General features: G+C 57.7%; 3 protein-coding genes and 1 pseudogene across 3 annotated transcripts in view; 2 read left to right on the forward strand and 2 right to left on the reverse strand.

The window, feature by feature from the left end:
- Window positions 1-3,966, reverse strand: part of LOC121103633 (transcription factor SOX-8-like) — an 11,321-nt gene extending 7,355 nt beyond the window's left edge. The window contains exons 1-3 of the mRNA XM_040634461.1: window positions 3,704-3,966; window positions 3,375-3,562; window positions 1,521-1,661 (exon numbers count right to left, since the gene is read on the reverse strand). Coding sequence (XP_040490395.1) covers window positions 1,521-1,661; window positions 3,375-3,562; window positions 3,704-3,966 — 592 coding nt within the window. The remainder of the gene's footprint in view (window positions 1-1,520; window positions 1,662-3,374; window positions 3,563-3,703) is intronic.
- Window positions 3,967-17,534: 13,568 nt separating this feature from the next.
- Window positions 17,535-20,799, reverse strand: LOC103668752 (SRY-box transcription factor 8). The gene is given in 9 exon segments (XM_040634554.1): window positions 17,535-17,559; window positions 17,561-17,622; window positions 17,624-17,824; window positions 17,827-17,952; window positions 17,954-18,255; window positions 18,981-19,017; window positions 19,020-19,159; window positions 19,162-19,205; window positions 20,378-20,799. Coding segments are annotated over 9 exon segments (1,359 nt in total).
- Window positions 20,800-31,126: 10,327 nt separating this feature from the next.
- Window positions 31,127-119,873, forward strand: LMF1 (lipase maturation factor 1). Its single transcript, XM_040635587.1, has 11 exons — window positions 31,127-31,353; window positions 43,072-43,381; window positions 50,060-50,070; window positions 77,663-77,811; window positions 91,994-92,059; window positions 106,235-106,402; window positions 117,609-117,792; window positions 117,912-118,065; window positions 118,222-118,405; window positions 119,206-119,318; window positions 119,656-119,873. Exons 1-11 carry the CDS (start codon window positions 31,155-31,157, stop codon window positions 119,828-119,830), a joined length of 1,713 nt encoding a protein of 570 aa, XP_040491521.1. The 5' UTR covers window positions 31,127-31,154; the 3' UTR covers window positions 119,831-119,873.
- Window positions 81,461-82,752, forward strand: LOC103668462 (annotated as a pseudogene).
- Window positions 119,874-138,261: the final 18,388 nt, after the last annotated feature.

Consider the following 138,261-nt stretch of genomic DNA (forward strand, 5'->3'; position numbering starts at 1 on the left):
CAGACAACACAGCAGCAGCGAGGGCTGGCTGGGCCAAGCTCGCAGCACCTCGTGAGCATTCGCCTCCCTAGGCGTTACCAGGCCCTGACTCTGGCAAGGGACTCCTGATCCCCGGGGAGGCCAAAGATGGAGACGGAGATTCCTCTTACCAACACAGCCATGTTAGCCCTCTCTGAGCATCTTGGGAGGTGCTGGTCCGTCTACCAGAACCCCAGCCTGTTGCCCCTTCCCGTCTGGCCGCCCCTGGGCGCAGCTTGGCCAAAGCTATCCTGATGCGGCCTCAGCCCGGGGGCCGTCCTCCCTGTCCACACGGCCCCGTGGTCTGGCTGTGTGCCAAGAACCCCCTCTCTCTGGCCTGCCTCTGTGGGCCCTCAACCACAGGGGCCACAAATGGCACTGCACTGGGTTCAATGATGTCCTTCCCATTCCAGGTCCCCCAGGACCTCAGAATGTATTTCATGTGAAAGGTCTTCACAGATGTAATGGGTCACCTGTAACGAGGGATTAGGGTGGGCTTTAGTCCAATGCCTCATGTCCTTATAGGAAGAGACACAGACAAGCAGAGGAAAGATGGCCACTGTTGGGGAAGGCTCCTTGCTGCTGTTCTCCGCCCCCTGGTTGTGTTGGAATGACTACGGTGGCTACACACTCTGAGCTGTAGGCCCTTCATTAATGCCCTGTGCCCCCAGGGTCAGGGAGCAGGACCTTGCAGCCAGCGCCTCCCAGCCACAGATGGAGGTGGGAGCACTGGGTGAAGGGGTCTGTGGGGGCCAGGCTGGAGATCCCTGCTGAGGGTCTACAGGCTTGGGGGGAGGGTCCCAGACAGAGGAGACCCTGCAGAGCCCCAGGGCCCACGAGGGGGGAAGGGAGGCAGATTTCCAGCAGGGCCTGGGATGTGCAGCAGCAGCGGGAGCCTGTGGGGAGGGGCCTTCCCAGCTGCGTCTGGGCCAGGGCGTCCCCAGGCCAAGCTCTGGTCACCTGGCCGGGTGGGGCTGCCCGCAGCTGCCGGTGCGTCTACCCTGCAGGCGTCCACACCCTCCTACCACTGCTGTGCGCCCCAAGAGTTATTTCAGGCGCCTGGTGGAGACTCGACCTGTCTGGCCAGACAGGGCACTGCCCGCCCACGGACCCTCTCTGCCAGGCCTCCCGGCCCTGCCAGCCAGAATGACTCACACCCTTGCGGGGCCGCTGGCCACCTCAGTGCAGGGCAGCCCCTGAAGGCTCTGCTCCCCAGCCCCTGCAGTGAGGAGTCCCCTGTGCCAGGCCCTGGGAGAGCAGGCCAGGAGCTGGGCCTGGAGGGTCTCGTCCAGCCCCATGGCAGCCCCCAGACACCGCACCTAAGCATCTTCTCATGTGTGCTCCTGCTAGGTGCAAGGCCCCACCTGGAAGGTCCCGGAGGCCTGGGGCTTGAGGTCATGGCTCAGCCAACCGGCCTCTCTTCCTTCTCTTTACCCGGCATGTCCCACTGGGAAGGGAGAGCACCCTGCATGGCTGTCCTCAAGCCCCCTCCGGGTCCACACCTCTGCCCCTCTTGGTCCATGCCATCTGCTCTGGAGCCAGGGTCTCGAAAGCCCCTAGGATTGGTGACTGGGCCAAGGGGCCCAGGAAGCTTTGGGGCCACCGCCCCAAGTCTGGAATGCCAGGACAGCCGGTGACAGTTCCTGTATGGACAGGGACAGGAGTGACCAGCTCGCCTCAACTGGTCATTTCCTGCCCAGGGAGGCCGGCCACTCGTGCCATAGGGGACAAGAACGTTCAAGGTCCTGTGTCCTTGGGCGGGGTGCAGAGTCACATCAGGAGTCCGGGGGACCTAGGCCCTCTCCAGTGCCTGGGGCTAGCGGTGGGTGCGGGGAGGGGCTCCCTTGCCACCCTCCAGGCCAAGCCCTTCACACCACCCATGACTCCCTTCAAGACGACCCCAGACCTAACTAGAGCCCCACCCATCATGTGCCGGGGAGCCCCAAAGCCCCGTTCCCAGAAGGCGACGGCGGAGTCAGCCGGCCGCGGGGCAGAGAGCTGAGCCGGAGCTCCCGGTGCCACCTCGCTCCCCCACACCGTCTTCAAAAATTCAAATCGGCACAAAGTCGAGAAAATAAAAGGATCGCTGCCCATTTCAACTTGCAATTCCCATCCTACCTTCTGATTTACTGGTTACTGGAAAGTAAGCTCTACAGACGGGTTTCTGTAAAGGACTTGTTTTGGCGAGTTTATATAGCTACCTTTGTTCACATAAAAATCTGGAAGCCGCCGCCCCAGCTCCGCCCTGCCCCCCAACACTTGGGGAGGTATTTCTGCTCGAAGCGGGAGCCAGCGCAGTAAATTCTGAGGAGGGATTTGTTTAACCTTTCACCCCGAGGCAGTGAGTGCCTCGCGGAGCTCTCTAGAGCTCTGATGTATTTTGATAACACTTGGCAGGGCCGCTTTGGAGACTGGAGAAAATCCGCCAATAGGAGCTGCGGCAGGGTGGGCTTGCGCGCAGACTGGCCCCTCTCGTGAAAAATTCTGAAGCCTCACGGGTCCTGCAGCAAACCCATTCATTCATTCATTCATTCATTCACTTGTTCATTCATGGCTGACTTTCCTCTCTAGCCAGGTGAGCTTGCTGCTAGACTGGACCATGAAAGATACTGCCCCGGCCCCAGTCCCAGCCCCCACCCACCCTGAGGCCGTGGGCAGGCCATGGGCAGGCCATGGTGAATGGGGGCTTTGCACACACCCGCTCCGTTGCCCTCAGAAATCAGGAGGAATGGCGGAAGGAAGAAGGAAGGAACAGAGAATTTTTGCCTCACTTCAAGTCATCCTACCAAGCATGGGCCACCTTCACAGAGAGTGAGCCCTCCGTCTCTAGAGGTAAGCAAGGAGAAGCTGTTGGGTTCAGGAGGCCCCAGGGAGCAGGGTGAGCCAGGTGAGCCTGGGGTCTCTCAGGTGCCCCCACCCCCTGCTCAGTGATAGCATGCTTCCGTGGGCCTGGGTCTGCAGCCTCAGGCCAGAGTCTGCTTCTTCCTGCCAATAGCAAAGATTTGGAAGGAGGTGTTGGACGGACCCAGGAAGCTGGGAACGTGCGGACACACATCCACACTGAAGACCCAGCGCCTGATCGAGAGGCCCAGCCAGCCACCCCTGACCTTGGGCTTGTACAACTGATTTCCCAGCCTCCACACACCATCTGGGCCTGGATGACTGTCCCTCCACAGCCCTCGGCCAGCAGGGGCTGCTGCAGGAGCAGGGGAGAGCAGAGGGCAGGGGAGAGGTCAGGAAGGGGCAGTCTTCTGCTCACAAACCTGAAAGACGCCTTCTACAAACAGAGCCTGAGGAAAATGCGGTGGGAGAATTCTCCTAGTGTGGGGGCAGCAGGGGTGCTCCCACAGCCTCACCTCTGCCCGCGGAGAGCTTGGCCGGGCCCAGGTCAGAGCGTCTGGCAGCAGCCCCGGGTCGCCCGCCGCTCGGGCCGCCATGGAGGCCCTGGCGCCGCGCTTTGCTATCAATATTGACCCGGCCCGGGGGGCAAACAGGGCTCGCAGTGCCGCTCACACGTGCCCACTGCGCTCCTGGGCCCCTGCAGCTGTGGAGGTTATGAGCCACCCGGGCCCACGAAGGCTTGTTTGTGTTAAAAATAACAGGGCTGCCTTCCATGAAACGTTCATTCATGGCTGCTGAAGGGAGAAAGCCCTGGGATCGAACCTCCCGGAGTGTAGAGACTCACCGTTGTGCTCGCCTCGCGGCCCGGCAGGCGTGCAGCCAAAGGCAGCCGGTGCTGGGCACCCTCTCCCTGGCGCTCCTCCTCCACCGCCCCTCCACTCGGCTCGGGGTCTCGGACGCCAAGGTTCCGGTGGGGAGGCGGCGGCGAGCCACGCTGTGCCCGTGCGTCACGCTGCGCTCCAGGCGAGGTGGGGCGTGAGCCAGGGAGGGCTGGTGGGCACATATCAAGGGAGAGAAGCTGCGGGAACCCTCCCGGAGCATGGCCATGGGCTGCCTTAAGTCACACTGCACTTGACCTGCAAAGATTTAGTAAAATAGTTAGTGGCTTCCTGTCTTCAGTGGCCAGGCAGGCACACGAGCGCCACAGACGGGAGGCTCAAACAGGAGCGTGCATGACACCTGCAGGCTGGGAGCTGGAGATCCAGGTGTGGCGGGGCTGGATCCTCCGAGGCCTTGGCTTGGCGCCGGTGTCCTGCCGGTGTCCCCCAGGGCCTTCCCAGGCTGTCTGTACTCTCATCCTAGAGACACCAGTCCCAGGATGGGGGCCACCTAATGACCTCATTTTACCTTAATCACCCCTTGGAAGGTCCTGTCTTCAAGCGCAGTCCCATCTGAGGAACCAGGGGTTAGGACTTCAGCGTAGGGATGTGGGGGACACACTGGCCCGAAAGAGCTTCCATCTCTGACAGTTGCCCCAGGGGATGTGGGGATAATAATCACCCCTGGGTGCTCAGGACTTTGCAGTTTGCAAGCACTTCCAGGTCCGCTACACCTTCAACCTCACAGGTAGGGAACCTGATGTTCTCCCATGTCCCCAGGCCCAAGATGGGGATGCAATGCTCTAACCACCCAGAGGCACCGAGAGACACACTTGCTGTCCGGGGACCCGGGGACATGTAGGATGCGGGTGGTGGGGATGGTGGGGCTGGGAGATGATTGTTAACTGACTCTCTCCACCCCTCAGGAGTCCTGGTGCCGAGCCTCTCTGAGCCTCCAGTTTCCCCACCTGGAGGTCATGAGTGTAAGAGCCTGTGTCTGAGCCGAGATGAAGCGTCCTTCCTGCCGCGCTGTCATCACTGCCAGCAAGCAGCTGTGATCCAGAAATCACAACCAGTGAGCAAAGGTGCACACGGGGCGTGCGGCACCCCCTCCCCCAGGCAGCCGCCACAGGCCTGAGTGCCAGCGCGTTCCTCCCCACCCTCCCCCTCGGGGGCCACCCTATGCCTGTCCGGCCCAGCCCACCATTCACCCAGGCAAAGCTGGGGCTGGCCACGGGGATGCCTGCCTGACACGCCATGGCCTCCTGGGAGGCTCCCAGCAGGGGCCCCCTCTCCCCCTAGGCGTCCACCAGCCTTTGGAGACATGCCTGGGCGGCTGCTCTGATTAATGAGGTCCGATGGCCGAGGAATAATGAAAGGGTACTTTGTCGGGGCTTTCGGGGACGTTGGCTCGTGCAGCATCCAGGTGCTGTCTGGGTACGTGGTGCCGCGTGGGACCCTGGGCAGCCAGCGGGCACTGCCCCTCCTGGGGCTGTGTCTGGGCTCCCCTCCCCAGACTCTGGCCCGCGGGCAGCACTTTCTGTGAAGCCAGGAAAATCCCGCCAGGGCCTGCCTCCTCGCAGGGTGGTGTGTGACTCTGGGACGGGTGACCCCTGGGCCACATGGGACCGCGTGGATGAGTACGGGGTGTGTCTGCGGTGCTCACCAGGCATGCACATTGCACGTGAGTCTGGGGGGGAGGAGCGGGGTGCTCCGGACCTGACATCAGCACCTCCCTGGAGATGGAGTCCTCGGCTCTGGGCCGGGTCCCGGGATGCCTGCCTGCTGCCGTCCAGGCCTCAGAGGCCCACCAGCCCTCCACACCCGCTTCTCCCAGCTGTCCCGGTCCTCACCCTGCACCCCTAGCATGGCTCAGGCCCCCAGACCCCAGCTGCCGGGCCCCAACCAAACCCAAAGCTGTCCCCTGACCGGGAGGGCCTGGGCCTGCGTCCACTGCTTGGCAGAGGAAGGCCTGAGCTTTAGTCCCATCTCCGTCTCCGATGAAGCCTGCTTCCCGCCCTCCGGGCCCCTGGGACCTGGCTTTGGCCTTTCAGCTCTCTGGAAAGGTCAGATCTGTCTTTAAGTGACCACAATGCAAGCGGTCTGCATGAGTCACCCCAAACCTGAGTCACCCTGGCTGCCACCAATGTTTCTGCTTTAATGCGTTTTCTTCATGGAGGTGAGAGGAGCCGTTTAAAAGTGAGTGGTTCTGTGGTGTTTCGTGCTTTCCTGCCGTCACGCGACCCTCAGTTCACTCAGGCTCCAGGACCATGTCCATCCCCCAAAACAATACCCCAGCCCACCCTCAGCCACCCTCCCAGCCTTCCCCGCCCCCACAGCCGCTCATCCACTGTCTGTCTGGATGGTTCATAAAGGAGCAGTCACACAGTGTGGCCTTTGTGAGTGGGTTCTCTCACTGAGAGTTCCTGCGGGGGTCAGGCGTCAACCCCCACCCTGTCTGAGTGGGTGTGGCCGAGTCTGGTCCACTGAGCTGATGGGCCATCCTGGGGGCATCGTTGGGAAGCCAAGGCCCAGGGCTGTCTGAGGACAATTTGGATCTCACTAATTTTAAACAGCCCAGGTGTGGGGTATCAGGGTCCTGGGGGCGGGGTGCCAGCTCCGTCTGGAGACACTGGTTTCCCGGTCAGGAGGTCGGTCCACGTCTGCTGTCCTTCCCTCCGACGGCCAGCCCCTCACACTCCAGAGGCAGGCTGAGCCAGGTGTGAGGCCGCCCGTGGCCCAGCACCGATCCTCTGGGGCCGGCTGCCAGGGACGCACAGAGGCGCTTGACAGGCCGAGCGTGCCCAGCGCGACATGCGATGACAGAGGCAGGAGGCTGTGTCTCCAGCCCGCTCAGGGTCCCAGCCCAGGCAGGCCGTGCCCCCAGCCCAGTCTCAGTTTCCTCCACCCCATCCCTCACTCGACTTCCAGCTGATTTTCAGCCGGCATTCCAGGGAAAATCAAATCCTCCCGGTAGAAACGACATCTGTCCAAATGAGTTTTCTGCGTCTGGTTTTAAACACTTTGGGAAGCTCCGGGAGAGAAAATATGGTTTGATTTCTTGGCCAGGCGCAGACCCGAACTTAGCCCACATGGCCTGAGAGCCCGTCTCTGAAATTCTCCCCGGACACAGCGTGTCACGGAGGCGCGTCTGAAGCCGAGCTGGGCCAGAGCCTGCGGACGAGTGGCCTCTCTCAGGGCCTGGGGCTCCTGTCGAGGCACTGCTCTGTCTGAAGGCCGGGACCAGAGGAGCTCAGCGCTCAGAGCCCGCCCGTCTGGCGTGGACGGACACTTGCCAAGGTTGAAGGTGCTAAGAAGCCTGGGGCGGGGCAATGTGATCCATGCCCCACCCCACCCCAGTCGGTATCTCTCCCTGTCTCGACCCCCACGGCCTGGTGGCACGTGGATGTCCGTGGTCCCCTCCTGCCTGGAACCGCCCATGAGATAGTGTGGAAGGACGTGGATGCAGATATGAGGTCCTCGTGAGCACCTGGGCTCATTACTTGCCTTGTCTGAGGTCAGAGGTGTGGGTCATGCCCACCTGTGGTTGGGGGATCCCAAGTCCACAGGCAGGGAGGATCTGGCTGCCCAGAACCATGCTGAGCGTCCCCAGGAGGCTCTTGCAGACTGTCCCAGGCCAGGCTCTCAGAGGCTGAGGCCACACCTGTGGGGAGGCCCGCCAGCCTCCCAGGTTTGGGGTCATGGGGAAAAGGCCCTCCTGCTCCAAGCCCCTGGAGTCTACACGCCTCCCTGCACCCCACATGGACAGAGAACAACCTGAGAAGGCCTCACCAGTCTCTGATGCCTCGTGGCCCAGGAGACCCGGTTCCTGACAGCAGGATGGGAAAGACCCCACCCAGGCTCTGAGAGACATCACGTGCTCAGCTCACCTCCAGCCCTCTGTCGCTTGAAGCCCCTCCACTGGTCACAGCTGCTGATGGGCATCTCCACATGCCTGGCATGAAGTGCTGGGGTCAACAGTGACCACAGTGATGGCCTGCTGCTGCCCTCTTGGGGCTCATGAGGTCTGGGCGGGGTGATTGGGACCACATGGTCCCACCTGGTGTGAAGTGATAGCTGATGAGGACCAGAACTACGGGAAATAACAGGGCTCATTGTTTGGGGCAGTCCAGGAAGGCTTCTAGAAGGAGGCGGCATGAGATCTGAGGAGGAGAGGCACTGGCAGGGAGTGGCAGGAGACACACATTCAGGCTGAAGACACCCTCAGCTCCTCCCAGGAGTGGAGATGTCCACTTGCGGCAGTGACTTCTGGAAGCTCTGGCCAGTGCCCTTCCCCCCCCGCCCCCACGAGGAACAAACAGATAATCTGCTGCGTCCCATGTAGCCTCATGGGGATGGCGAATGGCCCTGAGCTCAAGCCAGCCGGCTCCCTTCTGCCCTTTCCTTTTAGGTGTTGAGTGCAGGGGCGACCTCGCCCCTCGGCCGTCCTGGGCCGGGTCTCTTCTGCTCGTTGCCTGCCTCCTCTACCTTCTCCCCCACGAGCGCAGCCCAGGCAGGTGCACTTGGGCCATGGACACTCGAGGCACCGGCGCTCCCTGGGCGCCCCGACGGAACCAGTCCTGTTGTGAAGCCTGCTCAAGCCCCCCAGAGGCCCAAGGGCACGGTCTCCGGGCAACAGCTGGGTGGAGTGGTAGGCCGGTGGGCACACGTGTCCTTCGTTTCGTAGTCCGCCCCAGCCTCAGAGCCCGGCACCAGCATCCATCACTCTGGCTTCTTCACCCATGGCTGCGGGGGACAGCATTTTAATCCTTTCCTCGGGCTCCTCTGGGTCCAAGCCTGGCCTCACTCAAGCTGGCCACCTGGCCACCACCCTGGCCCTCCTTCCCTGTTGGCTCCCTGCCCTCTGAGGGCCCCAGGCAGGTAACACGTAGGTGCCTGTTTCTCAGGTGGGTAAAGCTGAGTCCGCCTTCCCTGGTGTGCCCGCCAGGCCAACCAGCCGGGACCTCGGAAGCTGCTTCCGCCCATCTGACGCCACGTCCGGGACTGGCAACGTGCATCTCGCAGACCCGAGCTGTAGCTCCAAATAAAGACGGTTTGGTTGGGGACGCTTGGGGCTTCATGCAAACGAGGCTCCACTCGGGCTGTTTTGTAACGAAGCAGGGAGCAGCCTCGCCCACACTCCGGATCTGCCGCGCCCGCTGCCGCCCACAGACCCTGCGGAATTAGCTCGCAAATGGGAGGAACAGGTGACGGGCGCCTGCTCTGGGGATGTCAGCCCTCCGATCTCACACCGAGGTGTGTGAAGCAGAGGCGGGCGAGGGCGAGACCCCCATTGCAGAAATAAGATGTACTTTGTCTCCTTTCCAAAGCTGTGTCCCTGCTGCAAGAAAATGACTTTCCTGCCAGATGGGAGCAGGACGCCCACCTCCCCACAGCTCCCGCGCTGCACGCGTTCCTGGAGCGTTGAGAACCCTCTCAGCCTCTGGCAGGCCTGTGACATCCATTTCCCTAGGCGGGTGGGTGGGCGGGGCTGGGGCGGGGCTGGGGAAGGAAATACTCCCGCCAGCACTTCCTGCTCAGGTCGCCTGCAGTCCCTGCCGCTCCTGCCTTTGAGCCATCACGGTGGCAGGAGCTCAGCCAGTCCTGGCGTCAGTGCCTGCCCTGCCACCTGGGCCCAGCTCCCAAGGGGCCTGAGGGTCCTTCCTGGGCTCAGGGATGGCCTGAGCATCCCCATGTGCCAGCTGCCCTCCTGGGGGCAGGTGTCCAGCCAGAAGTCTGGCTGGATGGCCCAGGTCATGGGATACAGCATGCAACTGGTCACGGCCCCTGACTGTGGGCTCGTGGAGGCTCCCAGGGGCTTGCTGCCCATGTGGGGACGGGACCGCTCGCCATCCCCCTGCTCCCCCACCACTGGACGGCGATGAGCAGCGGGAATGCTCCATGACCTGTTTATAGGATGACCACCCTCCCAGGACCACCACGACTTCCAGGGGCTCTTGGAACCATGCCCCCAGGAAAACAATGGGGTCGAGGTTTGACTGGCCCCTGCCTGCTCACCTAGCTCTGGACTTCTAGAAGCTGTGAGGGAGCTCATCCTACAGGTCCCAGCCCAGCGGCTAAGCCTGCATCTGCCTTGGGGCATGGCTCCACCGACCGTCGCCCCTCCGTGCTGCCGCTCAGCCGAGGACCAGCAGGATAAACAGGGCTCCCCCGGGGTGGCTGCATAATGAAGGCGGCAAAGCATGATGCTGCTTTCCGGGATCAGCACTGAACAGGCTTCCGGACGCTGAGAAGGACCGACCCTGGCGTCAGGGATGATGCACATACTGTAGAAACTACCTCAGGGGACAACAACCAAAAAATCTGCCTCTCGAGGAAGCCTCCCCATCAGACACCTCGTGTGGCAGGCTGGGTCCCTGTGTGGGTTCCCTCCAGTCCCCTGAACTTGTTCTAGGGGACCCTTCACTGCTGGGCGAGAAGGCAGGGCCACATCAGTCTTCTTCTTTCAAAGCCCAGTACCTGCTGGCATGATGGCCACTGGATGGGTGGGTGGATGGATGGATGGATGGATGGACGGATGGACGGACGGACGGATGGATGGATGGATGGTGGATGGAACAGATGCATGGATGGATGGATGGATGGGTGGATGGATGGACAAATGCATGGATGGATGGGTGGATGGTTGGATGGATGGACAGAAGCATGGATGGATGAATGGACGGACAAATGGTTAGAGGAGGGACAGATGGAGCAGATGGAAGGATAGATACAGAGCAGGTTACCCTGGCTGCAGGCTAACTCTGTGCTGAGGTGTGAGCCTTGTCACTTTAACTCAACAACAATGTTGGGTGGTGTGTGTTGAGTGGCTGCTCTAACCAAATCCTCTAAAGCACATGCCCGCATGCATCTCCCATGTTCCTGAGAACCGTTTCTGGGGAGGCGTGCAATTGTTCTTCTCATTGACAGATGGACCACTGAAGCCAGAGAGGCCATGCACCCTGGAAGTCCAAGCTCCAGACACAGGGCACCACGCCTCGGAGTAGACTCGGACCCTGCCTTGACACCCTCTCCCTCTTCAGGAAGCGTGGACTACTCAGGTTGCTAGCGCCAGAGTCCCCAGGTCCTCTGGCCACCTTCATCCCTCCCTCCCCATTGTGACCGAGTTCCTAAGGGGACTTGAGTGACCTCAAGAAGTGGGGAGAAGGGGAGTCTCCCGGGGTGATGCCCAGGGTGTCATGGCCTGCCTTAGTCTCACACACGTCTGAGAGGGGACACACACACACACCATCAGACATTGAGTTGCAAAGGCAGCGACAGCATTCCTAGCGGTGTGTGGATGCCCCACCATCTGACGGACACTTGTCATGGGGACACAGGTGTGGCCTCTGCTCCATGCAGCCTGACTGGTGCAGCCCCTCCAAAGCCTCCGTCTGTATGAGAGGCTGTCCTCTGGTCTCAGTGGCCCAGGAACAGCCCTGGGACATAACCTTGCTGCCCAGCCCATGTTCAAGTCCTGGAACAAGGACCAGAGCCTCTCATCCTCATCATCTGTCAGTTAGGGCTCCCTCCAGATTCTCGTGCGGGCAAAAGAGAGGTGCTGGGCTCTGTGGGCGGGCCTGGTTGCATCTCCTGTCCCTGAACATCCAGCAAGGGAAGGGCTGTTGACTGACTAACTGACAAACATCGTTCTTTCTCTGACGTTCCCTTCACCCCTGGGGCAGCGGAAATGTCTCGGAGCTGTCTGGGATTTCTCCCCTCAGTCCCACAAGGCACCCGGAGACGACACCCAGACGGGGATAAGACCTACTGCAAAGCAGCAGGAAACCCAAGTGTAGATTCAGCCAGTTTCGAGTCCAGCCCGGGGTGCAGTGGGTCGAGGGACAGGAGGTGTGAGCCCCCACCCCGTGGGCAGGAGCCGTGGGCATTGGGACCCCCGATGAGCTCCTACTTCACGGACTCTCCACTCCCCCAACCCCCAAGGAGCTCAAATTTTCTGGGTGGGAGAGCCGGATCTGTGGGTGGCACTTTTTCCTGGTGACGTCTGAATAACCATGACAGCAGCTCAGGGGGTGGAGCCGGGCTCTGGGAAGAGCTTCTGGGTCTCCCCCTCTTTCCTCTCCTCCTTCTCCTCCCCCACACTTGCCTTCTACGTCTCATCTCACAGTGGGGGGGCGCCTATGCCAGCCTCTGTCCCCCTCCTCTAGCCAGGAAGTACAGTAGGGGCCAGGAGCCATCCCAAAGTTCCTTTGCATCCAAATATTTACTGCTGTGTCTGCACACCAAAATTAATACACCAATTCTGTCTGCGGTTCCCACTGACCGCTTGCCTGTGGGATCAGGCCAGCCCCGGCCGCCCTGGCGGACAATGCCAACCCACAAAGCCCGCACAGAGGCCGGCTGGTCGTGCATACAAAGCACCCGGCCCGGCCATTATCATTCGGAGCCGAAACCCACCCCAGCGCGCATCTCATCGGTCATTCAGCAACCCTTAATGACTTGTCAGTTCCTTGCCCTGCCATTTTCTGTCTAATTAATTCTTTTATTGTGCACCGGATAAAGAAAGACAAAGAGCCTCCCCGTAATGTGATTCATTAAAATGCAGCGCCTTCGCCCACAGCTCTTGGCCCACACCAGCCCGGCTGCTCTGCCACCAAGCAGGGCTGCCCGCCCGCACTCCCGCCGGCCGCGCGCTTAACCCTTTGCAGCCCGCAGTCTGGCACTGGCTGCACCCTGCCCCGCCTTGGCCTCAGGGGAGCTGGTGAGTGGGGCTCCGCAGGCGTCCCACGCGGCTCTGGGAACAATCCGGACCTGATTTGGGCGCGGGCTCTGCGAAGTGTCCTGCACTTCCCACGGCAACCTCAGCGGGACTAAATTCTGGCCCCGGCCCCCTGGGAAGGCGGGGACTGCTGGGAGTGCATTTGCCACACACAGGACACCCCCACCCCGCCCCCGGGTGGCCAGGGTGGGTGAGGATGCAGGGAGGGTGAGCCGAGCCCTGAAAGTCTGAGGAGGACTGGAACGGAGTGAAGGCCCTGGGGCTCTAGGGACAAGTGCACCCACGGACAGGGCGGGAAGGCACCTGTCACGTGTGTCTGTCACATGTCCCAACCTCAGTGAGGCGGCCCGTCCCATGGTCGTGGGAGGAAACTGAGGCACACAGAGATCACTGGCCGGGGGCAAGCCTGGCCTGCCTTCCTCCGGTGGGGGTGTTGCTAAACACCCCCATGCAAAGGAGGATCCCAGACACAGAGGCTGGGAGAGGTGCCCCTATTCCCCAGGCTTCTGAATGTACGTTCTCTGCCTGGTTTACTTTTAATTTTCTTATGGACAAACCGACCTTACAGTGCTGATGAGCAAAGTGAAGTATTGTGTGCTCAGAGGTAGGGCGTGCTCACCGACAGGCGTCCTCAGGCATCGGTGCAGAGCGCTGGGTCCCAGACATGTCCTGATCTCACTGAGCGCCCCCAGCACCGGCGGGGGTCATTGCCATCTTACTGTTGGGAAAGCTGAGGCTGCACGGGACCAGGTGCCCCGAAGCCAGCAGGGAAGGCAGGAGACAGGGAACCCCTCAGAGCCCGGCTCCCACTCTTCCTGGAGAGAAATGGGCTGGGGGTGGGCCATGCGGGAGCTCTCAGCCCCAGGAGGAGTCCTCACAGGAGGGCAGGGCCACGTCCTGGTGTGTCTCCCCCTGTAGCTCCTTCCCTTCTCAACTCTTCTCCTTGGAAGGCTCCCGCGACTCCCAGGGAGCCCCGGGCCTCACGGCCCCATCCTGGGAGGGTGGTCTGCACATCCGCTCCCCTCCAGACACAGGACCCCCAAGCAGGCAGGCTGTGGCCGAGAGTGAGACAGAGAAGCAGGAGGTATGAGGACGTGAGGTCTCTGAAACACGAACAGAACCATGACCCTCCTCTTTTCCCCTGACTCCCTCTTCTTAGGGAGGCAACAAAGGGGACTGGGATGGGTCCCTGCACCTTGCAGGCACGACCCCCTTGCCTGCGCAGCCAGCTCAGCCTCCAAAGTGCCCTCAGGGGCTGCGGCTGCAGGGCAGGCTGTGGGGAGCAGGGTCTTGAGGGGCCGCGGGGCTGAGCCCAGCAGGGAGAAGCAGACGCCCAGGCCCAGGGAGCAGTTACATCTCCTTTCCTTGGGAACGATTCTGGGCCCCTGTGCCTGGTGGCAGCAGCCCCATCTCCCTTGTCTTGGGGTCACACTAGGGTGGGAGTAAGGGATCTCACACCACTGGCTCCGTGGCCCTGAGACCGGTCTTGCCAGCACAGTTTCCCTGCAGCCTGGTGGACGTGTCCCAGGAGGCCGTCCACACAGGGTGGTGAGGACTTGTCTAGTGTCCAGTGCGTCAGTCTCCACCCAAACCCATCGCCAGCCCTGATGTGTGGCTCACAGCCCCTGCAGACCTGGTCAGCCAGAGACCGTGTCTAAAGATCCTTGGTGCAGGGCCGGCCTGGAGGCCCTCGCCAGACACTGGGGAGAGCGTTGGGGACCACGCGGCAGGCCATCCTGAGTCTGACACCTGCCCTGGGTGCTGTCCCCCAAAATGGCCAAAAGTCAAAGCAGGCAGGGTGGAGGTGGAGGGTGCCCCGGGTTAGGTCTGTGAGTGGGCTTCCCCCCACCGGCCCGCCCCGGCAGCTGCTCAGAGGACACGGGGCCTTCCCAGAGCTGACAGCCACGCCAGCCATGAACTCACAGTCAAACAGAAAACCCACTCCTGAAAGCTGATATCGTCCCCGGAAGAGCGACTGTGCATAGGACTAGCACAGGCTTTCCTGATCCAGCAGAGTCTGGGTTAAACGCTGTTTTCCCCTTTGTCTCTGAATAGGGCATTCTGTTCAGCTGAGATCAGAGGCAATGCGCTCCACTCCGGGAAGGAAATGAAAAATGAGGAACTTTTCCCGCCAGCTCCTCAGGATGGGCCGATGGGACGCTCTCAGTGAGAACAGAGCTCTTGGAAGCTTGGACAACTGCCCCTTGGACTTGGGCAAGGTGGGGCAAAGGCCAGCCTTGTGAATAATGTTGTCTGGTGGGAGCTCCCTGGAAAAACCCTCACAAGCCTGAGGACCAAGGCAGCCCCTGGGACCCCTCCCAGCTGCCCTGACCCTGAGGGATCCACCTCGGTCACCTCCTTACAACATCACTGGAGATCCGAGCGTTTGGGGAGAGAGGCCCCATGACTCCAATGCCTGAGAATGTTCCAATGGGAGGCCGCCCGGCCCCGAGACAGGGGTCGGAGTCAGGGGTGTCGGGGGAGGCTGTCCTTGCTCTCCCTGGAACTCCATGAGCTCAGAGGAGGAAACCAACAGGAGGCTTGCCTGGGCTGGGACCCAGGGCCATAGGGGCCTTCGCACCAGTCAGGTTGGCGGGAAGAAGGGCCGGCCCGGGAGTTAACATGCAGGAGCCCCTCAAGTGCAACAAAACTGGCAGAGGCTCCGCCTCCGGGAACCTGGCAAAGCCTGATCGATCCTGGAGCAGCAAGGGCGGCCTCGCGCCTCCATCCGGGAGCTGGATGCAGGGGTTTCCTTGCTGCGGTGTCCGTGTGACAGCCTGGAGGGCCATATGGACCTGGACAGCCCTTGGCTGGACACAGGACGTGCTGGACTGGCTCCACACAGGCATCCATGAGCCTGGCTTGCAGCCCCCTCCCAGACCCCGCCTCGCCGGAGGCTGCACGCCCAGCCTCACGAACCCTTGTAAATCCGGGCAGCTCTTCCCAACACTACCCTTGGCAGGCCCAGGACATGGCTCTCAGCGCAGGGTGAGGTATGCGCCCTGGATCAAGCCACACAGGCGGCTGTCAGACAAGGGGACAGGGTGGGTGCCCCCTACCCAGGCCACCCTGTTAGAATCGCAGAGCCAGTGGCTTAGAGGATCTGGGTTCTCATGAGAAGCCCGATCTTCCTCTCGCCCCGACCCCAGATGGCCCAGATGTGTCTCCAGGGCCGGCGGCCAGTGCGCCCAGCCCGATGAAGGCCGAACCGGCTGCATGTGCCGGAGGCCCGCCAGGGCGGTGAGGCTGCCCCTTGCTTGTTGTCGCTCCCCACAAGCGTTTCTCCCTAGAAACAGTCCGCCAGCCAGACACCCGGCTGCTGTCTGCAGGGAGGCGTTCACCCAGCTCCCAGCTTGGCTCTGCGCCAGCGCCCGAAAAATCCGTCAGCCACCCAGAAACCGGCTCTGGGGTTTGCCTGGGAGGAACCATGGCCCGGATCTGGACCCGTTTTGCCTACTGAATAGGCCCGGGGAAGAAGAAGACTGGTGGGGCAGCTGGCGTCGGGGTCTCTGAGATTTGTTTAAATCCAGACACAGCCCCTGTGGGGCAGGGGCCTGGCTGCGCCTCATGGGACTCCGGGTGCCCACATCCTCGGAGGAGGCCCGGGCTGACCCCACTCCTGCCTCGGCGAGGCCCTTTACGAGACCCCAGGCGTGCAGAAAGCAACACACAAAACGCAGCCCATGTAGATAAAAAGCATTTTTTTAATTTTATCAAATTGGTCTGTACAAAAGTTAGCGTTGCTTGGTCAGAAAGTAGCAGAACACAGCAGGTAGTGGCCGGAAGGCCAGACTCCACGCGGAACAGAGTCGGAATAAAAATAGGTTTGCGTAGTTCCCTCCCCACCCCCAGAAAGAGATAAGCAAAAAACAAAAAAAAAAAATGAAAACAAAAACATTTTTTTCTTCTAGAAAAAGATAGGAAAAAGTAGAAAAAGTAAAAGAAGCGAGTTCTCAGAGCGTCTTCAAATGTACAAAGTTTAAAGGCACAAGTTTTCATGAAGTCGGAGTTATTGGTGCTCAGCACACAGCGGAAGCAGGTATGCGTCGATCGGGATTATTCACCTAAAACTAAGACTAAACACTTTGTGGACAAGGCTTTAGTTTCACAGCTTGTAGGTGGCGTCTGGTTCTAGAGCCGGGTTCATGTGCTTCTGCAACCACCCCATCCCAGAAATCCCCGTCCACTACTGGGCACAGCTGTGGCGGAGGACGGCTCAGCGACACCCCTGCCTTCCACACCTCGCCGCATGCTGGTGCCAGGGCACCCGACCTGGTCAGAGACACTACAAGGCAAATCCTCGGGGTCCCGGCCACCCTCCCGGGGCCTGCAGCTGGCGGGGGCACCCCACCTGTCCTCCAGGCCCTCGTGCTCAGCAACCCGGCCTCCGTCTTGTCTTAAATTCTACTCTCTGCACAAATTACTTCATTAATTAAAGATAAAATAATACAGAACATAAATACATTTCAACAGCTTCCAAAACAAATCGAACCTGTTTAAGCTTCAAAAATAAAAATTAAAAAAATAAAATAAAGAGAAGTGTTGAGTAGCACCTTGCCCAGGAAGAGCCTTAACGGCAGGGAGCACCTCAGATCTGACGGGCCGGTCCAAGAGGCTCCCGGCAGACATGCTCCCACCAGGCTGTGGACGTCTCCGGACCGCGGTCCCTGGAGTTCTCTGTGCCAGGCCGGCAGGGACCTTGGAGCACATGCAGCTGGAGACTCCCTCTTCCCTCCTCTCTGTCTTGTGTTGTGGCTGCTCGGTGTCCTCTGAGAAGCAAAACCACGGCGCTGATGTCGGCAAGGAAGAGGGCCTGATGGCTGTCCTTGGTTCCGCAAGAACAGTGCGGAAGAGGGCTCTGTTGGCGGAAGGAGCGTGGATCTGGACGCCACGGATCGGTTACAAAGCATGGTTCCCCGCGCACTTCATTGGGCCCTGATAGAGCAGCCGCCTCTCCCTCTGCTGGCACACCCATTCTGGAAGACCTGAGGCTCTGTCTTTGCTGAGATCAAGGTTCTCCCTCACGGACGCCAGTCCCTTCCCGAACCACGGTGCCCTCAGGGTCTGGTCAGCGTAGTGTACGGGCTGGTCCCAGTTGCCGGGCGGGCTGTGGGCAGGCGGCACGGAGAGGCCGCTGAGCAGGGGGCGAGGCATAGGGCCGGCGAGAAGGGTGGAAGTAGGGGCACTGGTAGAGGCTGGATGGGCAGCCAGGGGTATGGGCTGTAGTGCTGGGAGCCTGCAGGTCAGTGTAGTCGCACTGCGGCTGGTGAAGGAGCTGGCAGCCGCGGCGCGGGGCGGCCGTGGTGACGCTGGCCTGGCCGCTGTAGGAGCCGTGGTCGGCGCGGCCCGGAGACTGTGCGACTGGTCACCGTAGTGGCTGGGGCTCAGCTGCTCCGTCTTGATGTGCGGCCGCTGGGGCCCGCCGCCTCGGTGGCGCGCGAGGCCGATGGGGCTCCCTTGGCCCAGGCCCACGGGGACGCCCGATGCCGGCCGCCCGAGTGTGAGTGGAGGCAGCCCCATAGGAGCTGGCGGCGGGCTGGCCTGGCTCCGTGGGCAGGGCCGAGTGGCCATTGAGGGGCAGGTACTGGTCGAACTGCTGCGCGAAGGTGTCCATGTTGCCAATGACCTCGCTGCTCAGCTCCGAGATGTCCACGTTGCTGAAGTCGATGTTCTGGCGTCCGCTGTCCGCCAGGCGGCGGCCTTCCAGCTTCAGCTCCGGCTTGCCCGTGGTGCAGGTCTGTCTTGGGGGTGGTGCGGGGTGGGTGGCCGTGGTCTGCCCTGGGGACAGAGCACATTTCAGGGATGAATGCCCCTTCTGTGGGGGCCGGCCGGGCTGGCGACGTGCACCCGGGAGGAACACCAGCCTGCTAACTCCGCGAGTAGAAATCAACGGCTTTTTGTTCCTATGCGTTTCCCAGAAATTCCAGCAGAGCCAGACCCAGACCTCACTCCTTGGCCGAGGAAATTCCGTTAAGCGCTGTTCTGCAGGAAGAGCTGGGGCCGTGGAGGCCCCACCGTGAAGACCAAGGTGGGGGAAAAGAGAGAAGTGCCCAGCCCCTGCACATGACCACAACGTGATCCACACAAAACGTATTCTCCCCGAGGCTCACCATTCCCACCAGCTTGCCGAGACTGCTCGGCTGGCGGGATTCTCCCCCGCCCCCGGTCTGTCTGATCCTAGAGCTGGGCTGCTGACCACCATGCCAGGGGCAGGAGTGCTGGGTCAGCACCAGCAGCAAGGCCAGAGGCCAAAAACGCCTTCAGGCAGGGCAGACCACACCCACGTCACCCCGCCGGACCAAGGCAAAGCTGTGAGGGCCTCTGTGCTCCAAGGGGCCAAGCAGACCCTCCTCCCTGCGCGCCTCGAGGAACACGTGATCGTCTCAAAGCCACCTTCCTGGGAGTGAGCCCCGGCTCCCACCCCACTACTCATCTCAGCGCATGCCGGAACCCCCACTTCTCCTGCTAGGGCAGGCACATGCTGTGGGGCCCCAGGAGCCCACCTGTGTGGTCGCTGTGGTGGTGTGGGTCACCGAGAGCCACGCATCGGCCTTGTACACAGCACTGCCGGTGGGGGCCCAGCTCGGCCCCGAGTCAGAGTCGCCGCCTGTTTTCACGCTCTTCCTGCGGCGTGGCTGGTACTTGTAATCCGGGTGGTCCTTCTTGTGCTGGACACGCAGCCCGCTCCCTCCTCCACGAAGGGGCGCTTCTCACTCTCACTCAGCAAGCTGCAGCACCAAGGGCAGAAGTGGGATGGCCATGGGGAGGGCCTCACCAACCTCGACACTTACTGGGCACCCTCAAGGGCACCAGGCAGGCGCTCCCCTCTCTGGGGACAGGGGGCTCAGGCCAAGGAGGATTTCTGGTGAGGTCTGTTCTCATTAGGGTCACAGGAACATGCCAGAACAAGCCCCAAACCTTTCCATCTCCATCATCCTTACTTCCCTTCGCCCGGAGCCTGTGTAAGTCCCCTCCCTTTGGGACTTTCTAAGGCGGGGGGGGGGGGGGGGGGGGGGGGGAAGAACCCATCAGAGAACACACTGGGGATAAAGCGAGGCTTCCTGGGAATGAGCAGGGATTCCATGGGCATCTGGGCTTCCTAGACCTCCAAGAACACGGAGGACAGATGCACAAACTCCCAGTGCCCACTCACGGGGAGAGGAGCAGGAAATGGCAGCCAGTGCCCCGAACCCAAAGCCGTCCATTTTAAACCCAAGTAGAACACATTTGCTGGGGACGGGCAGTTCTCAGCAGCAAGTGACGCTGCTGCTGTCCTACTTTCTGCAGACATGTCCAGCTTCGCCGTGCCCAAGTATGCACAAAGCCTGTGATGGACCCCCCTGCATCCCTCGTCCCTCCCTGCAGAGGGGTGCAGGGGCGGCAGAGGAGGGAGCAGCTGTGGGGAACATGCCCACTGAACTGACATGCACCCCCTCCGTCTGCCTTGACTTCCCCCACATGGTGGTCAGAGTGGAGGGGAGCCCTTTCCAAAAAGGGGCACCTCCGATGAGCACCTCATTGCCTGATACTGTGTCCTGCTTCCAGACAGAAGCCACCTTTCCTCAGGGAGGGACAGGTCCAGACCCTGGGGCCACTCACAGGAGGGGTCCCCATCCTCAGCCTTCAGCAGACTGTTAGCGACTGAGGGAGTGTGCTAGGGGTTGCATACTCCCCTGGCAGCCCTCTGTGGCCTAGACCACCTGAGCATCCCGGGTGCACTCTCTCAGGCCAAAGGGGGGTTTTCCACTAGGGCTCGCCCTGGGAACAGCCACTGGGAGCAGAGCCGAGGCTGGGCGCAGGGCCACCTCCTAGGCCCTTGCGTACCCTCCGGACCCACTCGCAGCCCGCCCGCGCGGCTGTGGCCGCGTCCCTGGCCCTGGCCCGGGGACAGTGCACTCACCGCCACAGTTTGCCCAGCGTCTTGCTGAGCTCGGCGTTGTGCAGGTGCGGGTACTGATCGGCCAGCTTGCGGCGTGCCGCCTGCGCCCACACCATGAAAGCGTTCATGGGCCGCTTCACGTGAGGCTTGGCCTTCAGCGCGCCGCCGCCGCCCCCGCGCACCGGCATGGGCACCAGGCTCCAGTCATAGCCCTTGAGCACCTGCGACACGGCGTCGCGGATGCAGGCCGGGAAGCGTTCGTCCGCCGCCTCAGCCGCGTCGCCCCGGCCGCCGCCCCCCGCGCCCGCCGCGCGGCCCAGGCCCTCGGAACCGGCGGGCGACGGCGGCGCGTCCGAGTCCGAGTCCTCCACGTGCGACATGGAGCTGGCGGTGCCGGACGGGCTGCAGGGCGGCTGGGCGCGGGCCTCGCTCATGTCCAGCATCGGGGCCGCGCGCTGAGGGGCGCGCACCGGGACCCGCTGCTGCTGGGCTGCGCCGCGGCCGCTCTGGGACCCGAGGTCGCCGCGCGGTGGCCCGACCTGCGTCCCCGTCGCCGCCGCCGCCGCCGCAGACCGACCCCGGCCCTCCCGCTGCCGCTGCCGCCGCCGAAGCTCCGTCCCGGCGGAGGACCCGCAACAAGTTTCTTTAAGCTGCGGCCTCGAGGCCCCGCCCCCCTCCCGGCTCCCCATTGGCCCGCGCGCGCCCCGCTGCCCCCGGGGGCGGAGCCTAGCCGGCCGCCCCTCCCCCACCCGAAGAAAGTGCAGCGGTTCCCTCTGCGCCCCCGCGCGCCCCGCCCGGCGCCGCCCCACGCCTCAGGCCCCTTTTCCAGTCGGGGCGGGGAGGAAAAGGGGTCGAGGACCCGGGACCGTGGGGCGCGTCGCGGCTCCTGTGGGTCGCGCCCTTGGCCCCGTCGCCCAGCCCAGAGAAGCCCGCTCCGCGTGGAGGCGGGTCCTCCAGGGCCTCCCCCACAGCCGGTCCTGAGCCCGGACGTCTCGCCCGCAACCCAGAGGCGCCGGGGTCCACTGCTGCCAGCCTGCAGCCCAGGGGAGGGCTGGCTCGGCCGTGTAGCCTCAAAGCCCGGGCTCCCCGCCCGCAGGGCCAGCGCGCCGGGCAAGACCCTCCAGCGCGCCCTGAGTTTGCGCGCCTCGCACGTCCAGGTAAAGCTCGCCCAAGGGCCGCCGCTCCGAGCCGGGCGATCCCAGGTCCCCCGCCCAGGCCGGGTATGAGCTGGGAAAGCGCGGGCGGGGGAGCGGCCCCAGGAGCCGGGCAGCCGAGGGAGGCGGGAGCGCTGGGCAGGGACTGGGCTGACCCTAGCTGCGGAGTCCCTGGGGGGCGCCCGGCGGATGGCGTGGCCGGACGCGGGGGCCTAGGGCCTTCCGGACCTGACCCGGGGAGGGGGGTGGGAGCGCTGAGGCCGTCTGGCTGGGCGGCCCTGGGTGGTCCGGCGAAGGTGCTGGCCGCCCCGGGCGCCCTCAGTGGAGGAGGTAGGCGCGCCAGCCTGGAGGGAAGGGGGCGGCTCGGGGCAGCGGGGTCGGAGAGGGGACATTTCTCCGGAGGCTAGCGCCGGGCCCCGGCTCCGAGTCCCCGCCCGAGGCCGCCCCCGCGAGTTGGCCTTGGGCCTGGCAGTCCCCGAGGGCGGCTCAGATTCTTTCGCCAAACCCGCCGGGAGGCGACGGACCGGCCGCCCAGAGCCTCGCCACAGCCCCTCGGGTGGCCGAGTGGGAACACGTGCGGCTGCGAGCTGTGGCCCGCGCGCCCTGGGTGACCCTAGGCAAGGGCGCCCAACTCCCCCAGCCGCGCGCCCCTCCTCGGAGGGGCCTGGGCCTGTGGCTGCCGCAGCGAAGGAGCGATGCCGCAGGAGGAGCTGGTCTGCTACCAGAAAACTCCAAATTGAAAGTCGGTGGGTCGGGCAGAAGCGTCTCCTAGGTGCTGGCATACCAACCCAGCGGTCACCAGCGTGCCCCCCGCTGCCCAGCACAGGCCTCCTGGCCCGCCCCGCGCCGGGGGTGTGGAGTCTGTAGTTCGCGCTTGAGCCTTGGAGCCCTGTCCATCCCGGCTGCCCTTCTAGGGATGAAGCCTTCACCTCAGGGACACTGGGGGCTGCCCCGGGATCCCACATACTTGCATTGGAAACATGCTGGCGCCTCTGTGGGGACACCTCAGGGCCCGAGGGTGGAGCCCAGATTTCCTGTCACCTGCAGGTGACCCCAACGCACAGCATGGGCTCTGATAGTCTGCCTTATAGGAAAGTTGGGGGGAGGGGCTGCTGTCTAAGGTGAACAGCCCTGGTGGGGGAGCCCTGGAGGGCAGACGTGTAGCCTCTGGGGACGTCTGTGCTCTTCTCTCCTGTCCTGTGGCTGGTCTCCCTTGGCTCTGTCACCTGCCAGGGAGCATCCTTACCTGCTGGTCCTGGCCTCCACTTGGGGTCCCCTCTCTGTGCTTGGACGACTCAGGAAGGGCCCAAGTGGGGGTTGCCTGAGGGCAGCCATCGATCTTATTGGCCCATGGGGACCCAGGCAAGTGTAAGCAAGAGGAGGGTTGGGGTTGGCACACCTGGACCCCCCAGAAAAAAGTCCCACCCCTCCCCGCACCCAGTGTACCATTGGGCACCAGGTCCGGCTTTGCATGAAGCGCTCTGCTGTGCCAAGGAACGTGAAGCAGGGGCTGCACGGTGGGCATCAGGTAAGGCAGCCTCGCCCCGCTCCCCACACGCGGTCGTGGGCAGGGGGAGTCCCGTGCCAAACCCAGGTCACGTAGTGGTGTGGCATGGGTGGTCCTAGGCCCCACCTTCAGCTCCACGGGGCTGTAGTGACCGCCGGGGGATTGGTAGGGGTGCTGGTGGGCCATGCCTGACATGTATGTGCAGCCCATGCCTCCTAGGGGATAGGTGGGGAGGAGCAAATCCTGCCAGGCCTGGACTCAGGCTGCCTGAGGGCGTGTGTGTGCACTTCCACATGAGGCAGCATCCAGGTGCGGGCTCACCAGCCCAGGGCGGGCTGCAGACACATAGGGTGGCACCCAGAAGTGCCCCACAGCCTCCTGGCCTTCTGGAAGGCCTGTATACCTGCCAGCGTGCATCCAGCCTCCTCCTCTGTTAGTGCTGACCTCAGTCCATGTCCTCAACTGCTAGGCAGGCCCTGACTGGGTACCTGGGTGTAGCCTTCAGAGAAAGGGGTGGCCACGGTTGGTTCCTGTGTTCACCAGTATTGATGAAGTGTCTGTTTTGTGCCAGGGGCTTCAGTGGGCAAACACCAGGGAGCTGCGACACTCACCACGGCGGAGGGGGTGTGCGTGTCTGGGAAGGGGTATTTTGAGGAGGTGAAATTAAGCTGAGATCTGAAGCTTCCAACTGCTTGGAGAAAGAGGGAAGGTCATTCCCTCAATGGTGGGGAGGAGAGGTGGAGGGGAAACATGTGCAAAGACCCTGAGGCAGCAGAGAGCACAGGGTATCCGAGAAAGCGTGAAGCTACAGTGATTTAAAACTTGAGGGATAGCCCTTTGAACCTCCTCTCAGTCCACCTCCTGGCTTCCCCTGCTTAGCTCTTCCTTCCTGCCCCACCCACCACAATCCACATGACCTTACCTTCACCCAGTGGCCTTTGCGGTCTCAGGGAGGTGATCTGATGAGCCAAGTGTGGACCATATCCCTGCCCCTGGGGCCTAGGAAGGCCGATGGCAATGAGGATTCTAGACCCACACCCCTGGCAGAGGCTCCAAGGGCACCTGTGAAGAAGGAAGTATGGGACGGCAAGCACCCCATGTGCCTACGAGCCCTGGCCGGTCCAGGCCCGGAGGGTTCCAGGGAAGCCCTTTCTAAGCGGAAACCTTCCCACCCATTGGCTTCTAGGGAAGCTCAGGAAGCCTGTGCCCGCCCCTGTGTGTGTGCACGTGTGTGTGAGTGCACGTGTATGTGCACATGCCTGTGTGTGCCTGTGTGTCACCCTGTGTGTGCAGTGGGCACTAGAGAGGCTGAGTAGTAAGGAAGGGCTGCTGAGGGCTGCAAGCCGCCATGGAGGACGGCATCGTGCTCTCATTCCCTGCATCGCCCTGATGGTCTCTCTGTCCACCCTCTGCCTGGCCCTCATCTTGGACAGCCAGGGAGGCCACGTCCGTAGTTTGTATGGTCTTTCAGAGAAAGGCAGTGGGGCCAGGCCACATGGGCGCTTGAGCCCCAGGGACGGCATGTCCCCTTTGTGTCTGCAGCCGTGACCTGGGCCTCTCCGCGAGCCAGCCCGAGGCAGTTGGCATCACATCCTGGGAACCCCAGCTCAGTCTCAGAGATTAATTGGTGCTTTTAATTACTGGCTGGTCTGGAGAAACCGAAAGTCCAAGACAAAGATGAGCCATCAGCTCGGAGCAGTGGCTCCGTAAAGATAGCCTCGTCCTGTCCCGCTGGGTCTCCGGAGAGAGAGGCGAGGGGGCTCACAGGGGCGCCAGGAGTCCAGTGTCCCTCAGTGACAGACTATCAGGGCTCCAGGCCAAGCTTTTTGTTGAAACACCCCTCCCCGACTTAGCTTGCCAGCTGGCGTGGAAGTTCTGGTTTGGGTCAAAGCCCTCCCCTTGGTTGGGCTGGTGTCCACTTGGGAGCTGGCTGTGCCTGTTACTCGGCCTTCTGTGCTATGCGTGCAGAGGACCCCAGAAGGAAGCTCAGGCCCAGATCCATCCCCCTCTGCCAGCAGCACCGGGTGTGGTGGGCCAGCCTGGGGGTGCTCGTCCTGAGAGGCTTGCTCCAGAGAGGGGGTGCTGCTCCAAGCTGCTGCATCTTCAGGACGAGGCCCAGCTTCCAGGTAGGGGTGCACGAGCTCCAGGCTCTGTCCCTGCACCTTCTTGCCAACTCTGAAGCCTCCAACACTGCCCAGGGATGACTGCTGACAGCCCAGTGGGACCCCCTGCTGTGGCCATTCTTTGAAAAAGTTTGGGGAGAGGGCAATGCTTAACCCAGGGGGCTGAGCCCCAGTGAACACGGTCTGTCCGGGGACATGTGCGACGCAGATGTGTGGAGAACAGCTGTGGTCTCTGCTCTGGCCTCCGCTCACCCCCTGCTGGTAGTGACCCCCCCCCCCCCCCCCCCCTCTCCCCGGCCTGGGTCTGGGGGGCTGACTCCACCAGCGACGTTCAGGTCTGGGTGGTATCTTTGACGGGAGGCAGAGGCTGCTTCTGTAGCCAAAGACCATCCTCAGGTGGGGTCCCAGGGGTCTCCACATGCAGTCTTCCTTGGGGAGAGGTGAACACCAGGCATCCAGGCCAGGCTGTGGGGGAAACCTAGCCTGCTGAGGTCTTAGAGACGTGGGATCTGCCAGTGCCTTCTCTGGACACTTCCATCCCATAAGCCAATGCACTCCCTTCCCCGTCTCTGCAGACGGGCATTATGTAATACCAGGCTCCTAGATCCCTGGGCCCCAGACCCTACACTCATTCTGGAACCTGGGCTTTCTGGCTACTCTGGGCTCTTGCCCCCTGGACCCCAGTTCTCAAGACCCCTGCCCTTCACCATCGCCTGGGTCCCCCTCCGCCTGCACCAAGCTCCTCTGTGTTCTGGTCACTGGGCTCCTCTGAGAGGCAACAGGGCCAGGAGAGGCTTTCTCAGCCCCCTTGCAGGAGGGGAGCCAGGACGTTGGAAGATGACTCTCACTCCAGAAAACAGGCTTTCAAGCCCAAATAGGCTGTGTGAGCTATGCGTGTCCTTCCGAACTTGACTTTCAGAATTAATGAGGCTTCTTGTTCTAGATGTCCAAGTGCGAACCCCTCGGAAGCGGAGCCCTGCATCAGTCACCACCGAGAAAGGCAAATGCTAGCTTGAAATGAAAACATCAGAGAGAAAAATCCTTTCGGAATGAGGGGCCCTGGCTGGCTTTGCCACCACGGAAGGTTCCAGAGACACGGCAGAGCCAAAGGCAAATTAAAACACACCCTGTCAAAAGATTTCCGCTGTCTCCCAAGTATTTATTTTTTGGAACTTGGCGAAGGAGGGTTTAATTAAGACACCCTCAGGCGGGAGCCTTGTGCAGAGTGGAAGAGGCTGACGGTTCTTGGGAGTCCATCAGGACGGCTCGGAGCATGCGGCTCAGGTCAGGGGCAGAAGGCGTGGTCAGCTCCAGGGGCTGCGCAGACCCAGCTTCCCTGGCTGCAAGCCCTCAAGGAGCTCCACCAGCTAAGTGTTCTAATAAAGCGTGAGGAGAGGTGCCTCGGAGTGGTTTGTGGGCTGGGCTGGCCGACTGCCCCTGCCTGCTGCCCTCAGGGTGTGGAGAAGGGTAGCAGGGAGTTGGAGGGATCCCCCAAGAAGGCGCTGGAGTTCTGGAGAGGAGGGCGTTGAGGTCACGGGACCTGATGCCGTCTGTCCCCTGTGGCCCCTTGACTGTGGGTGCGCTACGGGGTTACTCTGGGCAGCAGAGGGGTCCGGAATGCCTGTCCGTTCTGTGGGCTCGCCGTGGGGCCTGTGTGAGCCACTGTGTGCAGGGTGCTGGGGGCGCGGTAGCCCACACCTGCTGTTTATTACTTCTCTGTGACTCCTCGTCAGTCCAAGCTAGCAACTTCCAGAGCCCATCCACACTGCTGGGGCCCATCTCCATCTTCAGGGAGAACATCTAATAGGAATGCCAGCTGTTCTTTTTGGGAATGAATTGTCCGCTCTAGTCACTGGGCAGGAGTCATAGGAAGGTAAGACACAGTGCTGGATGGTGTAAGCACAAGCTCCCCAGCCTGTGGAGTAAGCAGTTTGGGCCAAATCAGGGGTCTTGGGTGCGGGTGCCTCCTGGAGCCTGGTTGAGATGGGAGCGTGGCAGCTGCCAGGGGAGAGGCTGTAAGGAGTGCTGGGGCCTGCGGGCATCTGGAGAGAGGCCCCAGTCATCCCGACGGCCTGCCCTCGTCCTGCTGCCCCCAGACCTCAGCCGACCATAGAGGCATGCCCGAGCCCAGCGCGGTAGGTAGCAGTGCGGGCCGACACCATGATGTTTGGTTTTAAGGCTGTTTGTTACTCAGCAGTATTGTGGCGACAGGTAACTGACACAGCTCTGCGAGCGGAATTCAGTCTGCAGGCCTCCTGGGTGTGACCCCTGGCCTGGGCAGTCTCCAAAACATCTTCCAGGACAGAGTCTCACTCTAAAAGAAAAAAACTGCACCGCACATTCTCTTTCCCTGTCGGGCTCTACCGCCACAGACTGTAACAGCACTGTGATTTTTTGCTTTCCTCTCTGCCTTGCAATCACGGCTCACCGGCTTGCGGGGCAGCACAGAGCCACATCTCCCTCGGGGGTGCAGGCATGGGAGGCAAGGCGAGGGTGCCAGGAGAGGAGACGGGTGAGCCAAGCAGAACAGCCGTCCGTGAGTCACAGTTCCCGAAAACCAGCAAATGGCCCAGCACCTGCTCACCCACCCCCACCTGCACCTGCCAGCCTTACCCGGGGTCTTGGCCACTGGACAGTCAGGGTGGGACCAGCCCAAAGTGACCACCCCCCAGAGGAAAGCGACAGATGTTAGCACCCGTGGGTTCTGTCCCCCCATCAACTGATGTCAAGACATGAAAAATTGGGGTAAATGAAGGGTGGGCGATTAGGTCGGGCCCAAGCTGGGTTCTTGTGGGTGCCAGAGACAGCTGCAAATGCACGTCAGGGACGATAGCCCTGGGGCAGCAGGGCCTGCCAAGCCAGGGTGCCTGGGGACAGCTGGACGAGGTGCCGACACGGGGCTCATTCCTCCGTGAAGCCGTCCCGCAGCTGCTGGGAGTACGGCCAGCCTGGGACGGCACCAGGAGAGCTGTGGATGGCCCCCCAAGACGGGCCCAGGCGTTCTGGCTTGTCCGCGGGTCCGTGTGACACCAGCCCCAGGCTTGAGCTGACCGGTCATCTCGGGGAAGCCTCCCTTTCTCCCCTCTTGTCCTTTCCTGGGCTCTTTCTCGCTCACTCTGTCCGGGCGGGCTCGGCACCAGTCCCTCTGTAAGCAGCCTGACTTTTTCTCCAGCAGTTTTTGGCTTGAAAATGTAGGTTTAGGAGCCCTGCCCCCCAGGTTCCTGGTGTGGAGGAAAGGCCAGGAGAGAGAGAGAGAGAGGGAGGGAGAGAGACCCCCATGTACCTGGGGCCTGCAGGCACTGAGCCCACAGGGTGAGGAAGCCAGCTTGGTGCCTCCCCAGCACCAGCCTCCCAGCCCTGCAGCTGCCTCAGGGTTTACAAAAAGGTTTTGTTTTTAAGTGGAGTGCCTTCTTGGAGTATAGGGTGTGCCCATATCTAAATATTATTCAAAAGCTGTTAGATGCTCCCTGATCTAGATGGAGAGGTAAGTTTGGTGTAAATGACATGACCTATTCCAACAGGTAAAAACTGCCTTCTAGGGCATTCTGGAACAACAGGGTATTTTTAAGGTTTTTTTTTTTTTTTTTTTTTTTACATTTTAAGTGAAATTCACATGGCATAACATACAAGCGTTTTGAAGTGTACAGGTGGGCAGTATTTATCGCATTCCCGATGTCACGCGGCCATCACCTCTGTCTGGCTCCGGCATATTTTCGTCACTCCCCGCTCCCAGCCCTAGACAATCACCGATCTGCTTTCTGTCTCTGGATGTTGTCCTGGACGTGTCACATACATGGAGTCGGGCATTGTGTGGCCTGTGTGTCTGGTTCTCCCACTCAGCACGACGTTTTTGAGGTGCATCTCTTTTGTAGCAGGTGTCATTTCACTCCTTTTTACGGCTGAGGAATAGACCAGCACACTTTTGATTAAATTCATGTGGAAACAGACAAGCACCAAGCCACTGGCCAGCCTTTCCTTGGCCCACGCCCTGCTCCGTGAGGTCCGCTCCCGTGTGGGCTCTAGCCCCTCAGACTCACTGGACCTCTGCAGTCAGCTCCCAGCAAGGCGGGTCCTGGAGGAAATAGAACATGAGCCCCCAGCAGAACGCTCTGATGGCCTCGCCCACCCTGGGTAAACCCGGAGAGGGAGCCTGGAGCCCAGCGAGCTGGATTCTGGACAAGGGCCCTTTTCTGCTCTACACAATGCCCCATTGTGCCCTTCTCTAGGGAGAACAATGCAACTTGGGCCAGGGGACGCTGAGGACAAAGGGCCCTTTGTGAGGACTGTCCCCACCTGAAAAGCAGCATCCTGGGTCACACCTGATGGCAGAGCTGTCCCTCCTTGCCTTCTGTCCCCTGAGCACCTCCTGCTTCCGGGGGATGCACGGAAGCTCGAGTGGGCTTGGGCTGAGGGGCGCCGGATTCTCCCTGCTCTCCCCAGACAGCTGAGTAAGCCCATCCCAAGCGCAGCGCCGGGACCCTGGAGAGGAGGTGCAGATTGTAGCTTTGCTGGAAGGACCTGGAAGCATGGACCAGGACTAACTGTCTCCCTGATCCCCAAGGCTGGGAGCCCTCAGGCACATGCCTTCCTGCTAGGCGCTCACCAGGATGCAGAAGATGTTTGTGCCTCCCCCCCCCCCGCCAATCTTTTCCAAGTCCCACATTGCAGTTGGGCTCTGAGAGCTTTTCACCGCAAAAAAAGGGGGGGCACTTTTTAGAAACTCACTCTATAAGGTGCACATGTGCTATTATCCCAACAATGCCGGCGAGGGACAGCTGGAGGCTGAAGAAGTGTTCTAGAAGTTGCTGGTTTGGCCCGGATTTTGAGGAGTCTATGTCCAGAGCCACTCCCTGCCCTCACAGAGCTCACACCGCAGGTGGTAAAGATGTAATTAAACAAGACTGATCATTTGGCCACACAAGTATCAATAATAATTTCTACGTCAAAACACTCAGGATACGTACGAAGTCAAAACAAAACACCCAGGACAAACATTTGCAATTTACACACAAGAATAGGATCTTTAATATGTAAAGAGCTGTGAAGAATAAGAAAAACCCACGCCTACCTCAATGATGTGCTTCCAAGTACCTCACAGTTTGCCCACTAGCCACGAAGGTTCTAATGCCTACTCTGTCCTGCACACCCTTGGTTCTTCTAAGGAGTGCCTACGAGCCCACCCACTTGGCACCACCTCTCCTGAGCCGTGCCTGGGCTGCCCTATCGTCAGAATGTAGAGTTGCTGGTGTCTTCACCAGGGTTCTGCTTGGGTCATTGGTCCGTAAGTTCTTCTTTCCTCTGAATCCTCAGTGCATCACTTTCCCCAGGGGGCTGGGTGTGCAGTCTGGAGAGCTGGTTGGAGTGCTGCCTGAAGGGGCTTTGCTGACCTGAGCTGAAGGATCTGGCTGAAGTTCAGGACCCAGCTGCTGACCGTGCTTTTCCTCGCTAGCTGTGTGACTGTCTCGCCAACATCCTTCCGGGACAGCGGAGATGAGAACATGGGAAGGGGACACCTGTGAGACACCTGGCCACACACTCTGAGCAGGCAGTGGCAGCCTGGAGCCCCCGGCTGAAGCCACTGCTCTGACCCTTCCTCTGCTGGAATGCGACTCCATACACCTCAGGGGCACGCAGAGGGAGTGCAGCACCAGCAAGGGTCCTCTGCTGCCCACGCGGACGCTGACCAGGCCTACCCCGGTCCCGGCCAGACACAAGCTTTCCAACAGCCATAGAGTGAGGGTCCAGGAGGGCAGTCGCCTAGGTAGGAAAGTGCGGCGGGAACTTCTGCAACACAGGCTGATGAAAGCGCAAATGAGCAAACGGGTCAGCCCCTTTCCAGTACATGTGGGTCCTCCCAGGTACCCACCCCTTGCCCTCACTGCTGCAGCTCGCCGTGCGGCCTGCGGGGGGCGCGCGCGCTCGGACTTGGAGCGCGCTCCCCGCCCATGGGCGTGGCCAGCCGGGACGGGACTGGCCTCCCATTCTGGGCGGGGCGTCCAGGCGCGTGGCGCTTCATGCGCATGCGCACTGGCGGCCTCGCGATGGCTGCGCCCGAGGAGTCGCTGAGGAGGCGGAAGGCCGGGAATGCGGGCCCCGAGCCTGGGTCTCCGCCGGGGCCGGGGCGCGACCCCGTGGGCTGTTCGGCCCGTCTCCGAGCGGGCACTTTCTGGCTGACCAGGATCGTGCTCCTGAGGGCCCTCGCTTTCATTTACTGTGAGTCCGCGGGGCCCGGAGCTCCCGTCACTGTTGCCCCTTCGCACGCGCCCTCGTCCCCGAGACCGTCCTCCACCCCGGGACAGTCCCCGCCCCCCCGACCAAGACGCCCCTCCCCCCTGGACTCTTTAGCCCCCCTCCACCCCACCCCGTCTCCCCTTCCCCCGGAACGTCCCCCTCCCCTCAGGGCGCACCTCCCCCTGGGGCGTTCCTTTCCTCCAGGACGCTCCCCCCTCCAGGGCGCGCCTCTCCCAGGGACGCTCCTCCCCCTTGGGCGACCCTCCCCCCCCCAGGGCGCTCCCCCCCAACGCCCCTACCCCGGAGACGTGCATCTCCCCTCCAGGGCGCCCCACACCCCGGGACGCTCCTCCCCCTTGGGCGACCCTTCCCCCCCGCCAAGGCGCTTCTCCCAACGCCCCTACTCCGGAGACGTGCCTCTCCCTTCCAGGGCGCTCCTCACCCCGGGACGCTCCTCCCCGTGGGGCGTCCCGCTCCCCCACCCCGCGACGCTCTCCCAAGGACGCCGCTTCTGGGGGCGTCTCTCCCCATAGGAAGCTTCTCATCGCCCCCCTACGCCCCTTCCCCCTGGCCGTGCCCCTCCCCTCTAGGGCGCTCCTCTCCCTCCGGCGACCCTCCCTACAGGGCGCTCTTCCTCGACGCCCCATTCCCCGGGACTCCCTTCTCTGCCGTAGCCTCCCCGCCTACGTTCCCCCCGTTGCCTCTCCCCCTGGGTCGTACCTCTCCCCTCCAGGGCACCCCTCCCCCCGGATACACACCCACATGCTCCACCCGAAGCCCCTCTCTCTGGGACACTCCTCCTCCCACGCCACCAGACGCTCCCCGACCCCGGGGCGCCCCCCAACTCTTTATCCCCCTCCAGTCGCCGGATGCCCCTCCCCCCGGGGTGCTTTCCCCCCAGAGCCCCTCCCACAGGCCCCTTCCAGAGGGTTACACAGTAGAGGCCCCTCCTTCCCCCCCCCTCCGTGGGGTGAGGTCTGGAGAGGTGGAGCTTCGGAGGGGGGGAGGTGACGGTGCTCGCAGGTAACTTCACCTGCCCCCTGCCCTGACTTCAGCACTTCCCAGAGCCAGGTTCCCCAGTTGGCCTGGGCAGGGCGTGGGGGCGGGGCGGGGGGGGGCATCTGCCCAGGAGATCGGCCAGGGCCAGCCGAGGGACGCTGCTACGGAGCCTGTCCTTTAGCCACATGCCCCTCCCACTCACGAGCTGCACAGAGCTGCACGTCGGCCGGCCATGGGCAGCCCCTTGCACAGCCAGGGAGCCTGTGAGTAGAGGCCAAGCTGAGCCCCAGGCCTCACTTCTGCTCCTTCTTGGCACCGTGGAGACTTCGGGAGCAGGTGAAACTTGAGCCCTAGCCCTCACTTGACCAGGCTGGGAGCCTCTGGGCCCTCAGCTGCGCAGAGCCCACAGCAGCCCTGGCCCCAGAGGTTGAGGCCTGTCTGCACCAAACGCACCTCCCCGCCCCAGCCGCTGCACCCTCAAGGGCGCAAGAGCCCTGAGTCCGAGAGCAGTGTTATAAGTCTGTAGCAGTGGGGCACAAACTCTTATCCTCAAACCAACCTGGGGACCAGGCTGAAATGGCCTGGACAAGCCGGTGGTCTCTGCTAGAGGGATCCAGAGGGTGCTGGTCCCTGGCATTATTGGCCTAGACCACGCTGGGGGCACTGAATATCTCAGCTTCATTTCTAAAGCACTTTCCTCTCCCCGAGGAAGCAGCAGTGTCCTTCCAGAAACACTGAACAGTGGGGTGCACCCAAGGAGGGTGAGGGTGGCTTTTGCGTCTCATGGCGAACAGTGGACATCAGGCTTTCTGGAGCGATTCGGTGGACTGTGGGGTCCCCAGTGTGGGCTTTCTGCCATGCCTCCCTCTCTTTTGTTACTGTAAAAATAGTTCTTGCCAGCCTTGCTTTGTCCTCCAGTTTTACATAGTTGTTCTGAATGAGCTGTCACTTAGCAAAAGACGGAGCGAAGACAGTTCCCGGAGGAGGCTTTAGTAGACTGTTACCGGGGAGCCTGTAGCCCTGGCAGAGAGCAAGCTTGCTAACACCAGCCTCAGGCTTTCTGGTGAGCGGGGCTGCCTTTGATCTCCACGGGGATCCTCTGCTCGTTCTTGAGGAGACAGTTCTGAGCTGCTGGGTCGCATACGTTTTGAGCCCTGTGCTGAGCACAGAACCACTTGCTTTGAGACATGCGTTTTTTCCTATCTTTTCTCTATATTTGGAATAGAGTCAGTGTTTTTCAGTTACATGAAGGAACTGGTTTCCCATCTTCCATTGACAAGGTTCTCTGACAGATGGCCCTGGGCAAGTGGGCACGCCTCTTGCATTGGTCTCTTTCTAGAGGGTTCAGGATCTTTCTGGTAGCATGAGCTACCTCGGAGTTTCTGAAGTCCCAGGGTTTTTCATGATGCCATAGGGGCTGTCCACACATTTCACTTGATGTTGAATTTTATAGTTGCCCTTGCGGACTCCTGACCCACCACAAGGCTGAATGACGCACCTCTGCCCCGTGCTTCATTCTCTGCACATGTGAGAGGTTCTTAAAACACTGTCTTTAGTCTACCTGTTCATCCACCTGTGAGCTTGCAGCCGGGACAGTGTTCTATTTATACTTCTACCCTCCATCTAGGGGCATTTCCTGCTTCATAGAATTTCCTTATTGCCTAGTCTTTATCTTTACTCTTTGTCCCCACGGGATACTTTTCCACCTGTGTCCCCCTTCCCTCCCCGTCCCCAGCCACTTGGTGTGGACACTCGGGACACAGACGCTTGGTGTGGACACTCAGGACACAGACGGCCCACCCCAAAGGCCCCCTGACTCCCTCTGGGTTGTATTCACAATTCTTCAGATCTCATATTGCCGTCTTTTTTCTTTTATTCTCTCTTTTTGCTGGGATTTATCCCCAAACAACTTTTCAAGGAAGAATTTGGAGGTGAACTTTGTGTGTTTTTCTTGCACCCGTGGGAATTATTGATTTGCCTCGGTCTTCCATTCTCAGTCAGAGCAGGTTGTCTCAGAACTTTTTGGGTTGATGATGAGAAGTCTTCACACAGCCTGACCCCTGCTCTTCCCCAGATGCCTAAACAGAAATGCTTTCATTCTTTTTTTTTTTTTTTTTAAAGATTTCATTTATTAGAGAGAGCAGGAGTGAGGTGAGTGGCAGAGGGAGAAGCAGACTCCCCGCTGAGCAGGGAGCCTGATGCAGGGCTGTGCCAGACTGATGACATGAGCCAAAGGCAGACACTTAGCCAACTGAGTTACCCAAGAGCCCCAACACTTTCATTTTTCTACTGACACACTCTGACACCAAATGTGGTGGGGGGGGATTCCTCACAGGCAGTTCTGACACTATCTGCCCGGCATGGGTGCAGAACCACCCCCCCTCCCCAGGCTGAGGGCCCGGTCCCACGAGACCGCCCCCACTCCAGATGGCACTCACACACCCAGGCTGTCAGCAGCCGTAAGTCAGGGTTCTCATGACCCCCTTCTCGAGCACCGTAGTTTGCTGGAACAGCTCACAGAACTCAGGGAAACACCTTACTTATGGTTACTGGTTCATCATCAAGGATATGACACGGGAACAGCAGATGGAAGACACCCACAGGAGGGGTGTGGGGGGGTGTGGCGGCAGGGAAGGAGCATGGAGCTGCAAAGCCCTGCCCAGTCTGCTGTCTCTAGATCCCTGTGTATCCAAACACCCCAGTGGTTCCCAAATATGCCCCATTCGGGGACCCCTGTCCCATCAAGCCTCCCAGCTTGCCTGGAGCCTGCCTGAGAAGCCACTTCACGAAGCTAAGTGAAGGTCTGTTGGAAAAGATGGGCCCCTCCCAGGCCCTGTGGACCCTGCTGCTGTGACTGCCCTGGTCCACTGAGTGTCCACAAGTGGTGATGTAGGGGTCTCCAGAGGGGGTTCCTAGCACTGTGGAACAGAGTGATGTAGGAAAGATGTTAGGGTTCGAAGCCCACAGCCAGGAAGGAATTCTTGAGACATCTTTGGTGCAAAAAAGTTCGTTTTATTAAAGCACAGGGGGCAGGTAACTTGTGGGCAGAAAGAGCTGCACCAGGGTCATGAGGGGCGGCCAGTTATATGCTTTCAAGTCGGGAGGGGGTTAAGGACAGTGTAAGTCTCCCAGAAATTTTGGAAACAAGGTTTCCAGGATCCGGAGGGGGCTACCTATTATTAGGAAAAGGTCATTTATTACCATCTAATAAACCCTCAGTCACGAGACCCTTCAGATGTATATCGGTGGGTCATACGCTTGGGGGATCTTGGGGCGGGGGTAGAGAGAAAGGAAGTTTCCAAAGGAATTTTTTATGTTAAAGTAGACTTAGAGGGCCCTGGGGTGGGGGTCAGGCTAGGATGGCCTTTTGCCCTTAGCAGAGTGTCCACATGGAGCCAGTTGCGTCCCTAGAGGAAGGTCACTCTGCCTGTTTCGAGGACTTGTCAGTACGCTGCGGGTAGTTACGGAAATGTCATAATTTCTCTTCTGCCCTTGTTTCCCCCATCACAGGGGACGTTACACGTAAGCAGATTGCACATCTCAGTTTCCCACTGTTACCTTGGAGTCCCTGGAGCAACATTTCTTTGAAAATCCTACTTCTGAAGGGTCTCAAGGCTAGTTTTGGTCCAACTCTAATTCCTGCTTTTGCTTCACACGCATGTTTTGTGCAGTTGCTCTGTTGGCTTTCCTTATTTCTGTTACACGTGCTAGAGTTTTATTACTTCTCGCCCCCGACCAGCGGTTGCTCTTTGAGGTGAGTCTACACTGTACTTTCTAGAGACAGAAGCTTGTTGCCCTCCTGGTCTGGGCACACGACGTCACCCCACCCCCACCCGGGGCTCCTGCTGCTCAGACAGCACCGAAGGGGCATCACACTGGCACTGGCAGAACTCTTAGGTGTCCTTCGGAAATTTTGAGGAGAAAAATGGAACCAATTGCAAGAGCTTCATTGTATGTAGTTGTGAGATTTCACCAGTTCTGAGAGTTCATGGAAATTAGCTCTTGTTCTGCGCTCCAGGCCCCTTGCATTCTAATGAAATGCTCTGCTTAGTTTTACAAGGTTCCCTGTAAAACGCTTCCAGGTTGTTTAAGAAGCAAGTAACACTGCCTCCTTCTGAGCTCTCCGTAGCACATGCCTCTGACGAAAGAGCACTGGGTGTTACTGTGCCGAGGCCCAGAATTTAACCACACTCAATAAAAACCAGCCAGCCGAGAATGGCATTTGGGGATGATTCTGTTTTAATTTTATAGCAATTCATCTGAATGGGAGAGAAAACTAAATTTGTGTTCTCTAAAGAAAATATTTGCAGACAACCTTGATAATGCATATTTAGGTAATCTGCTCACCTCTCCTAGATCAGTGTCTGGGTTTCCCCCATACCCCCACCCCCAGTGAGTGGCTGAGGGAACCTCCCTGCCTAGGCCCTGTCTCCTGCCTTCCTGGGCTGGGGGAGGGGCGTGTATCCTGCCTTCTTCCTGGGCTGGGGTGGGGGTCTGTCTCCTGCCTCCTAGGGTGAGGGTGGGGGGCAGACTCCTGCCTTCCTGGGATTGGGGTGGGGGCAGACTCCTGCCTTCCTGGGATTGGGGGCGGGTAGGGCTGACTTCTGCCTTCCTAGGGTGGGGGTAGGGGCTGACTAAGCCCTTGTAGGTGCTATTGGTTTAGTTTTTGAGATGCTATGATATTTTGACAGTTTTGCTTCTTCTTTCTACTCAGCCATTTCTATAACAGGAATGGAAATTGAAATAGGTTTTCTTTTCTGAAATTTTAATCCAAGCTTTGTTCATTGTTTCCTGATGAGATAGGAAGCTTCCTATGCTTCTTGCCTTAGAATTGCTTTTTAAAACTAATTGGTGAGGGGCACCTGGCTGGCTCAGTCAGTTGAGCATCTGCGTTTGGCTCTGGTTGTGACCTCAGGTCCTGGGATCAAGCCCCATTTGGGGCTCCCTGCTCCGCGGGGAGTCTGCTTCTTCCTCTGCCTCCCCCCCTCCACTCGTGTGTGCTCTCTCTCTTTCTCTCTCAAATAAATAAATAAATACAGTCTTTTTAAAGAAGAGCTAATTGGTGAGACCAGGGCTCCCTGGTGTCTCAGTCAGTGGAGCATCCGACTCTTCATCTTGGGGTTATGAGCTCGAGCCCCATGTTGGGCATAAAGATTACTTAAAAAAAAAAAAAAGTCCTAAAACTGATTGGTTAGATCAAATCTTGTTTTCCTTCCCTGGCAATGAAGTGTGAATTGTGGTTGCAGGGAGGAAGGACCTGCCTCTGTTCGTCATCGCTAATTAGGTCCCCCGTGCGCTTGAGCCCCAGGGTTCTGGAATGGGCCACAGCAGCCTAAGTCAGGGGGGAGACAGGCTGGGTGCCACCTAGGGGAGCACCGCTGTGGAGGTGCCCTCGAAGGTCAGCAGCATGGGGACTTGGTTGGCTTCTGCCCGAGGCGGAGGCAGGTGAGGGAGAAGAGCGCCAGCGTGTGCTCCGCTGCCCTCCCACTGACCCTCTGTGGTTGGGTGGTGGGCTTTCGCCCTCAGGTGACTCACAGCCAGTGCCCCTTCCACGACCAGTGCCTGCCCCTTGGCCTCCCGTGGTCATGTGAGGGTCAGGCCTCACTTCTCTTTCTCCGCTGCTGTGAGCTGCATATGGCGTGCTTTCAAGAAACGTGGAAGGAAAAAACCCAACCTATTAAGCAAACTCCGGACTTTATTGGGATTTCCCACCAGTGCCCCTTCCCGCCCCAGGGCCCCTCCCGGGGCCACACTGCACTTGGCCGCCTCGTCTCCTTCGTCCCCGTCCCCTCTGGTCTGTGGCAGTCCGTAGGACTTCCCTGGCTTTTCATGACCTTGCTCGTTTTGAGCAGTTCTGGTGCCATATTTGGTCCGATGCCCTTCATGTTGGGTTTGTCTGGTGTTTCTCGGGATGAGACGGGTCACAGAGGCGAGGTGCCCTTGTCACCAGATCGGGTGCCCGAGTCCACACGACTCGCCGCGGACGATGCTGACCTGGATTACCTGGTGAAGGTGTTTCCAGGTGTCTCCTCCCGCCTGTTCCCTGTCCCGTGGAAGCCGCGCCCTGGGCCCAGCCCGAGCCCCACGGGAGGGAGGACTCGGCACCACCCTGGGAGGGGGATCTCCACATATCACTGGGAATTTCTCTGTGAGGAAGGTTCGCGTCTCCTCTGCACGTCTTCACCAGTCCGCACGTTGAGTGAGGCTCTGGGTTACATCCCATGCTGTTCCTTCCTGTGGTTTCAGACTGTCCGGCTCCAGTCAGCACTGCTGCTTTCCCCCGCCCCGCCTGTGCCCCTGCCTCTGCTGCCTGCCCTCCTGCTGCAGCTCGCCCCGCCTGTGTTTCCCCACCATTTCTCCAGGGGTCGCTTCTTTACTGGGAAGTGGTGTTAGGGACCCAGATCTGCATGCCGGTAGGGCCCGATGTCATGTGTGGTCCTTCACATCTGGTTGTCTCCCGCACATCCATCTGAATGTCTGCTAGGGTTAACATGAATTCATACTGGCTTCTCCGGTGCTAATCCAGGACGCAGGGTAGGTGCGCGCCTTCCTTCCTTGCTTCTCCAGATCTTCCTTGTCTCACGGTGGGAATCTTGCCCCGCCATGCTTTGTTTGCTGCACCCACGGCACGTGCAAAGCAGTTTCAGAATTGTTCGCACGCGCCGTGAGAAAAACCAACCGGACTGCAGGGTTTCTCAACCATTCCTTTGGTATTTGTCCTTACAGTTCTCACTCAAAGCATTTTCTGGAGTTACTCAGGCCAGCCCTCCCTTCCCCCTTCTGCACAGTGTGGTCGTGTTAGACGTCTGCCATAGAGTGCCATTCATGTGTCACAATCTGCATTCCATCCTGGCATCCTCTGACCTGCGGGCTGGCTTGTTTCGATAGTTTGTAAACATTAAAGTTCATTTTTTGTGACATACAGTTCTATGTGTTTTGACAAATGCATGCTTACCCATCTCCCTGGCACTATACAGAGTGGTTGTGTCCCCCCCAACTTCCCCTGTGCATGTAGTCATCTGCCCCCTCCAGCTCCCTGCACGGCCGCTGTCGTCCATGCTCTGCCCCCGTGGCTTTGCCTTTTCTAGTATAGAAGGAATCCTAGAGTATGTAGCCTTTGGGTCTGGATTCTGTTAGAAAAGGGCATTTATGATCCTTCCGTGCTGCGGTGTGAGTCGGTGGCTGGTGTTATTTTCTCCCCACTGTTACCACATTGTAGGCATGCACCACCTGTGTTTATGTTTACTCCCACGCTGGGGGGGCCTCTGTGTTGTTTCCCACGTTAGCAGTTGTGAACCAAGCCCCTGTTTGCTCCATTTGCATGCAGGCTTTTGTGGAAATGGAAGTTTGCAGTTCACGTGGGCAAATACCTAAGTGTATAATTTCTGGGTCATATATGGTAAATCTGTGTTCAACTTTAGAAGAAACTGCCAATGCGTCGTCCACGGTGGCTGTAGCAGTTTTCCCACCAGCAACGAATGTCTGTGGTTCTGAATCCCCTGGAGCATTTGGTATTTTCAGGTTTTCAGATTTTGCCTATCGTGACAGGTGTGTGGTGAGATTGCATGGGGGCTTTAATTGGCATTTCTCCAGTAAATGATATTTAGCATCTTTTCTGTGTTTATTTACCATCTGTGTATCTTAATTGTGTGAAACAGATGACTTCCGTGTCCACATATTTTGCCCACTTTAAACACTGGGTCGTTTGTTTCTTTATTCTTGAATTTTTAAAAAGTACTTTAATATTCTGGATACAAGTCCTTTATCAGATCCTTTATGTGGTTTGTAAATATTTTCTCCCAATCTGTGGCTTGTCTTTTCATTCTCTTACAAATATCATTTACAGAGCGGGAGTTTTTCATTGGATGAAGTACAGTTTATCAGTTTTTTTCTTTCTTGGGTCACACTTGTGGTGTTGTGTCTGAAAACTCATTGCCACACCCAAGCCCCAGATTTTCTTTTAGAAGTTCTCTGCTTTTATACTTCACATTGAGGTCTGCGGTCCTTTGTGAGTAAATTTCAGTTGTAAGGTGTGAAGTAGGTGTCTGGGCTCATCTCTTTGCTTATGGTCGTCCAGTTGTTCTGTGCCGTTGGTTGAAAAGATGACGTTCCTTCATTAAACTGTCTTTGTACTTCTGTCAGAGATCAGCGGGCTGTATTTGTGTGGGCCTATTCCTGGGCTCTGTGTCCTGTTCCATGACGTCCGGGTCCCTCCTTTTGCCAGTACCCCACTGTCCTGATTGCTGTAGCTTTGTAGTAACTCTTGCAACTGGGTAATATGAGTCCTCCAACTTTGTTCTTTCTCAGAATTATTTTGGCCATTCTAGTTCCTTTGCTTTTCCATATTCGTTTTAGACTTAGCTTGTCGATACCAACAGAAAAGCTTACTGGCTGTTTTGATGGAGGGATCAGCTTGGGGAGAACGGACATCTCTGTAATGCTGAATCTTCCAGTCCACAAATATGATGTATCTCTCCACTTATGTAGATCTTCTTTGGTTCCTTTTGTTAGTGTTTTGTATGTTTTCTACATACAGATTCTGCGTGTATTTTGTTAGAGTTTTATCTATGTATTTTTGGGGGTTGCTATTTATTGTAATTAAGAAAAATTCAGATTACAGTTCATTGCTGATACATATGAATACAGTTGACTTTTATGTATCGCTCTTGTATTCTTTGACTTTGATAAACTCATTTTTTAGGTCCGAGAGGGGTTTTTGGTATATTTTTTGAGATTTTTCTACACAGGCCATCATATCATCTGTTAATAAAGACAGTTTCTTTCCAGTCTGTATGACTTTTACTTCTTTTGCTGGCCTCACCTTATGAGCTAGGATTTCCCATACACTGTTCAGTAGGGTGGTCAGATGTCCTTGTTTTGTTCCAGATCTTGGGGGAAGGGGCTGAAGTGCTGGCCAGAAGTCTGGTGCTGGCCGTCGGTGTCTCATAGCTGCCCTTATGGGCTGATGACGTTCCCTTCTGTTCCCAACATGCTGAAAGTTTTTACATGAGCGGCTGCTGAATTTTGTCACTCTTTATCTTGTGTCTGTTGAGACTGTTGTACGATTTTTCTTCGTCTGGTAGTTTGGTGAATCACACTGATTTGTGAGTGTTGAACTAGCCTTGTATTTCTGGCATGCGATTCGTCATGATTTATTACCTATATTTCTTCTTTTGTGAGTTTTGGTAGTTTGTGTCTTTCAAGTAATTTGTCTGTTTCATCTGAGTTGCTGAGTTGACGATCCTTGAGCGATTTGTGGTGTTTCTTTATGGTCTTTTTAATGTCTGTGGGACCAATAGCGATGCTCCCTTCTCTGTTCTTGATACTGCCTCTCTCTTTTTCTTGATTAGTCTGGCTAGAGGTCTATCAGTTACCTTTTTGAAGAATCAACTTTTGGTTTTCTTGATTTTCTGTATTTTTTCTTGTTTTTAATTTCATTGATCTCCACTCTTCAGTTTTTCAAGGTTTCTTTCCTCCTGCTTGTTTTGTGTATCATTGCTATTTTTTTCTGATTCCTTAAAGTGGAAGTTTAGACTTGAGCCCTTTCTATCTTTCTCACATGAGTGCTTTACTGTAAGTTTCCCCTCAAGTGCTGCTTCAACAGCATCCTGAAATTTTTGATATATTGTGTTTTCAATTTTCATTCAATTAAAAAAATCTTATCATTTCGCTTGTGCTTTATTTTTTTAAAAGATTTTATTTATTTATTTGAGAGAGAGAGAGCACAGCAGGGGGAGCAGCAGAGGGAGAAGCAGACTCCCCGCTGAGCAGGGGACCCGACATGTAATAGAGACCTTGCAGTGTGGCGTCCGGTCCTTCTGAGAGTGTGTTCCAACGTCTCCCTCCGGCCTCGGTGCTGTTTTCTCATAGACTTTCCTTCATGTGCTTAGCTGATTGTGGCCGGTTTTGCTTTAGACTAGGGGTCGCACATGTTTCCAACCGTGAGCCTAAAGCGGTGTATGTGGAACTAGAGACTAAAGCACCACACGCTCAGCCCCATCCCTGCCCCGCGACGCCGCTGTGTCCGTCAGTGTGAGTGCTCCTGCAGCGGCAGCGGGGCGGGCGTCCCAGGCCATGTGTGTGGCGCTGCCCCAAGATGGCCTGTTGCTTGGCTCTTTCCCCTCGGTGGGTGTTGAGTTTCCCTGCTCTTCACGTTCACAGATGGGAATGCTGTCCTCTCTCTCCTGTCCTGTGGCATCCCTGTGCAAACACATCTGTGCCAACACTCAGTCTAGAGAATGCCAACTGCTCTTGTAGGGGTGGGACTTGAAGGCAACTAGCGGTTTGAATGCGGGCGATTGTGACTTCCACATGAGCTGTAGCCCGCCTGGGAGGGGCACCGCGGACCAGGCCCGTGGGCCGTCCGGACGTGTGTTATCATGACAAATGCTGAGTGCAGTCAGGGGTCCGTAACTGACCGTTCACCTGTAACCACACGTGTGTGTGACACCAGCGTCTGTCTCACATACACACACACCCCATGTAGGTTTGTATGCGTGTACACATACAGCCTGGCTTCTCCGGATTGGGTCTTCCCGTGTTTCCCCCAGGATTTTGGAAATAGGACCTCTTGTGTCCCTTCTTTGACTCCAAACCATGGCTCGGACGCCCGCTCATCTTCTCGCCCAGCCAGACCCCCTCCTGCACGTGTCCACAGGTGGCCGTGCTCCTGCTCACGGTCCTTTGGTCTTTGTCTTCCAGTCGTGGCGTTCCTGGTGGCTTTCCATCAGAACAAGCAGCTGATCGGAGACCGGGGCCTGCTGCCCTGCCGCACGTACCTGAAGAGCGTACAGCAGTATTTTCGGGGCCCAGTCGGCTGGGACGCCGTGAGCTATGCGCCGACTGTGCTCTGGCTGCTGGACTGGTCACACATGGACTCCAACCTGGACGCCCTCGCACTTCTCGGGTTGGGCATCTCATCTTTCGTCCTGGTCACCGGCTGTGCCAATATGGTGCTCATGGCCACTCTCTGGGTTCTCTACATGTCCCTGGTCAACGTGGGACAGATCTGGTAAGCAGGAAGAACTGGAGTCCAGGCACACTGTGACTCGTGTCCTGGGCACGTCACAGGCTGCAGCACAAGCCAGAACCTCGTGGCAGCTGGGGAGACGCAGCAAGCTTGCTTCCTACGTGAACTCAGGGGACTGTCGTCACTTCAGTTAGGTGGTAGTAGAGTCTGCTGGTTGCCAGTAGACCAAAATCTAAGGAACTTTCTTCTTTGGGAATAATCGCGATTCTGTAGGGTGTGGCGTGGCCACCACCGAGAGAGCTCCCACAGTCGGCCTCCTGGGGCCGGGGAACCTGTGAGGTGGATGCAGGGTCCCTTCGTGAGCTCCTGGGAGTGCTCTGGTGGTGGGGGCTTGATTTGCAGGCTTGTTTCTTGTGCTCCTCCCAGCTCCAGCTCCTTCCTTGTTCAAGGGGAACCATTACCAGCTAGTGCCAGGAGTCACAGATCTGGTTGGCCCTGCTCCGAGTTGGCAGGGGGAGGAGAAGAGTGAGCAAGCTCCCGCTCCAAGCAGCCAGAGGTGGCGGTGGAGCTTCACAGAGCCGGGGAGGCTGGAGAAGTCCTGCAGGAACCGAGGGGGTGTGACAGGGCAGCTGCGGCCCAGGGGGGCCGATTAAAGTCCAGCGGCCACGGGGTGCTCCAGTGTGTTGAGCGGAGGGTGCCCCTCTTCTTCCCAGTTCTGGGCTCCAGAGGCAGCACAGGGGACCCTAAGAAAAGGCAAAATCTTGAGAGAAGCTCTGGGATATGGGATTGGTGTCTGTACGGATGCGTAGGAAGTAGATGTGGGTGTCTGCCCCTGTGCACTGACCAAGGCGTCGTCTGTCCTCTCGGCAAAAAGTGTTAAGTCCAGTGTCCTGGTAGTTCGTCCAGCGCTGGCCTGGGATGGAGAGGCTCATGCAGTCTTCCCGGAATGGGGGCTCTAACCCAGACCACCCTGACCTTCAGTCCCATCTTGCAGGTCTATTTTGAATGGTTCCTTAGGGCTGTGGCCATGGGCTGGGGGCCGTCTGGCAGGCCCCCTTTGCTCCCCCGAGTGCAGTTGTGCCCTGGTCCCCGTGTGCAGGTGTGTGCCACTTGGAGAGGAGTCTGGGCTGGACTCTTGCCTGGTCCTCTTCCTGGCCGTGGGAAATGCTGGTTAGCGTTGCACTGGGTAGGACAGGTGTGGGGGACACTCAGCATGTATGCAGGAGGCCCATCCTGCAGATCCGGTCTGTGGCAAGGAGGGCTGGGCATCTCGGTCACCCTGAAAACCAGTCCCAGGGCCCTCCTGTTGGTGTGTTACTGTTGACCGTGGGGGTGAAAAATAGGGGCTGGGGTGCCTTGGGTGGGGTCTGGGTGACTGTCCCATGTGCCTCCTGCTTGTTGAGCAGCTGCAAAGGAGCTGGGAGGTGTGGCCCCCTCCACCCCCGTCTGCTCCTTCCCTTGCGGAATTCCCAGAGGTCAGACGCCCGAGGTGCTGTCCTTTCTGCCTCCATCTCTCGGTCAGTAGGTGATTACCAGCACAGAAGGACTCTGGCTGGGTTTTTCTGTGATGCCTTAAGAGGCTGCTGTTTTTTGAGATGTGTGATTTTAATCCACGCCGGAGGAGGGAGAGTTCTAGCACACACAGCGAGCGCACCCGACTCCGTGGATGGGTGGGGTGGCACACTTCACGCATGGCATGTGGCTTGGGTCACGACCTACCGTGTCTAACAATGAGAGACATCGTTCTGATTTAAGTTTACTGTAAAAGGTATTTCCTAGTCATGTGTAGAATATGGTCAAGAAAGATTAACCCCACGTTTAAATTTTTGAAAACCAGTTTGGGTACACGTGGCCAAAAATAGTCTTATATTGACTGGAAAAGATTCTGCTCCCCTTCCCTTGGATATGTAAAAAAGAAAAATGTGATTCAGATTAATTTAAGCTCACTAAAGCAAAATAAAATAAAAGTAGATGCATGAGATGTTTTGGGTGAAAAGTGAAAAAGAAAACAAAACCTGTCAACGGGGACCCGTGGTTTCTTTACCTGGCTCACGGTGCACGTGTCTTCCCTCGTGGCCGAGCTGCTGGTGTGGTGCGGATGTGGGGCTGTGGAGGGGTGCCAGCGCCCTCTGCCTCCACGGTCTTTCCAGCCCCGCCCTTGACGCGGGTTTCCCTGATGGACGAGAGTTTCGGGGTCAGAGTGACATTACTAAGTGAGGCCCGCTCATGTGGACAACAGGCTTTCTTTGTCCTGGCACCCAAAATGAGACTTAGACACAGACTGTTCCTTGCATGTCCCGTTTATTTAAAGTTAAGAGAAAGGAATATTTGTTTGGGGCGAGACACTCTGATAATGGACACTGTTGACAGAATGTCTTCCAGGTGTTGTCCAGCTGGTGTCCCATGGTGGGGACAGGAAGCCCCCATGGGGCAAGGAGGCGCCAGGCAGGTGCACGTGGCGCTTCTCCGGGGTGCTGCAGCCTTGCTCTAGGGTCCCGTGGTGCCGGCCCTGTGTCTTCCCGCCTTTGCCACGTGTGCGGTGGCTGTTGCTTCAGTAGGCCCTCTGTCTCTCCTGTCCCTCTGCTGGGCGTCCGCTCAGCTTCTTCCCGGCTCAGGCTAGTGCCCTGCCGAAGTCCTGGCATCTCACACAAGTGCGCCAGGGCACCCTGGAGGCCTGCATTGCTGCCAAGGGAGGCAGCTAAACCTCATTCTCGGTGGCACTGTGAGTCTCCAAGGCAGATGTCGTGGGGCAGAGCCAGGTGGCCTTACACAGCATCCTGCACATTCCGGAGCCATGACCACCCTTCGCCCGCTCTCCTGACTCGTTCCTGACACTGCGTGGCCGGTGGGAGCTCACAAATATACTTCATGGTGGCAGTGACCAGAGATCTCATTGTAGGGAAAGTGGCTCCCCTCCAGGCAGTGGGCACTCTGTAGAGTGATGACCCGTGCCCTCAGATTCGGGGGGTGGGGTGCTGATTTTATGAAGTCCTTATTGTGGCTGCAGGAGGCACAGCTGGAGGGAGCCTGGGGACGTGGGGGCTGGGATGAAGGACTGAGTCCGGGGGTGAGCCGGGGGCCGTGCCAGAGGCAGCAGCACCCTGGCAGGCCCTGTCCCAGAGCTGCAGGGCCAGCAGCAGTGTGGCCTGTGGTTGGGCGTGGGGCAGCCGTGGGCTGTGAGGGAGCGTTGCCACGTTGGATGCTCAGCCACCCAAGGCCACCCCCTTCTGCCCCATGAACCCCTGTGCCTGCAGTTCCACAGTCATGGGGTGGGACCCGGGGGACCTGGGGCGCTGACTCTCCCCGCTTCTCCCATGTTTCATCAGATTCCGCATCCTCCTGATTTTACCCACGAAGTGTTTCCAGAACCTTCCTCTGCTGTTAGCACCCAGTGTGGCCCCACGTTCACAACATCTTTCAGCTCCACTTCCCACACGGCGTTGTTTTTTGTCAAGGGCACGTGCCAGCTTCATTTTGGGTGTCTGCCGTTCCAGCTACGGGCAGTTAAGACGTACTGTTCTCATATGTTGGGCAAACCTAAGGTGATTTCTCCATGTACTCTGGCCGCCGCCTTCCCCACCAGCGTTGTGTTAAAGACCAGGGCAGACGTGATGTTGGTTTCTCAGGCCCTAGAGGCTGAGACTCATGGCCCTTGTTAGGGAACGGGAACCCCACACCCCAGGAGAGCAGCCTGGGTGCTGCAGGAAGTAGCTAGGGGCAGGGGCGTGAGTCCCGGGACCCCTTGGGGCTTTGCTGGTGTGCAGGAGAGCGAGGCAGGAGCAGGGTCATTTCCTTTGCGGCGCTGTCTTGGGCTCGGGCTTCTCTCTGCCTTGGCTGAGTAGAGGGAGGGATGCAGCGGCTGCAGGAAGGCCTTGCTCATGCACAGAAGGTGAGTGGACGGGAGGTATGAGCGGGGCTTGGCACTGGGGGTCCCGCGTCCCCGCAGGGCTTCCCGGAGGCTGTTGCGAGCCAGCAATCAGGGCGCTGGTGCAGGGCGAGCCCGAGCGAGGGCGCGGGGTTTCCAGGGACACACGTGTGGGGCTGCTGCATGGCTTTGGGGTTCTCACTTCGCAGTTGCCCCCTTGCCATCATCCGCTGTGGAGTGTGGTCGGAACAGGTTTTCGTTTTCTGGTGCTGCGGGGCAGGAGCAACACCGGGGTGTCTGTCCCTGAGGCCATGCGGTTAGGGGCAGAGAGATGACTGTCGGCAGCTCCACTTGCTTACGGAGGGAAGCCTTGTTAGAAGGGGCGCAGCGCCGTCTGTCAGGTGGAGACGGGGAGGAGGCGCCCGGGGACCGGATCGAGAAAGAACGGGCCTCACATGAGGCGGCCGGGCACACGGCTGGCAGGCGGCCCCCGAGCTGATGTGTCCTTGTCCTCAGATGCAGTGGGCTGCGGTACGCACGTCTGAGCACACCGTGCGTGCGTGCTGTTCTCGCTGAGAACTTGGGTTTGTCTGCCTCACATGTTGCCCAGAGTCCCAGAGGTTTTGTTCAGCGGAAGGAAGTTGTGCAGGCCTGCGGGGGCGCCACGCACAGGGGTCTGTTTGCGGGTGAGGACCCAGCAGGGTTGGAGGGAGCTCTCCCCACAGGCAGATTCCGTTGCTGCCTGGCCACTTCCCCTTCTCCTTTTAATTGAATAAACTTCATTTTGGAATGGCTGTAGGCTTACAGAAGTATTGCAGAGACAGTACAGAGAATTCCTGTGTACCCCCAACCAGCTTCGTGTATTGTCAGCCTCCTCCTTGTCATGTTTAAAGAGCTAACACTGATCTCTTCTGTCCCGGGAGCCCCTCCAGCAGCCACTGTATAGGCATCATGTCCCCTCAGGCTCCTCTGGGCTGCGACAGTGTCTCTGGCTCCCCGGCTTTGAGGAGGACTGGTCAGGGTGCTGTGGGACGTCCCTCTGCCGGGACTTGGTTGATGCTCTTCTCATGAGTGGACTGGGTTGTGAGTTTGGGGAGAAGGCCACGGAGACCACGCACCCTCCTCGTCACGGCACATCAGAGTCGGTGCCGTCGACGTGACTTGTCCGTGTTGCTGCTGCCCCTCCTCTCCCGGCTGAGGTCCTGTCTGCCACGCGTCAGGACACTTGTGCAGGGGACACGGGTCTCCTGGCCCTGCATGTTCATTTGTTCAGTCACTGATCATGTCAGTGTGGGGCTTCAGGTGTCTGTCCTCTTGCTCTAGGAGCTTAACCGTCCTGGGGACCCGTGACATGGGAAGAGAGAGCCAGAGTTCAGTAGCCGTGACCGCAGGAAGTTTAAGTGAGTTTACAGAAGAGTCTCACTGCACCAGCTCTGTCCGTCTCCGGCGGAGCCTGGTAGAACACTGGAAGCCTTAACTGTGACTTTGCTCCCGCCGCCCCACTTAGCATCAGTTTTCCAAAACGTTGGCTTTCTGATCCTTTTATCTGTGCTTTACTTTGGCAGTTCTCCTAAAGGGCTCCTTTGTTGCTAGCGAGGACGGCTGTGCAACCTCCTTTTCTCTTCCCCACCTTCCTGGCCCCCCAAAAGAAGAAAGGATTATCTCCAGAAACTTGGACCGAGGTCGGGGAGGCTCAGGGGGTCCCTTCCTGTGGAGGAAGCGCCTTTGCCATGTCCCTCTGCGAGAGGACAGAGCCTGCACTTCAAAGAGCACCAAGAGCAGATGCCAGACGGCCGTGGGGGTGCAGGGTCAGGGTCAGGGCCGCGGGGTGCGCTGCATGGCTGCTCGCCTCTGACTGTCGACAGTGAAAACCTCGTTTTGTCTTAAACACAGCAGCGCTCCACGTGGCCCCTCACCCCCACCCGGCCCCGGCCCCGGCCTGCAGCCCTGCCGCCCAGAGCTCTGCCTTGATCCTTGCCCAGAGCCCGGATGTCAGGCAGCGGAGTATCTGCTAAAGATGGAGTCGATGCATAGAAATGAACTGCTTCGGTTCCGCGGGGTTCAGGGAGCAGAGTGGGGCCGTTTGCGTTCGGTGGGAGCAGTGGCTTCGCACACCCAGCGCCTGTGTGCTGCTGAGGACCCATGTTCGCATCGTGCTCCACTGTGAAGACAGCCCTTCCTTAACCCCTGGCGTGTGGGGACCAGATGCCTTTCATTTAGGGTCCCCTTTGTGATAATCTGTGCTCGGGGTACTGGGCATCCTTGAAACTTTCAAATTCTAGGGTAGGACATTTTCATGGTGTTGGATTACTTACAGAAATTATTTACTGACATATCCATTGTTACGTTTGCTTTTTCCTAAAAGATTTCTTGATCGGCCTGTTGTGGGCATGGCCTTAGATCCCTGTGTGGGATGGGGCCTGGTGAGAAAAGGCTCCTGGGCCCCAGGCAGCGGGTGGGCCCCTGCAGAGAGCACCTAAGGGCAGGTCTCCCCCGCCCCACCTTCTCCCACCACATTTAACATCCACGGGGTCTGTGACCTGACCTACAGTGTCCTGGGGTCACTGAGTTGAGCTTTACCTAGTTGGGTAGACTGATACTTTAATCTTGTAAGTTTTTTGACAAAACAAGACAAAAAACATTTTTTTAAGATTTTCTTTATTTGAGAGAGAGACAGAAAGCGGGCTCGATGGGGGGGAGGGGCAGAGGGAGAAGCAGAGCGGAGAGCCTGAAGTGGGGCTCAGTCCCGGGACCCGGGTCAGGATCTGAGCTGAAGGCAGACGCATAGCCGACTGAGCCACCCAGGGCCCCGGCAAGGCAAAATTTTAACATGTTTTTCTCCTTTTGTTTTTTAGGTATTCATTTGGTAAGTGAAAATCAGAAACGTACTCCGTGGGAGTTTAGCGTTGCATGTGGGGTATGTATTTGTATGCTTCTCCTGTGTGTCATCAGCATGGCAGGTGTCACTGTGTTGTCTGATGTCAGTTACTTAACCTGGAATCGTGGCCCACGCTGGCTTCCTTGCCCGAGTGGTGGACCAGTGCAGATAAGGGGACTGGTGATGTGCAGGTGTGTTTGTGTAGATGGCAGTGTCCACACGGCTGGGACGAGTAGTCCCACAGCGGTGACCGCGCTGTGTTATCACGGATCAGTTCTGTGCCTTGGGGGAAGGTCAGGCCATCCTGCAGGCCAGCCTCTCCCCACTCTAGGCCGTGCCGAGTTCGCAGGGGACACACGCCTGTGGAGGGGTTCGCCTGGGGCTAACACTGGATGACACCCCAGAGGCGGTCGGGTTTCTCCTTGGTTTGGTAAGGGGGGGACTTCAGGTCCCCCCCCCAGCCCGTGTTCTGTGGGGAATGGTGCACCCAGAGTGAACATGTGGAGCAGGGTTTGTTCAGAAACATGCAGGCAGTGGGCCCAAGGCTGCTGGCGGGGTTGAGGAGAGGACAGCCCCCAAGTGGGTGGGGCTGGGCACGGCACAGCTTCCCTCTGGGTCGAACCACCTTGCATGCTGATACCACAGAGACGTCTGCTCACTCCCGGGGTCATGACTACCCACACGCCCCACAGCACAACACCCCTAGTCCCCAGGCAGAATCCCCAGCCACAGGAGGAATCCCCAGGGTCTCGCACAGCTGTCGTGACTGGGCATGAAGCCCTAGTGAATGAAGACAAGAGCTCTCAGGAGAGAAACTGATGAGATGAGAAAAGAACCCAGTGGAAGATACAATATTTGAAATGAAAGACTCCCTGGATGGGCTGGCTGGCAGGGTGGGGGTGACAGCGGGGGGTGGAGGGGTCCTAGAGGCGCCCGGGCCAGGCAGAGCTCAGGCGCCCTTGGGAAGAGCTCAGAGATTGGTGGCATGTGTATGGAGCCCTGAGGGGAGGGGACAGCTGGAGGAAGTTTCCAGATGCGGTACAAGACACAGATGTCAGACCCAGGCAGCCCAGTGAACCCCGCACAGCATGAGCGGGAAGAGGCTGTGCCTCCCCGCTCATCCACGTGCTGCTGAAAACCCGGGGGAGAGGGAGCATTTTGAAAGCAGTGGGGTAAACAGGCCATGGCCCTCAGTGCCCAGGAGCAGTGGGCCCGTGCACCTTGGTGCTGACATGGGAGCTGGGACCCTGTGTGGGCGCGGAGGCTTCAGATCGGGGGAGTGAACTCAGTGTCCAAAGGCGCACTTGGGGCGCCACCATGGGGCTCCAGGCTGCGCGGGAGGGACAGGAGGGAAAGCCAGGCTTCAGACAGCAGAGCCGAGCGCGGAGAGCGGGAATCTGTGGGTCACCGTGAAAGCCTGTGTTCCTCCTCTGTCTTTCTTTACAGCACTCCCGACAAAATAGGTTGTTTGCGCTCTGAGATTGACGGTGCCCCAGAGCAGACACACGCGACAGGCTGAGGGAGCGCAGCGGGTCCGTCCACATGGCTGCGGGTCTCCATGCGTTACGTGAAGCTGCACAACTTTCTAACAATATTTATTTATACGAGAGAGAGAGAGAGAGAGAGCGCGTGCGCACACGCATGCAGGGTGGGGAGGGGCAGACGGAGAGAGAAACTTCGCAGACTGCACTGAGCTCAGAGCCCGACACGGGGCTCCGTCCCACGACCCTGAGGTCGGGGCCTGAGCTGAAACCGCAGCCACCCAGCTGCCCACAAAGCTGTGCAACGTGAGGGACAGTTAGGAAGGATGAGGGTGCGTAATAGTCCCTCGAGCCGTCACTGGAACAGCGTCTGCCCGCAGACGGAGGTGAGGACCCAGCGCCAACGGGATGCATCACGGAGACACTCAGAGCTGAGAGCACGTGATGGGAGAGTGGTGGAATTAGAGGGGACCGAGCTGTTCCCGGTGGGGGCAGGAGCACCGACCCCCGGGGGTAAAGCGTCAGGACGGAGAAGAGGGCCAGGGGAGGACCACTGGCGCGGCACTGCCCTGCCCGGTCCCTGGCTCAGGAGGTGGTCACGAGCGGCTCACCCAGGTAACCGGTGATGCGTCCTGTCAAGGGCACATGGGACACCGCAAGGCACAGTAGCCACGTCCTGGCCATTAGCAAGCATGACACTGAGAAGGGAGCACGTCCTGTACGGTTCTGCTCTGAATCCCCAGCACTGGCTCAGGAGGGTGGTGCTGTGACTAGTTTCACCTTTCACCTTGGACCAAGCCCTGGGGGCGAGAGGGCAAGGAGAGACCCCCCCCAGCAACCATCCCAGATGTGGCAGGCCTGCTTCTGCTCTGCCAGCCTCCCTGGGCCTGTGCGAGAAGGCCTGGGGCAGGGCAGGAGGGGCGTGACTGCCCACAGACCCCGCTCCCCACTCCTACAAGGAGCAGAAGCCGGGAACAATGGGGAAGAAGCAGACGCTATATACCAGACAGGGGCCCCAACTGTGCTTCCACACTACTTGGGGTGTTGCTGAGTGGGGCAGAGGGGGTCGCAGGAGTGCTAGGAAAGGCCACCCCAAGGCTGCGGGTGAAGCTGGGCCAGGGGCTGAGAGCGCCTGCTCCCACCCTGTGCTGATACAGCGGCCCGCAGGCAGGCAGGTGGGCGGGCAGGGTGCCCCTATGACAGAGCCTGCCCCAGGCCCCGTGCTGGAGGCAGCAGCAGCCTGCAGTCATGGTCACAGAGGGCACCGATGGCAGCCACAGACCCAGGCACATCCTTTTTTTTTTTTTTTTAAGATTTTATTTATTTATTCGACAGAGATAGAGACAGCCAGCGAGAGAGGGAACACAAGCAGGGGGAGTGGGAGAGGAAGAAGCAGGCTCATAGCGGAAGAGCCTGATGTGGGGCTCGATCCCATAACGCCAGGATCACGCCCCGAGCCGAAGGCAGACGCTTAACCGCTGTGCCACCCAGGCGCCCCCCCAGGCACATCCTGTTTCTGGACTTGACGGCCCCATCCCTGACTGCAGCCTCACTGCAGATCCTCGTTTCTGGGTGGTTATGTGCCTTCAGGACCTACTGTTCTTGTACACAGCACAGATGACCCTGATGTTGGAGCCCTCAGCTCAGGGCTCTGAAATACAGGGAGGTGTCCGTCAGGGGTCCCAGCCCGCAGAGGAGCCAGAAAGATGGGCCAGAAGGAGGCACTGGGAACAGGGCATCCTTGCTGGGCCTGCAGCCAGGCAGCCAGACTCATCAGCCTGGAGGCACCCGCCGCAACCTGAGGTGGGGGAAGGAAAGAGCAGAGCATTGGAGGCTGGAGGAGAGATAGACAACAGGCAGAAGAGCATTTAAAGGAATAAAAGCCAAGACCTTTCTAAAAATGAATGAAAGGCACATGCCACAGATCCAGGAATTTCAGAGACCACCCCACACCCTTCTGCATATATCAAACGGGTGAAAACCAGCAGGATGAGAGAATCTTCCCTGCGGCCAGCGGCCCCTCGGCGCCCGAGTGGAGGGAAGTCCCCTTGGTCGGCCCGCACAACGCCTTCCCCAAGAAGGCGCGTGAGGCTCTCCTCAGTGGTCTGCCCGGAGTGCTGACGGGGTCTTCAGGGAAGAGGGGCCCGACGTCGGCAGAAGTTGCATCAACTCAATGAAAGGAAGAATATCGCGGTTTATTAAGAGGAGGGTGAATACAGGCTTGTCGCTGGTTCCTGGTTACCTGAAAAGGTAGTTGAGAAAGCAAGCGTCTAAATTTGAAATTGCAAGTGAAGCTATTCATTTGTCGTGGGCCCGTGTCCCTCAGCAACTTCCTAGCCTGCTGGACGCAGCCGCCCTTGGCGTCCAGAGCCGCCAGCGCCTTCCTGGTCCGCTGCGCCCACACGTGGTCTTCCTGCTCGGGTTTGTGCTTTTGTCTGAAGCAAGAAGCAAGCAATACAGCGATCTCAGGATCTGTTCTCATCCCACTTGCCGGTGCAGTAGTGCGGTCTAAGCAGTCAGCCGTGTGGCTGCGACCGGGAAAGGACCAGCTGTGAGTTCGGGCGTGAGGTTCGTGGTCAGCGAGAGCATGCGGCCCCTCTGATTGGGATTCATGTGACCTCAAGATTCTCCTCCAAGAAACCTGCCTTCTCCCTCTCTTGCTAAGATCTATTTGATTTACCTGAACTTGTAACAGTGTAGTGTTTCCAGTTGTTAGGACCGAGAAAACGTCAGACCCTCGCTCCCTTTCAGGTGGGAGAGGCCCCTGTGCTCTGACGGACCGCACTGGGGCAGTTACCATAAATGAGCATCCAATCCGCTTTTGTGAAGCCAGCGAAAGTGGAAGCGCTGGTGTGTGGCTGTGAAGGGACAGGTGTGGCAGACGCAGCAGGAAGACCCCACTCAGGAGACACCTTTGGGGTTCGAAGGGCTCTCTGAGCTGAGGTGACGGCTGCGGGAGATCAGCGGCTGCAGAGGCTCCCAGGCCAGTCGTGAGTGGAGCGCGGCGCTGGCCGCTCCCGCTGAAGCTCTGGCATTTAGGGAACCCTGGTGGGGAAGTGGTGCACGAGGCCTCCTGTGGGAAACTAGAGGCTGAGTCCGGAGCCCCAGCCCCTTGGATCCCCGCGCCGGGTGGCACATGGGCCTTGTGGGTGCTGTGAGGCCAGGGCCACGTCCATGGCGGGAGAGTTGCTGCCGGGAGACCCGGCCAACAGCCACTGTTTTGCTCGCAGCTCAATCAGATCTGCCGTCCATCTGTGCGTCGTGGGTGTTAACCTGGCGCTCACAAGCCGCAGCTGTGTCGGTGGGAGCCCGTGACGCCCGCGGAGCTTGCTAGCAAGCTGCTGACTTGCTGACCCGTCTCCTGCGGAAGGAGGCCCCGAGGAAGACGGCGTCATGTGGTGTCTGCGCCGTGCAGCCGCGGGCCCTTCTCACAGACCGCCGAGCAGCCGGGGTCCAGAGCGCCGCTGACAGCTACCGCTGGCTCGCCACATTCAGACCACCACGCGGCTCCAGGCACTTTCTTCCTCCCCAGTCTCAGAGAACAAGCAGCCAGCTGCTCCGGTGCGGCCCGGGAGCCAGGCCCCTGAACCACCACGCGGGAAGGACTGAGACCTTACGGCAGTGTCCCCTAGGCCTCACCTGGGCCTGCCTATGAGAATTCGCTTCTTGTTCGTTTGAAGTCTGTTTATTGTGTCTTTGTTTTGCACAGTGGACTTTGATGATGGCGGGGCCGCCCTGGGGATTGCCTGCTGAGCGCACAGCTGCCCGGAGCACGTTCTCGAGCGGTGAGGCCCAGCTGGCAGGCCGCTGAGCGGCTCCCTCCACGCGTCCGGAGCCACGGTGGGCTGGGTCGTTGAGAGCCCGGTGCGACCGGGTGCAGCCCCTCGGGTGCCATGTGCGCCTGCGTGTCACAGCCCGCGTCCGCTGCGCTGGAAAGCTCTGTGGACTCGCTGGCCAGGACTCCAGTGGGCACGTCTGTTTTCTTCAGGGGACTCAAGCAGCTGCCTTCTCTGACACTCGAAGGACATGGTGGGTGAAGTACTAACTGCCTTCAGTTTGGGAAGCGGGCTGCACGGCCAAGCTCTCTTTCTAGGCACCTTCCCCTTGTTAGGAACGACCGTGCGCTTCTCAGGGTATCTGTGTTTCTGGAACATGTTCCCCTTTCATAAGGGGTCCCGTCTGCAGTGTGAGTGGCCCCGGGACCCCGGGGGTCTCGAGTGCCCGTTTGCCCCTGGGTGGGACTGCCGGGTCAGGTGACGGCCATGTGAGTGGGGCTGTTTGCTCGGGGAAACAGGAAAAGCACAGGGCGCGTTTTGAGAAGTTGCTTTGCGGGCCGTGTCTCTGCAGCAGCTTTCCGCGGGGCTGCGCTTCGAAGGCCACTGGTTTGGTCACTTCTACTTCAGAGATGGGTCTAAATGTAATTAATTCAGGTCCCCACTAAGTGCTGACTGTTTCCTGCTCCCCTGCAGAATGTGTGCTTTTTTGGTACTCGTGAGCTCAGGCTGGGGGACTCGCTCAGACTTCACTCTGTCCTTGAAAGCAGCGTAGGCACCAACAGGCCCGGCCCAGCTGGTGCTTCTAGTCTTTTTTGCCCAGAAGGGGCTGCTCTTAGCCCACGGCCGCCCAATATTGCCTGGGTGCTGACGGCCGCCTGTGTTTGGTGAGGTTGGGACCCACAAAGGGCCCCACAGCCCTTTCTTGGAGCTGAGTGCAGCCACTGAATCCCAGATGTTTCTGCAGAGGCAGGCCCCTCAGGCCTGGCGTGTCCGAGAGCTCCAGGAGAGGCTGGCTGGCAGCCGCAGTGGGAACAGTCTCTGCGGCCAGGAGCTGAGCCATCTCAGGGGTCCTTGTGTCCCCTTCCACATACTTTGAGGAAGATGGGTGCTTTGCTGAGGCCTCTTCTGTCGGTCAAGGCCCCTGAGGTCCTAGAGTGTTTCCAGCCCTGAAAAGGATCATGTAACTTCGAGTGTGATTTTGGCTCAGTGCGTGCAGGTGTCGGCCTCCAGGTGGTCTCCCAGGCAGATCCGGGGCTCCACCTCCCCGGACACTGATCTTCCGTCAGGACCTTCTGGAACTTCACTGTTCGGAAGGGCGCAGCGTGCTTCACGAGTGCATTTGGTTTACACTCAGGAGTCCTCCTTCAAGGGATGATATTTCTATAGGTTTTTATCACTCCTGCTGCTGTGTGGGGTTTGTTTGTTTGTGGGTGTGGTTCAGAAGGTCCCTTGCTGGGGGCCATGGAAATCTGGCCCTGTCCAAGGCCCAGCAGCCCAGCCGAGGGTGGGGAACCGCGAGTAAGCACGGACATAAGCCTTGCTCCCTGCATGTACCTCAGCCTTTCGCGTTGGCGGGGCGGAAGGCAGCCTCTTGGCCAGGTCCACTTTGTTTTTGCTCAAACATTGCTGACAGATTGAAAGCTCACACGGCGCCTGAACACGGGAAGCAACTAAGCACAGGTCTTCCTTGGTTAGACAGGGAGTCTGAGCACCCCTTTCTGGTCCCTGGGGTGTGATAGGTCTTATGGAAGGCTTTCGGGATGCTCCATGTCTGGGGACATTCCTTTGTGGGAAAAGAGCATTCCGTTTTCACCGCGGGCCCATCTGGCTGAGAATTGGATGCTTTAGGGAGCCCTGGTTTCAGTAAGAAGCTCAGTGAACTGTTGATCTATCCTGACGTGCCCAGTGCTGAGTGTCAGCTAGTCCTTGGGCCTGCAGGTATCAGTAGGCCCGGCTGCGAACCACTGAGTCAGGGAGCAGGACCCTGGAGGAGCCTGGGGGCTGACCGCAATCTCACGGAGGCTTAGAGGGCTGGCTAGCAGCAGGAGGTCCGTGGGTGAGCTGTGGGGATGGGCGGGCAGGTGCTGGTCCTGCACAGTCGGTGTCTGGCAGGGAGTGGATGTGCAGGTGGGGCCCACACCTGCTGTGCAGGGCTTTGAGGGCAGGTGCTTTGCTGCAGGGACTCGTACAAGCCGGCTGTGTCTGTGCTCGGGAGACACGGGCAGAAGCAGCCCCTTTGGGCGTTCGGCACTCCCCTCTTGTCCAGAGGGATGCTTTGGCTGGTGCCTTATTAAGTCTGATTTTCAGGCAGGTCCAGTGCTGGCATCGATGTTTATGTGGCCTGGACTTTTGAACTCCGGTGTCTGTCCCAGCAGCACGTCCCACCAGCCGTTGTGAATTAAATGCTGCCTGTGACCCCTTACCCTTGCTGCTCTTAAATTCATGCTTTAAAAACAGCTTAATGAGGGGTTTACTGGTCCAATTGGAAGTTTTTATTAAAACCTATTAGTGCTGGAGCGGAGCCTGCCTACAGGAAGCGATTAGGCAGCCACGGAGTTCCAGGCGGACTGGGCTGCAGCAGGTCCCACCAAACCGTTTCCAGACCCTTGTGGCCCCAGCACTGGGCTTTGCCTGGTTCTCATATCCTCTGCTTTAATTTATGGTTCGTCTAATTCCCTTCCCAGCCCCCATGTCCAAGAAAGCAGTTTCTTTTAATCAAATTATTCCCGTAATCAGACGCAGCCTGGCCTGCCCTGTCCTGTCTTGTGAGCTTGCCCGGCTGGGCACCCTTTCAGGGGAGTCTTTCCCTGCTGTTTCCTGGGTGCTCAGGCTTGAGGCAGCCACTCTCCTAGCACAGCCCCCACAGGTCTCGGCCGGCACCCTTCCTCCCTGCTGCCTGAGAATGAGAGGGCCCCTCGGCACTGTTCGGATTTGGTCTCTTGTCTGCTCGTGTCCTTAGGAAGGACAGAGAAGCCTGTATCCAGTGATTTCCAGAGCTGCCGTGTGGCATGCGTGGGCTCTGAACCATGTCCACTAGCAGAGACGCGCATTTCCAAAGTGGGAAAAACAGTCTTGAATGGTCTCTGCTGCACGGTCAGTGTGAGCAGCCCTAGTTGCCTGTGACAGCCTGAGAGGGGCCCGGAGTGTGAACGCCATCAGCCTCTGCCCTGTCTGAATTTCAGGTGCTTTCTCAAACAGGGTCTTGGGGTTGGTCCTGATCTGGGGGGAGCATTCTTGCCTCCCCCCCCCCCCCCGCTGTCCTCTCTTTGGCCTGATGTCTCTGTCTGCACACACAGTTCCCTTCTCTGCTCACTGGGAACACCAGTGCTTCCTGCTGCTGGAGAAGGAGCCGTCAATGAGGGGCTGGGGCCTGGGGGTCACCCAAGACACCCTCCCCACAAGAAGCAGCCGGTGCTCCTGGCTGTGACCCACTTGGCACAGTGGTCCCCTGGAGACTAGCATGTGGAAGGGGAAAAGCAGGACTAGGGTGCTGGGGGCCCTTACGGGGAGTCTCTCACGGTACTGGGTTCTCCTTCCCTGTGTGCGTGCACAGTGAACATGCCTGGTTTTCAGTCTTCTCTTTTTCATCTAACGTTTTCTCCTCCCTTCCGTGTTAACCCCCTCCCTTACACCCTCTCTTACGCTCATCCCTCCTCAGAGCTGCGTGCAAAGGTGGATGCATGCGCACGTGCACTCAGGTTAAGGCCACTGTAACCGGACGGGGCCGCGCTGCGTGCATATCTGCCGCTCTGTTTTCACTCAGGACTATCTGGTGAAAATTCTTTCGTTGGACCTACAAGAAAACATATTTTAAAGACTTTTTTTCTTACATGATCATTAACCTTTTGCTTATAGCTAGATGTGAATCTAGCTACCCATTTCCATTTCTAAAACTTGATAATCTCTTTAATAAGCAGAATTCTAGAATAGTGAAGATCCATTTTGTTGCTTTAATCCATACTTGTAGTTCTGAGTCCATTTGGGTGGCTTTTGTCTGAAGTGCTTCTAAACTGTCTTTTATCAAACTGCATAGATGTGGATTTTGACTAACATTTGCTTTTTTGGCCTTCAGATTTATTTCTAATAATTTGAAACATAAATGTGAAAAACGATTTGTACCCAACTTAATACGCCTTTCAAACAGGAAAGTCACTAAAGATTAAAATATGGCAAAGAATGTGCTTTGGAATTAACATAGTGTCGGTGGTGCATTAGGGTAACATCTAACATCATGGTTGATGAACTATTGTCTCCTGGGTGCTGGTGCCCTAGCGGTTGAAAAACTGGTTTTGTTACCACTCCGTTTTCTGGAGACTTGCTGCAAGTCCCTATGGCCAGGACTGTCTGACTGCCACAGGCTCTCCCTTCCCCCCTCCCACTGTTGCCATCATGGCTACATGCTGTTAGGAGTGGCCTTTCCACCCCCACCCTGGGCAATGCTGAGTGGTTGTCTGTTCCCTCCTTTATTCCTGTGGTCAAAACTATCATGGGTCTTTTCAAATAAGTGGTTTTATCTGATTTTTAAAAAAATGTGTTCTAGCTCATTAATTTGTACTTTTTATATGTTTCCTCTTTCTGGGAGGAAGGGGTTTATTATTTTCTAAGATTTTGAGCTGATTGTTAAACTCATTAATTTTCCATCTCTTTTTAGCTGCTAATGAAAGCATGGAGGCAGGTCACCACTCCCCTCCGACTGTGTCCCTGGCCCATCCAGCCTGTCAGCTGAGATTCTAGTGTCTTTCTGACAATGGCACATAGTGTAGTTTTATAATCATCGGTGCTGATGCTTCTATAGTCCAAGTGCTGTTTAGAGAAGAGTTCCAAAAATCCCAAGCCCTCAGGGTTTTATAGGTGACCTTTTGTTGATCAATTTCTGATTTTAGTACATTGTAAGCAGATAATCAGGCCTGAAGGTTGTTCTTTTAATCATTAAAAAAAATAAAGTAGACATGTGCACAGATTAGAAATTGTATTACACAGCTTCTAACAAAAATAGCAGTATCTTTTACCTCCACTCACCCCATTCTGTTTCCTGGAGCAAATCCTTTACTCCTTCTACCACTGCTGGTATTTTCCTCCATATTTCTGAATAATACATTTATGTAGATTATTCTTGGTATACGCTTTTAGACTTTATATTCTTCCTGTTATGAACGATAAGGATTACTCTCCCTTATCTCTGATTCTCTTTCTCCATCTCAGTACAGATATGTCACAAATATAATTTATGAAACTCCTGTTCAGTCATTGTGTAAATGTCAGCTGCTGAGCCAACAGTGAATTGTGCTCATTTGTTTCTAATAACTCTTTGTTTTTCCTGAAGTTAATAGTTGCCTCTTCTTTTTTGGTTTTCCTTGTTTTTCATCTCTGATCATGCTTCACCATTCCATTCCAAATTCACCAGCACAACTGCTTGTTTCCTCCCAATACTATTTTTACAGACTCAAACATGTTAGATAATCTGTCAGTTCCTTTTCCCCCCTTCACGGAGATTTCTGCTGTGGAACTGAAGCCACCTGGAGTGGATACTTTATGGGCCCCTGGATTTGGAGATTGTGGGGCAGGCTAACTCTTTGCCAGATTGGGTGGGTACCAGTGACTTATTTGTCCTTCCTCCCATCCTAGAGATCCTTACGGTTCACAGAGGGTGGTCCCAGTTGTGCTAGGGGTAAGGCTCAGAGGCACAGTCATTTCTCCACTGCCTTCTTCCCCATGTATATTCCAGGGCATCATTCTTAGGAAGGGTCATTTTTAAGCCCTCATCTTCATCACATATTATATAAAGACAGCTAAAAGCAACTGGTGAGATGAGTCCTTCCCTTTACTTCTCCAGCATTAGTAGTTGCCTGACTGAGGCAAGATGAACCATCGCCCGTATGCTCTTTCCCTACCGGGTACACACTGGTGTGTCCTGAATCACAGTGGACAGCTGAGAGGCCAGAGATGGGCTTTGGTCTCCTCAGACACCATTGCAACCACTGGCTGGCCTGGAACCTCCAGAATCTGGTGTGTGTCCCTGGAGCTTCCTGGCTCCAATACCCCATTGTCGGATGCAAGAGGAACACAGCGTCGGCGAGCCTGACCTTTGCCAATGCCAGTAACAGGGAGAAGCATTGTTAGGTTAGCCCTGGAGTAGCAGCTGTGTGCCAGTTTCTTTTGTAAATGCTTTGATATTTTAAAACAGAAATTTTAAGCAAGGAAGCCATGCTTTGTTGCTGTTACAATAGCAGCTCTTGTCTGTGTGGATCCGTTGAGTGAAGACACTGATACTGGAGCAGTTCTAGTGCTGTGATTGGTTCCTGAGTGCGTAGAACACATCTCTTCTTAATGGTTTGTGTCCTTTTCTTACTGAATATTTTATAGCTCTTTTAAAGTAGGATCCCTGCACTTACGTTGGTTGGTCTCAGATTTAAATATCTTTGACAAGGTAGAGCATTGCTGGTTTTCCATTTGGCTTTAGCCTCAGTGAATGTCTTTTGAGCGTTTCGGAGACTTACGTGCAGACAGGATTGTGATACATTTTTGTGCCACGTCCATTCACACTTACTGGCCTCCTTACTAGGCTGCTCCCACTGTGGGACACGGCCCCCAGGACAGCGGGTGCTCCCCAGCCCCGGGCCCAGCTTTGTTTTTCTCCAGCTCACCACCCTCTGATGTGGGTTTTTATGTGTATGTCGGTTTATCGTTTCTCTGCCTGCCCTCCTCCCTTGGGACAGCGCATGAGTGCTGGGGCTTCACGGGTTGCCCAGCATCCCCGCAGCACACAGGATGGGGGAGCTCAATCACAGCGCGGCTGGTCCATGGTGACCCTGCACACGGGTCCACACTCAGATGCCACAAGGAGGCAAGTGGGCTGGGTTTGTATAAGTCGCCACACATTCTTGTGTTGTCACTCTTCTCAAGGCTGCTGGCAGCTCAGGAGCCCAAGCGTGGTGTGGTGCATGGCATGTTGTATAGAGAAAGCTGACCAGGATTTTCCCCCCGATGGCGTGTCTCCTGAACCCAGAGCACTAGCACAAAGCACCACAGTTCTGGTGTTTCTGCGAGATGGTCGTGTTGACGCACATATGCCATTCCCAGGGACTCCATCGGCCTCCATGGCACGGCAGCCTCGGGTGTAAGAACACAACAGCTCCTCAGTACTCCTGTGTCCAGGAGACACGCTGAGCAGAATGTCTACAGTGCATTGATTAAACCCAACCAGAGGCAAAGCACAAATGGATAACCAACCACGGAGCAAGAGACACCACCTGAGGTCCCATCTGAGGTCTGTGCTCCTCGCATCAGCCAGGGGGAATTCAGAATTAACAGTGGCGTGGCCGTGCTTTGTTCCCAGGTTGCAAACAAAAATGAGAGGTGGCTCTTGTCCAAGGCAGAGCCCCCAGGACCCTGTCCTCTTCACGATGGTCAGGTGCATGCCCGTCTGGGGGCAAGGCCTCACGAGCCAGGTGCTGACCAGAGGCTCTAACTTGTACCAGGTGGAGTGATGTCAACAGGACTTTTAAAAAGATGATCTTGACATAGTTTCTCTCACAGAAACGTTGCAGAGAAAAGTGCAGAGGCCTCATCAGCCTTCACCCTGCATCCCTGCAGGTGGCACATAACTGTGGTCGGAATTGAGACGTCAGCACTGGCAGGACTGTCGACTGAACCAGACTGTGGTTGGGTTTCTCCAGCTTGTTCACCAGTGCCCCTTCCCGCCCCAGGGCCCCTCCTGGGGCCACACTGCACTTGGCCGCCTCGTGTCCTTCGTCCCCGTCCCCTCTGGTCTGCGGCAGTCCGTAGGACTTCCCTGGCTTTTCATGACCTTGCTCGTTTTGAGCAGTTCTGGTGCATTTGGTCCGATGCCCCTCATGTTGGGTTTGCCTGGTGTTTCTTGGGATGAGACGGGTCACAGAGGCGAGGTGCCCTTGTCACCAGATCGGGTGCCCGAGTTCACGCGACTCGCTGCGGAGGATGCCGACCTGGATTGCCTGGTGAGGGTGTGTTTCCAGGTGTCTCCTCCCGTCTGTTCCCTGTCCCGTGGAAGCCGCGCCCTGGGCCCAGCCCGAGCCCCACGGGAGGGAGGACTCGGCACCACCCTGGGAAGGGGGGTCTCCACAGGGGAATTTCTCTGTGAGGAAGGTTCGTGTCTCCTCTCCACGTCTTCGCCAGTCCGCACGTTGAGTGAGGCTCCGGGTCATGGTCCCACGCCGTTCCAGGTGGTGGGTGTCAAACAATTTGTGGATCTACGTTAAAGTCACATAGTCATTAAAAATTGGGGGAGATTTTTTGAGGCTGTGCAGTTGTCCTGTTTTTGCCTTCAAGAACTGCCCACCGATTTAGGCTTCCCTGCGGCCGTCACCACTGTGATGTTCTGGTAGTGATTTTTCCGTTTCCCTCATTCCTTCTTTGGAATTCCCCTATGGAAGAGCTGTCCTTTCTCCCCCATTTATCAAATACGTGCTTACGTTGCTGTGGCTACTCGTTCAGTTCTCATAGAGTAGGATCTGGCACTGGGGGACCTGCTTCGCTGCTCATTGCCCAGCCGTGGCTGTGGGGAGCCCCTAGGCTGGCTACCACACCCTTGTTGAGTCCCCCACCTCCCGACTTCTTAGCCCTACAGGAGCTGCAGGCCCATCTCATGACTTCTCTCCCGCAGCCCTCTCTTCAGCTCTTTCCCCAGGGGCCCTGGTTCCTTGTCACAGAGAACAGTGTTAGACACCGTGGCCTGGGTGTTGGGTGTGCTTGTCGCTGGTGGGGTGGCACGGCTTCTCTGCCCTGCAGTGGACAGAGCCAGGAAGTGTGTGAACACTTAGAGCACACCACTGACAAGCCGTGAGCCGTGACTCGGACCTGGATGAACCTCAGAGGCCTCACGCTGCAGGAGACGAGCCCTCTCAGCTGCTGCCCACGGCGTGATCCCGGGTCGGGGCCCGGGCGCAGGCTGCCTGCTGGTTGTGATGGGGCTTCTCAAATCCACACCTGTGTCGACGCATGAAACTGGGGCACAGAGTCTGTGGGAACTGCACTGCTCGTCAGTGTGCTAGGAACCCATGACTGCTCTAAAAAATAACATTGAGAAGTATACAGCACAAAGAGTAAATTTCAGCATACATAAATCTTTAAAACACTAAGCAGGATGTGTGGGGAAGGCAAATAGAAACTGCACCAAACCTGCTTATCAACATGCAGTGTTTACACACACGTATGTGTTCTGTAGGGCACGTATTACACGTTACAGGTGACGTGTTGTATTTGTGTTTCGTTCTACCTTCTGTGTATGACCTCCCTGCATATGTGTCTACTTAAGCACACTGAGGGGTCGAAGAAGGCGTTTTCACTGCGCCCTAGGTCTGACCACACAACGCAGGAGACGGCCTCGACGTTCGAGGGCTGTTACCATCCGTAGAGGCATTTATAAAACAGACTGCAAACCCGCAGTAAACAGCGAGTGGTTCGTGGAGCAGTTTTAGGTAGCTAATAAGCACGTGAAGTAATTCAGCCCGTGGTCGGGAGACTGTTGTTAAACCAACAGCAAACTGCTTAACCCGGCCTCGGGCTGGGGAGGAGCATCTGCGGCGGCTCTGATGGTGGCTGGGCACCCGGGCCCCACCGCGAGCTCACAAGTCCGTGCGCCCTCCTTGGAGGACAGGGTGGCCACACAGTCTTCGAGGTGTGTGTGCCTGTGGGTCCTGCGGTTTTCTACAGCAGGGTTAGGGGTGTGCAGAGAGACTGTGAGGGCTTCGTCACTGTGTTTACGGCGGGAGAAAATGGAAATATGCTTAAAGGCTCAGCCATGGAGAATTAGTTACAATTACATCTCTGTGGGTTACTAAACCATATGATTTAATGATGCAAAAATATAGTTAAGATATATGAAAATGGGTTTTAAACTATGTACTGTATTCCATTTTTGCTTCTGAAAAAATCTTTGGAAATTATTTGGAAGTATATGATCAAGGAGTTAGATGTATCTCTAGGTAATCAGATCACTTTTCTTCTGAGTTCCCATTTATTTTCACTCAGCATTTTTGCTCTCGATTAAGGATTAATTTGTTTTAATAACACTACTTTTAATAAATTGGTTCTAATACAGTGAAATCAGTGTTAGATCAAATGTGAACTGATGTGAGCTGGGCACAACACAGGAGGAGACATTGCTCCCAAAAGGCTTTGAGGAGCCCAGGTGGGGACAGGGAGGGCAGGAGAGGGGAGCCAGCGACGCTTTGGCTGAGGGATGGAGTGAGGCCCACTCCCAGCCAGGTGCCTTTGGCTTGGTGGAAAGTCACTTCCTTTCCTGGGACTGGGGCCTTCATGGTGTTTATGACTAGAGGTGGGATATGGATGGGGTTCAGGGGCCGGTTCTGAGTGTGGGGGCTGTGGGGCCCTGCCCGTGCTGGGGGTTTGGGAGGAGTGGAGGCCTTCAGAGGATGGCACAGTGTTAAGACCGGGAATGGACTCGGCTTTGTCTCTCCTGTCGGCCAGTCCAAGGTTGACCTGTGCTCTGCATTGCTGCTGGTAGGATTGGACACAGTCTGCCTAGGCTCCCCCCAAGGCGGTGCGTGGAGAGAGGCCCCCCCAGGCAGTGTGTGGAGAGAGGCCCCCCCCAGGCGGTGTGTGGAGAGAGGCCCCCCCAGGCGGTTCATGAAGAGAGCTGAGGGTCCAAAGAGCGGTCCTCAGGAAGCGGTGTCTGGGTTAGGGAGGGAGGGGCTGATGAGGCAGGGAGATGGTCCTACTGGAGTCACTGATGAAACCCAGCTGTGGGCGTGAGCCCGAGGAAAGGAGGGCGCACAGAGTACTTTATATCAAGGGTATTTGGTGCGTGGGGTCTGCAGAGGCAGTCCACGCTACAGGGGGGCGCCAGCCAGGGCCGTGCGTGGTGTGGCACTTGGCGCTTCGTCGGGCCTGGAGAGTTTGCTAGCCTCCTGCCCGCTCGGTCTGTGCCGTGTCTCAGAGTTTGTGTTTTTGAGGGCAAGAAAGCACCTTCCGTCGGAGTCAGAGCTGTGTGATGTGCCTGAGGAAAGGCCCAGGGCTTGGGGATAAAAGCGGTGACTCAGGAAACAGGAAGCTGTGATTCTCGCCATGCCAAGTGGCTCTCCAGGCCTCAGACGCTTCTGGACTCCCCACGGCTCGGCCCCTTCCTAAGTTCTAAGCACGTATGTAGTTCTGTTGACTCACGTAAAGGTTCTGCCTCGGCACCGGGCCTGTTCACACAGGGCGGCAAGGTAAGCACCAGCCTTCAGAACAGACACCGTCATGCAGTTCTCGCTGGGGAAGCCTCGCCCCGCCACTTGGCTTCAAGACCTGGATCAAGACTGTTGGCTCAGTGTCTGTAAATGGACAGTTCTGTAATTTTTTTTCCCTTTTGATGGTGCCAGAATGAGCAATTATAGTCATAATCCCCAATGAAAAGAGCAGTGGGGGCAGAGCCTGGGGCGGGTGTGTACACACGAGCTCTGTGGTTTGGGAGCAGGACAGCCCCTCTCACACGGTCACTGAACGGGAGCAGAACCCTCAGTCTTAGAGAACGTGGCTGCCGTGCACCAGGACCCTGGATCCTCCTCCCTTCCCCTCGGGCCCTGCGTGCCTGGTGTGTGTGGGACAAGCGGCAGTCCTCTGCTGTGGTGGGCGCGGAGCGCGCGGCTGGGCTCGGTTCTTGCTTCCACGTCGGGCGGCCACGGTCGGCCCCCTCAGTCCTGTTTCTGCCTCTAATTCTTAACCTTCTTAGGGAAACCAGTCACTCGGAAAGTGGATCTCCTATTTTGGGGGAAAAATTGTTTTAAGGGTTACACCTGAATAGTTTGGCTAGACTCACCACCAGACTCACCATACTCCCAGAGACCCTGGCTTTCAGCTGCTCTGCTGGTTTCCTCTTCTGGAAAATGCATGACAAAATCTCGTATGTCCGTCTATAAAGTTTAATGGCTTTCTTTATTTCTTTCTTTTCTTTTTCTTTTCTTTTTCTTTCTTTTTTCTTTCTTTTTTCTTTCTTTTTTCTTTCTTTTTTCTTTCTTTCTTTCTTTCTTTCTTTCTTTCTTTCTTTCTTTCTTTCTTTCTTTCTTTCTTTCTTTCTTTCTTTCTTTCTTTCTTTCTTTCTTTCTTTCTTTCTTTCTTTCAGATTTTATTTATTCATTTGACAGAGAAAGAGACAGCCAGCGAGAGAGGGAACACAAGCAGGGGGAGTGGGAGAGGAAGAAGCAGGCTCCCAGCGGAGCAGGGAGCCCGATGCGGGGCTTGATCCCAGGACCCTGTGCCCAGGCCCTGAGCCGAAGGCAGACACTTAACGGCTGAGCCACCCAGGCACCCCATCTTTAGAAAGTTTTAAAATGTCTTTTCAGAAGACCTATTCCCATACTCCTTCTAAGAGTGGCTTCTGGAACAAATGGCAATTTACCACATAGCGTTTCAGTTTGTTAGGGTTTGTGAGCATGCTGGCCGTCAGTTCTGGATGTCCCAGCACATGGGAGGACTCTTTGCTTATTTTTCTTTCACTTTTGATTACAATTTGGGAGCACGCACCATGTCCGTGTCCCTGTGAACAGGCCGTGGCCCAGGCTTTGGCGTGCTGACTCCCCATCGGCCGTGTGGGTGTAGGAGGCCGGGCGGCGCTGCCTGCGGGTGCGCGTCCTGTGTCCTGCCCAGGATGGCGGCTCTACAGCAGCTCACGGAGAACACGGCGGGGAGTTCGCGCAGCCGGTTAGTCTGTGTCCCAGTGTTGCTGGCTGCCTCTGAAAGAAACGCCTTCTCTACAGCTGCTGTGTCTGACTGAGGCCCGACACACACTTGACAGATATGTTCCTGTAGCCTCTTGAAGCCTCCCCTGCTGCTCCCTGGGCTCCCGGACAGGATTTTGCAGCAGAGCCAGAGAGCACGGCTTATCCTGCGGGGAGCTGACCGCCTCCGGGCCTGGTGTCCCCTGCCCGTCGCCCGTGGGCTAGCCACAGGGCTCCAGGCAGCATCCGAGTCAGCCTGGCTTTGGGCAGGGATGCATCACGGCTGCCGGGACTTCTGTTGCTGTCGGACAGAAAGCACAGGCTGCCATCCCCAGTCTGCGATGGTGAGATTGCTGAGGGACCAGCTGTTACCAGCTGATCCATCCACGAGAAAGTTCTCCATCAGCAGCACCGAGGGCCCAGCCACAGCGGTGGCGAGTGCCTGGACTCACCCCCCCAGGGCCCACCCAGAGTGCTCGCTCTCATTCTGTCACTCTGTTTGCCTTTATCTGGGATTTTTTTTTTTTTTTTTAAAGCAACTTTCCTTCATCAACTATTTGGTTGCTCGAAATCCAGCTTCTCTGGAAAACTCAAGATAGGACACTTTATTCTTTCCCTTGTGAACTTGCAGAAGAATCACCGGCCCCTAAGGAACCAACAGGGTCCTTTAATGTCATTTGCCAAGGCTGCCACTGCCACCTGAGAGCTGAGCTCATTTTCTGTAGATTTTTAAAAAACTTTGTGTGGGCAGTTGTATTTGTTTCTGTGTCAAGTCTTAGAACTTTTCTTTTTCTTATTTTTGCAGTGGCTAAGAATAAGTGTTACATAGGATGTTTTAAATTATGTTGTTAGGAAAAATTTAAAACATACCAAAAAAGCTTAAGGGATTGTATAGTAAGAACCCATATATCAACCATTTAGCTTGTACAGTTTGTATTTTACTAGATTTTTCCCTTTGTGTAGTGAAGTCTCTTCATCTCTCTGGCCGTCTGTCAGTCCGTCATCTGTTTGGGTGCGTTTCGAAGTCAGCGTCACCTGCCGCGTACTTGCCCCCGTATATTAACTTCACGCAGGTCGCTACCTAGCGCTTAGCGTGCGTGCAGGTTTTTCCCTCAACCGAGAACTCAGACACGATGAGATGCGCGGATCATAAGGACACGGTGTTAGAGTTTGACAGATGCGTGCACCTGTGTGGTCCACCTTCCCATCAACATGCAGAGAATTCCCGTCACTCCCGTGCACGCGGAGGTGGGACTCTGTCTGTTGTTAAAGCTGGGTCTGTCTGTCTGCACCCGTGCTCTCCGCGCGGAGGGGAGGGTTGCTCCGTGCCTGGCTTCTTGGCTCACTTTCTAGAAGTGCTGCTCAGTGGCTGCCTCTCTGCAGACCATGTGTCCTGTCCCTTCCACACCAGGGATACTTGATCTCGGTGGCCTGTGGGAAGGGCCATCGTTAACTGTGAGTGACAGCTGGAGGACTCAGCATGTCCGAAAAATGAAATCAGAATGACCCAAATGAAAGCAGGTCTTAGGTGGTGAATATCGGGGAACCTTCTTTTGCTTCCTCGCAGTGTTTTTGTGGTGATGTGTAGTGTTTTTCCACCTCTTTATTGTTACTAGCAGGGGGCCCCGAAGTTGCATTCTTACCACTTGGATTTACATCCAAAAGAAAACGGCTTGTGTTTCTGGGTCCTCTGCAGCACGGCCTGTGGCGGCGAAGGCCATCGTGTCCTGGTTGATGGGGCCCGCAGCCTGATCCGTGCTGCTGCGTGAGGGCAGTGCTCCTACACTTGTGCTGCGGTTGCTCGGCGGCTGCATTTCCTCTCTAGATCTGCGACGGTCTCCACATTCTCTCTATGCAAACGACTGGGAACCTTGCTGTTTGAAAGCGTGTGGATTCTTGGTTCTAACCTCTGAGGTGGAAGGGTGCGCATTTGGTTCCCTGTTTCTCACCTCCACTGTTCCTGACAAGAAGCCAGCTGTCACCCATCCTGTCGTTTCTCCGAATGTCATGTCTTCTTTTTCTCTGACTGCGTGGGAGATTGTCCTTGGTTCATAGCAGTTTGACTCTGTTGTGCCTGTATGTGCCGTTTTTTGGGTACTGCCTTGGTTATGATTCTCTGAGGTTCTTGAGTCTGTAGCTTTTGTCTTTTACCAAATTTGAATAATATTTGCCAATATGTTTTCAGGTTATTTTCTGCCCATTCCTCTCCTAGGATTCCAATTCTGTGTATGTAGGACCTTCTGATGATGTTCCACCAGTCCCTGAGGGTCTGTTTTCTTACTCAATCTTAAAAAATTAATAAATAAATAAAAGTCTAGGGGCACCTGGGTGACTCAGTCGGTTAAGTGTCCAGCTCTTGGTTTCAGCTCAGGTCATGTGCTCAGCATCGTGAGACTGAATGTCAGGCTCCATGCTCACTGGGGAGTCTGCTTGTCCCTCTGCCCTCCCCCACTCGCGTGTGCGTGCTCTCTCTAAAATAAATACATCTTTTTAAAAAAATCTCTGTTCTTCAGGTCGAATAACCAGTTGAGCTATTTTCATATTCACTACCTTTTTGTTCTCTGTCCTTCCAGTTGTTACTACGTTCATCTAGTAAGATATTCGTTTTGGATATTTTCTTTTCCGGTTCTAGAATTTCTTTGGTTCTTTTCTTACAGTTCTGTTTCTCTGCCCAGTTTCCATATCTGTTTATGCCTTATGGGTATGTTTTCCTTTACACCCTTGAACACGCTTACAAGGGATGCTTCCTCTTGTCTTCCTGAGCTGGCACTTGGGTGCAGTGTGGATGGAGAAGGAGAATAGGTGAGATGTGCAGCCTGGGGGGTGATGAGTGTGCTGTCCGGCAGGTTGTACTGGGGTGGACTGAGGCCCAGGTCTCACGTCCAGGGAAGGCCTCCCTGAGAAGGTGACATCTGGGCAGAGACATGACCAAAGGGCCCCAGGAACGGGTACTGGGGGCTGAGACCTAAGGTGGGCCTGGGCCTCCAGCAAGGGAGGAGAGCCCAGGGTGGAGTGGAGGGGTAGGTGAGGCAGTCAGCGGGGCACTGGTTAGCTTCACCTTCTCCCTGCGGGCCTCTGCGGGTCACTCGTGTGGTGTTTTTCTAATGATTCATGTCAGCTGACTTAGCTGAAACCCCTCCTCCACTGTACACTGATCCTTTCAAAAACAAAACAAAACAGCATTTCTGGAAACTTCCCCTGATGGTGTCGGGACTGGCCCTGCCCCTCACCAGACCACCACCCCAGGCTTCTTCACGCACAACTCTGGAGCAATACTGGCTGTCGGCGGTGCCCGCGGGGTCCTGTGACTGATGCCCGCCTCTTCTCTCCGTGGCCCCGTGGAATGTACGTGCTGCCCGGAGTTGGGTCTGTGGGGTGGGCTGCACCTTGGTGGCCATCCTGGCTTCCAAACCCAGAGCTGCCTATCCCCTCACTGGAGGGCCAGAAACCACTCCCTTTCAAAGGGGTAGTGGTGCCGGCTCTGACACGTGTGGGAAGGGAAGGAAGAACGCTGCTGTGCCCAGGGTGGTGACCCCCCCAGTGGAGACCGTGTCTGTGCGGGGTGAGGCTGCAGTGCCGCCCCGACCTCTGACCTGAGCACCTGCCCGGTAGAGACGTGTGTGACTTCCTACTTTTCAGATGAGTTGACCCTCCCCGTGATTTCTGGACACCCCATCCTTGCTTGTCAGCCGGGCCCTGCCCTCCTTTGGGGACGAGGGTCTGCCCATCAGCAGGTTCAAGGTGCCCAGAAACCGTGTTCAGTGAGTGTGTGGAAGATCTGGAAAAGCAGAGAGTGAAAATGGGTCATTCTCCAGAACTGTGTGGGACGAGGGTGACCCCACTTGCACGGGCACGGGGGCCTAGTGTGCATGGAGGCAGGAGCTCACTCAGCTGCGGTGCCAGAATGAGGCTCGCTCCATTCAGGGCCCGTGGACATAGGGTGTCTCAGTGGACATGCCTCCCAGGGTTGACTGAGAGCAGGGTCCACACCAGCCCCTTGCACCCTGAGCTGTGCCCATGGCTCCACGTGGCTCGTGGGCACACGACAGCACAGCAGACCCAGATGGTCCCCGCCGTCACAGACAGCCCCGTGGACAGCACGGACCAGCCTGTTTTCAGGATTCTGACAAGTTACTTTGGGACAGGCTTCCGTTAGTTTTCATGCACAGGAAACAAAAGACAAAGAAATGGTAATGCATCATGCCCTTCAGCCTGATATATGTTAAATATTTGGAATATATTAATCCTACGAAATCTCTGTTGCTAGATCTAATTTCCGTTGACAGGAAACATTTTCCTGTTTATCCACAACCAGTAACGCTAGCTAAGGTCGTTGCTGTGAGTTCTGTTTTCGGGCTAGCTGGTGACACGGGCACAGATCTGAGCAGCAGGCACACCTGGGGCTAGGACGCCTGGTTGCTGTGGTAACCAAGTATTAACCAGCACCGTGACAAAGTGCAGGGGATGGAGGGTCACTGTGTGGGTGTGTGGGTTACACAGGTCACTTCCTGTTCCCTGCAGCGCCCAAGGACATCCTTACAACACAGATTAACAATTTTCTAAATGATTCATAACTGGGAGCATGCAGTTTAAAATGATTTTTTTTTAAAGCATGAAGCCTTTAACCAACTCTTCCAAAAGTATCTGCTTGCTAGAAAATTCACTCCTGTTCACGATCTGATCGGACTTAAATTCTGCCTCTGAACGGTGGAGACCCCGGCTTGCCTCTCCTTTCAGAAATCAGGCTTTGTCTCGGGGCTAACAGCAAGAACAGCCTCACGTGCCACGTTCCGCTACCCAGTTCAGGCTGGTTCTGGAGGATTCTTGGGCAGATTCAGCTCTAAGCAGACTGTGGGGCCAGGGCTGGGGGGCAGGCAGGAGTGTGGCCCCATCTCTGGGGTGCGGCTGGCATCAGTACCGTCCAGCCCCTGAGGACAAAGGACTGTCCCCAGTCTGTCCCCTTGGGGCAAAGTCAGCTCTACAAGCCATTCCGGTGGCCAAAAGGGGTCGCCGAGGCCAGGCCCCTCACACGGTGTCCTTCCCCGCAGACTCACACGCGTGACGCATCCTGGCTACAGCTGGATGCCACGGCGAGGGATGTGTGCGGGGGATGTGAGATTCGCAGACGGGTGAAACGCTTTGGTACCTGAGGGGCACGGTCACCCCAGAACCGTGTCTGTGGCCGTCTCTTACGCTCATGGCGTGAAAAGGGCCCCTTGCGTGTCTGTGGCCTGCAGCCCTCTTGCGCCGCACCAGCAGCCGTGCCCAGGGGACCGGCAGGCTGCTCGCTAGCTCCCCACCCTCACACGGAAGCCAGAAAGGTGAAGGCAGCGAGTCTGAAGAGCTGCGAGTGCTCTCCAGGTGTTGCCGGGGGCCCGGGTGGCCGCGGGTGGGGCAGCCCCGCGCAGGAGTGACAGCCCATCAGAGGGGAGGCATCTTTCTCCTTTTTCCCGGTTTCTAACCTGAAGCTAATGGGTTTCCCGCTCCTCCTGTGGATGGTGGCTGTCATTCTTGAAGGATCCATAGGTGCCACGCTTCATTATTCTTTCTAAGTAACTGTCATAATTTTCAGGAAGGAGACGAGCCCTCGGTTGGTGCAGTCTTTCCAGAGCGGCCGTCTCCGCAGCTTCCACTGTCCATGATGCTTTTCTCCTGGGTCCCAAGTGGCTGCATTTGTGCCGTGTGGACCTTGACTCAGGGTGACCTCCACAGAGGTCTGGCGCAGGCCTCCCCTCTAAGCCGCCCTGGCCCAGCCGGCTCCTCGCTGGCCAGAGCATGTCTGCTTCCTGTCCCGAGCAGGCTGAGCCTGGAGGGGCCACCGGGGTCCCCCACCCCTGCGCGGTCCGCCTCCAGGTGCCATGCCCCCGGGCCCCTCCCCAGTCACCAGGCACGGGTCAGGCCTCTTGCTGGACTGAGTGTTGAACAGAAGAGTGTCTTCACTCCACGTGTCCCGACTAGGGAAGCAGGGTAAGCACCACCTGCACACTAGTTTTATTCGGAGAGCAGGTGCCCTGAGCTGAGCCAGAGGCTCAGGAAGTGGGGCTGAGAGGCGACAGCCCCGTGCTTCTGTCTAGACGCGCCAGGGTGCACGTTCACATTTCAGGGGGTCTTTCCTCGGGCTTACCCTGCAGCGGCCCGGCAGACACAGGCATGCGTCACATGCCTAGCAGCTGTAGATGCCAGTGCAAGGGCGCATCAGGAGAGCGCCTCCCCCCTCCCACCATACTGCAGGGCTCCGGGCTGTGGCCGCTCACCGACCTGGAGGACGAGCTCTGGTCAGCGCTGCATCGAGGGTCCCCATCCCATCAGCACCGGGTGGGGTGACCCTGCAGCCTCCCCGACGGCAGCCTGTGCCCAGCCCCATGGCCTGTCTGAGCATGCTGCTGCTCGGAAGGGCAAACGGAGCTCGGGAGCTGCCCGCCACCCGACAGCTGCTCCGGCGGTCGGTGTCCGAGTGTCAGGGTCACGAGTGCTGACCCCACATCTCCAACTGCAGGCCTTCCCTCTACGTGGGAAGCTTCCCAAACGTGGCCTGTTGACCACTTGTCTACATTATTGGAAAGAAGCCAGGAGCCAGAGAAGTGACAGTTCCAGAAGCAGGCATCTGCCTGGACCTCAGGCTTTGTGGCTTCCTGGTGGATGTTAGCTAACCGTCACTGCAGAGCCACTGGCAGGACCTCCGCAGCATCGCCGAGAAACGTCCAAGGGGGTGGAGCCTTCTAGGCCCACCGTGGAAGGGAAATTTTTTTGAAAAGATTTTATTTATTTGAGGAGGGGGAACAGAGGAAGAGACAGAATCTCAAACAGACTGAGCAGTGAGCGCAGAGCCCAGCCTGGGGCTCAGTCCCACGACCGTGAGATCGTAACCTGAGCTGAAATCCAGAGGCAGATGCTCAACTGACTGAGCCGCCCATGCACCTGAAACTAAGTGGGCGTTTGCACCCCAGCGAGGAACTGGTTTGCTGTCTCCCCTCCAGAAAAGGATCTGAGCACAGAGGGAAAAGCACAGGTGCCATCCCGAGGGGCTTGTAACAGATACGAGGCCGCGGTGGGATCTGGCAGTTGCGTGCGGGTCAGCACTTGCCATCGTGAGCCCTGCTGCCTGGCCTGCGTGGTGGCGCCCGGCTGCGCATGGGCCATCCTCCACGCCCAGCCTCAGGCAGCGCCCCGGGCACCTGTTTTCTGGGGACGCCTGCCCGCCGTGCTGGGGAACAGTGGTGCTCCTTGTGCCGTGGCACAGCTGCCCCGACGAGATCCACAGAAGCTGGGGGTTCTGCCGGCGACCCTTCCCGCCCCAGTGGTGTTGGTGAGCACTCATGGCCCAGCACCGGTGACACGGTGGCTCCAGCCAGAGTGAGGGGGACCGGGGGGGGCATAGGTGGCTCTGCTGTCCCCGAGCAGCCTGGCGGGGTGAGGAAGGTTCCAGTAGGTTCACAGGAGGCAGGAGGGCAACTGTCCCTCTGCCGGTCCACATAGTCCCTAAGGTGGCGGTGTGTCCCTTGCCCGCCCCCCACCTGGCCCGTCACCTGCTTGCCGGCACTTAGGTGGGTCTCTGGGCTCTGCCATTTGCACATCACTTTGACTGGTGTCACTCAAACTGCATATTAAAATTCCGCTCATCACATCTGTGCAAAGTGATGTGGCAATTAGAGAAGGCGGGCCTGTGCTCTGGGGAACGCTGTGCACCCACGTGAGCGTCTCAGCGTACAGGGGGTTTCCAGCGAGTGCGGCAGGGCCCGCACTGCGCTTTGGGGCTGAGCAGGTGTCCCTGTGCCTGCAGTGCTGTGGGCGGTCGCCCCACCTGGCTGTCCCTGCTGCTTGCCTGGTTCCGCCCAGAGTGCCCTGTGTGCTCGCCTGTGCTGCTGCAGGGAGCCACGGGGCCCTTGGCTCCGACGTGTTCTCAGCACACGGTCGAGGGACTGGAGCAGGTGGCAGGTACGGGAGGTGCTCCCTCACAGAGTGGAAGTGTCCGCAGAGAAGCAAGCCACACTTACCGGTCACTTCCGTGTTCCATGGCACCCTTGGGGCATGAGGGCACATACGTTATAAACACCCCAAGTGAAATGGGTCCAAATCTGACGACAATTATCTCTCAAAATAAAACTAGAAAAATTGTCATGTAAGGAACAAAGTCTGTTTTTTTCCTTGTTGAGACAAGAAAAGGGAGTTTGAAGCAAATTGTAAAGCAACGGTCTTCCATCGATGTGAATGAGAAGAGAACCTTGACCCGGTGTGTTTGGTTGGTCTGCGTCTGGCATCTCCAAAAACAGACTAACTGCTAATACGCCTGCTCTCTTTCCTTCTCCGAGTTCTGACAGAAGTCGGCTTCCCAGCTCTGAGTCGGGGCAGGTGGACGCTGGGAGGCTGGACGGAGCCCACGTGGGCATCCCACACACTGAGTCCCCATGGAGGGGTGGCGCCAGTGCCCCCTTCCCGGCCACAGCCCCCACCTCACATCCCCTCTCCTGAGGGCACCTCTCCCCAGCACTGTCCAGGCTTTCTGCTTCTGGAATCCTCTGTGGACGGATGTGGGGTGCACGCTGGTAGCCCCAGCGTCCCCAGCACGGGTGCACATGGCTCAGCCGAGGCGGTGAGCCTACGGAGATGCCGCGATGGCCACTTTACCCGTCAGCCCTGGTGCCGGGCGCTGCGTCACAGCAAGCTGACCTCTCCCACAGGGGGGCTGATTTGGAACTGGGGCTTCAGAAATCCCCAGAACACATGAGAGTAAATGGGTTCCCCCCATGTTATTATGAAAAATGTCCAACTACAGAAAGTTTCAAATAGGGGCACCACCAAGGCTGCACTGGGCGTCCGCTCTGCCGGCTTCACTGCATCCCTCATTCTAACCTTCTGTATGACTCAAAGCAAGTTGCAGACCTCAAGAGCTGTCCGTCCAGCCCTAAAAACTCAGGTTCCGAACTCAGGGTTGTCTGCTGGTTGTCTTTGTTGTTGTTGTTCAGGAAGAAATTTACAAACCATGAAATACACAGACCTTCAGGTGCCTCTGATGAATCTTGGCCTGGGCACCCCCTGCCCTCACCCCCACCGGGTGTCACCCTGGTGTCCCTGGCGGCTAGGTTCCCATTTCTTTCTCCTATATCCGTTTTGCTCATTCTAGAACCTTCTGTGAGTGGAACCATAGTGCGTGGACCCTTGTCTAAAGCATCTTTCATGCTGCATAGTTTTTGATCAAAATGAGATTGAAAGGAATGTGTGCCCCATGCAGAAAGGCCAAGTGAGAGCAGCAGCCTGCAGCCTGTTTCAGGTCCCAGCTCCGGGAGTGTCTGTGAGAACACGAGGCCCTTGTCGCGGCTGTGCACGCACTGCTCCCTGCACGTCTCGGCAGGGCTCCCAGCTTGCACCCTCACATCCTGCAGTGGAGCTGGAGCCCCTGACCTGCACCTGCGTCTCCCCCAGCACCCCCTCACTCAGTGCAGACCAGGGCTAGCGTCCACTCTGTGGTCAGACCCTCACATCAGGTCGTCTGGCCCAGTACACGTGGTCACACCACCTGTCCTGGTTCACGGACCATTTAAGTTCAACTGAGTTTGGTGGAATTGCTTCTTTGGAGAATGTCTGGCTGTTGCTAACATGGCCCTTTGTGTTCTTACTGTCATCGTTCTAGGATGGGAGTCCCAGCTTCTGGAAACAGGATTCCTGGGCATCTTCCTGTGCCCTCTTTGGACTCTGTCTCGATTGCCCAGGGAGACCCCCCCGTCCCAGATCGTTTTGTGGGGCTTCCGGTGGCTGATTTTCAGAATCATGCTTGGAGCAGTAAGTAGAACTTCCGTTTGTATGTTTCAGGGACATGCAGACCAAGGAGCTGCCCCTCGCTGCCCTGCTGGCTGGGCCGTGCCTGCTGGGCCCCTCCTGCTGCTTTGCGTGTTCTGTGGCCTGCTTCTGAGCCCTTGAAATGCCTCTGGCCCCCCAGCCCTTTGCATGAGCACTTTCTGTGGGACTCTTCACGACTCAGCCCCTTCCACAAAGAGACTCACAGGAAGAGCCCCTCGGCAACCGCACCTTTCTCCACCAGCCCTCCTGGTGGTTTCTGGAACGTCAGAAGTGTTTTGTGTGGTTTAAATCAGGGACGGGAACAGGTCAAGAAGTGTTACAGGATTTGTGTCCCCTCAGTGCCCGCGGTTCTTGGTCATGTCGCTTCAAAGAATGGAGAGGGAGACCAGACGAAGAGTCATGGGCAGCAAAGCAAAGTTAATTGAGCAGAAGTATAAGGCTCCTGGAGAGGGAGGGGACCGGGGCCCATGAGAGTTGCCCTTCGAGCTTCTAATGTAGGGGTTTTTATAAACTCTTTCCAGGAACTATCTTAAGCATCCTGAGATTGGGCCGCTGTGGACTGGCCGCTAAGGTGTGCCAATCGGGCTTTGGTCATGCAGCCATCTACCTTTCAGGTTATTGTTCACATATTGGTGGTCTTATGACCTGACATCCGGAGGCTAAGTGATAGTGACCAGTGTTTTATGGTTAATTGTTTTGTTTCGGAATATCCTGCCGAAGTCACTCCTGCTTCCGTGGTCTCGTCTAAGCTGTGAAACAGGGTGCTCACGGTGAGGTTTTGTCTTAGCTGCGGCGGCTCTTTCGCTTTCTTGTTGGGGGCCCTGGCCCTGACTACGTAAGTGTCCAGTTAACTCCTAACAGAAAGGCACACGGTCCCCTGTGAGTCTCACACCAGAGAAGCCACGCCGGCGCTTCTGTCTGCCTGCCTGCTGTTTCTGGCTGCAGACGCCTCGCTCGCTGGCTTCGGGGAGGGTCTCCTGAAGGCCAGGCGTGTCGGCAGCCCCCTTCGCCCCGGCCTGGCTGGTCGGCGCCTCGGCGCAGGCGCTGCCTGCATGTGTTCTCTCCGCGCACGCCCTCCCACCGGGCCCCAGAGCCCAGGGCTCCCCCGCCACCAACTTCCACGGGGCCCTTGCAGGTGTGCACCTGTTGCCACCTCCGCTGACCATCATCTTTAAAGTTTGGAGCTGTGAAGCCGCTTCCCCCAGTGTGTAATTAGCATTGTGTGGCGGGCTGCTGTGGGACGACGCGGCTGCCCCCATCAGATGTTCTGTACGTGGGAGTGTGCTCCCGCCTCCCCCTCCGCTCCGCCCAGGGCCAGTACGCCGCTTTGTGGCTGGCATTCATCTGATGCCCTCGTTCCCCACGTCTGTCTGATTGCCTGTCGCCCTCAAATCCTGAGCAGAGCCAGATCGGTGCTGGCGGTTGGTGGTCCTCGAGCAGGACAGGAGTCCTGTGGGCACGTACTGCCCGGGTCCTTTCATTGCTGTCAGGAGCCCACGCTTACGCGTTGCAGACACCCTTCCGGACACTGAAGCAGCTTCTTCTGGTGTGACGTCTGCCTGTGTCCGCGTGATGCTGCATCTCGGGCTCTCTGGCCGGGAGCTCCGGGGTGCTGGGAGTGGTTGGAGTACAGGAGGCAGGCGCTCCACCTGGGACGTGGGTGCCAGCACAGGAAGCCCTGGGAGCATGCGTTGGCCCTGGTGTGGCCGGCAAGGTGCCCGGCCCTGGGCAGGCGCGCACAGCTGCAGGTGCTTGGAGCAGCCGTGTGGGGTTCGCATGCGTCTGGACTATTCTCCAGGTTCGGCGTCCACGCAGTTAGAAAGACGGGAGTCCTGACCGTCACCGGTCCTTCCCTGAAACACTGAGGTCGTTAGCTGTGTCTGGTCCTGACACAGATGTTAGCAGCAGGCTGTGGCTCCACGTCCGTCTAAGACTTCGTTTTGGAGTTTCTCCTCAGCTAACCTTAAAAATCATAACGTGCGCAGTGTTTCTGTTGCCCAACAGGGACCCGCCTGGGACAGTAGGCTCGTCGGGTGGGAGTGGGAAGCCGAGGGCCCCCGCGGGAGCACAGCCAGGGTAGGGGCTCTGGGCGGCGGAGCTGTCAGGCTGCAGTGTGCCAGGCTCGCGACGCCGGGAGGTGAGCGGCCCCCACGGTGCCTGACAGCTCTCTCAAGCACCTTTCATGGCATTTTGATTGACTGTTCGCACCAGCTGGATAAAAATTGTCAGGTGCACTAAAAGGTGTAATTACTTGATTCTGTCTGCGTGTTGGATGTTACTTACCCTCCTTCGCTGGAAAGCAGGAAGCAGAGCGGGCTTGGTAAGGGAGAGTGGCAGCTGCACAGCGCCTGTCGTGTGCGAGCAGAGAGGGCCGCGGAGGCCGCTGAGGACGGAGCTGCCTGCAGACGGCAGCCCCGGGCCCTGACCTGCTCCTGCTCAAAACTGGCACCACGGCCTCCGAAGCTGCTGTGGCTGTGTTGTCTGCGGCGCCTCCCGTGTGCTGAGAGGTTGGGGGTTCTTCCCAGAGCTGTGCCCCCCCCAAGACCTGGGCTTCCCAGGCTCCTGCAGTGGCTCAGCATGACCTCCCCATCCTTGGCGCTTCAATGTGTTCACGCTGCACGGAGCCATGAAGGAGTGGTGGCAACGGGCCACCCTGCCCTCTCCGAATAGCTGCAACCTGGCCCTTGTCACACTGGACAGCAGACAGTGGGGGCCGGGGGGAAACAGCAGCTGCCTGGCTGCTCGCCACCTCGCATCCTGCTGGAATTTGGGGGGCAAGGTACAAAGAGGAGGGCCCTGGGCACAGAAGGAGCCCCAAGAAGGACCCGGCACCCCTGCTGTTGCAGACTTGCAACAACGCGTAGCTCTGATCTCATCGGGAGAAACGAACACCACACAAACCCTGACTGAAGGACATTCTTCAGATTCACTAGCCAACGTTCTCCAGGACCAAAGGCATGGAGCGCAGTCGGAGACCGAGGCCCCGTCCGCCCGGGGAACACAGCCGTTAGATGTGGCACCCTGGGCTGTCCTGGCACAGAATGGGGACGTCCATGGGAAAACTGGTGAGATCAGGCAGGGTAGGTAGTCCGCTGCGTGGACCTGAGCGTGACGGGTGCATGGGGGCTCCACACTGTGTGTACAGCTTTCCCGGGCGTGAAGGTATTTTCCAAACGCAAAGTTAAACACCTTACCTACTTGGCATGTATAAAGTAGGCAGTGAGAGGAGATGGTTCAGTTCTTTGAGACATGAATTACCAACACTGACAGAAGAAACAGAAAATCTGAAAAGTTTTAGGAAGTGATCACCTTTCCAACTGACAAAACCCCAGGCCCAGAAGTCCTCACTGATGAGTTCTATAAACATTTACAGAAGGAACAGTGTGAACCCCGCACACGCACATCCAGAAAACAGAGCAGGGACAATGGACGTTTCAAGAAAATAACATTCCAAGAGCGCCTGGGTGGCTCAGTTGTTGGGCGTCTGCCTTCGGCTCAGGGCGTGATCCCGGCGTTCTGGGATCGAGCCCCACATCAGGCTCCTCCGCTGTGAGCCTGCTTCTTCCTCTCCCACTCCCCCTGCTTGTGTTCCCTCTCTCGCTAGCTGTCTCTCTGTCAAATAAATAAAATCTTTAAAAAAAAAAAAAAAGAACATTCCAGAGACTGTTCTTCCAGAGCACCAGCGACTTGTAGAACTGTTAGCAGATGAAGCTGGGCAGCGCCTGAGCCATGCGAGGCGCCCACACCAAGTGGGCTTTCCCCGGGAGGCAGAACTGGGTGGAGAGAACTGAACGCTGCAGTTCAGCGAATTACCGGATACGGGAGCTCTAGAGTGATGCAATCATCTTAACTGACGGAGGGGAAGCATTGAACGGGCTCACAGTTCACATCTTCTGGCACACAAGGAGTCAGAGGTTTCTTCCAGCTGACACATACACCGTTCTTACCTGTGGGGACTACACATTCCTGCCACCAGGTGGGGAGCACGCGGGGGCGTCCCCCTTCATCCCATCGGCTGGACATCGTGCTGGACATGTGGCTTGTGCAGAAAAGCAAGAAAAAGTCACAAAAGCCCAAAATATGGGAAGAAGTAGAAACCCCTGTCTTCGAGGAGAGGAGATGATGTATGTGGAGCGTCAGAAATCAGGGCTATTTCCATATGTTAGCAAGAGCTGTCAGGAAACAAAACGTTGGGCAGTCACAGTCGTGCTCAAGTTCCTGTTTCCCTGCCCACACTGCCCGGATGGCCTCCCAGAACCTCGACCCAGCCGCTGCCAGCAAAGGAGCCAGGCCCAGCGGGGATGCCCCCCAGGGCCCCATGGACAAGAGGGTATAGCAGGAGCCAGTGACCCTCATGCTGTCTGGTGACAGAGGAATTTCCGCCTTCTATGAATCAGACCTTTTTAAACAGGTGGGGACCACCATGGAGCCGGCAACCTGTATGGATGGAGGTCTGAGGTGTAAGTTCTCCCCGGAGCTCCCCAGCGGTTCTCCTGCAACGCACCCACGCCCCGCTACTGCCCCAGTGCGGACAGCCAGGGTAGCATCTGCCTGGGCATCCTGAAGGACAGGTGGTCTGCCCTGGGTGATGTCGGGACCATCCTGCTGTCCGTCCAGAGCCTGCTAGGAGAACAGCATCGAAGGCCCTTGGAAGACACATGCTGCCGAGCTCTGGAAAAACCCACAGCCTATAAGAAGTATCTGTAAGAAACCCCTTCAAAGTAGGTCTCCGGCCAAGAACCCTGACTGGAGCCTCTCTCCTTGTGCTGTCTTTTTATCTTCTCCTTCAGTGAACTGTCCTTTCCCTCATTTCTAAGACTGTATCTTGATCTGTGGTGTCATTTTTGTTTTGTTTCTGTTTCTTAAGTCTCTGGTTGAACTCTTGTGATGAGTATACTAAATAAATACATTGGGGTTTTTTAAACAAAATTTTAACTACATCATTAATAACATCCAAAATTAGAAAATTTCAACAGAAGTCTGCTGTGCCATACCCTGAAAGCTACCAGACATGGCTGGGAGACATTAGAAAGGCTTCAGTAGACAGACATGTGTGAGTCACAAGTCCCAGAACTGCTCACTGCCCAGCTGTCCCCAAACCCATCCACAGATTTCATGCAACCCAGATGTAATCCTAGGATTTTCTTTTTGGAAGTTGATGAACTGACTTAGATTTGTATGGAAATCCCACAGGCCTAGAATAGCCAGAAAATCTTGAATAAGTTGTAGGAGACACATCCCTTGTTCCAGGACTCAAGACTGGGCAGTGGGGGCGTGAGGACAGCCAAATTGGTGGCACAATCCACGTGTCTGAAAAATAGTCCCACACTAAAATCACTGCCATGTAATTTTTGACAATAGACCAGGTCCGTTCAACTAAAACAGACTGGCACGTTCAGCGTGGGGCTGGGGCGTCCAATTCTCTGCAGCGGGTGAGTGGGCCGCCAGGTCCCACCGTGTCGCACACGGGAATGCGTCTGAGATGCGCTGCAAACATGACATTGAAATCACGACACTTCTTAAAGATAACAATATTTTTGCAGTTTGGGATAGGCCAAGATTTCTTAGAACATGGAAAACATTAACATAAAACGCAAAAATGGATAAATCGGACTCTGTTAGAATGAAGATCCTCTGTCCCCGGCAGATCACAGTGACAGACCAGGGGACAGCGCTGCCCCCGATGGAGAGCTTGTGGTGGGTCCATAAAGAAGACACAAAACCCAGTAACAAAGATGATTCAGTATGAAAAGGGGAGCTTTTAGCAGCTACTTGACAAAGACCCGCAAACGGCTGCTACAAGCACTTGAAAAACCGCGCGGCTTCACTGGCCGTCGGGAAACGAGATGCCGCATGCGCCCACGGGAAGAGCCAGACTTAGACGGCACGCGTCCCAGCTCAGGCTGCGCAAAATGCCGCAGGCCGCGCGGCTTCAACGGTGCTGACTTCCGCTGGTTCTGGAGGCTGGCAGTCGACCAGCGTTCCGGGGCCTTCACTCCCCACGGGGACACCTCGTAGCTTGTGGACGCCCGTCCTCTTGCCGTGTCCTCCGCTGGCGGGGAGAAAAGCCCCCATGTTTCTAATGCGTGCACTAATCCCGTCAGGTCAGGAGCCCATCCTTATGGCCTCATCCGCACTTAACTATTTCTTCAGTCTTAATACGGCCACGCCAGGGGGCCGGGGGCTTCAACCTACAGATTTGGGAGGACACAGGTGCCAGGCCCTTGGCAGCAGGGGTGTGAGCAAGAGGAACTGGCCTGCGTTGCTCTCCTGCGGGCGTGAGCAGTGGCCTGAGTGTGTGGGAGCAGCTTAGGCCGTTACCCACAAAGTTCACCTCAGCGCTGACCCAGGGGGGCTGGAGATGTGCTCACTAGAGCCCTCCCCCCGGCACCAGGAACTGGAAACCAGCCACAGCCCATCAGCAGAAAGATGGGGGACTGACCCATGCTAACTCTCCGGAATGGAAAGCACTCAGCAGAGCAGAGGACCGAGCCATCTCGCAGGCGTCGTGCTCAGGCAGGGAAGCCAGACGGACCGCACGGTCCTTGTGTGGGGCCTTCCACACGGCAGAGCCAGCACGGGGCCACAGCACGGAGAAGCGCTTCCCTCCAGGACTTGGGGTGGGGGCTGCCGGGGGGCACGCAGGAACTTAGGGGCTGTGAGTGTCTCCTGATGGGCTGAGGGTCTGCAGGCATGCACACAAAAGCTCCTCAGCACGGGCTTCCTGGTGGGACAGAAATCATGTTTTGAACCCTAACAGGAGGTGAACAGCCAGGGGAAGCCTCGGGGGAGGTGGCCAGAGAGCAGAGACCTCTGTCTTTTTGGGCAGGGCTGGAGACAGACCAGCCGGCAGGTTTTCCTTGGCGTGCCTCCGTCGAGCATCAGAGAAAGCCACGTGCCTTCCAGCCCCGGAAAGACCATCAGCCCGGCCGGAAGCTTCAGCTCGGGACAGGAGCCCAGGATCCACCTTCCCGGTCAGCTCTCTGCGCCAAATGCAGGCACCGGCGCTATGGGTGGGACGTCCCGCTTCGGCTCCTAGCTCCGGCGCCCGCTGACGGGAGAGGTGACGTGATGACCCGAACCGTCACCCTGCTGTTGACGTGTTAAAATTCTGGCGGCGTCAGGAGCGCTTCCCTGGCTCCCTCCGTGCCGCTGTGAGCCAGCCTGCTGGGGGCTTCCCCGGTGACGGGCGCTTCCCACTTCAAGCTGCGGAGATGGCGAGCGGCCCCATGGTGCACATGACCCCACCGGACTTTCCTTGGAGCAAAGGTGCAGGTCTGCTCACCATGTTCACCTGGGCCCTCCTGCTGGAACGGGCCAAACATGCACCAGATGCTTCTCTGGGAAAGCTCTGGAACGTCTCTTGCATGTTTCAGCTCAATTTTCTCTTTTAAATGCACAGATTTTAACCATATTAGTGTGGAGAATCTTTTTCATTTGCAGAAAATGGCAAAGAGCGTGGGCGTCTGAGTCACTGTATTTAATAGTTTGCCCTTAATAATGCTTTAAAAAGGTTTTCACTTTGTTCTCAAAGCTCCGATTTTGTCAAGACAGAAATATGTTCATGTGTTTGTAGCTCAGTCAGGACTGGCCAGTTTCATCCCAGAGCAGGCGAGCGTGTCCGCAGCCAGTCGCCGAAGCCCTCGTGCTTTGCATCTGGTGCCTCTGTGCCCCAAGTCGGACCCGGCAGTGGGTTTTCCCCATGGCTTCCGAGCCGCAGTGTCCTGGACTGCTCCTGGGCCGGACCGAGGACCTGTGCTGTGCCGAGGGCTGAGACCTCGGTTGCTGAAGTTCTAGGAAGTGAGGCAGTGTCCTTGGTGCTGGGAATTTTCAGAGCTGGACGGCACCGAGGGGAGGCAGGACTTGGTGTCTGTCTGGACAACTAAGACGCATCTTTGTGTACGTCCCTCCCTTCCGCTCCCGTCTGGGTGTGCACGTGGCCGCCTCGGTTCGCAGGCTGCAGGCAGGCGAGGCACTTGCCGCTCCTCCCGCGAGAACCTTGCGGCGTGGCTGCTGGCCCACGAGAAGGAAGGGCATGTGTAGACCAGGCCATGGCACATGAGCAGGCCCGTGCCCCAGCTCAGTCAGACTAAGGAGAGTGGCCGTCAGGAGTCTGAGCCCCGTCAGATGGCACTGCTGGGGGCAAAACTGCTTTTGTCTCCTCGCACTTAGTTGGTTAGCATGGCTTTTACTTTTCTGCGTATTCTCTCTGCAGTTCTTCCAGTGCTGTGTACTGTATTTCTACTAATTCATATTATTTTGACTATTGCTTCACATAATCTGAGCTACGAATTGATACCCTAGGACCACCTGGGTGGCTCCATCGCTTAAGGGTCCGACTCTTGGTTTCAGCTCAGGTCATGATCTCCGGGTTGTGAGATCGAGCCCCGCGTTGGGCTCTGTGCTCAGTGGGGAGTCTGCTGAAGATTCTCTCTCCTCCCTCTTTGCCTCTCCACCCCTCAAAAGAAATTTAATACCTTAAATTCTTGGGGCGCCTGGGTGGCACAGCGGTTAAGCGTCTGCCTTCGGCTCAGGGCATGATTCCGGCATTCTGGGATCGAGCCCCACATCAGGCTTCTCCACTATGAGCCTGCTTCTTCCTCTCCCACTCCCCCTGCTTGTGTTCCTCTCTTGCTGGCTGTCTCTATCTCTGTCAAATAAATAAATAAAATCTTTTTAAAAAAAAAGAAAAAAAAACCCTTAAATTCTTACTGACGAAATTGCAGCTGAAATGAGCCATTTTCATCATGAGCTGTGTACTTGACTGTGGCCAGAGCAGGTCGCTTGCATATGCAGGGACTGGAGGGGCACCAGAGCCCCCAGGCACCTCTCAGAAGCTGGCGAGGCTTGAACTTTCCCATACGTTTAGGTGACCCCCAAGTGCCCTGCAGTGAAGAGACGCCCGTGTGTTTGCAGTGCGCCTTCGTCCACGGGGGTGTGACAGCTGAGCAGCCGTGCCGCTCGTGCCCACGCCGGTTGCAGCACCCGCGGTGGGGCCCTTCTGATGCTCCTCGTGTGCAGGCTGTCCTGTTGCCACAAGAGAAAAAAGCCGTGTCTGAGACATAGAAAAGCGAGGCCTGTGGACCTACCTTTTTCAGGTGAGGATTCGGCAGAGCCAGGAGCCGTGGCCGGGCTGTGATCGTCGGCACCGGTAAAAGATGCCGTCCTCAGACCACAGGCAGTTGTGTCTGAGGCCCTTGCTGTGAGAGTCACCTGTCTGGAACTTGACAGCTTAGATGAAATGGACACATTCCATCACAAATGCAGCTTCCCAAAACTGAAGAGGAAACAGGAAACCTAAATAGCTCCATGTCTGTTAAATACATTGAATTTGTAATCAAACCCTCTTCCAGAGAGAAAAGTGTGGTCCCAGATGGCTTCACCAGCAGAATCTACCAGATGCTTAAGGAGGAAACAACAGAACTGCTACCCAGACTCTGCTGGAAAGCCGCGGAGGCAGGAACACTTCCCAGGTTGTTTTTTCTGTGACTGTGAAACCAGATCCGATGAGGTCATTACAGAAAGGACAGAGAGCAGCAGCCCCCAGGAGCAAAGGCACAGAAACCCGTAGCAAAACATCAGCAAATCAAACCCAGCAACAAAAAAGGGCACAGTCTATCTCAGGAATGCAAGGTCGGTTTAACATTTGAAAATCAAGGAACACAATTCACTACAGTAACAGAAGCAAGCAGCCAATGCAAGACAAGCACGTGATACAGTTCAACACCCACTTGTGATAGCTGGGGTCTTCCTCGGCACAGCCCCTGACACGCCGGCCAGCCCCAAGTGGCTGGTGGGGACAGGAGCACTCACGGCCCGCCAGACCAGGCCGGTGTCTGTTCTTGCCAGCACTCTCAGTGCTGTGTTGGAAGTCTTGGTGCAGGAAGACAGGAGAAAGAAGCATAAAGCTTGGAAGAAAAGTAATGACACTGTTCACACACAATTAGAGAGGCAGAAAACCTGGCAGAATCTGAAAACCAACGAATGAAATGAATATGTGACCTTCGCCAAGTTTGCGGGGCACAAGGCAACCGTGAGGCACACGCTGTACTTTGTGCACGATGAAGGAATCATTACAAGGGAAGATCTTGAAAATACTGTCTACAGCTGGCGAGAGGACCTCCAGTGCCTGGTAAGGAACCTGGTTACGGAAGTCTACGTGCTGCTCTTTACATCCTGACCCACGGCCACTAATGCTGGTGCCCCTTGAGGCTCTGACGCTTGCTGGCAGGGGCAGCACGTTTTCTGGGTGCACGCAGAGCACATGCCCCCGTGTCTGCTCTGCAGCAAAGCTGTTTGCTGCCACCGTGTCCAGGCCATACCTGGACCTCTGGCCTCTCCCTCGTGAGACTCAGCACTTCTGTGGGAGAAGATTCCCTACTGAGAGAAGGCTGCATTTGCATCGGCTCTGGGTGTGTGAACTGAATTACCTTGGAAGCAGTTTCCATGTTCGTTCACTCCCCTCATGAGTGTCTGGGTCCCAAAGGTGATGCAGCCCCATGGAGACTGGATCGTGACCAGCACTGAGGGGTCAGGAGAGGCGCTGCTAGCCACCTTGAGCAAGGACCTTCTGACAGGGAGAGAAGAGAGACTTGGAAGTCAGGGCTCTTCCTCGCAGTCAGATGCCTCCGATAAAATTGTGTCACGTGAATGAAATAGCTTGGAATGCAGCGCAGCCCCGTGAAGGCCAACCCTGAATGGGTGTCACCAGGTCCTTGCCTTCCCATCCTGGGACCCCCACTCTGAGAGGAGAGTCCCCGTCTCCTTCATCGCATTAACGTGGACAGCCAAGCAAGGAGTTTTCCAGTGAGCACGTGCAGGAGGCCAGACCTCACACTCCAGCTCGGAGGCGTCATGGGGGTTTCTGGAAAGTACTGTCTATGGTGCTGTGACCGCTGGCCTCAGCTTCAGCCCCTGCTCGTGGCCCCACACGCGGTCCCTAGGCTCCTCTCTGCCTCCATCTCCAGACACTGGACTTAGAACAGCCTGGGCCTGAATGGGGATCGAGTCCTCACTGCTCTCGAGTGCCCGCAGTGCTCCCTCCTGCCCCCTGCAGCCCCTCACGTGGCTGCTGGCACACAAAACCAGCATTAGTCACCCCCCCCAACCCCGTGTTTCTGGCATCTGCCGGCAGTGTTCATTATGTGCTATGCATGCTGGATGCAGAGGGTGGCTTCTGTATGGCTGTTCCTCGGCCTGGGAAAATGCCGGCAGCACCCCGAGACGGTGGGAGAGTGAAGGGGCCAGGGTGACATGGAGACAGGTCAGTCCTGAGAGATGCCCAAGTGTGCCTGTGACTTCAGTGCCAAACAGGGGGCACGTGACTGTGAACCTCAGATGCACCCAAGATGTAGCGATCCCCCCACTCGCCTGCTCAGCCCCCAGAGGAGGGATTGCAGGAATCCGGGGTGGCACATCCTCCTCAACCCATGACCCTGTTAGTGTGCACGGCCCAGGGTCATCGAGGGAGGAGGCAGCCCTGGCAGTGAGAGAGCGGGGTGCTGAACGCACTTGGGATGGGGTTGCTGTGGACGGCTCCCTGCGTGTGGGTGCCCTGCCAGGAGGCCCCTTACCTGGGTGCAGCTGCAGGCCTGGCAGCCCCTCCTGGCCCTTGGTTAGGAGTGAAGGATGCAGCATGGAGAAACAGATGTCCTTCCTGTGGCAAGGCCTTGGACCTCCTCTCTCCAGATGGGGGTGTCAGAAGCATGACCTTGGGCCCGTGAACATCTGGAAGGGCGTGTCTGAATCGTGGGGCAGCTGCCTTCACGGTCCTGCCTCCCCCCACTCCCTCAAGGCCTGAGGCTGCCCTGGCAGCCTGGAATGTCCCAGCACCTTGCATCCTCCCTTCCCCAGAGAGCAGGTGTGGACAGCTGTGGGTCACGTGGCTCTCTTTGGGTCTGGCCTGGTACCGGCTTGTCTGAGCCATTTTTTCAGAATTAATTTGGGGCTGAGAAAGGCTGACAGAAGTCTTTGTTCCTTTGACGCTCACTCAGGAAGGAAAAATCCGTGGAAAATCTGACATCTGCACTATGGGGAGAAGTCAGTGGATGGGGAGGAATATAATTATTCTGTGCTCCCGGAAGAATGTCTCAGATCTTTAAGTGTCTCATATCAGCTTAGAACTTGAATGACATTTTAATTATTTTGTTTTTTTCTTCTCTGCCTGGTTTGAGTCTCTAAAGAGACCCACTCTTGGATTCCGAGGGGTGCGGGGAGCAGAGCCTCACTCACGGGGCTGTCGCGTGACAGTGGCGGCTCTCTCACCCGGGGAGCAGGACAGACGTGCTGAGGTCTGGACAGCAGGCACGTGGGACTTCCTGAATGTGCCAGAGTTGCACCCGAGGCTGTGTCTCTGGCACTGTTGTGACCTAAGCAAACCCAGTTTTCAGAAAGACAGGACTCCAGTCTTCAAATAGCACCACCCGGGTCCCTGGCGTGCGACTCTGTGTGGGGCGCACATGCCCCCGAGAGGCCCGGCAGCCAGGGTGGCTGAGGGTGCCGTGTGCACGCGACCCTGTCAGAGCAGCCTGGGCAGGGCTCAGGATGACGGAGCGCTGGGAGCCCTGGGGGGATGTTTGTAAACCGGCTGTCCGGCTGCACGTTAAGCTCCCGCTGGAGCCTGTGTGCGGGGTGGGAGCATCGTCACTCGGTCTGTGCAGGCCTGAAGGGCTGCCCCACGTCCCTGGGACTTCCTTGTCACTTCTCATCCCTGCTCCTTTGAGTATTGCTGTGTCCATGCCACTCCCCACCCCGCACCCATGCTGCCCCTCAGCCCATCCTGTGGGCTCCACGGTCCAGACACGTCCCAACTCCTACACGGTCCGTCTGCCTGGATGGCCACAGAGGCCTGCTCACACAGGACTGTCCTGTCCCCCAGGGGCTCAGAGCCCTCAGCACCCCAAGGTCCTTCCCTGCGTGAAACTCAGTTTTACGTGCCAACGGCCAGAGTGCCGCCCCTCCTGACGGCCGCGGCCTGGCCTTGGCCCTGACCAGCCAGCTCTGCCCCTCCCTGAACCTGACGGATGCTGTGACCCAGGGGCCCCGGGCTTCGTCTAACACGGCCTTTCCTGGTCTTCTCTGCTCTGGACGCGCCGGTCCTTGGTTTCCCTCACACCCGCTGCCTGGGGCGTCTGCATTCTGCCCCTCGTTCCTCCTCCAGCTTGTCCCCGCTTCGCAGTGGCTGCCCAGTCTCCTCCAGAACCGGCTTCTCTTCTCTGCATGTTCCGCACGCCCGCGCCACCCCAACCAAGGCAGGCCCTCTCCTGCGCAAGGCTGGGCCTGTGCAGTTGTATCTGCGGACGGGGCAGGCGGCACTCAGCCCGGGACAATTGCAGCTGTAAACACCAGCATCATGAGAGAAAACCGAGCTGCATCCCATGCTAGTTTCTGTCGGCACACGTCCTCGCCTTCTAATTCAGCTGTCACGTAAGACCCAGAACTCGGAACGGACTCTCTGGGACCCGTGCGCAGCTTCCAGCACCGGCAGGGGACAGCCTCTGACTTAGGAAGGGATCTGGGAGTTCCCGAGAGAAAGTGGGGGACGAGGCACGGTGCTGGGGGTGCTCGGGAGCTCGGCCACAGGCCATTCCGGGGACCCTCACTCCGCAGCCACGGCCCTGTGCCCCCGGCAGCGAAGCCGTTCCCTGGACACTCCTGGGCCCGGGCACCAGGTTTCCCGCGTACTGCACGAAGTGAGCGCTCAAGCCACTGGGGAGGGTTGGTGCAGCCCACCTGAGTTTCCAAGTCGCCCGCTGCGGGTGTGAGCGAGACGCAGTCCCCTTCCCGGTTCTCGTGGCCCCTGGTATCCGTCTGCCCATCCGCCTGTAGCTTTCCCAGCCTGTTTTTAAACCCTCAAGTGCATTCCTGCAATGATGCTCAGAAAACCTGGGTTTTTGAGAAAGCACAGAAGGTGTTGCCTTTATCCAAGGAGCTCGTCATTTGCACGTCGCGCACTGTTGCACTTCCACCATCAAGCCCTGAACGTGCCGTTGCCACGGCTTCATTCACATCTTACCTTTTACATATTTCTGGCAGGAGATCCACTCCTCCACTCCCTTGAAGCTTCCTTTGGGTCCTCCCACCGGTGGCCAGTTTGCATGTCTCTGGGTCCATTGCTAGCCTCGGGAGTGGCTCACGTTCCTGTCTGTCTGTCTTGCCTTGGCAGGGCCTCATCAAGATCCGGGGGGACCAGTGCTGGCAGGATCTCACCTGCATGGACTTCCACTATGAGGTGAGCTGCATGGCGGCCGTGGGCCAAGATCCCTGTCCCCACCTGCCCTGTCCAGGGGGACTGGCATCCATACCATAGGTGCAGCCTCTTGGAGGCCACAACTCAGTTGCCAGGGATGCCCCCTCCTGCTTGCTTTCTTATTGGCGCACAGGTAGGTCACAGGGTGGCTTGCAGGGCGTCCCGTGTGCTGGGGCTGGCAGATGGGGCTCCTGGCCCCCGTGGCTATGGGTCCAGGGGTCCATTCTGGCTGTGGGTACTGGTCCCTCCCCACTGTCCATGGTCCTGCCCAGGTGCCCTCCCTCCTGGCATCGGGGCTGGCCCCACATGCCCCCAGGAGAGTGCACAGTGGGGAGCTGCTCTGCCGTGTGCCCTGCCCCCCCCCAAATCATGGCAGATGGACATGGGGGGAGGTGCAAGTCCTGCCATCCTCAGATTTCCATGGTCCTCTTCCCCACCTTGGCTCCCAGCTTTAGGTAGTTGTCATCTCCCTGCCCCCCCCCCCAGGACCCCATCCAGGTCCAAGCCCCTCTGGACGTTCCTGTCCCTGCTGACGGCTCACATGTTTATGGGGGGGGGCTGGGACCACGTCTCCCTGTGAACGAATTAACGCTAGGGCACTTGGTGAGAGCGACCTCATCCACTCATCTGTGTATACCGCAAACGCCCGTCAGGTGCCCTTTCCCTCTTGTCGGTCGCAAAAACATTGACACGCCTGGAGCGCCACCTGTCAGACGGGACATTTTCTTCCATGTCTCCCACTCTCGGTTTGTGGCTCCAGTACAGGAAAGGGACTTAGAGCTGCCCTTCTGTAAAAGGTGCTTGCCCACAGCTCACCTCTCACGGCTTTTCAGTCTTGACTACGTCGAGTAGACGCCGCCTCTGGAGTCCAAGCCGTCACCTGTTAACCAGCCTGCCCGCAGGGATGTCCCACAGGTGCCATATTTAGCGGGGACATCAGACTTGAGGTCTCCCCGAGTCCCACCGGACTCCCCTCCCCTCCTGCCCAGGGGACCGTGAGTCCCTCCCTTTGTCCTGGAGCCGACAGCCTATAAAGTGCCAGAGAGGAAATGTTTCTGGCTCTCTAGGAGGGAGGCAGTGTGGGGCCCCGTGGGCTAAGCCAGGAGGCCCTCCATTCTGTCCTGGCCCCGCCAGGAGTCCCCAGTAGCCACCCAGCAGCCAGCGGGCAGGCCTGACTGTCCAGCACGTGCAGAGGGAGGGAGTCAGCAGGATGAACGGGGAGCGTGCACCAGAGTCCCCTTGGCACCGACGCCTGTCCTCTCTGTGCCTGCAGGTCTTGGCCAGGGTGGATGCAGGGCCTATGACTCTGATTTCCGGCCGACAGAAGGAGTCTTGGCCAGCAGGGAGGGCGCCAGGGGAGCCCTCACGGTGAGGCTGGGTGAGGCCTCCCAGCTGTGTGTCCTCAGAAGGGTCCGAGTCAGGCGTGCGCCGGGGCAGAGCTCCTGCATCTCCACACACAGCCTGCACAGGATCTGGGCAGACAGGCGGCCTGTGAGCCACATCCTGGGGACGGGCCAGCCGCCTGACGTTGGTGTGGTGTGAGGTCGAGGCCATGTGAAGTCAGTCTTCTAGGACAGGCCAAGTCCTGGCTCAATGACCACGTGGGACCCAGGGTGTAAGCAAAAGGCTGCCGTGGGGCCTTGCTCTCAGTGCTGTGGTCACTGACCTCCGGGAGGCCTGTGGAGGAACAGAACCACCCTGACTCTGCCGAGGAACAGAAGCCTCCTCTCAGTGGATCTTGTTTCCACACGCTCCGTGAACTAGGTTGGGGCGAGGGCACCCAACTGAGGTCAAGAGTCAGGGCTGCGACCGCCGTGCTGTCAGCTGCCTGCAGAACCCACTGTCGCCTGCGTGCTGGGCGCTAGGCTAGGGGCCACGTGGCCTGTGCTCAGTGACCTGGACCCCTCCGGTCCGTGGCGGGTGGCAGCAGGGCCTGCCTCACTCACTGTCATGGCACCGCGGGCAGAAGCCTCACGGGAGGGACCCGCTGGGGCGCAGGCACGTGGCGAGCAGGAGGGACGGGCTTGCGGCCGAGACGAGAGCCCAGGCCTCGCACGTTGCTGCTTCTACTTCATCCTGAACCACTCTGTCCACAGCATGCTGTCCGCGTGCACGGCGAGGCCCTGCAGGGAGGTCGTAGGAGGTGAGCCCTGGCACCCCAACCCTGTGAGCCCCCCAGATCCTGCAGGGAGGAGGGGACCAGCAGGAGTGGCCTCACGTGACACCTCAGGCTCACACCCACGTACCCCGCCTATGTCCTCGCTTAACCTAGACGCGGCCGTCAGTGGACTCGGTTGGTTGGAGCAGAAGAGGGGCGGGGACGGTGCCAGCGGGTGTGTGTCATCAGCCACTGTGGGAAACAGGACAGCGGATCTCCCCAGACATGCCCAGGCTGAGCCACGGTGGCCCTGAGCCACCATGACAAAGCCAGTCGCCCCTCAGGAGGAGGTACCAGGAACCCTCATCCCCAAGCTCCTGGGCTCGGCCCATGACCCCGAGTCACACGGTGAAACCGTCCACAAGAAAGGCCGCAGGATCGCCTCGCTGCCCGGCGCCCGGTCTGGCGGCACTGCCCCCACCCGGCTGGCCTGAGGTGCACGAGCGCTCCCCGCGGAGCAGTGAGACGTCTGTTAGCAGCGGGCTCAAGTCCCCAGGGGACCTCCGCGCTCGGCACGAGTTAACAGGGGTGCGAACTCGTGAACTCTGAGTGCCTCGGTGACCAAACTGTACACCGCATAATTGGCGCACGTTGGACGTACATACGCCAGGAAGGGCCTCCGCCCGCGGCTCGGCTGCACTTTGAGGAGCACATGGTACGGTCGCTAAGCTGCCACAGGAGCTCCCGCCTTGCTGGTGGCCTGGCAGGTCCCACCTGCAGCCCTTCCGCGGGTCGGGTCTGTGCCCCACCCCAGGCTGTGCGAGAGTTGACAGACACGGACGCTGTCGTTTTGCTCCAAAATCCGGCACGCAGAGCTGACCTTCCATCTGGAGTCACCAGTCACCATCCGCTCCCATCGCCTGTGAGGTCCACGGCCCGTGGTGCATCGGAGGGGATTTTGTGTCATGTCCATTGTGCTTCTAAGGCCAAGGTTTAAGGCTGTGCGGGAGCAGCCGTCTTACAGAGCCCGGACGCCGCAGCTGACCCTTCAGGAACCGGGGTCCGTGCCCGCCATCCCTGGTGCGCTCCCCTGTGTCCACGTCGCAGGGTGCCCGTGAGACTGTCCACACAAGTGGCGCCTCGTCACGCTCACCCCCGACGGTCCCGAGCACCAGCCCGGCCCTCACCACTGACTTCCTGCTGCCCGTTTCTCTAACTGGGAGCCAACTGAGCATAAGGGCAGCTTCTGCCAGGTTTGGTGAAGATTTCTGCTTGCTCTTATGGGGTCAGAAGGCCTCTTGTGACCTGTCTCGAACACACCTGTTCAGCTATGTTCAGGTGGAAAATGGTTCCTTGTCATGGCAGTAACAGTTCTTAGCACTCCGTGCTGAACAGGCCGTTGATAGCTCCATGTCCCTGGACATTGTTCCTCCTCCCCATGAGCCCCCCGGCCCTGGGACCCGCGGGGAGGGTGCCCAGCAGCTCCGGTCTTCGAGAGCCCTACGGGCAGCAGGAGGGGAGGGGGCACAGTGCCCTTCATCCTTAATGCTCCTTGCCGTCCACGCCCCTGCAGCAGACCTACCCCGTACTGCCCTGGAGGGCCCAGGGACCACAAAGGTGAGTGCCCCGGTCCGGGGGTTAACACTGACCCTGTGAGCTGGCTCCCATGGGGGCCCTCGGCGAGGCCGCCCTCCCCTACTGGGGAGGAGCTCCTCTCCTTTAGTCCCAAACAGCAGTCCGAGGGACACACACCCGGAGCACGTCCCACCCCCGACCACAGTCCCCTTGCTGCTCCGGGCACTCCGTGGGGGACTTCGGAAGGGGGTTGCAAGTCGCTGGTTTCAAGGCTCTGGAGCGGGCGAGTCCTGGCGGACACCACTGAGAAGGGCTGAGCGGCCGCCATTCCCTCACACGGCTGCTCCTCCAGGTTCGAAAGGCAACACCATGCACTGTTTCTGTAAAGCGGACCCTCTGGAACGTGTCCGTCAGAGACATAAAGCGCATCTGAAAGTGGCAGGCCGCTCATCTGCAAGGACAGGGAAGACAGGCCGTCGGAAGACCCGGCTCCGAGTGCACGCACCCCTGCCCATGTCTGGCTCCCTCCCTCTGAGCCACACCCCTGCAAGAAAGCCAGTACACTTGCCCTTTGAACGAGTGTGGCCCTGTGCCCACTCGGAAGCGCAGTGGTAGAGACCTGGGCACTCGGGAGGACCCGATTCCAAGTTTTCTCTTACGGATTCTCTTCCCTGAAGTGGACGCAGCTCCGGCAGGAGGCCATCCCCCGTCACAGCCAGAGGGTCTCGGAGCACAGGGCTCCGCCTGACAAAGTAACGTGCACACACCCCAAGATCGGGATGCCCGCGGTGTGGGCTGTGTCACCTTGATGGCCATCCCGGCTCCGGTGGCCGTCTTCTCATGGCCGCACGTCCGGGCCACGCTTGTCCGCTGGGGAGCGTCACTGGCTCCGGCTCCTTTCTGTATGGATGTGCAGTTTGCTGTAGGGAAGTCTGACCTCAGCGCAGTGGCGCGCACCCTTGCCGGCAGAAATCCTGGACACCGTCTGCCCACACGTGGGGCACGTCTGTGGCTACAGTGTCCCTGGGTGACACTGATGTCCGTTGCAGCCAGAGGGGCCCCAGGCGTGGTCCCCCTGCCTGCTGTCTGGTGACAGTTCACCCAGCTGGCCTGCGTCTTCCCCACCCAGGGGACACACACTCCACCAGCGGGTGGAAACACTCAGCTGTGTCCTTCCACGTCTGGGCCTGTGGGTATTTAATCACAGAATACAACATCCGCCTCGTTTCTTCTCCTGTGTTGACATCCGCTCTCTCGTAGCTGTGGGAGAGACGGAGGGGCTGACAGATGGCTGACGTCCTCCACTCCAACTGCAGGTGCTCCCGTCAGCACCCACACACGTGCCGTCTACCTGCCCGGAGGCACATCCCAGCCCTGGGACGAGGGGCGTGCGGATCGAGGAGGACACAGACGGAGGGCCGCCTGAAGCCGCAGGGTGGGTCTGCGTGTCTTCAGCCATGTTCGGGCGCCGGTTATCCGTAGCCGAGGGTAAACTGCAGCCAGGGGTTTGACTGCATGTCTCTGCCAAGACCGAGTTTTCTGCTGCTGTGATTTTCTTTCTCACGACAGGAAACTTCTCAGTAGACAAGTGTTGTGACAAACCGACACCTAGGTCATCCCGCACAGATGCGGCATCTGTCCACACAGGTCTCACTTAGCCCATCACATGTCAGCAGCCGGGCCGGCCAGGAGAGGTGGCTGAAGCCCTCTGTTGTCCCCAGGCCTGGCTAGGCCGCCGTCCGGGATGCAGGCCAGGCTCTGATGCCGCTGCTCCTAGCCCGCATCCCCGGGACGGGCACCGCATCCCCGGGAGGGGCGCCGCTGTGATGGGGAGGAAGCTCGCAGCACCTGCTTCTGCGTCTGTCCGTCTGTCCCCCTCACAGGTCGGGAAGATACGGTCTCAGGTTTCCTGATGTCTGAGTTGTGCCCCAACATAGAATCACTGGTGTCAAACTCCCTGCAGACAGGCAGACTTTCTAAGCAGTGGGGACGTCCGCACCAGCCATGAGGAACTTCGCTGGGGAATGTTCCAGGCATTCCGTCTGTCTCCACTTGCATTTGAAGAAGTCGGTTGTCATTGGGAAGGAGCTGGGCGGTTTCCCCAGGTGGTTTGTTCTTGTTTTAATAACGTAACAGGTGGGCCGCGGTGAGGGGGCTGCTTGGCTGCACACGAGACCCCCACCCAGAGCAGCTCCCCACTTCCCGGCCACACCCCTCCCTCCGTCAGGTGGTCTGCTTACAAGGGTCTCAAGGAATGCATTTTACGTGTGCTTTTGCAGGGGTGGGATTTAATTCTATTGCTGGAGAATTGGGGGAGTTTCATACTATCTTTTGGACCGGTGGCACGAGGTGGTCCCTCTCATCAGGGCTGCAGGCAGAGCCAGCTCAGAACATGCCCAGTTATTTAAGACAGACCGGCAGGGGGCTGTCCTAGGGCAGGGGTTGTGCCCTGGGCTTTGACAGACACCCCCAAAGCAAGAGCACCCAAATCTGTCCTGACAGTGGGGGTTCCAGAGGCCCATCCAAGGGTGCTGGAACACTCACCTCGTGCAGGACGATGGCCACCAGCTGCAGGCAGCCCTGCCCCACCTGTGGTCGTTCTTGGCACACTGACGCCAGGGCCCAGGCCAAGCACTCCTTCCTGGGCGCCCGCCATCTCCGCAGCCACACCAGAGTGCTCCCAGGGGTGACTGAGGTGGGCTGAGCCCCAGGGATGGGCCCTGCTGCCCAGAACGGCCGGGCCAGCGAAGCCTTCAGCCCTTCCCAGGCAGCCAGGGCACTGTTGAGGCTGCTCACTGAACATTGGCCATGGCACCCTCGCTCCCTGGGCGAGCTGCAGTGATCTGAGTGTGAATGCTGGCAGGCCAAGCACTGAGCAGCGTGTTTCACGGCCCCCACGCCCTTTTCAGGTATGCGCATGGCCTTGGGTGCAGCCGAGGGCACAGCTGGGCTATTGTGCCAGTGCCCCACCAAGCACAGCAGAACCTTCCTCCTGCATTCCCAGACCCACCGCAGCACGGGCGGCTTCTGTGTGCATCTCGGGCCAGTGGGTCCTCCCTTTAACTGCGACCCTGGGACATGGGTTACCAGCTGTTTTGTACCAAAATCGGATGAGGGTCCGTTAGTCTGGAAGAAACTTGAATCAAGGTTGACATTAGTGTGAAAGCTACAAGTGTGAACTTGATCGAAGCCGAGACGGAGTCCCCTCCAGCAGGTTGGGAGCTGGGCTTACATGCTTTGTCCCCTGGTGTTTCACTGGTTTTATAGGTTTTTGGTGTACTGGGGACTGGAGGGGTCAACGCTGGGGCCAGGAGGGGAGCACGGTCTGGCCGGGAGCTTCTGGTGCAGCCCATGCCCTGGGGTCACCAAGGCCAGGTCCATGAGAGGCCGGGGCACTGCCTCAGGGTCAGCGACGGTCACTGCTGCTAGCACTCAGACTTGAGCCCAGGTCCGTGTCCCTCCCTGCTCTTGATACGGACCTGTGCCGCCTGCCCTCTCGCAGCCACTCTGGCCAACGTGCTCCTAAGGAAGTTACCTCGTGGCTCGACTCAATTTTCCCAGCTTGAAAGTCGTCGTCGTGGGATTGGAGATGTAGATACTGGGGTGCACGCTCTGAAGGCTGGTCAGTCAGTGCGACCAACTCCCAAGTGGGTGGGAATTTTGCAGGTATCTTTCTGTTACTGATTCCTAATTTAATTCTGTCATTGTCAGAGAGGACACGTGTTACAATTTATTCAGGCTTGTTTCATGGCCCAGGATACGGCCTTAGTGAATGTTGCATTTGGCCTAAAAAAGGAACGTCCTGTGTTGTGTGAGTGCTCGTGAAGTCACGCTGCTTGCTAAGTGCCTTCAAGTCTTCCACGCCCCTGTTTTTTGTCTACTTGTCCTGGCAGGCGTTGAGAGAGGAGCCTGAAATGTGCGGCGGGAACTGTGGACTCGTGGCTCTCCGGCTGTGGTCATCTGCAGTTCTGCTCAGTGTATTTAGAAGCTCCAGTACGAGGGGCGTTAAGTGTCTGAGTGCTGGGACCTCCTCGTGATCCCCATTAGCGAAATGACCTTTCATCCCTGGTCACGTCCTTCTAAGGTCTGCTTGTGTGCTGCCCACGCAGCCACTCCACCTCACCTGCCACCCGTGTTGGCATGGCGCACGTCTCCAGGTCCTCACGGCTCCCCTCCGTACACCCTCACCTTTGAAGTGTGTGTCTCACAGGCAGCGTGCACTTGGGTCTTGTTTTATCCAGTCTCACAAATTCTGCCCTTTTTTTTTTTTTTGAAGATTTTATTTATTTATTTGAGAGAGAGCGCACGTGCACAAGCAGGGGCAGAGGCAGAGGGAGAAGCAGGCTCCCCTCTGAGCAGGGAGCTCGATTCGGGACTCGGTCCCAGGACCCTGGGATCATGACCTGAGTGGAAAGCAGACGCTCACTGACTGAGCCGCCCAGGCGCCCCTAAATTCTGCCTTTCGATGGCGTGTTTCAACTGTCTGCAAGCGTGCGCTCTGACATGGTTTCAGACCACCGTCCTGCTGCTTACGTGCGCTTCCTCCCACCTGGTCTTTATTTATTTATTTTTTTTTTTAGATTTTATTTATTTATTTGACAGAGAGCCAGCGAGAGAGGGAACACAAGCACGGGGAGTGGGAGAGGAAGAAGCAGGCTCCCAGTGGAGGAGCCTGATGTGGGGCTCGATCCCAGGACTCTGGGATCACGCCCTGAGCCGAAGGGAGACGCTTAACGACTGCGCCACCCAGGCGCCCCGTGGCCTTTAGATCTTTCTCTTTTCCTGCTCCTTCTGGATGACTGAGATGTCTCTTACAGCTCCTGTTCTTTACTTCTCTTGGCTTATTAGCTGTAACTGCTTTCGTGGTAACGTTAGGGTTCACAGTGAGTCTTGCATATGTCACAGCTTACCTCCGAGCGAGGACTGAGCTTGTCCTGTAAGCCGTACAGGACCGGATCGGAACGTGACAATGGCACCCTTTCCCTTTCCCTCCTGGTCCTCCGCAGCTGTGGTCCCACAGTTACTGTTACAGAAACACGTACCATGTTGGTACTATTTTTGTTCAAATTGTCCTTTCAAGATACTTCGTGAACTGGGACAGACCCCTCCTGTGTTCATCCACACGCTCACCATCTCCAGGCTCTCTCCTCCACGCAGACCCAGCCTCCACCTGTTTTCCCGCCTGCCGGACATCCCTCGCACTTCTCGTGTGCGGCTTTGCTGCCGGGGGCTCTTGGTCTGAAGCTGGGAGAATTCTGACAGGGACAGGGGGCTAGGTTGACAGATTTATATCCGTCCTTGAAAGATGCGGCTGCGCGGCCCTCTCGCTGGGACCCGGCCTCTCCCCACGGCCAGGCGGGAAATGCACCCCCACCGGGGGAGTGGCGGCTGCCAGCTCTTGGGAGGCACTGGCAGAGCCCACCCCAGTGTCCAGTCTTGTCCCACGGCACTGGGACTGCCCCGTCCTGTGTGCACTGCTCTGTACCACCACCTCTGTAGCCCGCTCTTCCTTCTCCATTGCCCGTCGTCTGGGTGGGAAGGGGCGGCAGCCTTCAGGGGGCCCGAGCTCCCGAGATGAGCACCTGCGTGGTCACTGCCGTGTCTGCCTTGGCCTCACTCAGGACGGAGCCTCAGCCCTGACATCTGGGGCCCTATGCTTCCCGGTGCTCACGGGAGGCCGGGCACCAGCTGTGTGCACGAACGGTCTCCCGGTTTTATCGTAAGACCCTCACCTGACAGATGCAAGTGGTCTCCCTTCTCCTGCCGTCAGGGAGACACCAACAGGCAGATCCTCCATGTCCCTGGGACCCCTGCCAACACCTCCGGTGTACAGGGGACGTACCCCCCCAAAAAACAGATGGGAACTCGCGGCCTTTCTGTGGACACCTCACCCCCTGGGCTCTGTGAGGGGCAAGGGTCCTGGACTGGCAGCAAGTCTCCTGTTGGAACAGAACGTGTGCGCCTCGAGCGTTTTCAGACCCTTGTTCTTCAGACAATGTTCCCTTTCTCATTAGAACCTCAAACACGTAATTTACAGTTCCTGAAATGGGAGAGTGGCCGAAAAAGCCATTTCTGTCTTCCTTAGGCTTATCACTGAGGGCCTGGAAGGGAGGGCATTGGAACCGACATGAAGGAACGTCACTTTCCCCAAATCCTGAAACTCTTTTTATCGCCCTTCGTGTTTTCCTGATTTTTGGGTTTTGGTTTTTTTTTTTTTTTAAAGCTTCTCTTCTTAAGGGAATGAGCTGTAAATGTTCCAGGGGTCAGGGCTGGCCGGCGGCTGGCGTCCAAGCTGAGCTACGCTCTGGACCTTGGGCGCGATGGTGAGTGCAGCCGAGCATCCTGCCAGAGGCAGCAGTGGGCACTCCTTCCCCTGCTTTACGGGGTGTGATGTTCCAGACGCCATTTCCAGGGTTTACAGCCAGATTTTATGACACAGTGTTTTTTTCCAGCTTCAGTACAAACAAAAATAAAACTCTGTCCCGGGCTTGCAGAAGGGAGGCCTCAGGATCCTCCCCAGCCATGCAGATGGAGCAGGCAGAGCCAGCACCCCCGTGCCCAGCGTGCCGTGAACCCACAGGAGGAGCCAGGCCCTCCACAGCGGTGCAGGCCGTAGGAAAATAGAGCCATGCTTTGTAGGAATTCCACGTCGCAGTGGCCGGCATCGGTCACCAGCCATTTGCTCTCACTTCTGCAGCGCAGTGACGCCCCGGCTGTGTGGGGGCACAGGCCACTCTGGGGCCCACACCCGCTGACCGGGGCCCTGCCCCTCCACCGGCCGTCCAGCTGTTCCCTGGCTGCCCGGGCGTCCTGGCGCTGTCGGGTGGCAGCTTCCCCAGAGCACGTCTTCTCAGTGCTTCGCATGCGTGCGCTAAGCTTAAATCTGAAGTAACAAGGATTTGCAGCAGCCGCCCACACAGATCATACATCTGGGCTACAGCCGTCTCCTCAAAACCCCGCGTTGCCCCCTCCGCACTGTTCCGTCCAGGCTGCCACTGCCACGGCGTGACCTGAGGCATCATAGGGCGCGCGGCAAGCCGGGTCGCCTCCCCATCCCTCCTGCCAGGGATGAGGCGCCTGGCGGGGGGCGGCCCCACCCCCGGTGCCAGCCTGCAGTGTATGTGCTGGTCCCGCCCCAGGTGGACAGGGCGTTGCTGCCCGAAGGCGCGGCGGGTGGCTGGACAGCCTGCAGGCTGGGCCTCTGCCAGCTTCGTGCCCATACTCGGGCGGCTTGGTTCTGCTGAAAAACACTGGAGCGAAGTCGCGCACGCTCAGCCACTGCCGCCACCCACACTCGGCCTCCCACGCTGGAAGGAACGGATGCCGGAGATGGGCTGCTGGCAGCTTCTCCCAGATTCAGTGAAGAGCGTGGCTTCCCTCCCCAGGCTCCAAGCAAGCACAGCAAGTCCTGCTTTTTCTTCATAGACGTGTCCTACCAGTAGCCGGGCCGGCCCGTCCTCGAGAAGTCCTAGAGGGTGGATGGCCGTCGCTAGGACCCTCGCCGGATGCAGGAGGACCCCACACCTCCAGAGAAGCAGATGTGACCCATTGGTGCAGGGACTTCTGAAAGAGTAACTGCTCTGAAGGCCAAAGGGAAACACGTTCTCCCCCTGCATCCTTGCTCGTTCCCCTCGTGTCTGCATCCTGTCACCAAGGCGGCCTCGACTGAGATCCACCCCAAGTGGCCTTTCAGAAAGGACCCAGCCGAAGAGACTTCTTTGTAGAGCTGGCACCAAGACCTTTGTGCTTGTCGGCCAGTTGTGGACCGTCCACGCTGAGGGCAAAGGACATGGGGCTCCCTGTTTGGGGTCCCCATGGGACAGTGAACAGAAAGGCCACATCACAGGGATACGCGCTGCACTCACTCATCCATGAGCAGTGGCCACATGTGTCCTGTCCAAGTGTCGGCCACGTGTCAGTCCGGGATTGCATGGCTGGGGGACTTGGTGGGGCAGAAACCTCAGGAGAGAGGAAACAGGGCCCAGAGGCCACATAGGCAGGCACGCCCATCACACTCACAGGGGGGAACAGGTGTTGGTGGCCGAGAGCCCCTGGGGCAAAGATGGGGCGAGGCCCCCCGTCTGCTACCCTGTGCTGCAGAAATCCCCTCGGAACATGGGTAGACACACAGCCATGTGAGCGGGACTGGCGTGGGTGCAGGGCAACGGAGATGCAGCCGCTTACCTATCGGAGGGGCCCAGAGACAGCGACCCTCGTGCCCAGGCTGGGTGCCTACTCCAGCCTCCCCTCAGAGGGACCAGGGCTCCTTGGGAAAGACATGCACCGAGGGGTGGCAGCGGCCGGGGGTTCACCTGGAGCGTCTTCAGGGCCAGAAAGGAGAGAGGGTTTCTGAAAGTGCTGTGGACACGTCAAAATAAGTGGCTGTGAAGAATGAAAGCCCACGTGTCCACAGCAGCACAGATAAATGGGCTGGACGGACACCTGGACCTCGTGTAGGAAGCCAGCTAATAAAAGCAGAAGGAACAATGGACCAAGAAGTCACCATTCAGAGGCCAAGGGAACCGTGGATTCTGGCGAGAACCATCAGGACGCTGGAATGCATGCAGGAGGCTGCTGATATCACAGCCTCACGGTGCAGAGCAGGGCCTGGCTGACACCCCTCCACCAAGAAGTCCAGGTGGAGACCACCACGCCAAGGCACACGGCCACCCTGGGCCTCCCAGGACAGGCCCGTCACCTCTGCGGGCCTCCTGCCAAAAGCGTGTGCCCCAGATCCACCCTGAGGGACACGATGCAGATGAGCTCGTCCATGTCCTAAAACAGATGAGAGGCGGGCGAGACGTGGGGGCCTGGAGGCAACATGGCCTGGGTCGCCTTTTGTTGAATACACCTGCTCGGACCCGTGGGGCAGAAGAGCCCCTGTCCCTGGTTGTGATCGCGGTGCCACGAGCGCGCTCACCCGTCACGGTCCAGCGCTGCGGGGCAGAGCCGCACGCTTCTGTTTGCTCCTGCAGCGGGAAGACAAGTGAGCGCGGGTGAGAAGTGTGGCATTCAGGGACTCTTTTCTTTCCTATTCTAACTTTTCTCCAAGTCAGAAATTGTGTCCAAACGCAAAGTTAGCAAGAAAGCTCTAACTGGATGGGACGGTGGCCCTTCCCTAGCGGCCGTCCTACCTGGAGCCACCTCCAGCCCTGAGCGTTGAGTGCGGCGGGGGTGGGAAGTCAGCCAGGGCCGCCATTTGCATGACTTCCTCCTGTGGCCTCTTCCCCGATCCTGTCGCCCTGCATGTCCAGGCAGCAGGCCCCGTGCTCCGACACAGGTGCTGTGTCCAGGGGGCAGCGCGCCCAGGGTGGGGGTAGGAGAGGCTGCACCTAGCCCATGCTGGGGAGCAGGGTGTGGTGGGCGCAGGGCTGTAGGGGCAGTGGCAGGAGCTAAACTACCTGTGCCAAGTAAAAGTCATTTAGTATCAGAAACACGTTTGAGTTTCAGAGCTGGAACCAACCGCTATTGCCCATTTGTCCCTTCAGCCCCGGCGTTCCCCTCGATGGTGATGTCATCGCCACACTGGGGGAGGGGGCGTGTGCGTGCGCGGAGAGCAGAAGTCCTCAGGAGGGAAAACGGTAGCGTACGAGGGGCTTGTGTTCAGATCCTGTGGCGGCAAAAAAAGGCGCCAGGCCACTCACCTGGGCTGGGTTCCCCCCACACCTGCTTTCAAACACCCCGGGGTCCCAGACCTTGGTGGCGGTGGGGGTGGCGGATGTGCTGGGCTGCACACAGTTCCCGGAATCGGAGCGGTCTGGCTGGCGTTCAAATCCCCTGCCCTTCACTGACGGCTGCACGTCCACACCTGGGCGTCCCCTCTGGATGGGTGCGCACCCCCACCCCCAAAGCCTTCTGCGTGGCCGGCTCCCAGCTTCGGCTGCTGCCCGGGATCGGGGGGAGGACCGGGCCCCTGCAGTCAGGCGCAGGGCCTGTCAGCTGGGCCCTAGGGCGGCCAGCACCGCGGCTGAGTCAACACGCAGGCCTCCCGGGACATGCCGCCCCCGCCCCCCTCACACATGCTCGGAGGCTGTTCCCAGGAACACACACAAGGCCGGAACCCCCAGCTTCCACCAGCCTCCAAGCGGAAATCGCCCGCATGTGAGCACTGGCCTGAAACCTGGGTTCCCCTAGTGCCCGTCCCTTTGCTCCTGGGTCCCCAGAACATTCAGGGTACCCCCAAGGGTCAGCATCAGAATTACAGGAGACCAGGCGGGGGGGTGCCCGTGACATACACCCCAAGAAGGCTGAGACACTCGGTTCCATCGTCCTGTTCCCACCACCCCACCCAGGTCTGGCACTTTGCTACAGGCATTTGAGCTGCCGGAGAAAGGTCCACGGGACTGGCCTCCCAAGCCTTTCCCAGCCAGGATGCTTTCCTGGGACTGCCAGTGGGCACAGGGTGGGCAGGGCCGGGGTGGGCAGAGGTCCCCTTGTGGGGTGGAGTTCCAGGCTTGGCTCATGGGCCGCCTTCTGTCCCCCAGACGCAGCCAGTGCCCAACCCTGTGGCCTACTTCCTGCACCGATCCCCGTGGTGGGTCCACCGCTTTGAGACGCTCAGCAACCACTTCCTGGAGCTCGTGGTGCCCTTCTTCATCTTCCTCGGACGGCAGATGTGCGCCCTCCACGGGGCCTTGCAGATCCTGTTCCAGGTGAGCCCGCGCCAGGGAGTCACCGTAGCTGTGTCCTCGAGATCAGAGTCTCTGGGGGAGGACGGGGCAGATGGCCCAGGACATACTCCTCCCTCGCATCTGGAGGACGCGTCCAGAGGATCTGGTAGGTTCCAGGGGTTTCCTCTCACGGGTTAACCCCTCTCACGGGTTAGCCGTCCAGCCGTCGTAGGTCAGGTCTCTGAGGAAGAGGCTGGTGGTGGCTTACCTCCACGCGGACAACTGTCCTGAACCCTCAGCTCCAGGGTGTCCTAGGCCGCCGCTCTGCCCCATTCCTGTACGGCAAGCCCCCTGGCTTTGGTCCCCGTGGAACCAGGCCTGCTCCCCAGTGAGCCGAGCTTCTGCCGCCGACTTCCTCTGGGGCCCCGACTATTTCAGGCCTCCCTTTCACTAAACTGGGGTGTCTACTTATTGATTCCCAAGAAAAACACTGTTGGGACTTTATGTTTCTTTTTTTTTTTTATTTAAATTCAATTAGCCAACGTATTTACATCGTTAGTTTTTGACGTAGTGTTCATCGACTTTAAATTCGTCTGTCGTAGCTACTGTCCCTGTGCGGGGGGCGGCTAGCAGGGCAGTGCACGGTCTGCGTGTACCGGGGAGCACGTGCCCTGCCACACCTACCCAGGTGGAGAGGCGCCCACGCCCCTTCCAGCCAGTTCCCTGCCCCCAGGCCGCTGTGGCTGCTCCCCAGAGCACAGAGCGTGGGGGACAGGGTGGGGCCGCCCCACTTGGCCAAGGCGTGGTGTCCACGGTGGGGTTGGTGTGTCCTGGGTTGAGCTCCCTCCGTTACTGCATTCCATGGTACAGATGTCCTACGGTTAGCTTCTCTGTTCTCTCAGTGGACATTCTGGGTGTTTCCAGGTTTTTGTCGTTAGAAATAAACCTGCTGTGGGTGTGTGTGTTTGAGGGGAGCCCACGTCCAGCGGGCGTGACCTCGTACACTACCGTCTCCTCTCCTTCCGGCCCGTGAGCCCCACTTGCTTCACCTCCTTGCCAACTGTGCTGCATGTGGGCTGTCCCGGGGCTGGGGGCCTGATGGTGGGCAGTGGTGCGTGGGATCCAGCGGGATGGCCTCTGGTCCACGGCCACACAGCCGACGCCCCCGTGGGGGTGTGATAGGCGCAGGTTTCGTCCACACCGGGATGGATTTGTACCACCTTGCTTTTGTGGATACTGTGAGTGGAATTTCTAACTGAAACGTCTTCCCCTGTGGGGCCTGAGTGTGCAGACACCATGACCGTCCGCGCAGCTGTCACGTCTCACGGCCCCTGCGCCAATCCGTCATGATCACGCGTCTGCTCCACCCGAGGCAGTTCCTGGAGCAGCAGCGCTCTGGCCGGCGCTGCTCTGTCTGTCTGCTCCCCGGTCGTCAGGTGGTCCGGGCACTGCCCCCGGTCACGGTGCGACAGGCAGCCGGAGCCGGGCTCCGCGCATTCTCGAGTCCGTGCACGGAGGCGTGCGGTGCGTCCGCTTTCATCAAGCCCCGTCTGTGTCTAGTTTACTTCGGGTATTTTTAGTCACGAGCGGATGAACTAAATACGGGGTTTGTTGTGCGCCGGCCGTGAGGTCACGCTTTGCTCCTGTGAGTCGCTGACGAGGTGTGTCACGGCTCACCTCCCGGGAGAAACTCTGCTTGGTGACACCGCGCCCTGGCTACGTCCCTGGGATAACTTTGCCAGCGTGGGTGTGCGCTGCGTGTGGCTGTCGGGGACTGCGGTCCGTCGGTGGTGGTGGCCTGCCTGGTTGCACCGGTGACACGCAGGGCAGGGACAGGGCTGCTACGAGACGCAAACTCTGCATCGCAGGGGCTGTCGGACAGGCCGGGCGTCCTTTCTTCTGAAGGCAGTCGTAGCAGCAAACGTTCTCCTAAAACCGGGCCCCATGTCACAGCAGAGGGGCTGCTTCCCACACGGAGGCTGACGCGCACGCCCCTCAGCTGGCATCTTCCGACTTAGTTTCACATCTTTGTGTTTCCTCTTGTCCCTTTCAGCTGTTCTCACCGTCCCACTTTGTCTCTCTCCTAATTCATCTGTTACATGGCTTCTTGCGGGTGAACGCATGCCCCTTGCACAGACTCGCAGTCCAAATTTCATCCCCGTCTGGCTGCCACGGCCACGCTAAGGCTGTGCTCTGGCTGGGTCCTGCCACCTGCTCTCGCTCCCCCAATGCTCAAGCTGTTGTCTAATTCATACTCTTGTTGAGCAGTTTTAGTTTCTCCAGAAAGATGGAGTACAGACTGTAGAGAGTCCCCACGTCCGTGTGTCACGTGCACATCGGTGACAACGTATGAGCCCAGATGGACACCCGGTCATCAGTTGAAGTACAGCCTACTTCAGGGTCACCCGGCATTGTGCGTCCTCTGGGTTTGCACAAATGTATAGTGACAGGTGTCCATCGAACTGCCCTGACAACCCCCCGTGCTTCCCTTCCCTCAACCCCAGGGCAGCCACTGACCCTTTGCTGTCTCCATAGCTCGGCCTTTTCCAGAATGTCACATGGCTGGAGTCGTCTGGGAGACCCGCTTCTCAGAAGCGCCCCTCACTCAGTAACATGCATTTGAGGGTCCTTGTTTTCCTGGTTTAAGAGCTTAACTTTTCACTGCCGCATCATCTTCTGTGGTCTGGGTGCACCACAGTTTACGCATGAATCAACCACACTTGGCTCAAGGGCAGAACCACGGCTGGGCCAATGAGCCCTGTGCCCACGCCCTCCGATGAGGGCCCCCCTCCCCTGGGCGGCCAGGAGCACTGTGCTCCATGCCTGCCCCGCCTACCTGGAGCCCCGTGCTCCCATGGTCCCAAGCCAGCAGCAGGTGACTCCAGGCAGAGGCTCGAACACCCAACAGGACCCACCAGGGTGGGCACCACCTCATGTTGGACTCTCCCCCACTGTCCCAGTGCCAAGGCAACTTGGAGGACCCTGCCCTGCACAACCAGGCGTGTGGGTCTGCTCGGCTTCGTGGTCACCATGGTGACGGAGAACTGCTCTCAGGTTGTGGGGCGTTCAGCAGCCCCCCACACCTTGGCTGCTTTTCCAGGCCGTGGACCACTTGGGACCCTCTCCAGGCTCTAAACCTGCCTGGGCCTGCAGGGACCAGTTTCCACCTACCGCTTTCTCTCCCCAACACCCAGAGGCCGGCTCTGACGAGTGCCAACAAGCTCATTGTCCCGTCACCCGGAAAAGCAGGTGAAGGACGTTTGTGCTACTCGAGCAGACGTAAAGGGTTTGGCTACTGGGAAGTGGAATTTGAACTGGGGCTCTCAGAGTGCCCTTGTCCCCACAGTGCACTTGGCAGGGGTCGCCTCAGGGCGACGACCGGCTCACTGGACCCGGCTGGGCAGGAAGTCTGAATCCTGGCCCAGGGCACCGGTGTCGCCACGGCACGTGGAGGGGCTCAGGGCTCAAGTGTGGACGGCTCTCAGCAGCCTCGGGCCCCATGGCTGGGTCCCGACCCGGCTCTGGGGTCTGCTGGCTGGGTGGGTAGTGGTGGACAGCAGGGGGCAACAGGAGCGCAGGGCAGGGCCCAAGCCGGACCTTGCCGACCCGCAGCTCTGGACGTTACTCCACACACTTGCCTTCCATCCCCACAGGCCCTGGGAGCCTCTGGTGCAGGCACATCCCCGGAGTTACCCTCACCAGCGCTAGGCCACGCCCAAGACAAAGCAGGAGGTCCCTAGCGCTGTGGCGCTCCAAGGCCCGGTCTGCTGCCCAGCTGTCCAGAGCAGAGAGGACAAATGGGCAGCTGGTCCAGCCCCCGCCCAGACATGTGGGGTCTCAGGCACGGGGGCTGCAGGGCACAGCCTCACGGCAAGAGCTTGGCTCTCAGGGACCACCATGCCGTGCCAGGGGTTGGTCACTGTGAGGAGCGGTGTGGGGGGGGGGGGCTTATGCGTTGTCCTGACGGGGGCCGCGCTTCTATTTCTGCACCCAACACCCCAAGGGAAGTCTCTGGGTCTGTTTGTTCCCGTTCATTCCTGCGGGAGAGTCTGAGGATGTGAACACGCTTCTCTCCTCCTACACACTGCTTACACAGCTGTTCTGGAGGGTTCTGCAAGGCCACGGGCCCGTCCTCCACTTGGGGAGGTGCACGTGAGAGTCGACAGGAGTGCCGAGCCGCCCGGTCCCAGACGCCCCCCGCCTTCTGACGTCAAGCCTCGTGTCTAAGGGAGAGACCCTGGCAGGGGCAGGACCGGACGCCCATCCTAGCGTGGGAGCGGATGCTCACTAGGCCAGCGGCTCTTGGTAAGGGCGGACACTGGTCTTAGATCCCGGACCAGCTTCACCCCCACTGCCCACCAAGTCCTGGGTCCTTCCACCCCCTGTGGCCGGAGTCAGGAACAGGTCACGGTGAGGACCATCACCATGGCGACAGGCGGAAAGCTGCCTCCCCCAGCCCCCGAGCCACATGCCCAGAACTGGGGGCCGGGGATAATGGTCCAGGGCTCCCGGCCACAGAAAGTGCCCGTGAGCATGTGTGTCCTCCGTGAGGTGCTGGACGCAGAGAACCCAGCTCAGGAGTTCCAGAAACCATCCCCGTCCTTTGTGGGTGTGTTGCATCACCCAGAACATCTGCTCAGCATCTCCTGGGCCCAAGATTCCACCCTCACGGCTCCGCTTCCTGCCTGCTCGCCGCTGGCCCTGGTGTCCAGCAGCCTGCGCCGCGCCCAGCAGGCACGCTGTAGGCTCCACGGCCAGAGTGAACACAGACGGACCACGCGTGTGGTTCTCTTTAGGAGAGATGGCAGCAATGTCCGGGAAGAACAAGACAGGATCCCTCAGCACATGGGGGGCCGTGCGCTCCACACCAAATTCCATTTTTCTTATTAAACAACCACCATCCAGACGGATGGCAGGGGACACACAGCTAGTGTGCGCCTGACGAGGGCTCTGCACCCCCAGGGTTCCATCCCTCACACTGTGCTTTGGGGAACCCGCGTTCTCTGGGTCAAGGCCCCACCGTGTGAATGTGACGGGGGGGGGGGCGGGCAGGAAACCCCAGGCCTCTTTGTGCCACATCCAGGACGACAGAGCCTCCTCCAGGAAGAAGGCCCGTGTCTCCTGCAGCGCCCAGCAAGGCTTCGGGATTGGGGCCCCTCTGTCTGGTGATCACATGCAAGGGGGGACAGGGGCAGCCGGCTGTGTTTTTCAAAGGCTGGAGAAGTGCCCCTCTTAGGGAAGTGTGGAGCCCCGGAGGGGCTCTGCCCAGGCATGGCTGCCCAACCCCAGTCCACTGTGGGGGGGGGGGGGCACGGGGGGAACCGAAGCCACTGGGAGCCAGGGTGCGGCTGAGGGAGGCAGGCTTGTGCGCTTTTGCTGTAAGTGGAAGCTAACAGTGATCTGTGCCTCGCACCCGCCCCACCACACAGGGTCGTCCCTCAGGGAAACAGCAGATGTTCCAGAGCTGCTCACGCGCAGACCTACCACTCGACCGCAGTTCCCGAGTCTCCCTGGGGACTGAGCGGGGCTGCGGGAACAGCACTCCCTCGTGGGAGAGGCTGCTGGCAGGCATCTCCACCTCAGCCACTGCCTCCAGGGCGTTTGTGCCTCGTGGTGTCGGAGCCTGACAGCGTCGTTCTTTCAGCAAAGATGTGCCCTCGGTCTGTGCGGGGCCTGCCGCGCTCACCCTTGCTTGCCCTGCGACTCTGCCCGTCCACCCGCCTGGAAGATGCTTCTTTCTCACTCCTGTTCAGTGATCTGGTAGTGTGTGCCTGGTGGTGGTTTCGTAGCTTCTCTGACCTGTGCGTTTATCATTTCCATCAAATTAGAACTTTTGGACATTATTTCTCAGTATTTTTTCTGCCACTGCCCCTTCCTGGGACGTGGCGCACAGTGTGTCGGGCGCCCTGTGCGGCTTCGGTTCTGAAAGTGCCTCGGGCTCTGCTCCTGCACCTGCGAGGACGCTCCTGTCCCCGTGTCCACCAGTCCGAAGTCTGTGCCGTAGCTGCTCCGTTTCCTCTTAAAGTCATGTGGTTTTCGTAGTTTTCATATTTCTCTCGTTTGCAACCGTGTCGTCTTGTAAATCCCTTTATTCACAGTAGCGGTTTTGACGTCCTTATCTACTAGTTCCCGATTTTCTCCTGCCTCTGATTCTGTTCTCGTGACCCTTTTTCCCTCCCAGCTGTGGCTCGCACTTCTGCAGATCCTGACGGGACGCCGGCCACCGTGGGCTGTTGGTGAGGGTGTGGACGCTGTGTGCTTCTCGGTGCTGAATTCTTTCCTGCCGAGCAGCTCCCTACTCACGAGTCTCGTCGCACCGGGCGGGTCTGAACTAGCCTTAGAGGCAGGGCTGGTCTAGCCTCCCTCGGGCCTGGGCCTCGTGGGGTCTCTGCTGTGTGCCTGGCTTTCCCCTGGGTCTCCACCCGCCTCCTTCCACGTGCCTGGGACTCTGTGGCTGGCAGACTTGAGGGCACCCAGGCCATCCCTGCAACTACTGGTCTATGCCCTTCTTTTCCGGCACAGTTCCAGCCAGCCACCTCGACCCCCCCCAGCGTCAGGTCTGCCCTCTGAGGGTTCCTTCCCTGGGCCAAGGTCCACTAATTGCCCCTAGGGAGAGCAGAGGCTGGTGTGGGTCTGTGTGGCCGCCCAGGGTCAAGCTTCGCCTGCTCTGTCTCCCGTCCAGCTACAGCACTGTTCCCTCCTTCCAGGCCCTCGAGCCTTGAGAAGCCAGTTGCCCTGGATGCAAAGTCGGAGTGTTCCTGGAACCACTGAGTATTGAGGCAGGATGATCATGGCCTCGGGCCGCAGAGGCTGGCCCCACTTTTCAGGGATGAAGGGGCAGTGTCAGATTTGGCACGCCAGCTACCGATGGCTCTGCCTGAGTCTTGAGAAACTCCCAAGGTCATCCCTGCTGGGCTCTCCTCAGGGGAACAGGAAGGAAGGGTGTGCCCAAGCGTGTCCTCGGATTATTCCAGGGAAGCCGACAGGATGGAGCTGCTGGAGGAGACAGAGAGGCACCTTGGACAGGGTCTCTGGGGCTCTCCTCTGTCCCCGTCCTCACTGTTGGGTGTTCGCAGACGGAATTCGGGGAGGCCCGGCGCGTGGGCGGGCAGCGGGCACGTGGTTCTGCTCAGTTCTCAGAGGAGCCAGACAGACCCCGTGGCTGTGCCCTGTCCCCCTCCAGATGGTACCTGCTGTGCAGAACCACATGACCGCCCTGCTCGCCCAGCTGGACTGTTTCAAAGAGGTGAGTGGGCGACCCCGCATCTGGGCCACCCCAGAACGTGGCAAAAATGCCACATGTGCCATGCCCTCCACTCTCAGACTGGAGGCGTGGCAATCCACGGACCACTTTCCCCGTGTTTCCCCAGTCTAAATGCTTACGTGATCTTACCTTCTAATTCATCCTGGGACACGAGAGACCGCCAGAGCCCTGTGAGCCTGCACGTCACTCCACTGGGGTGTCCTGGACCCCCTTGGGGAGCTTCTTGAAGGTCTATCAGGAAGCCCCTGGCGCTGCTAAGTCTGTCTGTCCTCCCTCAAGGGTTTCTCAAACCCATCTTCAGATTTCAGTTCAGGTTTCAGCAATTCCCATCTGCTTTTCGCCTGGTACTTTTAGGACTGTGCTCCCTGACACACAGGGCGCGGAGAATGAGTGTTCTCTGCCGGTGAGTGTCCTTTCCGGTGAGTGACTTTGGGCCTGGGTTTCTCTGGGGTCTCAGCAAGGCCGCGAGGGGCCAGGGGTGAGCCCGTGTCTCGGTATGTGTGCAGGCTGGACCCGTTGCGCCTTGAGAGGTTGGCCCCGGGCTGCGCTGCTGCTGGGTCTTCAGTGGTGACAGTGGCCGTGTCTCCGGGCAGTACGGGGTCGGAGTGAGGGTTTGCCCAGATGGACCCTTCGTGGCTAGACGTGGGTGCTGGTGGCCAGCAGTGCGAGGGGCTCTGAGGGGCAGATATGAGGGTTCCCCACATGCCCGGCGCCCCACCCAGCATAAGAGAATGGAATTTGGGAACGCACCCCACTGTGGGCTGTCGGGAAAGGAGGCAGGCTCAATGTCCCAGTTGTAATCGGGCCGTACAGAGCAGTGGAGGGAGCTTCTGCCGCTGTACCCCCACAGCCCCAGAGAGCTGCACCAAGACCGCCAGCCCCTCAGTGTCTTGAAAGGGGTCCAGATGGAGCAGACCACCAATCGACCCCACGTAAATCGTGCAAACTTTCGTCAGAAGGTGCAGAGAGCTGCCAGACGGCCAAGACTCCTGAGAGGAGGAGGCACAGCCGAGCTTCAGGGACACTTGCCCCTCCGGTCACTTGCTGACGCAGCTGGGAGAAGCTGGGGAGCTGAGCAGAGTGTCAGAGTACCGCTGGCCTGGGGAGGCCAGTGCTGGGAGGCCAGGCCCCCCTGGGGAGGAGGCACAGGGATGCGGCTCGCGGCCAACTCCGGGGAGGAGCCCCACATGCCCAGAGCAGCCCGCCAGCTGGGACCACAGCCCAGGGCCCCGCCTGTGAGAGAGACTGCGGCCCAGGGGCTGTTAACGTGCAGACAGTGAAGAATGAGAAATCATTATTTGGGGGCTCACAACCAAGAACACTAGTTTTCCAAATTAATCCTGGGAGAGCCATGAATCCACACATCTCACATCACACCTCATAAAATGCCGTCGTAATCCATAAAACTGACATGACCCATCAAAAGCACGGTTCCTCCTGCCAGACCCTCATTAGGTTGGCGTCTGTGACCTCACATTCCTCCCCGATCCCCAGGATCAGGACCCGGCTGTAATGAAAATTCAGGAATTAAGGGGCTGGGCAGCAGCAAAGGAGAGCGGAGGCAGACCGGCTCCCGGCGTCTATGGGCCGTCTGGGGAGTAGAGCCCGGGTGCCGGGAGGTCTGACCTCGACACCCCACGCTGGGCATCCCACAGCGAGGCCGCGTCGCCACACCTGTCCAGTCACCTGCGCGAGGAGACGGCCTGCCCTGCTTGGCAAACGGCCGTGGGCTTGTGAAGGTCACACCTGCTGCAGGAATAATCCGTTTGGTCACGTGTGTGGACGAACTCGGCTTTTCTCCTCTCGCCTCAGGGGCGATTTTGTGGTGGTCCGGTTTCATCTTTTTCTCAAAGTCCCTCCGGAAGCAGGTCTGTCTGGCCGCTGCCCGGCTCACCGGGTCCCACTCGCATCTTGGCTTCTCCTTGCGTGCGGCAGCTCGTGAACACTGCCACTGCTTCAGCTCCTGCCCCGTCCTGGGGCTGCCTCCTCCCTCCGCGGGACTTGCCCAGGGTCAGTTCCTGGGCAGGAGCAGAGGGCCGGCTGCCAGCAGCCCCACCACAGCCAGACCTGCGACCTTTGACGTCTGTATCGCCGTAGCCCCGGAGTAAACAGCGGTCCTCGGGACACACAGCACAGCACTAGTTGTGAAGATTTCAGAAACTGGTAACTCGGAACTTCATGGAAAGCAGACGTCTCCCCTTCTAAAGATACTGTCGGGGAAGCACCTGGCGTGAGAGGACGGCACCATACGCACCTCTGACAGGCCACGCCCAGTCCAGCAGGCGCGCCGGACGCCCCCGCAAGCTGCGATCCGTCCCAGATGCGGGGCAGCACGCCAAGCTCCACAGCTCGCGCACCACTGGGTGGGTCTCGGGACCCCGAGCCGGGAGACAGTGGAGGCCGGAGTTTTGTGCCCACCAAGTTCAGGAACAGGCAGAGTGACAGGCGGCAGAGGTCAGTTCACAGGTCATAGGGTGGGGGTTGGGGACTAACAATGCAGGCACCAGGGGACCGTGAGGTGGAACCTTCTGGAATTTATCGTGATTTACAGGAGAGTCAGCATCTGTTAAAAGCCATTGAACCATACGCGTAAGGTGGGTGCCTTTTTCATGTATTTCAATGAAACTGACTTAAAAAGTAAGAATGCAGATTTGCCAGAATGCATGGTTCCTGCTGCTTCCTCGCCGCCTGTGCCTGACGGTTCCCGAGCCCATGCTGCTCTGGGGGCACCTGTTCATGCGTGGGGAAGCTGCCTCCCCAGGGCGTTGGGGCCTCCTTGGAGACCTCCCTCACAGAAGCCTCCCCCTTGGGTGCATGTGGGCTCTGGGCCGTGCCGCCTGCGGTCTCGGAGGGCCTGGTGTGGGTGGGCAGGGCAGGGGCGCAGCAGGAGCGTCCTCACCCTCCAGGGCCCAATGACAGAGTCATAACCAGGCCAGAGATGTTATTTTTAAGTCACTAAAACAATTTACAAAAATGTGCAGCTGCTAGAAGGAACCTTCCAGAAGTTCTGAAAGGTGGCTCCAGGCTGCAGCCCTCTGACAGCCAGCAGCTCGCTGGAAAACGGGCTGGGGGTGCAGGAAACCCCCAGGTTGTTGGCACTCCATCCACCTGGAGACTTCTTTGTGACCTTCGTTCTTAAGACCAAGATGCTGAGTCGTTTCTAGGGGTGAACCTTATGGGAAAACTGTCACCATCCGGCTCGTCCGTAGACAAGCCCAGCACGACTTGGACACAGGGCAGGCCCATTTGGGCTTCCTGGACCGTGTGTCACCCCAGACCCTGCAGCTGAACCAGCCGGGGCTGCTCGAGGCCTCTGAGGAGGGACAGTGGCCAGCCCTGTCTTACGGTGCCTAGAAAATGCAGGAGGTTGGCTCCACGAAGCCGCACCTAAGGGGAGGTCAGCCACGCCTATCCCAGCAGACGCCCAGGTCGGCCTCATGCATGGCCACTGTGGATGTGTCTGGGGGGCTGCTGGATGTGGAGGGCAGGGCAGCCAGACAGGTGCCCCCGACCCCTAACTTCCAGTGGGCAGGCAAGCGCCTCGTCCACCTCCCACATGACGGGCACAGGTGCCTGGGGCTGCCCCAGACCTGTACCTGTTGACAGTCCCCAAACACCAACTACAGGATCAAATCGCACAAAGCAGCTAGCTCCCAGTTCTGCGGGGAGGAATCGGGCAGCCTGAGAGGCCGGAACTGAGGTGTCCGCAGGCTCGGTCCCGCTCAGGGCTCTAGCAAGAACCCGCCTGCGAGATCAGCTGAGGCGTGGACGCGCGCGGGGCCAGTCTGCGGAGAGTCAGGCACGCAGCCTGTGGAGGGACAGGGGCCCAGCCCTCGGGCACCTCAAGAATCGGCACAGGCACCGTGTGCGCTTCTTAGAGGGCCGGCCCTCCAGGTGTCACTCCCCCTACGCCAGCGCTACAGCCGCCACATCCCGTGCAGAGTCCGTCCGGGTGTGGGCCTCAGCGAGCTCCGTCCCCTCCAGGTGGTCCTCATCATCAGCGGGAACCTGAGCTTCCTCAACTGGCTGACCATGGTGCCCAGCATGGCCTGCTTCGACGACGCCACTCTGGGGTTCTTGTTTCCCTCCGGGCCTGGTGGCCTTAAGGACCGAGTCCTGAAGCTGCAGGAGGAGACCGCCCGAGGGGCCCAGCCCACCCTGAGATGCGGTAAGTGGACAGTGAGTTTCCACATCAGCCTCGGAGTCGCGGCTTGGGAGTAAGGGGCTGGCGAGGGTCTTGGCCCAAGAGCAGAGCTCACCCCACTGCCCCCGTCTGCCCCCTACCAGGCTGCATGGTGCGGCGGGCAGTGCACGTGGCACTGGGCGTCCTGGTGGCCTGGCTCAGTGTCCCTGTGGTCATCAACCTGCTGAGTCCCACGCAGGTCATGAACACCTCCTTCAACCCGCTCAGGATCGTCAACACATACGGAGCCTTCGGAAGGTATGGGTACAGCCGCCCCTTGCCCTGTCCATTCTGTGCACCTGGGACCCAGGGGGACAGCCCCTCACCCTGGTCCACTCGGAAAGGAAGCTAGGGTGCAGAGGCACAGCGGCCACCTTCGTGTGCCTAGAGCCCCCTGCCCCGGTCTCCCCACAGCATCACCAAGGAGCGCACAGAGGTCATCCTGCAGGGCACAGCCAGCCCCAACGCCAGCTCGCCAGATGCCGTGTGGGAGGACTATGAATTCAAGTGCAAGCCGGGTGACCCAGGGCGGCGGCCATGCCTCATCTCCCCCTACCACCACCGCCTGGACTGGCTGATGTGGTTCGCGGCCTTCCAGGTAAGGGCCTCTCCTGCCCCTCCCCTCCCGGGTGTGTTCCCAAGGCTGTGGCCACCTCAGTGGGGACGCCCAAAGTGTGGCTGGTGGGGGTGAGGTCACTGCCTCATGCGACACCCCCCTTCCCCGGCCTCGTGGACGCGGGACAGGAGGCATCTTCGCCCCTCCGGCGCCGCACCCCAGGACAGCAGGCCGGGTGCAGTGCGTGGCACCCAGGGCAGAATCCCAACCCCCCTGGGCCACATCCTCCTCCCGGGTCTTTCCCTTGGTGGTTTTGAGCGCACAGGCTCCGCCTCTGCGTCTGGAGAGCAGTGAGCGCCCCCCCCCCCCACCGGGGTGTCTCCACATTGCCCAGACACCCTTGCGCAAAGGTCTGTGGGTACAGAGGGCCAAGGTTGTCCCCACCAGCTCCTCTGAGCCCTTCCACCAGAGATGACAAGACAGGCTTGGCAGGGATGTCCCTGTCCCATCTGTCTGTGAAGACCGTCACTCAACGTGAGACCCCAGGGCTAGCAGCTGACAACACTGAGAGGCCAGCACCTGCTCCCCCCAAGAACAGGACGGTGCTGTGGAGCCCACCCCGCAGAGGAACCATCGACAGACACCTGCCCAACAGGCCCAAGCAGGGAGCAAGTGTGCGCCCACCATCCAGGAGAGGCTAACCCCCCCCCCACCCCATCTGAGGGTGACCAGGCAGGGAGTTGAGGGCCCCGGGGCCACAGCTGGGCGGCCTCATCCTGAGGGCTCCCTGCATCCCTGGCTCTGTGCCTGGAGCCAGCACCCTCTCCCTTTCTCACACCCAGACCTACGAGCACAACGAGTGGATCATCCACCTGGCAGGCAAGCTCCTGGCCAACGACGCCACGGCTCTGTCCCTACTGGCCCTCAACCCTTTCAAGGACAGGGCACCTCCCAGGTAGGACTCCCCTCCTGGACGGGACCCCCATCCAGTGCAGCCTCTCAGGGCTTCTCCTACAGATGCACCCTCAGCCATGCTCAGAACCACAGGAAACGTGCCTGGGTGCAAAGATCCCCAGGCTCTGGGCCAGCCCCTTTCTTGCGTACTCCTGGCCTGCTTAAGGGGTGGGGGCGACCCTTTTAGTGCCAATGGGTTCCGGAGCTGAGTGGCCCTTTTCCAGACGTCACCTGGGCCCCCACGGTCCCCGTGGCAGGGCCTGGCAGCGTCCTCCTCTGGGGAGCGGCACCTCAGCAGGCAGAGGGACAGGCCACCCGACGTGGGGTCTCCCTTGCAGGTGGGTCCGGGGAGAGCACTACAGGTACAAGTTCAGCCGCCCTGGGGGCCAGCATGCTGCCGCGGGCAAGTGGTGGGTCCGCAAGAGGATCGGCCCCTACTTCCCCCCGCTCAGCCTCCGAGACCTAAAGGACTACTTCCGGTCACGGGAGTGGCCGTACCCGGAACTAGAGTAGAAGTGGCCCCAGTGCGCGGAGGAATAAAGCTGGAAGGCCTGGCTATTTGAGTGAAGTCTCATGTGCCCAGCACCGCTGCCCTGCTCCCAGACCTGGAAAGCCGGCTCAGAGAGGAGAGGGTCCCTGAGCCAGCGTGTCCCCTCCTTTCATACATAAAGCACCTGACCCTGGCCCCGCTGTGTCCACCAGCACCCAGGTAGGCCCTTACGCCCGGGCAGCTGAACCCCATCACACATCTGGTGTGGCCACAAGGAAGCTGCCGCTCCCTGCCTGTGCTCTTAGCCCCCCGTGGCTGTCCCCCCATGTCCAGGATAGGCCTGGGAAAGGGAGAAGCCAAGGCTCCCGGTCCTCCCCACCCCCTTCTCAGAACCTTCGTGCCTCCTCAAGGTCCAGCATCCAGAGGCATGGACAGAAACCCTTTGTTCCTCGTCCCCCTACTCCCTGACCTGCAGAGGGGGCTCAGCTGGGGACATGAGAGCCGTCAGCCCTGGCCCGGGCCCTGGGAGTGCCCACAGCAGCAGTTCTGTCTAGATTATTCTTTGCTTGGCAGTCCTTCTGGGGCCCTCTGCCATTTGAAGTGGGGTGTGGCCCCAAATCTTTACTGCCTGATGTTAGCTGTGAGCAAACAGAACCCCCACCCGAGGGGTGGTATTCTTGCTGCACCCCCAGCCAAGCACTGGGTGGCACAGCCCCCTGCCCCGGTCACCAGGCAGCCCTCCCCTCTTCCGCAGCCTAGCAGGAGCCGCCACCCACCCCTTCCTCCCTTCCCCCCCCAACAGTCCAGAGGGCCTGGCTGCACCAGGGAGGGTCCCGGCGGGAACGAGGTGGTTCAGGCAGGAGGCCCGGCCGAGGTGGGCACAAGTGTGGTCTGTGTGGAACACCCGCCCCCGACAGCCCGCCTGGGGGGCCAGCCAGTCCAGGTGCCAACAGAGAGGCCGTGTTCCTGCTCGCAGGAAAACAGGCTCCCTGTGTCTGTCTCAGAACAGACGCGGCCTCAGATGAGGAGCCTGGAGCCAGCAAGTCTGCCCGCGGCAGCCGCATGGAGCTGACCACCAGCCTGCCATGGCCTGGGCAGCCCTTCCTGGGGGGCTGTCCCGGGAGCTGTGCCGCTGGGTGGGGGCACCAGAGTGGGCAGGGGGCCGAAGGAGCTTACAGCTTGGCTTGGTGGCCACCCTGCCAGCCCTTCTTGCTGCACTCTGGGCTCACTGCCACCCAGGGACTGAGAATTCCTACCTGGGGGCTCCTCTCCGGGCCTCAGTCCAGCTCTGCTCCCCACCCCCAGTCTCCCAGGACCCCCTAAGAGACAATGCTTAGGCCTGGGGGCATACCCGTCCTGGGACAAGACAAACATCTGCTCACCTTGGGGGACACTGCAGGGACTCCAGGTCCAGGCACTGGGGCCTCTGACAGGAGAGACCCCATCAGACCTCCTCCCCCAGCCTCCACCCTTCCAGAGGCTAAGGGCCCCCCGGCCTCCATCCAGGAGTCAGCAGACAGAGCGTATCCTGAGGCCCACAGCCTCTGGACAGACCGCATCCCTCCTCCACTCAAAACCCTCCCGTGGCTCCCCCACCTCACTGAGCACAAGCCTGGGGTCAGCAGGTCACCCCACAGGCCTACCAGGACACAGGGCCTCTGCGCTGGCAGCTCCTGCACCGACACCCACACAGCTCACACCCCTGCAGGGCCCGAGCTGCTCGTGGCCACACACCAGGCCGGTGGGGGCTTGGCCTGGCCCCCGAGTGGCAAGAGGCCCCAGTACAGGCCTAGATTAAGCGTGCGCCTCGTGAAAGAAAAAGGCCCAGACCGTTTGCATCTGCTCTGCCCGACGCTGCCCTCTCTTGGAATCTGCTGTTTCTTGGTCAACACAGAGAAACCTCAGGAGCCGGGGGCTCAGGGACACAGGATGTGAGTCCACCCTTCCCCAGCCACCCAGGTGTGAGGGGCCACGGGACAGCTGTGTCCAGGTGGACCTAGTGCACTCTTTCCTCCCAGCTGGTAAGAAACAGACGCGGCAGAAGCCAGGGGTCAGGCGTAGATCAACATGCCAGAGACGCCGCCCTCACCTTCCAAGACCTAAGGGGGGGGCACCAAGGTTCAAGGGCGGGGCCTAACCCTGGGGACCAAGCCCTCTCGATCCAGCGGCTGTTCGAGGGGCCAGGTACAGCAGCCCACGCCACGTGTTAGGCAGGGTGTACACAAGCCTTCACCCAACTGTGGGGCGTGGGAGTCTGCTCATTTGCTGAGAGGGTCCCCACTCAGAGCAGAGACCTACAGGGGCATCAAGTTCCTGGTGCGGCCCCCTCTCCCCCTGGGGCTCCTGGATCTGCACTGGGACGGCCCTATGCTGCACGGTCCCAGGCCGTCGGGGGCTGGCTGCACGGGGTCCGCACGCCTCAGGGCCCAGAGGCTCTGCAGGAGGATGGGCACGGTGATGAATCCGAGAATGTCGCGGATTTCTGAAACTGGCCCAGGTGGGGCCTGGGGAACCCAAGCCGTTAGTACTCCTAACTGTTCGACTCGGTTTCTTCTGCCATGACTCAACGCTGTTCACCGCATGTCCCTGTAACTTCAGGAACTCCCCCTCTCTGGGGTGATGGCCCTTCTCCATTCCTGATGCTTATTTGGGCTTTCCTTTCTTATCTCCTTGTCAGTCTCAAAGCCCCAACACTGGGTTTTCCCGTCAGCTTTCCTGTTTCCTTCCTCCATGGTCCAGATGTTCGCTCTTTGCCATCTTGGGCTGAAAACTTCCATTTCTTTCTATTCCGCCTTCTGATCTCCAGGAAATGCGGCTAAAGACCCCCAGCTGCACCTGCAAGCTGTGCTGGACACTATGAGCCTTCTCTGAATCCTAGAAATGTTGATTTCCCGGTTACCTCGTCAAAAAAAATAGAGGTGGGGATTTTAATTTCCAGACGAATGGATTTGGGGCTTTTACCTTCACTTTTATCACATACATTTGCCACCCCAAGCACCCTTAGGATTGACATCCCTTTTAGAAGTGAACAGGCTCCTGGGAAGGAGTCTGGGAACAGTCCTGAGGCAGCTGTTTGCCTCCCTCTGCCAAGAAGGTCCCCTGGGTCCATTCCCCACGGTGACCTCTCTGCCCTGTATCCACACAGTATAAAGATACCTTCCTCCTCGGGATGCAGTTTCAAACCCAGGGAGTAAAGTAGAACTCACATATCAGCAAAAAGACCTTTAAAACCCCTAAAGTAATCAATGAAATTGACAAGCCTTTAGCTTAGGTGACAGAGAAAGAAGATGCACGTAACTAAAATCAAAGTAAAGCAGAGGCATTACTACCGACCTTACGGAAATAAAAAGGATTACAAGAGTGCTATGAGCAACAGTACGCAGAAAAATTAGATCACATCAGTGAAATGAACCACCAAAAGTGACTCAGGAAGGAACAAAAGTTGTAAAAGATCTATAACAAGAGACTACACGTACTCAAAAACCTCCCAATAAAGAAAAATACTGAACAAGACAGCTTCACTGCTGAATTCTACCAAGAATTTAATAGAACACCAGTCCTTCCCAAACTCTTCCAAAAAATTAGAAAAGGGAACACTTACTAATTCATCTCATGAGACCAGTTTTACATTGATGACAAAGCCAAAGACACCACTACCCCTTATGATTTTTGCATCCGTAAGCAAAAATCCTCAACACAATACTAGCAGAACAGCATGATAAGAGGATTAGATGGCATGACCAAGCGGCAGTGCTTAAGAAAATCAATCACTGCAGTGCACCACACCAGCAGAATGGGGGGTGGTGGCGACAGCACACAGTCCTCTCAACTGATGCCCGAAAAGCATTTGACAAAATCCAACACCCTTCCATGAGGAAAGCCACTGGGGAAACTTCCTCAACATAATAAAAGCTAGTTAGCAAAAACCCAGAGCCAAGAGTGGAAGGGTGAAAGCTTTCCCCGAAGATCCAAACTAAGACCAGATGCCAACTGTCATTGATGCCACTCAGCACCACACTGAAATCCCAGCCAGAGCAATCAGTCAAAAAAAAAAAAAAAAAAACCACTTTAAAAAGAAGTACAACCACCTCTATTCACAGATGATGGGATCCACCAAAAGAAAAACACCCTCTAGAGCTAATAAACTAACTCAGCAGAGTTGCAGGTACAGAATCAACACCAAAAAAATCAGGTGTGCTTCTGTACACCAGCAATTAGCAGTCTAAAAAAGAAACTAAGGGAACAATTTCATTAATTGCATCCAACCAAAAAAAAAAAAAAAACCTACCAAAAAACTTAACCAAGGAGGCGAGAGACCTGTACACTGAAAACTGTGTAACACCGCCGAAAAAATTCTAAAGACAACCTTCAAATCAGTGGAAAGCCACCCACAGCTGTAAACTCGTGACAACAGTGTTAAGATGACAGTACTACCCAAAGCAATCTACAAATGCAATGAAATCTCTATCGAAATTTCAACGGCCTTTTTTTGTAGAAATGGAAAAGACAACACTCAAATTCACACGGAACTGCAGACGGCCCCAAATAACAAAAACAATCTTTAAAAAGAAGTTGGAGAATTCATATGTCCTGATTTAAAAACTTACTACAAAGCTATGGTCATCAAAACAGTGTGGTCCTGGCATAACAACAAACACATGGAAAGGAATAAAATGGAAACCTAATAAACCCTCACACATATGGTCAAATGATATCTGACCAGGATGCCAACACTGGGTCCTCACCTCACACTGTATTCAAAAATTAGAATGAATGAAAGAGCTGAAACTATCAAAAGTCCCAGAAGAAAACATGGATTTAACAATGGATTCTCAGGACACCAACAGCAGGAGCAACAAAAGGAAAACCAGATAGATTGGACAACATCAAAATTTAAAACTTTTGTGCATCTAAGGACATTATCAGGAAAGTGAAAAGACAACCCATAGAGCAGGAGAAAATACCTGCAAGTTATATACGAGTCCAGTATCCAGGATATATAGAGAACTCGTACAGCCGAGCAACAAAAAAGACAAACCCCAATTCAAAAGGACTTGATCAGCCATTTCTCCAAAGACACACAAGTGGCCAAACAGCACATGAGAAGATGCTCGACATCTTTAGTCACTACCAGACGCACGTGAAAACCACACTGAGGCACTACTTTGCGTCCACTTGGCTGTGATGGTTTTAATCAACAATCACAAGCATCGCGAGGACGTGGTTAAACCGGGAACTGTGTACACTGCAGGTGAGAGTGTAAATGGTGCAGCCGCTGTGGAAACAGTCTGGCAGCTCCTCAGAAAGTTAGACGTGGATGAACAACCACAAGATCCAGCAATTCCACTTCTCGGTATACGTATCCAAAAGAATTAAAAACAGGGACTCAAACAGACACTTGTGCATGAATGTTCATGGAGGCACAATTCACAGCGGCCAAAAGGTGAAAACAACCCAAATGTCCACCAACAGAGGACTACATACACTAAATGTGATCTCTCCATAAAATGGAACAGTCTGCAGGAGTAAAAAGGAATAAAATGTTGACACCTGCTAAAATATGGATAAACCTTGAAAGTATAACGCTCAGTAAAATAAGCCAGACATAAAAGATCACCTATTATATGGTTCTATTTATATGAAATATCTATAACAGGTAAGTCTGCAGAGACGGAAAGATTAGTGATTGCTAGAGGCTAGGGTGAGGGGAGAATGAAGAGTGACAGAATAACGGGTAGAGGGGTTCCTTCTGAGGGGATGAAACAGTTTAGAACTAGATAGAGATGGTGTTTACAGAAATTGTGATACACTAACTGCCACCAACTGTTCCCTTTAAAACCATTAATTTTGTGATAATGTCAGTTTAACCTCCATTTTTAAAAATAAAACCAAGAAAAACCTCCTAAATGTCTCAAGACCCCAACTTCCCTGTCTCAGAGGCCAGGAGACCTCACACTGCCAAGATCTAGTGGGAATGCAGGGGGAGCCAAACACATACAGTACTGATCCCTTTTGTGTTAAGTGCTTAGGGCTAGATTCTCTTAAGGCCAATACATAAGGTGGTGCTTAGCCAGTGGGATAGAAAGTGGGTGTCCAGAGCCAACATATAGACTCTCTCTTACAGGTATGCAGCTACCAAATGGTCATGGAAAATTTGAATAAATAAAGGGAACCATGGTTACATGATGCATAAACCTTCTGCCATCTAGATGGCTTTCTGCCAAGGCTGCGTGCCCTGCCCTTACCTGGAATCAGCTCAACACCTAGCATAAATGGGGTTCTGCCCCATCTCTCCAAGATATGTGGCCACCTTGCTCCACTGGGACTGACCTGGCTGGGTGGGCAGCAGGCTGTAGGGAAGAGGCACCTTGTCCTCATGACATGGGGACTCCCAAAAAGGCCTTTGCATAAAACCAGAACCCTTTCAGGGCCAAAACATTTGAGAACAAAACCAATGAAACCCAATCTGGTTCTTTGAAAATGCTGGTGAAAGGAATAAACTTCTAGCTACAGCGATCAAGGGAAAAGGACAGAAAATACAGATTATCAATATCAAGAATGAAGGCAGAGTCATCACTACAGGTCCTACAGACACTGAGAGGAAAATAAGAGAATATTATCAACTTTATCCTAATGGACTTGGAATACTAGATGAAATGAAAACAATTCCATGAAAGATCTAAGTTACTAAAACTGACTTATGAAAAAAAGAGAAAACCCAAGCAGTCCCATAATAATGAAAGGAACTGAATTCATGAATTAAAACCTCACAAAGAAGATTTCCGGCTGAGGTGACTGGTGTGTTCTATCCAACATTTAATGGAGAAATATCCTATGCAAACACTCATACACTGCTGGTCAGAATATAAAACGGTGCAATTGCTCCAGAAAAATCTGGCATTTCCGAAAACACTAAACATCTTCTACCATACGACCCAGCCATTCTAAGTATCTACCAAGAGAAATGAGAAAACAGACCTGTGAACAATGCTTTTAGCACATTTATTCAGACTAGCCAAAAACCAGGCAATAGCCCAAGGGTCCACCAGCAGAAGAGTGGATGAATCCATTGTGTTGCATCACCAGCAATAAATCGGAATTATTGATACACATAACACATCTGAACCTCAGAAACATGCTGAGCTGATAACGAATCCAGAGACAAGAGAATATACACCAAAATGATTCCATTTATACAGAACTCTAAGGAGGAAAAAGTCTCAACTGCAGTGACAGAAAATAGGTCAGTGGTTACCTGGGGCCATCTTGGGGAGGGGTTGACTGGGAAGTAGAACAGGGAGTATTTGGGGGGCCGGAAACACTACATCTCAGTTGCATGGTAGGTAACACGGTATACACATTTGTCAAAAACCATCAAGCTGTACACTTAAGTAGATGCATTTAATGTAAATTGCAACCAGCTCTCCAAAGCTCTGATTTACAGGGTTTTTAACTTCCACGATCTAAATACTCCCACTGCATCTGATTTCAAGCGACCAACATGTCATCACTCAGCTCAGAGCTGAGAAGAGATACAGGGTAGTGTAAGCCAGCATCTGCACGCTACCACTTGCACCTCGATCAAGTTGATTTTGAAAACAAAAGATGACAAAGAAACCCTGAAATATCCCCTACACCAGGCTAAAATACAGAATACTGGCAATGCCACGTGTTGACGAAGGCACAGAGCAATCGAAATGCATTTCGGACCCAGCAGCTCCCTCCCTCAGTGTGTACACCACGGACACGGATAGGCACCCTCGAGGAGGTCTACTCTAAGGGTCACAGCAGCACTGTTCGTAAGAGACAAAACTGCCAACACGTCACCGCCAAGAGTAAAACGGACAAATGAGTGTTCATGGGATACTTCCCAGCAAAGAGAATTGACAACCTACAACCACACGGCGGACGGCATGAATGTCACAGGTGTGCTGCTGAGCAAGAGGGGCCTGACGCAGTGGGGGGCGCAGGCTGCATGACTAACTCTCAGAGATGTGCAGAACACCACTGGGGGCTACACAGAGCCAGGCTTGTAATGGGGATGGACACCAGGGGCCACGAGGGGTCTGGCAGCGTTCTAGCTCTTGGCCTGATGGTTGTTGCACTATACTCACTTTGTAAAGTTTTTTGAGAGCACACGTTTTGTGGACTTTTTTGTATGAGTTCCAATTCACAATTGAAATCTTTTAAATAGAAAAACCTATGTTTTCATGGTCAAGCACGAGAGTCTACTTTGTTTCCGATATGTTTATCATAACGAGCACTAAGCTGGCTTGTCTTTTCACAGACACATCTAAGAAAGTATAAGCAAAATGGATGTCTGCGTCCACCGTGAGTCCTAACGTACTTACGTCCCCATCCTCTTGTGTGTCCTTGGCTTGTTGCCATCCCTCTCCACCCTCCATTTTCCACTCTTTCGAAGGGTTTTCTGTCCTCTTTTTAAGCTGCCATGGGGCCCCTTCCAGCCCACGAAAGGACTGGGAAAGCCTCACGTGCCCCCTCTCTCCACGCAAGGCCTCAGGCTCGTGGCTTGGATCTCCTGTGACTATGAACGTAGCTACCTAAAGTCAGCTTGAGATCAGAGGACTCGTGCAAACTTGACAAAGATTCACACTGAGAAGACTGGCAGGCCGCCCCATTCCCACCCACGTCTACCTGCAAGGACACCTTGGTTTAGGGCTGCAAGCCAGGGAAGCTGTGATGGGCAAAGCCAATGAGACAAGATGATGCCTCCTGTTGAGGGGCAAACGATGCCTTTGTCCTCAGGGAGGGTCGCTGGCGAGTCACCTCCCTGCGCTGGCTCTGGCGGGTGCTGCACCTGGGCCGTGGAGGGCACTCGGCGCCAGCCCTGCAGCTGCAGGCCTTTCTGTGGTGGGCACACATTTGCATCTCAATAACCCCTGATTAATATTTAAGGAGCCAGCTGTCTGTGCCACATGGAAAAGGAGGGGGGGGGGGAAAACGCCTTGTTCCTTTAAGGGGTGGGCTCAAGGCTGTTCATCAAGTGGCCTTCATCTCCCCACTGGGTCTTCACACACACACAATTCTTCTCCATGAAAAAATATGAAGCGCCATTAGCGAGTTATCAGGGGCCGACTGTGTCTCCATCAATGCCCCTCAGTCCATTGTGGCCGTCGTGCAGCTGCAGGGCTGGCACGGAGCAAGCTGCCTGGGCTCTGTCCCTCTGTCTGTCCGTTGTCACCGGGCACCGTGTCCAGCATGGCCTGTCACTACCCCGTCGAACGGAAGCGGACAGCATGTTCAGAGCTCATGCACTGCCCTGGGGGTCGAGCCAGCCAGCACCCCCGCCCAGCCCAGGGGGCCAGGGGCCCCACTGCTGTCCCCCAACGCCGGCACAGCCACCAGTGCAGAGAGTCCTCCCCTTGCTGGCCACCACCCCAAGCCGGGTCTTGGCTCAAAAGTCTGCCCCGGAGGCCTCCGCTGTACGTCTCTGGGCAGTGTCAGTTGTAGTGAGGTCAATCGTGTCCCTCAAAACACATGTCCACTCAGAACCTCACAACATGACCATCTTTGGAAAAACGGTCTTTGCAGATATAATTAGCTAAGACGAGGTCATGCTGGAGGAGGGTGGGCCCTGAATCCAGTGTCTGCTGTCCTTGTAGTAAGAGGAACTACAGAGGCACAGGGAGAAGACCATGTGACCCCAGACCCTCGGTCCCCAGAGACCTACACACTCCACAGCAGTGGAGGCAGCGACTCTGGACCCGAGAGAACCCCACATACCCAAGATGGCCCCTCACAGCCCCGCTCCTTTCCAACCTGGGGGGCAGGGGCCAGGTGCCTCCTGGGACAGCAGCCCCACCAAGGTCAGGGGTGCAGGGAAGCAGGGCCAACAGTGGTATGGGGACTGCCCTCCCAAGCCCCATCTGGCCCCTTGACCCCACCTGCCCCTGTGAGTCCTGGGCCCCCTCCAAGCCCTGAGCACCCAGCCAGGAACCAGCTGAGACCCTTCATGCCCACCCAGGGGGGCATAGCACCCTCAGTACACACAAATGCCTGGATCACTGAGTTCCTGGGAACCTCAGTGGGGCGTTCACGGGGGACACCCTGGGAGGCCCCAGGGGCCTCCACCTGGGGAGGTCGAGGGTCCCAGACCCAACGCTCCCACTGGTGGGATCCTGCTTCCCCCACTCCCACCCAAGGGCAGGTCTAGAGAAAGTCAGTCTTCCTCAGAGTTCCTCCTCAAATTCCCCAGACAGCATGACTAGGTCCTCCAGACCTGCACACAGCCCAGTCCTGCCCACCTGGCACAAAGAGGAGGGATCACAGGCAGCACCCACCCTCCTTCATGGCGGGTCCAGGCTAAGGGATACTGGGATGGTCAGACTGACTTAACACGTCCCTTCCGCAGACGGAAGACCACAAGGACAGGCTCTGCCCTGGCCAGAGGGGAAACATGCCCCAAGTATGACTCTGCACACCCACTTGCCCGGGAGGGGACCTACCCACCCCTCCCCGAACATTGTTCCCGCCCCTTGATTCCCACAGGGCCCCTGACTTTCTGAAACTCGAGAGCTTCCATCTTTTACCCCCAACCCCGGGTGCTGGGTGAGGCCAACCTGCAAGAGGCAGAAGAGTTCACTTTACCTGGTCTCTTCCCTGCCACTGGGGGCAGGTGAGTTTGGAGGTTTAGAGGCAGAGCCTGGGCAGCCCCATTGTCCCCAGCACTGGAGTTTCCACAGGGGACAGACAAAGGACAGGCTGGACCAGCGGCAGATTCTTGCCAAACCTCTCAGAAAGCCTCTGGTTTTCAACGGTGGGATCTGAAAGTGCAGATCAGGGTGGTGGGCTGACTCATTTCATGGATTTTCCTGAGGAGGAGAGACCCCTATTCCCTAGGAAGAGAAAGTAAGGAACACCCAGAGATGGCAAAGGCGCTGATGAGGGCCCGTGCGCACACACGTGCACAGTTGTGGATGTGACACCACCACATACAACGTGTACCTGGAAACACACCCGCAAGCATGCAATAGTGCACAGGGCTGTGCATGCAAATATCACAATTTCATAAATTGTGGGGATGGCTAGGTAGTTCAGAGCTAGAAGTGACCACCCAGACTGACCTTCCACCCTGTGGGCCTACGGGGGGGTGGCCACTGCCCAGCCTGTACGGAGCACCCAGGCCAAGGGCATCTGCCCCCAGGGACAGCCTCTAAGCAGGAGCCATGTGCCCGAGGCTTCGGCTGCCCTTTTCTCCTACAGGGAGGAAATAAGCTCCCCACGAGCTTCAGAATGTCGAGCGAGGGACTTTTTCTGGGTTCAAATGCCCCTTCCAAAGGAAGGTACGGCATCCCAGGGATGGGGGTAACCACGGCCAGCTGGTGACCACACCCACGATCTTGCTGACCCATCCCTGTGCCCCCTTAGGGTGCCCAGCAGTGTGGTGGCCACGGGCTCTCAGGAGCCAGGAGGTGGTAGGAGGACAGTGACTGTCTGCAGGGCCACCAGCCCCCTGCCCAATCTGCAGCTGCACTGACCAGCCCCGCCCAGGGCAGCTGTGAGCAAGGAGCCCAGACAGGAGCCCGTGGCCGCCACTGCACACAGCCCACTGGCTCATTCCACATTCACTGGTGTCACAGGATTTTGGCTGGCGGGATACAGTCACCAAGGGGAACACCCCCTATCGTCCCTGAGTGCTGGCGAGGGGAACAGCAGCAAAGCACAGAGGGCCTCCGGGGGGGTCAGCAGCCCTGGAAGCCTCCAAGCAGCTCTGCCTGCTGAGCCCAGAGACACCACACTGTAGTATTTCTTTCCCATGTCCCCAGGACCAGAAGAGGGCACCTGAGAGGGCACCTTCCTGGCATTGGCTCTCCCTCAACCCAGCCATGCCCTAAGGCCCAGCGCAAGGGCGCTGCCAGTGCACGAGGGAAGCCATGTGGAACACGGGAAGATGCCAGGATTCTGGACTCAGTGTGACCCACCTTTCTGGGGCTAGGGTCTGTGGCTCAGGTTCCCAGAGAAGCTCCTCTCAGGAACAAGTTTAAATGGGAATGGTCTCCCAGGAACAGGCTGGCAGGGAGGCAGGAGAGTGAAGAAGCCCAGCACACAGCAGCCATTCCACTGGGGTGCAGAGTGAGTGCGGCCCCAGGGGGCAAGGGGCAAGCCCCACATAGAGGAGTGAGTGTCCCATCCCAGGGGCCAGGGACAGCTAGTCCACTGCCTGTCAGAGCGCAGGTACCCCAGCTGGGTCGACCGCACAAGGCTGGACTCTGATCCCAGATAACAAAGTGCCCACACCTGCTCTGTGGCTGCTGGCTAGAGACAAAGCCAGGCCCCCAGGACAGCATCCAGCCCAGGCCCAGACACCAGGACACCCACGGGTCCCCACAGAAGGTGGGAGCGCTGAGCCTCGTCTCTTCCTGAGAGCCTCCTGGGACCCCACCACTGAGAGATATACACAGCCCCTGCCACTCCCACAAAATTAAGGGAAGGACCCTGAAGATGTGAGAGGCTGACACACAAGGGCACACACCGTGGTCCTCACCTGCCTGCAGGGCAGGGACCCACACCCCCTCGCACAGGTCGGGGCAGAAGTTGAGAAGACTGTGGAATGACTCTCCTGCCTCGATGATCCCATAGCCCTGGATTCTGAACCAAAGACCTGTGGGTCACTTTGCAGGCATGGAGGACTGACCACCCCACCTTCTCAGGGTCCATGGGTTCAGATCAGGGCCAGGGAGCGATGTACCCCTGCCCCGATGTCACTCATGCATGCCCCCACACCTGGGACTGTGCAAGACAGCAGCCCACACCGCCAGGGACTCACCATGGCAGGCTGAGTGCTGGATTCCAAATGACGCGCCCACATCCTGTGCCCCAGAACCCAGCGGTGTGACCTTCCTCGGAAAAAAGATCTTTGCTGTTCTAATGAAATTAAAGGTCTCAAGGTGAGTCCATCCTACCAGGATAGGTCCAGAATCCAAGGACAACTGTCCTTCTAAGAGACACAGAGAAGCCACACGAAGATGGAGGCAGCGATTGGACAGCTGTGGCCACAACCCGAGGGACACCGAGAGCCTCTGGAGGCAGGAAGGAGCCTCCCCTGGAGAGAGCACAGCCCCACTAGCATCTTCAGCTCAGAGTCCTGACCTCAAGAGCTGTGAGAAAAGAAGTTTCCACTGTTTTCAGCCGCCCAGTTTGTGGTAAAGAGTTACGGCAGCCGCAGGACAATACAGAGCCACCATCCCAGATGTGATGTGGGTGTAATGGGGGCAGTCCCATCACCGCACACTTCCCCTGACTTCTCTGGTCAGCCGTCAGGGTACGGCTGCCCCTCAGCCTCATCAGGACTCACCCCTGACCTAAGGCTACACTGGACACACCCAAAGTAAGATGCAAAAATGCCTCCCCTTTGGTAACCTGGATGAGATGGACCAATTCCTCAAACCCACAAAACACCAAACTCACCCAAAATGTTAATGGATATTGAATAGTCCTATAACTATGAAAGACATTCAATTTGCAGTTGAAATATAAAGGAGAAATGTCCAGGCCCAGGGGGTTTAACTGGTGAATTCTGCCAAACGTTTAAAGAAATAGTAACACCTGGGGCGCCTGGTTGGCTCAGTCGTTAAGCGTCTGCCTTCGTCTCAGGGCGTGATCCCGGAGTTCTGGGATCGAGCCCCACATCAGGCTTCCTGCTCTGTGGGAAGCCTGCTTCTCCCTCTCCCTCTCCCCCTGCTGGTGTTCCCTCTCTCACTGTGTCTCTCTCTGTCAAATAAATAAAAATCTTAGAAAGAAAGAAAAGAAAAGAAAAGAAAAGAAAAGAAAAAAAAGAAAAGAAAAGAAAAGAAAAGAAAAGAAAAGAAAAAAGAAAAAAGGAAGAAAACAGTAACAACAATTCTACCCAATCTCTTCTAAAAAGCACAAAAGTAGGAAACACTTCCCAATTCATTTTATCAGGCCAGCATTACCCTGAGACCAAAATCAGGAAAGACAACACAAGAAAACTACAGACCAACATCCCTCATAAACATAGAAAAATCCTTAACAACATGCTAGCAAATGTACCAGCCACATACACGTCTACTCAGGATCACACACTGAGGGGTGTCCAGGGGACACAGTCAGTTAAGTGTCCGACTTCTGGGTTTGGCTCAGGTCTGATGATCTCTGCGTGGTGACAGAGAGCCCTGTGTGGGGCTCCACACTCAGCAGGGAATCTGCTTGAGATTCTCTCTCTCCTTCCTCTTCCTCTGCCCCTCCCCACCCCTTCCCTCCTGCACGCACTCATTCTCTCTCAAATAATTTTTTTTTTTAAAGAATCACACTGTGACCATGTTGGGTTCACCACAGAAGTACAAAGCTGGTTGGAAACTGGAAGATCAATTAAAAGACTAAGTAAGAAAAAACAGGTGATCTTATCCATAGATATAAAAAGAACTAGACAGCATTCAGTATCTATTCATGCTAAAAATTTTTTCAACTCTCAGCAAATGAGAAGGGGGGGGAGAGATGGTGCCTCCTAGCAGGTCAGGCACGAGACAAGGATGCCCGTCTGCTGCTGCCCTTTGGCGTCAGGCAGAGCGGGAAAGGATAAAGGAGGCATTACAGGGATCCAAGAAACCAGACCTATGAGGCTGACTGATTACACTTACATGCGGTTTCAGGACAGGCGGGGGCCCTCCGGATGGAAGGACCGGCAAGAGAACAAGGAGCTTGCAGTGCGACGGGGTGGGGCACGGGTTACTGATGGGCCCTTTGTCAGAACCCAGAAATTATAACAAGGTGTGTGCATTTCGTGACCATCAATCACAATTTGATTGTTTCACAAACAGAAGAGCAGGGGACCTCGGCGTATCTGTGGGCCTCGATCTCCCCATCAGTACATGAATCATAGCCCAGGTACCTCTAAGCCCCTGAGGATCACCACGCCACAGCCCCGCCCCTCACCCATAACTTAATTACATCTGCAAAGACCCTATTTCCAAACAAGGTCATGTTCAGAGGTTCTAGAGACACATCTTCAGGGGAACCATCCAGCCCGCCATGACCCGCGAACCCAGCCACAATGAGGCTCTACCCGGCTCAGCACACTCACACAGCCTGGCGTGCACCTCCCAGGCCAGTCCCTGGCAACCTGCTCCCCCATCACAGCGTTCTGAGACGGCCCACGGTGGGGGTGCTCATACATGCCTAGAGCGGAAGGGCCTCTGGCCTCTGATCTGTCTCTGTACTCACAGATCCCCTGGTGGGCCTGCCCACCCCGAGTTTGATAATGCCCTGGTCCACTGTCCTCCTGGCAGCTCTCAGCTTGAGGGGCCCCAGAGGGACGACCCCACATCAGCAGGACTTGAGAGGACCACTATCAGTGACAGCTGCTGGCAGAAGGTTGTTGCCTGCCTTGCTGGTTTATGACTGAAAGGGTCTGGGCCAGGCCGCCTCCCCACGAGTCCATTCACTCTGATGCTCTGTGGTGATTCTGGCCTCTGAGAAAAGAGAGAATTTACCAGACTTAGCCCCTCCCTCACAGGACTGCTAGGCTCCAAGCGTGGCCTCACCCGGGACCAGCACTCAGGCCTGCAGGGGGCGCAAAGGTCAGAACTGGGCCCCGTGCCCCGTCCTCCTGCTGCTCCCCGCTCACGGCAGACAATCCTAAACACTGGAGCTGCCTGGGCCTGCGCTTTCCTCTGTGGGAAGTTTTAAGTTACGAATTTAATCTCCTTATTTCTTACAGATCTATTCAGATTGTCTACTTCTTGAAACGGTTTTGGTAGTTTTTGTCTTTCTAGGGATTCATACGTTTTACATTATTAACATGTTGGTATATGGTTTTAACTGTATCCCCCTGTGACCTTCTTTAAGTCAACCGTGACATAAAGCCAGCAGCCTCCGGGACTCACAAGAACCACGAGAGCCGCAGCCGGGCCTCATTTCTAACCTTACAGCAAAAATATCAGGATGTCCTCTTCCACACATTAGATGTGCATTTCTGCTGCATGTTCTCTTCCAAGTTAAAGAAATTATATGTCGTTCCTAATCTTCTCAATGTTTTTTTATCATAAACCAGTGCTGAAAATCAAATACTTCTCCAGCATTAACGAATAAATCAATTGAATGATCGATTTTCAGATATGAAATTACATTACTGAATCCCTGAAATAAACACCTAATAATAATATGCATGCTTATAAAGCCTATTTCTAAAGTACAAATATTTATTAATACAAGTCAAACTCATGTTATTAACGACAGTACTCTAAGCCTCCACACCTTTGCTTACCTGTCCAGCATCTTGGAGGACCGTGTTCAAGTCCCCACAGACATCCCCACCTCTGCCCGGAAAGTCACCTGTGCCGGCTGGGACCGGGTCACGCAACCAGAGCTAGCAGTGATAGCTGTTAGCGTCTTGTCAGAAATTCTTCAGACAATGGCTCAAATACCAGGGTGCACACCACAGGGGTGGCATCTCCCTTCGGGGCTCTCGCTTCAAAAAAGCCAGCAACGCGCTTTAACCCAGCAAACTCTAAGCCATCTCTCCAGTTCCTTATTTCTAGTGGGCTGTTTGGTTTGTTTTTTTTTGGTGTGTTTTTTTTTAATTATCAAGGCAGTCCGTGGTAGGGTGAGAATTTCGGGAAGCCCAGGGAAGGCAGAGTAATTGCGTCTGACTCTGAACCAAAGCCCACGGACACTCCGTGTCCAGTTTGTGGGGCCAGTCCACAACATCACTGCGCCAGAGCCGCCCTGGTCCTCAGGCTGGAACCAGAAGGTTCTGGGTGGGGGCAGCCCTGGCCCTGTGTCCCAGTATAACTGCATTTTCAAGGTGCATCTTAGCTACTGATACTGAGAAAAGACAAAACACAAAAACATCGGAAATCACACAGCTGTAGGCATCCTTCTCCATCTCCTGGTGGGGCCCACCATGGAGAGAAGGAACCCTTTTGGGTTCCTGGCTCTCTTTTCCAATGATGACCCAAACGTCTTCTCCCCTAAAGCCACCCCCAACCCTGCCGTGGGAGGGGGATGTATGCAGCGAGGGCTTTGCGGAGCCTCCCCCAACCCGGGACTGGCATGCCACTCATGGCCACAGGGACCGGCATCCGCGGGGTCTGTGTCCCGTCGAGACTGCTCCAAAACGGGAAGGTGACCAGCACCAGCCCAATCACAGTTGTGTGGCCTCCACTGGGAAGCGGCAGACTCGGGCTCCCCTAGGGCGCGCAGGAAGGGTGTGTGGAACTCTGCAGGCATCCCTGGGGGGACGCGCCTGCGCTTCACCTGCGGCGTCCCCGGCTGACCGAGCCAAGCCACCCCCCCTCCCACTTCTGCAGATGACCGCACCTGCTCACAGCCCGCAGCAGCTACTTCCTGGACACATTGCGTCGCCCAAGCCCCACAACAGAGAGACCGCATGCTCGGCCAGGTTCCAGCACCACCAGCCAGGGCCTCCCTGAGCTGCGTGAGCCCCCCCGAACACCCCCCGCCCGCCCCGGCACGTCCCGGTGCCCGGCGGCCGCGCCACATCCCATCCAAACGCCCCAGCCCGAAACGCCAGTCCCACCACACCAGTCCCGCAGCCGTCCCCAGCACTTGCTGCGGAACCACCCCGAAGCACGTCCCCCAGCTGCCCCGCCAACCCCGGGCCTCGCCCGCCTCGTCCCCACCCCGGTGACTCCGGGGCGCGCCACCCGCCCAGCGAACCCCCACTCACATTTTTCTTCTCGGAGAGACCATCCGATACCCGGCAGCGCAGAGTCCACGAATTCCCACGGCGGCCACGGGGCTTCGCGAGCTCAGGCACCCGGAGGCGCCGTCACAGCCTGCCACTTGACCTCGGCGGCCAACTGGGAACGCGGAACGCCGCGCCTGCGCGCAGCTGCGGAGCAAGGAGCCACGTGCAGTCGGCGCACGGCTGCGCGTGGGCCTGACACGCGGTGGCTACCAGGTGCTGCGGCCACGCCTGCGCACAAACCTCTCCCGGCCCCGGGAAGCTCCACTGCGGCCCCACGCAGCCGGGGGCCGCACTTGCAAGGCGGACTGGAGAGCAAGCAGAGCCACTGAAAAGGAAGGGCCTAGTCATGTGCGGTTCCCGCCTCGGCTGCTCGCCCCGCGTCTGCAGGCGGCCGGCGGGGTCGCAATGCCCCGCTAGGAATAAATGACGAGTAATACCTCTGTCGTGGTGGCATTTTATATTGAATGTCATACACGTGACTGTCCAGATGAGGTGGCTGAACGGACGGTTCCACGGAAGAAGGAGACTGCCCAGGAACGGCGAGGAGCAGCAGGCCCTGATGACCTCGCAAACTGCACATCCTCAAGGGCCAGTCACGAAGCTGTAGGAATTACTCCAAAGCTCTGAAGCCGAGGGGACACGCTGGACTCTGGCAGGGCAGGGGGCGCTGACCCTGCTCCCGGGAGGCCCCAGGCAGAGTCCCTGGAGGGGGGGGTGCTGACCCCTCCAGTCCAGTTCCCTGGAGGCCCCAGGCAGAGTCCCCGG

Source organism: Ursus maritimus, unplaced genomic scaffold, assembly GCF_017311325.1.
Source record: "Ursus maritimus isolate PB19 unplaced genomic scaffold, ASM1731132v1 scaffold_2, whole genome shotgun sequence".
Classification (NCBI taxonomy): Eukaryota; Metazoa; Chordata; class Mammalia; order Carnivora; family Ursidae; genus Ursus; species Ursus maritimus.

What these genes read in the sequence shown, in the direction of transcription:
- LMF1 (XM_040635587.1), top strand. Translation starts at nt 31,155, where the DNA reads ATGCGCATGCGCACTGGCGGCCTCGCGATGGCTGCGCCCGAGGAGTCG. An exon ending in GCATGGACTTCCACTATGAG is followed by an intron (nt 92,060 to 106,234) that starts GTGAGCTGCATG and finishes TCTGTCCCCCAG; the next exon opens with ACGCAGCCAGTGCCCAACCC. An exon ending in CCAGCCCACCCTGAGATGCG is followed by an intron (nt 117,793 to 117,911) that starts GTAAGTGGACAG and finishes GCCCCCTACCAG; the next exon opens with GCTGCATGGTGCGGCGGGCA.